The sequence below is a fragment of the Nyctibius grandis genome, chromosome W, assembly GCF_013368605.1.
Source record: "Nyctibius grandis isolate bNycGra1 chromosome W, bNycGra1.pri, whole genome shotgun sequence".
NCBI classification, from domain to species: Eukaryota; Metazoa; Chordata; class Aves; order Nyctibiiformes; family Nyctibiidae; genus Nyctibius; species Nyctibius grandis.
The window spans coordinates 20,313,899-20,458,077 of record NC_090694.1 but is presented as its reverse complement, the minus strand read 5'-3'; positions in this window follow the sequence as shown (position 1 = coordinate 20,458,077).

Genomic DNA, 144,179 nt, shown 5'->3' with positions numbered 1-144,179 from the left:
GAATCACAGAATCAACCAGGTTGGAAGAGACCTCAGGGATCATCGAGTCCAACCGTTGCCCTTACACCACCCTGTCAACTAGACCATGGCACTAAGTGCCATGTCCAGTCTTTTCTTAAACACATCCACAGATGGTGACTCCACCACCTCCCTGGGCAGCCCATTCCAATGTCTAATAACCCTTTCTGTAAAGAAATTCTTCCTAATGTTCAACCTGAACCTCCCCTGGCAAAGCTTGAGGCTGTGCCCTCTTGTCCTATCGCTAGTTGCCCGGGAGAAGAGGCCAACTCCCACTTCACTACAACCTCCCTTCAGGTAGTTGTAGACAGCAATAAGGTCACCTCGGAGCCTCCTCTTCTCCAGGCTAAACAACCCCAGCTCCCTCAGCCGTTCCTCGTAGGTCAGACCCTCCAGACCCTTCACCAGCTTGGTCACCCTCCTCTGGACTCGCTCCAACACCTCAATGTCTTTCTTGAAGTGCGGGGCCCAGAACTGAACACAGTACTCAAGATGCGGCCTCACCAGTGCCGAGTAGAGAGGGACGATCACTTCCCTAGCCCGGCTGGCTACACTATTCCTAATAGAGGCCAGGATGCCATTGGCCTTCTTGGCCACCTGGGCACACTGCTGGCTCATGTTTAGCCGGCTGTCGATCAGCACCCCCAGGTTATCAGTGTTCGCGAGAGGGCACGGAGACACCGCACGCAGACCAATATGATCGTTAAGCAGATCTCGTTTATTTACATATCTGAGGGTACATTTATACTATTCTATTTTTGTACACACTCTGTGTACATGTCATTTCTATTATGATTGGTTAGTATGCTTTGTTCACACACCTCTATATTAGTTCTGATTGGCTTATGCTAAAAAGCTATATCTTGCAGGTGCAGCATTCTTTCTTATTTTTCAACTTCCCCATATCTTATTTTTCTCATAGCCAAAGTCCTTGTTCTGTATTATGATTGGCTAGTTCATCACCACCCCATTACCACCCCCTGGACATGCCTGGACATAGCTCGTTCAGTACCTCGTTCCCACCATTGTCTCGTGGGAACCCCACAAATCCCCCTTTTTGTTTTTGAACGAGCTATGTCCTGTCCTGTCCTTTTTGTCTTTGTTTCTTACTCAAACCTGGTTCCCTGCATCTCGCAGAGCCCGGTCAGAGAATCCCAGCCTTGGTTACCCATAAATCCTGCTCTCTGTTGTTGTGCCAAAAAGGCTGTATTGACCATTTGTTGCACAGTTTTCTGCAAACATGCAAACAAACAGGGTAACACAAGTAGGATAATGCCTATTATAAACATTCCCATAAGCAGACTCTATCTACAAAACATGCAGTTTGCTTCAGAACACACTGTTATTCTCTATTATTCTAGCTGAAAGGAAAATTACTGACAGGAAAGCTGATTCTGTGTAAAGGTAACACAGAGCAGGCCTTTTAGAGCCTACTCTGAGGCCTACTCTTGTTAAATCGTTGCTAAACCATCCGGTATCAATTCCCCCCTTTGGAAGTAGTTAGATTTATTATCTCACTATTTCCATATACTCTTCTCAATGATTGTCTCAGCGCAACCCACACAGATCCCTATGATAACTATAATCACAACTATATAAACTATTCCCTCTAACAATGCGGCTAACCATCCTTTTAGAGACAATCCACCTAATTCTTGCAGGATTTTGTTGAACCAACTATTTCCTGCTGCATCCCTGATTGCCCTGCTGTCTACTACTCTCTGTCGGATCTCCGGATCTGGATTCCACCTCCACATATGGTTTAATACATTTGATCGGAAACCATCATACTCCTGTGCCTGTAGAGACAGAAGCATAACCTCGACCCATTAGTAATAGTTCCCCTGGTCCAAACCACTCGTTAGTACCTGGTTCCCTATACCACACTTTGCCTTTGTTTTGCACATGGCTTGCTCCCTGTTGAACTGCCTCCCAATGTATTACAATTGGGGGTCGCTCCTTATCTCCTGCTAAAGTTAAATGGTTAAGTACATAAACAGCTTTTGCAAGTCTCTCAGAAGGTTCAGTCACCTCTCCCCCTTTTTGTTTTTGCAGAAGCAGTTTTAATGTACTATGAGCACGTTCCACAATCGCCTGACCCGTAGGCGAATGAGGAATCCCAGTGACATGTGTAATACCCCATAGTTGACAAAATTGATGAAAAATCTGTGAACAATATGCTGGTCCATTATCAGTCTTAAGTTGTTGTGGAACCCCAAGACTTGCAAAGCAAGCAAGTAAATGTCGTTTGACATGACGACCTGTTTCCCCAGTTTGTGCTGTTGCCCATATCACATGTGAAAACGTATCAACAGATACATGAACATATTTGAGCCTTCCAAATTCTGCAACGTGAGTAACATCCATTTGCCACAGTTGCAACGCACTCAGTTCTTGAGGATTTACCCCTATCCCAATTCCCATGACAATTTTCTGACAACTAGGACAAGCACTAACTAATTCACGTGCTTGTGCCATGGTGAGGTGAAATTGTTTCGCTAGCATTTTCGCTGATTGATGAAAGAATTGATGGGATAGGCGCACTTGTTCAAATAAATTTGGTGATATTTGCGTATAGGACACAAGTGTGTCTGCTTTATTATTTCCAATGCTCAAATCTTGATCAAATTGATGACTACGAATGTGGGTGACAAAATAAGGTATCTCTCTGAGGTTTATTGCTTGATGCAACTGTAGCAAAATGGTGTAAAGTCGCATATTTCTTATTGGTCGTATAAAAGCTCTTTCAATTCGATTTGCAATGCCTGCTGCATAAAGAGAGTCTGTTACAATATTTACAGGTAAATCCTTCCATTTTACAAAAACCTGATATATTGCAAAAAATTCAAGTGTCTGCAATGAGTCCTCAGTAAATTCCTGAGAATTTACAATGTTTCCATTGTCCATCCTTTTGTCAGGTAATAACTGCTGAATGTGATCGCTTTCCTGCATCAGTAAAAACAGTTAGTCCAGTCACAGGTATCTCTGATCTGATAGGTTTTTCTTCCCAATCCTGTTTGCAAATAAACTGTAGCTTTTTATCTCTTGGCAAATGTGTTAACAATTGTCCAGTAAAGTCCTGTAAGGCCATTTGAAAAAGAGTTGACTGATTTGTTAACCACTGTAGATATTCCTTTCTGATAGGTAAATAGATAGCATCTGAGTCTAGTCCGGTAATGTCTGTAATCCTTTTATGCACTTTGACAAGCAATTGTGCTATTGCTTCCACTCTGGTACAAATTGTTGTTTTAGGATGAAAAAACAAAGAGTCCACTCGAGCATTGCCTTCTGCAATAAACCCAGGCAAATTAGTATGATTTCTTACATGTAAAACATAAAACAATGCAGTTCGGATTTGAATTTCTTGCCACAGAGCTCGCAGCAATTCAAAAACACACTGATTACATATATGCTCTATAACAGATCTATCCAATTGCTTTATAATGCCAGCTACATATGCTGAATCAGTAATCAAATTAAAGGGAATGGGAAAATTCTGAAATATTTTTAATACAGCTCGTAATTCTACCACCTGAGGTGAACCCTTTTGTTGTACTACCATAGATTCCCACTTGCCATCAGAATACCAGACAAGGCCCGCCTTGCCTGTGTTCCCAGATCCATCCGTAAAAATGGTAATTCCATCCACAGGAGTGTCTGCGCACCACACTCCTGTGGCAATTGGAAGTTCCACACTCAATTTTATAACAGGATGGGAGAGCAAGTGGTAAACAACCTGTCCCGAGAAATTCTCCATAGCTGTTTGCAAAGCAAAGCTATTAGCCATACACCACTCAAAATATTGAGCTGCAATAGGAACGGTTAGTGATGCAGGGATCTCTGGCCACAAGTTCCCGACATCGCATCCGTCCTTTGATGAATAATCTGTGCCAATAGCTCTGTAACGAATCTGATCATTCTGAATTCCATTGACCAATTATTGCATACGGAATTTGCCTATCAAACAAAGTGATAATTTGTATTTCCTGATTCAAATCAATACGATGTACAAATTTGGAATGTAGCCTGCTTTCTATTTCTGTAATCAGTTGCTGTACCTCTGAAGTAGTCTGTCGTGGTGTTGTTAATTTTGTGTCCCCTGCTAACAATTGGAATAGAGACTGCAATTGTGACGACGTAAGCCCCAAGTACGGCCGCAGCCATAACTTGAGCCTTATGGTCCACAGTATCCACTTTTGCACATGCCTTTATCATAACATTCAAATCTGTTTTTCCAGGTAAAGCTTCAATGATCTTTTGACAATCAGCATTAGCATTATCCCTGTTTGCCACAGGTCCAAGGCTTGGCAGCTGCACAGGTTAACCCCACGTGGAAACACCAGCCCTGCGCTCTGCAGCTGGTTGTTATCAGCTGACCTTGAACATTATACTGAGACCTGCACAGCTTCACAAAATGCCCTAGCTTCCCACAGCAATGACACATCAAAACAGAGTTATCTCTCCCACTCAGCTTCGACTTCTTAAGGCAGTTTTTCTTAAAGTGACCTTCCTGTTCGTATGTATAACAATGATGAACTACCTTAATTGCCGCCGCAAAAGTTTTTGCTAAATACTCCATCTGAAATGTGGTGGTTCCTACTTTCTTACAAGCATCCATTAGTTCAGTTAAGGTGGGGTTACAATTTTCCAATCTAATGGTTGCCAAATATTTCTTCCCTCAGGACCCGCACCCACAATCGCCGGATATGCTTGTGGAATTATAACTCCTTCTAATAACACATCTCGAATGATCCCTTTCCATTTTACTCCTCCCCCCCCTTCCCCCGTATACGCGGGCGGACGCTGATTCTCTCCCTCACCTCCCACATTACCAGATGGACGCAGACCTCCCCCCCAGCCCTGATCTAAAGGCGGAGTAGGGAATTGTAAAGGAGGTTGAGGTGGCCCTAATACTTGTCCCAAACACAGAGGGGGGTTTGGGGGAGACATAGTCACGTGTCCCGAGGCGTTGGCTGAACGATGCTGCTGCAATTCTATCTTTAATTCTTCCAGTCGTCTACCAAGCTCTGTCATGTCAAGTTCATGTCCATTTCGTGATGGTAACGGTCCTTTAAGTCCTTGTGACTCTGGTACTGCTGACTCCGTAAATGGCGAATTTAAGGGTGGTCATTTAGCGCCGGAATGTAAACTTTGTTCAACAGACTCAGGAAACGGCGAATCCGGTAAAGGTGGGTACAAAGCATGTTTACCCTCCTTCTTGTCCTCCTGCTCAGCCTCATCCGTAGAGAGATCAATGAGAGGGAGGGGGTTTCGGAGGGGGTTTCTGCCAAGTCTCCTGTTCAGCATCTGAATCAATTAGTCCAAATCGAGCTCGTGTTTTAGGGCGCACTACCAGCTCTGATGGATCTGTATCTATTTTACTCGCTCCCCGCTCCTCAGCTTTTTTCAGAGCTGTCCGTACCGACGGCGATAAAGGAGCTGAGCTGCCACCGGTACAGCCACCGGGGCCGTGGGAGGTGTTGGTCCCGCAAACAGTGAGGGGGTAGTAGACATCTGCGGTCCTAAAGCCATAAAAGCTGAATGTGTGACTTCTCTCTCTGCTTTTATTCCTTTTAACGCTTCGGTAACCAGCCTCCATGTAGCAGACAATTTAAAGGCTTCCTTATCACCACTTGACACCACATTCCAGAGAGAGTCACCAATCTTCTCCCATAAAGGCACTTCAAAGACATCATTAAAGGTTGTAAAATGTCCTTTGTCTTTTGCCCAAAGCAGTAACTGCTTTAACGCAGCTTCGTCATATTTAATTCCTCTCTCAGAGAGTATATGTTGGAGGAGTTTCACCACTGCCACTTCTGTCTTGGTCAGGGTAGACCCCATTCCTCCCCCAGCTGCCTGGGAAGCCCTACCCAGGTTTTCCTTTGCTAGCAAAACTCGGGCTTACTGCATCCGTTCCTGCCGGTACGAAAATCCAGTGCCGGGGCAGCACTCTACAGCTGGCTTCCTCTCATCCCCCTTTCGGTCCGCTGTCCGCTGCTTCTCCACAGTCTCCGGGCCGAAGAGTCCCTGTCCCGGGCGCCACCTATCAGTGTTCGCGAGAGGGCACGGAGACACCGCACGCAGACCAATATGATCGTTAAGCAGATCTCGTTTATTTACGTATCTGAGGGTACATTTATACTATTCTGTTTTTGTACACACTCTGTGTACATGTCATTTCTATTATGATTGGTTAGTATGCTTTGTTCACACGCCTCTATATTAGTTCTGATTGGCTTATGCTAAAAAGCTATATCTTGCAGGTGCAGCATTCTTTCTTATTTTTCAACTTCCCCATATCTTATTTTTCTCATAGCCAAAGTCCTTGTTCTGTATTATGATTGGCTAGTTCATCACCACCCCATTACCACCCCCTGGACATGCCTGGACATAGCTCGTTCAGTACCTCGTTCCCACCATTGTCTCGTGGGAACCCCACAGATCAGCACCCCCAGGTCTCTTTCTTTTTTCACTTTGCACTGAAGTGGATAACAGTGCTGAGTCAGATCTGCTGTGGGAGACAGTAAGAAGCAAATTGGAGGTGAAGTGTCTAAATCTGTGTCAGCTATGGTAAACTGAAAGTGTATCTACACTATAAAGCAATTCTTCATGCTTCTGCAAATTTATACGTAGGCCTTGCAGCTACAGTGCAAAGGGTTAAGTAAACCCTGGAGTTGGGAATCTTCTGCAGAAAGTGCTTAGTTATCCTGCTGCTTTTCTTTTTTTCTTCTTTTAATAGAAGTAAATAGACTGAGTGTCTTAAATGCCAGGACAGAATATTTGGAGGGAAGTGGTCTTTAAAGTTACAAAAAATAGATTGTGTAGGAGATTGTATTCACATTTATGTATCAAAAAACCTAGATTGAACTGCCCTTTGATATGAATTGAAAAGTTACACAGGTTATAGCTTGTAGGAGTTGTGTTTCTCTGCTGAACAGATGAAGAGCCAGCCATGTTCATGTTTTCTCAAATATAGTTACTAGTCATAGTTCTGCTTACCAAGATAACAATCCTGTAGCATATATGGTCCTTGCCACCCTATTATCTGAGTGCTCAGTCCTGTCTGGAAACTGTTATAGCAGGAGAGTAGAGTCATTTTGTAGACAAAGGTAACTGCTAACAGACATGTGGGGATTATGCAAAATTAAAGATTCATAATATAATAAAAATTAATAACTTGGAAATTTACATAAATGTTTCCACATCTCTAGCTTATAGAACCCAACCTTTTGCATCCAGTTCTGAGGAGAAGCTTTTCAGGTTTCATAGTCTGACAAAAAATATTTTTGAAAGCAAACTATGAAAATCAAACTCCTGCTTAGGAAGGAAATTACTTTAAAAACAAGTGTCTCAGGGTGAGTATTTCATTGAATCTCTTGGAAGTGACATGAGAACCCCCATAGCCCAAAGATGAATTCTCTGTATTGTTTGACCTTTACGTTTGTTTCCTAAGAACCAGTCAGATACACAATGCCATTGCTTCTTTACTTCATGCTAAATAAATTCTGAATGTAAAGCTTGGCTGTATAAATTGGCTTTTAACTAGTTTAATTTTGGGGCTTTGCTACTCCTGGAAAATGATAGAAGAGTAATTAATTTCAGTTTTCTTGCTAGTCAATCTTATCTTCCTCTTCTTGTGCACCAGTACAAAGTTGTGATGCTGAAACTGCTGACTCAGCAGGAGAATATTTAAATCCAAATTAATTGCTCCAGTAGAATGAAACCAAAGCTATTATTTCAATACCTCCTAGATAGGTGTAACATTGGGCTACTAGTAAACATCGCATGTGCATATTTGCAAGAATCTTCCACTAGACTTTAAATTGCAAACTCCTCAGAAGAGGGATCTCTTTTGTGTCTTTGAACTGGTTGAAAATATTACTTTGGTATTAGTCCAAACAACAAATCTGGCCCATTGTATTATAGTTTTCCTGCAATATATTTAAATCTTTATGTAATTATAATGCAAAGAAATGTTACCTGCTCTTGAAAGCTTGCAATATTTTTTGTGCTGCATAGAGCTCCAATTCAGAGCCCCAGATTCTTCTCAGGCTTGGACAATTATGTCAGAAAATACTTTCACTGGAAAACTCTAATATTTTTATCTTCGTGTTTTTGGAGGAAAGCTGAAAAAGATGATGCATGTCATTTAGTGATTCAAAAATCAGGATGTAAACTGAGAACCCCAACTTTGATTTTATTTATTTTTTTTTTTAACAAAATGTCATGACTTAAAGGAGCTTGACTCTGTATATCTGAATTTTTTGGGTTGGGTGTTATTGAAGTAGTGGCCCATCATCACCATCAATAATGGTGATAATGTGGAAGAGGAGAAGTACTTGGAAGTGCAAAAAAAACCCCACCCCAAAACCCAAAACCCCCCCCCCAACACCCCCCCAAAAACCCAGCATCTAATAAATGTGTTCCTTGTTACCTATAAAAGACTATTCATTAACTATACAATGTCTCCATTTATGTGACTGTAAAAGACAGGGAGATGAACTATATATTGTTGGTATTTTGTACTTTGGAAGCAAAGTGAGATTGTAGACAAATACTTCTATCCATAATGTGATAATATTTTTCCATCTCAGAGGTATCTCAAGGTGCAGCTATTATACTGTTTCCTCTTCTTTATGGCTTGCAGATGAAATGTTTAAAAGTATTTTCCAGTACTTTTAAGTTCCAGACATTTGCTTTAGGTAGTTATATACTTTACAAAGAAGCAAATAGTTGCAATAGTCAGCAGAATTTACAAAGCTATATTTTCCAGTAACTTTGCATACCATGACTGAAGTATAGGCTTCCTCCATCTATACACTCTTCCTTTCTAAAATCCTCTACCTGCTCTTATTTGACCATCATCAAGGTAAAAGGTAGAATGTCGCATGACTACCTTGGAGTTGAGCTAAGTGGCTAGCAAGAACCAAACAAAATTCACTTTTTAGGAGGCCAAAAAAGAAAGAAAAAAAGCAGCTCTTAAGGACTACGTCATGGAAGCCAATTCTAAGAATTTAATGTCTGTATTTCTTACTTGTCAGTCAAGTTTTTCTGAAACTGGCATATCACTTCAAAAATAACTAGGTGACAGTCAGTGTGATCGCACTGAACCATAGATTAATGTAGGTTAGGTGGGACCTCTGGAGGTCTCTAGTCCAACCTCCTGTTCAAAGTAGGACTAATTTCCAAGTTAGATAAGGTTGCTTGGGGCAACCAGTCCAGTCAAATTCTGAATATCTTCAAGGATGGACATTCCACAACATCTCTATACAACCTGTTCCTGTGCTTAACCATGCTCACGGTGAATTTTTTTCCCCCATATATCTATGTCCTGGTTTTGCAGGGATAAAATTTATGGAATCAATTTTCTGTTACATTTTGTTTCAGTTTGTGGCCAGCTGTGATATGGTGATCAAGGCCATTAGCAGTGAAAGCCAGGGCAGCTGACCCAGGCTGGCCCACAGGTGTATTCTATAACATTAAGGTCAGGTTCACTATAAATGGGAAAGCTTGGTGGGGAGGGCTGGGCATTTTTGCTCTGGTCAAACTCTTTTTTTCCTTTTACAACTCTATGGGCTGAGTATAACTTTGTGTCTTTTGTATGAGTATTGATATTGGGTTTCTTATTTTATTAAATAATTTTAACCTATGAGTGTCTCTCCTTTTCCCAATTCCCTTTCTCAGCTGGGGAGGGGTCTTGGGTGATAGAATGACTGCTTATTGTTAAGTCCTGGCTATGGGCTAAATGGAGACAGTTTATTTATTGCCTAATGTAAATAGCTCACCTTGGAGAGCTGCAAGCTTTTGATCTGAGAGTCTCAGAGGGTTTAAGTTTTCACAGATTTAACTGCTGTTGTTATGAGCGTTCATTGTGTTGGTTGCATGGTCACTGGGTGGAATTCTCTGGTGTTTGGTTTTAGAGTTGCTTTTGGGGTGGCTAATCAAATGTGTGACTTTGCTGCTGTTTGTTAATGCTTTTGTGTGGTTTATCACTTCTGGGCATGGACTTAGAGGTATTGCTCTGCTATATTGTTTGGTGTTGGTTTATTGTATTGTAACTGTACCCATTTCTGATTTCTATGGAATGGGAGTGGATGATGTACTTTCCTATGCCCGTGAGACTGATTTCAATGGCTTTTGAGAATTTTGAGTACCTGTGGGATATTTTGACCACCATGCTCATATTGTCAGGCCTGTTGAATGTCTTTCAGTTCTTGCTCTTGCTGAAAGTGCAACACTGGTATAGGGGTGGATACAGCACAGCTGCTGCAACCACTGTAACAGGCACCAAAGCAGCCCCAGCCCCTATGACAAACACTGCAGCTGCTCTGGCACCCATGAGTGGCATTGCAGATACTCAGACCCTGCTAGTCCCTACAGCAGGCATTATGGCTACCCCAGAAGCTATTCAGATTTCTGCACTGGGTACTGTGATTACTCAGCTCTAGGTAATACTTGCTGTGATTAGTCAGACTTTGGCAACAAGCACTGTAGCTATTCAACCTCCAGTGATGGGTGGTGCAGCTAACCTAGGCATTCAACCAGTGCTGGTATTAGTTGCCCATGAAGATGAAAACCACAAAAAGAGCAGGCCATGATGGCCTACCAGGGACATCAAAGGGGAGACGAGCCAGAGGTAATCACTTGATCCCTATCCCTGAGTGAGCTGTGAGATATACATAAAGATTACAGCCATCATGAAGGCAAGCAACTTGTTATGTAGATGCTCTGCTGCTGTGACAATGGAGCCAATGGTTTGGAGTTAAATGGTAGAGAAGCCAAGCACCTGGGACCAATAGCTGGAGAAGTAGGTATTGATGGGGTCTTGCAACAGATGCACAGCCCCTCGCTCTCTGGCAGTGACTCCTGCTAAGTGTGAGGAACAGGTATCCCTTTAGAGAAAATGGAATGGTTAGGGTTGGAAGGGACCTCTGGAGATCATCTAGTCCAACCCCCTGACAAAGCAGGCTCCCTTAGAGCACATTGCCCAGGGTTGTGTCCAGGCGGGTTTTGAATATCTCCAGAGAAGGAGACTCCCCAACCTCCCTGGGCAGCCTGTTCCAGTGCTCTGTCACCCTCAAAGTAAAGAAGTTTTTCCTCATATTCAGATGGAACTTCCCATGTTTCAGCTTGTGCCCATTGCCCCTTGTCCTGTCACTGGGCACCACTGAGAAGAGTCTGGCCCCCTCCTCTTAACACCCACCCCTAAGGTATTTGTAAGTGTTGATAAGATCCCCTCTCAGTCTTCTCTTCTCCAAGCTGAACAGACCTAGCTCCCTCAGCTTCTCCTCATAAGAGAGGTGCTCCAGTCCTTTAATCATCTCTGAAGCCCTCTGCTGGACTCTCTCCAGTAGTTTCTTGTCTTTCTTGAACTGGGGGGCCCAGAACTGCACACAGTACTCCAGGTGTGGCCTCACCAGGGCTGTGTAGAGGGGCAGGATAACCTCCCTTGACCTGCTGGCCACACTCTTCCTAATGCACCCCAGGATACCCTTGGCCTTCTTGGCCACAAGGGCACATTGGCAATATGGTGACCTTGTCCACCAGAATTCCCAGGTCCTTCTCTGCAGAGCTGCTTTCCAGCAGGTCAACCCCCAGCCTGTACTGGTGCATGGGGTTCTTCCTCCCTAGGTGCAGGACCCTACACTTGCCTTTGTTGAACTTCATGAGGTTCCTTTCTGCCCAGCTCTCTAGCCTGTCCAGGTCACGCTGAATGGCAGCACAGCCTTCTGGTGTATCAGCCACACCTCCCAGTTTTGTGTCATCAGCAAACTTGCTGAGTGTACACTCAGTCCCTTTATCTAGATCATTGATGAATAAGTTGAACAGGACTGGACCCAGTACTGACCCCTGGGGAACACCACTAGCTACAGGCCTCCAACTAGACTCAGCACCACTGATCACAACCCTCTGAGCTCTGCCATTCAGTCAGTTCTCAATCCACCTCACTGTCCTCTCATCTAAGCCACGCTTCCTGAGCTTTCCTATGAGGATGTTATGGGAGACAGTCTCAAAAGCCTTGCTGAAGTCAAGGTAGACAACATCCACTGCTCTCCCCTCATCTACCCAGCTGGTCATGTCCTAATAGAAGGCCATCAGATTGGCCAAGCATGATTTCCCTGTGGTGAATCCATGTCATATACCACCCAGGCAAGTGGACAACCATTGAGAGAGGTGTTAAGAATCTCAGGGAAATAGCTGTGCAGGAGCTGATTTTTTTTTTTTGCTGACCTAGATGACTCGCAGACACCACTAGATCCAGATGAACTCGCAGTTACCAGACCCATGTGGTGCAAGTGAGTACCGAGCATGCTGCCATTGTATGCCAACACATTAGCATTATTTAGCTGGGCAGATGCCAAGGCACTAATGGTGGGTGGCATAGATAATCGGATGCAGCAACATGCAGACAATCTCTTTTCCTCCCCACAGGTCAGTGTCTCGGCTGCGGGAACACCGTCTGACAAATCCACAGAACTGCTCAGTGAGGTGTTAGAAAAATTGTCACAGATGGAGGACAGACCCTGCTCCCCACCTGCACCAAACAATGTCTCAGCCATCAGGATACAGTGTTCCCCTGTGTCCTGGTTTGGCCCAAACCAGGCCAATTGGTCTTAAAGAAACCAAGGTCACTGCTAAATTCCTCACTGCTTAGGAGTGAAGAGCCAAAGGGGGCTCGCACCTGCAGGAAGGAGCAGACAGGGCAGGTGACCCAAGATTGACCAAAGAGGTATTCCATCCCATACATGTCATTCTCACTTTCCTATTTACCACTAACCCACTGCCTCCTGGAGGTGGGGCCCAGGAGGGAGGGGCCCTCCTGTCTCCCACTGATTGGTACCAGCTTTGCCAATTCTCCAGTTAAAAGCCTGCAGGTGTGATGGCAGGGGGAGCTACTGCATTTTCCCCTCTGCCTGTGCTGGGGGGAGCAACTCTGCCTGAGGAGGATTTCCAAGCTCTTGATCTTGGTTTTGTATATATTTGATTATTTCTATTATTCTTATTATACTCTTTTTCATTACTATAGTTTATTAAAACTGTTTTAACTTTCCAACCTATAAGTCTCTCTCCCTTTTCCCTTTCCCTTAGGGTGTGGGGGGGAGAGGGTTAACAGAGAGCATCTGCCACAGGTTTAATAGCTGGCCCAGCTTTAAACTGTGACAGATTTATTAGTGCCCAACCTGGGGCTCGAGAGAAGCTCCAACAGGTTGCTCTGATAAATTGAATCCTGGCTCTGGCAGGAGGAGACCCGGAGAGCTCAGCTGAAAGAGTATCAGATTTCTTCCTTTGAGATTTACAAGGGGTTGGAAAGTAAAACAGGTAGTGAAGATGGTGATGTCATTTTTGAATGCTGTGTTATCTCGTCTTTTTATAGAGTTTCTTTCACAGTTGAGTATTGCAATGATGCCTTACCTGCCGTGGGCACTGTGTTATTGCTTGCTTCTTATGAATGTTTACATGCAGTTTAGCAGTGGGTGTTGGTCGAAATGTATTGTTTTGGTATGGGGTTTGATACTGATTTATGCTGTGGTAAACTGGGCAGTTACTATTCCGATCTCTTATCTCTATGACACAATGATGGGCAGCTTTAATCGCGAATCCGTAGCAGCGACTTTATCTGCACGCTCCAGGCATCCTTTAGCTGATTCTGTTAATGATTACACTTCCAGTTTTACTTCAGGAAATAGTACCTTCTCCTTTTCTGCCAAGCTGATTCCACTAGATTTTGTGAAATTAGGATGGTGCTGTCTAGGTGGCATGTTTTTATTTTCAGTTGTCCTGAATGTGTTTCTGATGTGGGATAAGATTAAATATCGGTGCAGGGACAGTTGTAGGTGTTATGCAGCCACCTCAGATCCTACAGTGTGTGCTGCCACTAAATCCACTGAAACCTTGGCAGCCTGCACCACAGCTGCTACACCCCCCAAGATGGCCACTGCAGATACTCAGACTCTAACGAGTCTCAGCACTCCCACAACAGCCACTGCACCTACTCAGACCCCAGCATCTATCGAATCTGTACCAATTGCTCCTGTAACCAGGAAGAAATACCAAAAGAAATCATCTCATGAAGAGAAGGATGATGACTCAGAGCCTTCTAAGGCAGAGCCATCATATGACCCAGGTGAGGGCCCTTCTCAGGCAGAGTTAGGGCCTGACACAGATGGGGATTTCCTTGATCGTCCTTTTAAAGCAGACCCATCACAAAAGAAAGGTCCTTCTAAAGCAGAACTATCACAAGAGGAGGACTCGGACGTAGAGATAACCTACCACTCCTTATCCCTGAAGGACCTGAGAAATATAAGGAAAGACTTCAGCCGTTATGACGGTGAGCCTATTATTACCTGGTTGCTCCGATGCTGGGATAATGGGGCAGATAGCATGCAATTGGATGGCAGAGAAGCCAGACAGTTGGGATCCCTGTCCAGAGATGGTGGTATTGATAAGGCGCTCACAAGAAAGTCAAACACTATCAGTCTCTGGAGGCGACTCTTGTCAGCTGTAAAGAGCAGGTATCCCTATAAAGATGATGTTCTGAGCCACCTAAGCAAATGGACCACTATAGAAAAAGGTATTAACTACCTTAGAGAACTGGCTGTGCAAGAGATCATTTATAGACACCCACGGGACATTGTAGATCCTGTAGATCCTGATGAAGTGGAATGCAACCGATCCATGTTCCGGAAGGTCGTGAAGAGTGCTCCACCGACATATACCCATACATTGTCAATATTAGTATGGGGAGAAGATGATATGGCACGACCTAGTGTGGGTAAAATGGCTAACTGTATGCAACAGTATGAAGATAGTATTTCTTCCCCACTGCAGGCACGCATCTCGGCTGTGGAAAAACTGACTAAGGAAAACAAGGACTCATTTAAACAACTGTCAGACAAACTGTCCATGATTGAGAATAAACTTGACTCTCTACCTACACAGGCGCGCGTTGCAGCTGTTAAGAGAATACGCTCTCCTACAGGACCAGCTCAAAGGAAACGGAACACATCACGAGGCATCCTGTGGTTTGCCCTGCGTGGTTATGGGGAGGACATGAGCAGATGGCATGGACAACCTACCAGTACCCTACAGGCACGAGTACGTGAGTTGCAAGCTAACAGAAATACCAGAGGGAATTTTTATAGAAGGATGGCTGCTCCAGTTACCAATGAGCAGGACTCCAGTCACGGTAGATGGGCCTCAGGTCCCTATTTCCCAAATACGAATAGGGGAAATGAAGGTCCAATCCCCGTGAGCTGCACGAATCCAATCTTTAATTAGAGGGGCCCTGCCTCCAGCCAGGAGGAGGAGAGGGATAACCGGATTTATTGGACTGTGTGGATTCGATGGCCTGGCACATTAAAACCACAAAGGTATCGAGCCCTGGTAGACACTGGTGCACAGTGCACCCTAATGCCATCAGATCATAAAGGGGCAGAATCTATCAGTATTTCAGGAGTAACAGGAGGATCTCAAGTGTTATCTGTATTGGAGGCTGAAGTGAGCCTAACTAAAAATGAATGGAAAAAGCACCCCATTGTGACTGGCCCAGATGCTCCATGCATCCTTGTCATAGACTACCTCAAGAGAGGGTATTTTAAGGACCCTAAAGGGTATAGATGGGCCTTTGGTATAGCAGCTGTAGAGACTGAGGACATTAAACAGCTGTTTACCTTGCCTGGCCTCTCAGAAGATCCTTCTGTTGTGGGGTTGATGAAGGTTGAAGAACAACAGGTGCCAATTGCTACTACCACGGTGCACCGACGACAATATCGCACCAATCTAGACTCCCTGATTCCCATTCATAAACTGAATAGACAATTAGAAAATCAAGGAGTGATTAGTAAGACTCGCTCATCCTTTAATAGTGCTATATGGCCAGTGCGAAAGTCTGATGGAGAATGGAGATTAACTGTGGACTATCGTGGCCTAAATGAAGTTACGCCACTGCTGAGTGCTGCTGTGCCAGACATGCTAGAACTTCAATACGAACTGGAGTCAAAGGCAGCCAAGTGGTATGCCACCATAGACATAGCTAATGCATTTTTCTCTATTCCTTTGGCACCAAAGTGCAGGCCACAGTTTGCTTTTACCTGGAGAAGTATCCAGTACACCTGGAATCGACTGCCCCAGGGGTGGAAACACAGTCCTACTATTTGCCATGGACTGATCCAGACTGCACTAGAAAAGGGTGGAGCTCCAGAACATTTGCAATACATTGATGACATCATTGTGTGGGGTGATACAGCAGCAGAAGTTTTTGACAAAAGGGAGAAAATAATCCAAATTCTTCTGAAAGCTGGTTTTGCCATAAAAAGAGGCAAGGTCAAGGGACCTGCCCGGGAGATCCAGTTTTTAGGGATCAAATGGAAAGATGGGCGTCGCCAGATCCCGATAGAGGTGATCAACAAAATAACAGCTATGTCCGCACCAACTAACAAAAAGGAAACACAAGCCTTCTTATGCGTTGTGGGTTTCTGGAGAATGCATATTCCAGATTACAGCCAGATTGTATGCCCTCTTTATCAAGTGACCAGAAAGAAGAATGATTTTCAGTGGGGCCCTGAACAACGACAGGCTTTTGAACAGATTAAACAAGAGATTGTGCATGCAGTAGCCCTTGGACCAGTCCGTATGGGACAAGATGTTAAAAATGTGCTCTACACCGCAGCTGGGGACAATGGTCCTACCTGGAGCCTCTGGCAGAAAGTACCAGGGGAGACTCGAGGTCGACCCCTAGTATTTTGGAGTCGAGGATACAAGGGTTCTGAGGCCAATTACACCCCAACTGAAAAAGAGATACTGGCAGCATATGAAGGAGTTAGAGCTGCTTCAGAGGTAATTGGTACTGAAGCACAACTTCTCCTGGCACCTCGATTACCAGTACTATGCTGGATGTTCAAGGGTAAGGTTCCCACTACCCATCATGCAACTGATGCTACATGGAGTAAATGGATTGCATTAATTACACAGAGGGCTCGAATAGGAAACCCTAATCGCCCAGGAATCTTAGAAGTGATCATGGACTGGCCAGAAGGCAAAGACTTCGGAATGCCACCAGAAAAGGAGGTGACACGTGCTGAAGAAGCCCCACCATATAATGAACTACCAGAGGATGAGAAGCAGTATGCCCTGTTCACCGATGGATCCTGCCGTCTTGTAGGAAAGCATCGGAAGTGGAAAGCTGCTGTATGGAGTCCCATACGACGAGTCACAGAAGCCACAGAAGGACAAGGTGAATCAAGTCAATTTGCAGAGGTAAAAGCCATCCAGCTGGCTCTAGACATTGCTGAACGAGAAAAGTGGCCAAGGCTGTATCTTTATACTGACTCATGGATGGTGGCAAATGCCTTGTGGGGGTGGTTAAAGCAGTGGAAGCGAAGCAACTGGCAGCATAAAGGTAAACCTATTTGGGCTGCTGAATTGTGGCAAGATATTGCTGCTCGGCTAGAGAAACTAGTCGTGAAGGTACGTCATGTAGATGCTCACGTACCTAAAAGTCGGGCAACTGAGGAACATCGAAACAACCAACAACCAGATCAGGCTGCTAAAGTGTTCCAAATAGATTTGGACTGGGAACATAAAGGTGAACTATTTTTAGCTCGGTGGGCTCATGACACTTCAGGTCATCAAGGGAGAGATGCAACATACAGATGGGCTTGTGACCAAGGGGTGGACTTAACCATGGACTCTATTGCACAGGTTATCCATGAATGTGAAACATGTGCTGCATTTAAGCAAGCCAAATGGTTAAAACCTTTGTGGTATGGGGGACGGTCGTTGAAATATAAATATGGAGAGGCCTGGCAAATTGACTACATCACACTCCCTCAAACCTGCCAGGGTAAACGTTATGTGCTTACCATGGTGGAGGCGACCACCGGATGGCTGGAAACATACTCTGTGCCCCATGCCACTGCCCGGAACACTATTCTGGGCCTTGAAAAGCAAATCTTGTGGCGACACGGCACGCCAGAGAGAATTGAGTCGGACAATGGGACTCATTTCAAAAACAGTCTCATAGACAACTGGGCCAAAGAGCATGGCATCGAATGGGTATATCACATCCCCTATCATGCACCAGCATCTGGGAAAATTGAACGGTATAATGGGCTGTTAAAAACTACCCTGAAAGCAATGGGGGGTGGAACTTTTAAAAACTGGGATAAGCATCTGGCACAAGCTACCTGGTTAGTTAACACCAGGGGATCTATCAATCGAGCTGGCCCTGCTCAGTCAGACCTACATACAGTAGAAGGGGATAAAGTCCCTGTGGTGCATGAAAGGAATCTATTGGGAAAAACTGTCTGGATTCTTCCTGCAACGGGCAAAGGCAAACCCATTCATGGGATTGCTTTTGCTCAGGGACCTGGATGTACTTGGTGGGTGATGTTGCAAGATGGTCAAGTCCGATGTGTCCCTGAAGGTGATCTGATTCTGGGTGAGACTACTTAATTCTGAACTGTATGTTGTTGCTGCATAATACTAAGAGTGTTCATAAGTGTCTTTCAGGTTAAGACAGTGATGATGAGACCGGAGCTAGCTGCAAGTGGCGTCCAGTAACCTCCTCGAGACTGACATTTTGAACCTGCAACCCGTGGGCATGATCTGTGACAAAACTCATACCATGTCTCCTGCCCTGAGAGACTGCTAGCCAGATGGAAACCCACAATCCTGAACTAAATGAACTTGATGAACTTTTTGCATAAAGATGAATCATAATCTAGTGATATGTGTATATATATTTGAAAATGAAAAGGTAGTGGTGATCTGAGTATGACGTGAATGGTATGGAATAAGGGGTGGAATGTCCTGGTTTGGCCCAAACCAGGCCAATTAGTCTTAGAGAAACCAAGGTCACTGCTAAATTCCTCACTGCTTAGGAGTGAAGAGCCAAAGGGGGCTCGCACCTGCAGGGAGGAGCAGACAGGGCAGGTGACCCAAGATTGACCAACAAGGTATTCCATCCCATACATGTCATTCTCACTTTCCTATTTACCACTAACCCACTGCCTCCTGGAGGTGGGGCCCAGGAGGGAGGGGCCCTCCTGTCTCCCACTGATTGGTACCAGCTTTGCCAATTCTCCAGTTAAAAGCCTGCAGGTGTGATGGCAGGGGGAGCTACTGCATGTTCCCCTCTGCCTGTGCTGGGGGGAGCAACTCTGCCTGAGGAGGATTTCCAAGCTCTTGATCTTGGTTTTGTATATATTTGATTATTTCTATTATTCTTATTATACTCTTTTTCATTACTATAGTTTATTAAAACTGTTTTAACTTTCCAACCTGTAAGTCTCTCTCCCTTTTCCCTTTCCCTTAGGGTGTGGGGGGGAGAGGGTTAACAGAGAGTGTCTGCCACTGGGTTAATAGCTGGCCCAGCTTTAAACCGTGACACCCTGCAAGACATGCTCAAGAGAGACTGTGCACATCACGAGGTGCCCTGTGTTTTTTCCTGCATGACCATGGAGAAGACATGAGAAAATAGGATGGAAAACCTACTTCAGCTTTACGGACACACATATGTGAGTTGTAAGGTGAACCGATTAAGAACGGGGCTTCTTCCAGGAGATTTGTTGCTCCCGTTTCCAATGGGAAGCCCTCCAGACAGCGTAGATGGGCTTTGTATCCCTATTTGCCAGACGTGAATAATGGGGAACAAATCTACCTGAGCTGCTCGAACCAAGATGTCGATAACAAACAGTATGTTCAGGATGAGAGGGGCCCTGCCTCCAGCCACGTGGAGGAGAGGGACAACCGTGTTTTTTGGACTGTGTGGATTCGATGGCCTGGCACATCAGAACCACAGCAGTATAAGGCTCTAGTTGACACTGGTGCACAATGCACCGTAATACCATCAAACTATAAAGGGACAGAATCAATTTTTCTCTCTGGTGTGACAGGGGGCTCCCAAGATCTGACTGTATTGGAAGCTGAAGTGAGTCTGACTGGGACTGAGTGGCAGATGCACCCTATTGTGACTGGCCCAGATGCCCCATGCATTCTTGGTATAGATTACCTCACAGGAGGGTATTTCAAGGACCCGAGGGGGTACTGGTGGGCATTTCATATAGTGGCTGTGGAGAGGGAAGAAATTAAGCAGCTGTCTACCCTGCCTGGTCTATCAGAGGACCCTTCTATTGTGGGGCTGCTGAGGGTCGAGGAGCAAAAGGTGCTCATTGCTATTATAATGGTCCACTGATGGCCATCTCGTATTTGTAGAGACTCCGTGATCCCCATCCATGAGCTGATCCATCAATTGGAGAACCAAGGAGTGATCAGCAATACTTGCTCCCCCTTCAGCAGTCCCATATGGCCAGTATGAAAGTCTAATGGGGAGTGGAGACTAACTGTGGACTACTGTGGCCTGAATGAAGTCACACCACTACTGAGTGCTGCTGTACCAGACATGTTAGAACTCCATTATGAACTGGAGTCAAAGGCAGCCAAGTGGTATGCCATGACTGATATTGCTAATGCATTTTTCTTCATTCCTTTGGCAGTGGAGTGTAGGCAACAGTTTGCTTTCACCTGGAGGGGCATCCAGTACAGCTGGAACCGATTGCCCCAGGGGTGGAAACATAGCCCCACCATTTGCCATGGACTGATTCAGACTGCACTGGGGAAGGGTGGAGCTCTGGAACACCTGCAGTACATTGATGACATCATTGTATGGGGGGATACAGCAGGAGAAGTTTTTGACAAAGGGGGAAAAGTAATTCAAATCCTTCTAGATGTATGTTTTGCCATCAAAGCAGATAAGGTCAAGGGACCTGCAAAAGAGATCCAGTTTTTAGGAATCAAGTGGCAAGATGGCTGCCGTCAGATCCTAATGGATGTGATTAACAAAATAAGAGCCATGTCTCTGCCAACTAACAAAAAGGAGACACAAGCTTTCTTAGGCATAGTAGGCTTCTGGAGGATGCACCTTCCCCTTTACAGTCAGATTGTGAGCCCTCTCTCTGAAGTGACTCAGTAGAAGAATGTCTTTATATGGGGCCCTGAGCAACAACAGGCTTTTGAGCAAATTAAACGGGAGATAGTCCATGCAGTGGCCCTTGGACCAGTCTGGACGGGACCAGATGTAAAGAACGTCCTCTACACTGCAACTGGGGAGGATGGCTCTACCTGGAGCCTCTGGCAAAAGGCACCAGCAGAGACTCGAGGTCGACACCTGGGGTTTTGGATTCGGGGATACAGAGGATCAGAGGACCATTATTCTCCAACTGAAAAAGAGATACTGGCAGCATACGAAGGCGTTCGAGCTGCCTCAGAAGTAATTGGTACTGAGGCAGAGGTCCTCCTGGTGCCCCGATTGCCAGTGTTGAACTGGATGTTTAAAGGGAAGACCCCCTCTGCACATAATGCAACACATGCCATGTGGAGTAAGTGGGTTGCATTGATTACTCTGCAGGCTCGAACAGGGAACCCCAATCGCCCAGGAATTTTGGAATTAATCATGGACTGGCCGGAAAGCAAATATTTTGGAATGTCGCCAGAGGGGGGGAGGTGATGCATGCTGAAAAGGCCCCACCATATAATAAACTGTAAGAAAATGAGAAGTATCATGCCTTGTTCACTGATGGATCTTGTATTGTAGGCAAACAGCGAAGGTGGAAAGCTGCTGTGTGGAGTCCTATGCGACAAGTGGCAGAAGCAGCTGAGGGAGAAGGTGGGTCGAGTCAGTTTGCAGAAGTAAAAGCCATCCAGCTGGCTCTAGATATTGCTGAACAAGAGAAATGGCCAGTACTCTACCTGGATACTGACTCGTGGATGGTAGCAAATGCCCTGGGGGGATGGCTGAAGCAATGGAAGAAAAACCACTGGCAGCACAGAGGCAAACCTATCTGGGCAGTCAAATTGTGGCAAGATATTGATACCCAATTAGGGAAGCTGGTTGTAAAGGTTTGTGACGTAGATGCCGATGTACCCAAGAGCAGAGCCACTGAGGAACAACAAAACAACCAGCAGGTAGATCAGGCTGCTAAGTTGAAAGTGTCTCAAGGAGATCTGGACTGGCAGCATAAAGGTGAATTATTTTTAGCTCAGTGGGCCCATAACCTGTCAGGTCATCAAGGCAGAGATGGGACATATAGATGGGCCTGTGACCGAGGGGTGGATTTGACCATGGACACTATTGCACAGGTGATCCATGAATGTGAAACTTGTGCTGCAATTAAACAAACCAAATGGCTGAAACTCCTGTGGTATAGAGGACGATGGCTGAAACAGAAGGCTGGAGAGGCCTGGCAGATTGATTACATCTCGCTTCCATGAACCCGGCAAGGCAAGTGCTGTGTGCTCACAATGGTGGAAGCAAGTACTGGCTGGTTGAAAGCATATCCTGTGCCTCATGTCACCACCTGTAACATTATTGTGGGCCTTGAAAAGCAAATTTTGTGGTGACATAGGACTCCCGAAAGAATAGATTTAGACAAAGGGACTCACTTCTGAAACAGCCTCATAGACACCTGGGCTAAAGAGCATGGTATTGAATGGATATATCACATCCCCTACCATTCACCAGCTGCTGGAAAGTGGAACAATGAAATGGACTGTTGAAGACTACATTGAAAGCAATGGGTGATGGGACATTCAGAAACTGGGATGAACACTTAGCAAAGGCTACCTGGTTAGTTAATACCAGGGGATATGTCAATCGGGCTTGTCCTGCTCAATCAGAACTGTTGCACACTGTACAGGATATAAAGTCCCTGTGGTGCATGCAAGAAATATGTTGGGGAAAACAGTTTGGATTACTCCTGCCTTGAGCAAAAGCAAACCCATTTGTGGGATTGCTTTTGCTCAAGGACCTGGGTGCACCTGGTGGATGATGCAGGAGGATGGGGATGTTAAACGTGTACCTCAAGGAGATTTCATTTTGGGTGAGAATAGCCAGTAACTTTAACTGTACGATGCTAATAATTATAGGATACTGCTTGTCATCATTTCTCTAGTTATTTATTACAGTAAGAATCACCCCAGACTGTGAGGTTCATTATAAAAGGGAAAGTTTGCTCAGGATGGGTGGGGCTCTTTTTGTTCTGATTTCTATCTTTCTCCATAATGATTGTGATCCTTGGAGGAACTTGCCACCACTCTATGGCCTGAGTATAAGTCTATGTATAAGTATAAGAACTGGAGAAGTTCCAGCTGACTGGAAATTAGCGAATGTAACGCCCATCTACAAGAAGGGTCGGAAGGATGATCCAGGGAACTATAGGCCTGTCAGCCTGACCTCGGTGCCAGGCAAGGTGATGGAACAGATCATCCTGAGTGCCATTACATGGCACATGCAGGACAATCGGGGCATCGGGGCCAGCCAACATGGATTCATGAAAGGCAGGTCCTGCTTGACCAATCTGGTCTCCTTAGTAGATGAGGGCAGGGCTGTGGATGTAGTCTATCTAGACTTCAGTAAGGCATTCGACACTGTCTCCCACAGCATCCTCCTAGACAAACTGTCTGCACGGGGCTTGGATGGGTGGACTCTTCAATGGGTTAAAAACTGGCTGGATGGCCGAGCCCAGAGAGTGGTGGTGAATGGGGCAAAGTCCAACTGGCGGCCGGTCACTAGCGGTGTTTCCCAGGGCTCAGTTCTGGGGCCGGTGCTGTTCACTATCTTTATAGATGATCTAGACGTAGGGATTGAATGCACCCTCAGCAAATTTGCAGATGACACCAAGCTGGGTGGGAGTGTCGATCTGCTGGAAGGTAGGAAGGCCCTACAGAGGGATTTGGACAGGTTAGATAGATGGGCCGAGACCAACGGCATGAGGTTCAACAAGAACAAGTGCTGGGTCTTACACTTCGGCCACAACAACCCCATGCAGCGCTACAGGCTGGGGGAAGAGTGGTTAGAAAGCGGCCCGGCGGAAAGAGACCTGGGGGTGCTGATCAACAGCCGGCTAAACATGAGCCAGCAGTGTGCCCAGGTGGCCAAGAAGGCCAATGGCATCCTGGCCTCTATTAGGAATAGTGTAGCCAGCCGGTCTAGGGAAGTGATCGTCCCTCTGTACTCGGCACTGGTGAGGCCGCACCTTGAGTACTGTGTTCAGTTCTGGGCCCCGCACTTGAAGAAAGATGTTGAGGTGTTGGAGCGAGTCCAGAGGAGGGTGACCAAGCTGGTGAAGGGTCTGGAGGGTCTGACCTACGAGGAACGGCTGAGGGAGCTGGGGTTGTTTAGCCTGGAGAAGAGGAGGCTCAGAGGTGACCTTATTGCAGTCTACAACTACCTGAAGGGAGGTTGTAGTGAAGTGGGAGTCGGCCTCTTCTCCTGGGCAACTAGCGATAGGACAAGAGGACATAGCCTCAAGCTTTGCCAGGGGAGGTTTAGGTTGGAGATTAGGAAGAATTTCTTTTCAGAAAGGGTTATTAGACATTGGAATGGGCTGCCCAGGGAGGTGGTGGAGTCACCATCTGTGGATGTGTTTAAGAAAAGACTGGACATGGCACTTAGTGCCATGGTCTAGTTGACAGGGTGGTGTCAGGGCAACGGTTGGACTCGATGATCCCTGAGGTCTCTTCCAACCTGGATGATTCTGTGATTCTGTTATGTCTTTTGTATTAGTATTGATATTGGTTTTCTTATTTCATTAAGTCTGTTTAAATTTCAACCCATGAGTCTCTATCCTTTTCCCAATTACTTTTCTCAGCTGGGGAGGGGTCACTGGGTGATAGAACAGCTGGTTATTGTTTAGCCCTGGGTGTGGGCTAAATGGAGACTATCTAGGTTGGTATCTTGCTTGTTAAAACTTGTGACTGTTGCTTCTGTGTTCTGTACAGAAACTTTGTTTCCTTAGGAAACCTGGCTAAAAGTAAGTAAACTGTCTCCTAGTCAGAAACTTTAAACATTCGCTTTCTGGCCTTTTTACTTTGTGAATTAAGTTGTAAAAGAAGTCCTTTGATAACTGATCCATCTTAATTCATCAGCTGCACTATAATGTTTTCATCTGCTTGGGTGGTCCCATGGAGACTGAGAAGACAGACACAGAACTGTTGTATATAATCTATCTAGAACACATCTATCTTTGCCCATCTCACTTATGAAAGCAATAAATGAAAGTCAATGTGATATAAACAGCAAGCTTCAAGAGGTAGTGGCTTCAGCTGCTGTGTTTCTTTAAACAGGGAGAAGACAGGCTTTTTTGACACCACACTCTGGTAGTGTTAAATGAAAGTATTTAGGAGACTACCTGATGATCTTACCTTGGTGAGCATTCAGATGATATCACGCTTCTGTTTCTTTTTTTTTTTTTTTTTTTTCAGAGTGACTTTTAACAGAGTTGGGACAAAGCTTCAAAACAAAATTCAATCTTTAAATCACCACATGATAATAGCCTAGGAGAAGGCTCTAGAAGTTGTTCTGAAGCTGCACGTAAAACCCACTGAATGAGTCACAGCTCCTGTAGATTTTGCCAGTGCATGAAAAACATGAGCTATTGGATTTTCTATTAAATAGCTGTTCTAACCTAAGCTGAAACTTGATTTATACTTTGTCTTCTGCTGCTTCCAATCTGCATTTCAGTGTTCTATATACTGCAAGAATTTTGAAGTGTTCTTTTTTTAATTACCCGAGGTTGGCTCTGGAACTGCTTCTTATCCACTGTCTTGGCACATTAAATTCATTTTTTTTTCTAAAATGGTTAGAAATAATTTTAGAGAACTGTGTATTTTACTTTCAAATGAGTATACAATGAAACATTGTATAATGAAGTGTACAATAATAACTCACAATAAGAAGTTTAAAAAGAAAGGAATGTATGGTGGGAACCTGTACCCTGCTAGTCATACCAAGAAAGTCTCCTGTGAATCCTTTTAAAGCCATTTTAGTGCCTTTTAATAAAGGATACTAGCAAATGCATTTGTTTTTGTTGAGCTCAGTAATTTGATATTTAAATAGAGTGACTGACTTAATCCAGAAACTGAAAGGTCATCTGGACAGCTGTATAAAAATATTTGTGTGCAAAAAATGGAATCAGCCATTATGTTTTATTTTTAAAGTACTTATTTTATTATATTTTATTTCTTTATAAATTAAATCTTGAATATAGATTCTTTTATGGGAGGCTGTATGCATTTACAGATTGGTATTTGAATGTATGTCAATCATACCTCTCACCTTTTGGGAAAAAATCAGGTTACAGCTATACTAAAGAAGGTAAAAGCCACTGAGATGTAAATTGTTCTCTCATTTCCCTGATAGGTTATTGTAACATTGGTGGATTTTTGGAATAAATTGGAGGTTTTGAGTTCCCCACGTTGCTAAATAAAAAACTTATAATATCTTAATACACCAATCCAAGGACCCTGAAGAATAATGTTTCAGAATGTATCATATTATATAAAGTATTTGTTATTGGATAACAGGCATATACCCAATGTATCTGGGAGAAGAGAAAAAAACAGTTACTGTATGAGATTATGATGTAGGAAAAAGTTTTAATGGGGAATAATATGTTGTATTTATATCACTTATCTAGGCATTGCTTGCAAGAAAACTATAAAGTATTATTAATTTTCTAAATTTTTCAGACATTTAGAAACAGAATGATTTACTATTAACTGTATCTCTCAAAAGTATAACATCTTCAGGTCAGTGTTGTGGGAAGAATACTTCCTGCCCCATGAAACAAAAATAAAGAGATTTCAGCATAAACCTTGAAACTGATGCTTTAGAATAAAAGGCATGAATTCTTGATCTTTAATCATGCCTGCAAGTCCTTTTTCCATGCAGATATAGAGTGTAACAAGAAAGGCCACTGTTATGAAATGCTTTCAAAGAATGATTCTAGATACCTAATCTCTTTTTCTGCTTTATGATATTGCTTTTGTCAATCTCACTGGAGGACAAAAAGAAAGAATGAAGTTCTGAGGAGTACTATTCTTTATCTAGAAAGCTAGGAGTACTATTCATTTTATCTAGAAGCAACAGAATAGAATAATGATTTGTGAAAGTATGAATTAAATTCCAAGTTATTGCTATATGAATTCTAGTTACAAGCAAATGATGAACTGAACCTACAGATCATCCATGGTGAGTCATGTCTGATATGTGAAGGAAAGTACTGTAGGCTGACTAACAGAAGGTGCTCTAAGTCCTCTTGGCACAATTTTAGCTGTGCTAGAAAGTATCTGGTCATTATAGTCCATTAGGTAGCTTCTGAACTGAAATTATTTATTTATTTAATAAGATGTTATAAATAACTGTTGATTTTTTTCAAAGGGTAGTAACTACTAATGTAAAAAATATAGCATGTATAATTTAGGATCACTTTATAAATTAGTTTTTGGGGGAAAGAGTACTTTCAGAATTGGGATGGGAGTGGACACAGAGGCTCACAAAGCAATTAGTCAAAATCCTTGCTGGCCTGTATCTTTTAGGGGATGGACACCTTACCTTCAGGTGTTTGACTGGCATGGCACGTCTGACTGATTGTTAGAAAAAGATCATTCCTTATTGATCAACTTGTAAAGGCAGAGACCTTGGACTCCAGCATTCACAGGAGGAAAAAAGAATGAATGAAGATCTACATCATGTGAAGTGAATCAAGAACTATGGAGAAAAGCAAAGGCATTTTGAGGGGAGAAAAAAAAAAGTTACCAGGGAAGCATCATATTTTGTCAGAGAAAGATCTAGTCTTACAGTGATGATGTGTCCACAGACATCTTTTTTTTCCAAGATATCAGGTCTTGATCAGCTGAAAGCAAAGTTATTTTCAAAATTACCACTAACATGGGCAGAATTCATGTGCTTCAATTCAGTAGCAGCCTTTTAAGAGTTGGAGGATCCAAAAGTGTTGTTTATGTGAGGTTGCTAGCTGTCATTTCCAAGACCTTACTTGGTCTGAAGGGCCAATGCCTGTTGGGACTCCTGGATTGTGACTGGTCTTCTCTGTTTCAGAGTTCTTGAGAGGAGTGTGGATAAGGCCCAAGAAACTTGAAAGCTCTTAAGACAGTTTTTTGTTCTAAATACTCCTTGTGGCATTCTAGATCAAATGCTGTCACCTTTAAGTGTGTTTGTTCTTAGATCTTCTCTTTGCTTATGCATCTGTAGCCTGTGTCTAGACTAGCTGCACTGAACCAGATCCATTTGAGTCAGAAGAATAACATTTCTTGTGACTTTGCCACAGATATCGCCAATCAGTTCGGCTTTCCCTCAGATATGATAATAATCTTTACCTGTATTACAGAAGTATTGAAACTAGATTTACTGATGCCTGTAAATTGACTCAAATATGTTGCAAGAGCATTTAAATTCCTTTTACAAATAATTTACACCAGTAAAATAGTTATAAAATGCTTAACTGTATCTCTGGATAGTTCCAGCACTTTCTTATTTGGAAAAAAATAAGGAGGATACTGGTGGGATAGCCATTTTTAAAAACTGATCTTTCAGCGGCTATTTTAATGATGAGAAAATGGTGACTCTGCACAGAAGTGGCAATCTTTGGTGACTAACCTTTATGCAACTGGAGGTTCTGGTCTGACATTTATATACTTGTGCCACTAATGGGAATTCTCCTTATACCATTTTCAGGTTCTTAGCTGCCACAGAGACAAGGTCTTGTAAAGCTGTAACAAAATGGAAACACAAACTGGAACCCATTTAGAATGGTTTCAAAACTATAAGGCTAAAATAGATGCCAACAAAGACAGAGAAGCTATTGGCAAGCAGGATGGAAAAAGTACTAAGAGAAGACATGTTTTCCCCAGATTTATAGGGGATTTATGTGTCAGAATATGGAGTAAGAAAGAGGGACTAAATGTTAAAATGCTTATCAGTCCCTACTGGGGGAAAAAAATATTCTATATGGATAGAGAAACTTTGATATCAAAGACTGATGTCAGAACTGAGAAGGACAGCTTTGGGATTGTGGTGGGTTGACCCTGACTGGACACCAGGTGCCTACCAAAGCTGCTCTATCACTCCCCCTCCTCAGCTGGACAGGGGAGAGAAAATATATCAAAAAGCTTGTGGGTTGAGATAAGGACAGGGAGAGATCCCTCAGCAACTACTGTCACAGGCAAAACAGACTCAACTGGGGGAAATTAGCTTAATTTATTACCAATCAAATCAGAGTAGGGTAATGAGAAATAAACCCAAATTTTAAAACACCTCCTCCCCCCCTTCTTCCTGGGCTCAGCTTCACTCCTGATTTTCTCTACCTCCTCCCCCTGAGCAGCACAGGGGGACGGGGAGCAGGGGTTGTGGTCAGTTCATCACATGTTGTCTCTGCAGCTCCTTCCTCTTCAGGGGGAGGACTCCTCACACTCTTTCCCTGCTCCAGTGTGGGGTCCCTCCCATGGGAGACAGTTCTCCACAAACTTCTCCAATGTGAGTCCTTCCCATGGGCTGTAGTTTTTCACAAACTGCTCCAGCGTAGGTCCTTTCCACGTGTCCCTTTCATGGGGTGCAGTCCTTCAGGAACAGACTGCTCCAGCATGGGTCACCCATGGGGTCACAAGCCCTCCCGGCAAACCTGCTCCAGCATGGGCTCCTCTCTCTCTCCATGGGTCCACAGATCCTGCCAGGAGCCTGCTCCAGCATGGGCTTCCCATGGGGTCACAGCCTCCTTCAGATGCATCCACCTGCTCTGGTGTGGGGTCCTCCATGGGCTGCAGGTGGATATCTGCTCCACCATTAACCTCTATGGGCTTCAGGGGGACAACCTGCCTCACCATGGTCTTCACCATGGGCTGCAGGGGAATCTCTGCTCCCGCAGCTGGAGTACCTCCTCCCCCTCCTTCTTCACTGACCTTGGTGTCTGCAGAGTTGTTTCTCTCACATACTCTCACTCCTATCTTCAGCTGCAGTTATTTTTGTTGTTGTTTTTTTTTTTTTTCCCCTTCTTAAATATGTTATCACAGAGGTGCTACCACTGTCGCTGATTGGCTCGGCCTTGTCCAGCAGTGGGTCTTGGAGCCAGCTGGCATTGGCTCTATCATAGGGGAAGCTTCTAGCAGCTTCTCACAGAAGCCACCCCTGTAGCCCCCCCGCTACCAAAACCTTGCCACACAAACCCAATACAGGGATGTATAAATTACTGTGCTTCTGCTAACTGTTGACTGTTATCTAAAATTACTGAAAAGTAGAGATTAGAGAGAGATTTTAATTATTAGTCACTGTAGATTCAGTATTAATGATAACCTTTCAGCACAGTTTCTGCCAGTTTATTTTATCAAAAAATTCCCAGACTTATTTTTAAGATCAGTTTTTCCTCAAGGTGTTGTCCTTAAAACTATTTTGTGTCTTCCCATCCAAGCATTCCTTTTTATACTCTTTGAAACATCACTTCTAGGTGAGTATGTAAGTGACGACTTCTGGCGTGACTGACTGCTGTTTCATAAGCGATAACGACTGTGTGAGGAGCATTGTGATATAACTTCTCAGATGGGACTTGTATTCAGCTTGCCCATCTTTGCTTGTCATAGTCCAAGATACTTAAATATACCCTAGACATCACATCGTCCTTTTTGTTCCATTATGTATGTGTTATGGCATGAGCATACTGAAGATGCACTGAGGATGTAAGATACTGAATGCATCCTGTTCTCACTGAAGTCAGAAGTTTTGCTGTGGATGTAAGTGGATGTGGAACAATGTACATCCTCACGTACAAGACTGTATACTTGCAATTCTAAACACAGACCTCTCACTTCTAATAGCAATTTGCCACTTCGCTTCTTTGGGTGATGAGCTCCTGGAAATCAGGAAGTGGCAGGGAAATCCTCACTAAGCATGAGACAGAGTTAAATACCTACAAGAGTAAATACCTACAGAGTCTAATACCTACAAGATACACTGATTGTTGGTTGTTTTGTTTTGTTTTTACCATTGAGACCTACCGATGTTGTAAGTTCAGTGAATATATTTTGCATTTTGGAATCAATGTAGGTGACTAAATTGGAAAACCTTGAAAACAGAGAAAGACAAACACTTGGGATGGCATGTTGTAGCCCAGAAATAAGTGCAAGCTAAATGACCAACTGGTGTCACTTCAAACATGTTTTCTCTGCATTTTAACAAGGATTTATCTTGGCTGAGCTAATCATCCTGAAATACCTATCTTGTTTTGCTTCTTGACACACTTGAATGGTATCTGGACACTGTTTTTTGGTTTTGGGTGTGTTTTTTTTTTTTTTAAATAGAGGCCATCCCTACTTTCATGACAAGCCTCCTTCTCTTGATGGCATCTGCTACATGTGACAGTTTTACCCTCACTGGCAGTTTCTGTGTTGGGCTGGTTGTGGCAGCTCAGCAGCTCTGATATTTTGTGCAAGGGTACCGAAGGGAGAAAGTGTGGACAAAAGATGAACAAAAGCAAGTAACTGAAAACTACAGTTCCAAGTGCCTTTTGGAGTCTGTGCTGTTATGGAGAAAAATGTCTTGTAACATTTGTTACTGCTGGATCTTAACAGTGTTACTTTGTTACTGATTTTAACAGTGAAATCTAAAAGTTCAGTTTCTCCTGCAGTGACACAAGTGCCTTACAAGTGCCTTATGTATTGCAATAGTTGCTTCAGTCCGGCAGATATTTAAATATTGCAAATACCCATTTTTCCATCCTGCAATTTCTTGTATACAGGTGTATGGCTTATATAGTCCATTCGGGGCTGTAGGAAGGGCATGGTGAGAGGGATTCCTTAATTTTTGGGAAGTACACTAAACTCACCCCTTTGTGGACATAATATGTGAAATTCAAGCAATGCTGAAGAACAACTGCGTTTTCTATACCTCTTTCCACAGGGGGGCGTTATATAATTTAAAATGGCTGGGGAGGTTGACTTCTCACCCTAAGCATCACAAAGTGTAGTACTGCTCTTGTCTCACTGAAGTCTGGGTGCAAGTGAGATGCCGATAAGATGGCTGGGGTCTTACGCTACAAGATTCCTAGGACACATTATAGATTCCTAGGAATCTGTAATGTTTACGTGGTTCTAATGAGCTGCTAACACCTCTCTAGATAATAGTGCCAGTGATTGCTTTCTGTTACTCTAATATACACTCTGTAATCATTTGCATTCATTTCCAACAGGCTCTTCTGTCCAGTTCAACTCAGTGGAAAGTCTGACACATTTCCTTAAATTCAGTGAGGTAGTAATAGTACATAAAGAGGAGTTTCTACCATGCCCTGTAATGGAAAAGCATTGGAATTTCTACAAAGGATGTGAAGATTTTGGATCCTAAAGACTTCTTGAGTGCTAACATTTTTTTCTTCATCATCACTTAAAAGTAAACATTTGAGCTTTTAGAACTAAGTGCTGTGCTACTGTCATTTTGATAAATCATTTGCTCCACACTTGGAATGGACTGAAAGATTGTTTGGGTAAACGAGGAACTGGGGAATACTTTGTGGCAGGTGAGGATAACTGTCAATTGAATTTTGTGCTGTAAGATTATGAAATGGGGAAGTAGACAAGGACTGGTGCTCATTGTGAATTATATTGCAGGTTGATAACTTTGTATGAAACTCCACTGATTTCAGTGGCTGCCCATGCTTGATGGGTCTGCAGGGAACCAGATGGGTATCAACACCGATAGCCACTTCTTACACCTAAACCTAGAACTGCTCTGCCTCAGCATGTGCTATCAGAAATGGCTGCAAATGTTTGTGTAATAATATTAGCTGTTAGGTTAGCCGAAAAATCAAGTTGGGCAGCTTTGCTTTAAGTGGTGTGGATACATACAAACATTTGAGAAGGGGGCGGGTGCTGGGAGAGGTTAAAAGAGGAATCTTAAGTATTGGAAGTGCTCTTGGAAATTCTGTTTATGTTCCAGCCAAATCTTTCTGATATGCAGAAAATGTGCTAGCATATGGCAGGAAATACAGTCAGCCTGTTTGTGGAACATGAATTTTTCAATCTAACAACATCTTCGATATTCAACCCAGTCTCTGGAGGTTTCTATTTGGTTTAATTTTACAATGTGTGAATCTGCCTCAGTAGCATATTTATAACATATTTGACTGTCATGAGAGTTATCTGCATTCAAATGGTATTCTTTCTCTTTCATTCTCTGGATTATAAGAAGAGATGAAATAATAACACCTACTACTCCTAACTCCAGTGAATGGGATGAGAAATATCTCCTGTCAATACATAACAACCTCAGGCTAGCTATTTGGAGTGCAAAGAGCTGGGATTTGATTAGTGTCTTAAACAGAAGAAGGTTTGGGGAAGAGAGAGGGGTCTGATGGGCAGAGAGTTAATACTGTGCCCTAGGATGCATGAGCAATCATTGCCTGATGGGCTGTAAGGATAAAGAAATGCAAACTGCCTGGAAGCCAAAAAAGTTTAAGGCTACTGAGTGACCGGTATTTAGTAAAGGTCACTTTCCACACAGAAAGAAAATAGAGTGTTCTCACAGCTGCTGCAGCAAAACAAACCTGAAGGCATATTGGTTTAAAGGTAATGTTCATTCAAATATTACACTTCCACTAAAAAGTGAGAGACTTATGACTGTTAAAATGATTACTGAATTAGTTATAAGTTTGACAATTTTTCTTTGTTACAAGATGTTTAATAAAATTTATGTATAAAAACTGGGAGGACTCAACAGTAATACTTTTAGTCCATTAACATGATTACACAATCTAAGGTGATCCTAAGATACAGTGACAAAAATCTGATTGACTCAAGCTGGGCAAAGAGGTAAAAACGCAAAGTATTACATGAAAACTGCTGTCTCTTTGTTGTAGAAATTTTCACATAAATTGTTATAGAAGTTCTCATGAATTAAGAATAGAATAATAAATATAAGTCAATCTGATAAACACAGGTGGGCTTTCACAATCCATGAATATTGTTCTCAAAGCTCCTTGTGTAATCCTGACCTATGACTGAACAAATCATCAATCAAAGCTTAATGAGTAGCTAAGCAGGAGTAGGCCTAGAAGTATCACCTTCTAATGATTTTAGTAAAGGGGATGTATGGTTAACCTTTTCTTTACCTTAAAAGAAATATAGGATACTTACTTAGAAATAAGCATTAAAAGAAATAAAGTTCTAAATAGACTTTAGCTATTTTAGGTTAACACTTAGGAGACGCTGGCAGTGTAAACCAGACTCTGGTCGACCCGGATCAAGACGGGACGCTGATTACAGCAAGAACATTAAGGATGGGGGGCTGTCGACCGTAGTTGGAGCAGAACCAGAACATAAATATCAGTGTTCGCGAGAGGGCATGGAGACACCACACGCAGACCAATATGATCGTTAAGCAGATCTCGTTTATTTACGTATCTGAGGGTACATTTATGTTATTCTGTTTTTGTACACACTCTGTGTACATGTCATTTCTATTATGATTGGTTAGTATGCTTTGTTCACACGCCTCTATATTAGTTCTGATTGGCTTATGCTAAAAAGCTATATCTTGCAGGTGCAGCATTCTTTCTTATTTTTCAACTTCCCCATATCTTATTTTTCTCATAGTCAAAGTCCTTGTTCTGTATTATGATTGGCTAGTTCATCACCACCCCATTACCACCCCCTGGACATGCCTGGACATAGCTCGTTCAGTACCTCGTTCCCACCATTGTCTCGTGGGAACCCCACAAATCCCCCTTTTTGTTTTTGAACGAGCTCTGTCCTGTCCTGTCCTTTTTGTCTTTGTTTCTTACTTCAACCTGGTTCCCTGTGTCTCGCAGAGCCCGGTCAGAGAATCCCAGCCTTGGTTACCCATAAATCCTGCTCTCTGTTGTTGTGCCAAAAAGGCTGTATTGACCATTTGTTGCACAGTTTTCTGCAAACATGCAAACAAACAGGGTAACACAAGTAGGATAATGCCTATTATAAACATTCCCATAAGCAGACTCTATCTACAAAACATGCAGTTTGCTTCAGAACACACTGTTATTCTCTATTATTCTAGCTGAAAGGAAAATTACTGACAGGAAAGCTGATTCTGTGTAAAGGTAACACAGAGCAGGCCTTTTAGAGCCTACTCTGAGGCCTACTCTTGCTAAATCGTTGCTAAACCATCCGGTATCAATTTCCCCCTTTGGAAGTAGTTAGATTTATTATCTCACTACTTCCATATACTCTTCTCAATGATTGTCTTAACACAACCCACGCTGATCCCTATGATAACTATAATCACAACTACATAAACTATTCCCTCTAACAATGCGGCTAACTATCCTTTTAGAGACAATCCACCTAATTCTTGCAGGATTTTGTTGAACCAACTATTTCCTGCTGCATCCCTGATTGCCCTGCTGTCTTCTACTACTCTCTGTCGAACTGCCTCCCAATGTATTACAATTGGGGGTCGCTCCTTATCTCCTGCTAAAGTTAAATGGTTAAGTACATAAACAGCTTTTGCAAGTCTCTCAGAAGGTTCAGTCACCTCTCCCCCTTTTTGTTTTTGCAGAAGCTGTTTCAATGTACTATGAGCACGTTCCACAATCGCCTGACCCGTAGGCGAATGAGGAATCCCAGTGACATGTGTAATACCCCATAGTTGACAAAATTGATGAAAAATCTGTGAACAATATGCTGGTCCATTATCAGTCTTAAGTTGTTGTGGAACCCCAAGACTTGCAAAGCAAGCAAGTAAATGTCGTTTGACATGACGACCTGTTTCCCCAGTTTGTGCTGTTGCCCATATCACATGTGAAAACGTATCAACAGATACATGAACATATTTGAGCCTTCCAAATTCTGCAACGTGAGTAACATCCATTTGCCACAGTTGCAACGCACTCAGTTCTTGAGGATTTACCCCTATTCCAATTCCCATGCCAATTTTCTGACAACTAGGACAAGCACTAACTAATTCACGTGCTTGTGCCATGGTGAGGTGAAATTGTTTCGCTAGCATTTTCGCTGATTGATGAAAGAATTGATGGGATAGGTGCACTTGCTCAAATAAATTTGGTGATATTTGCGTATAGGACACAAGTGTGTCTGCTTTATTATTTCCAATGCTCAAACCTTGATCAAATTGATGACTACGAATGTGAGTAACAAAATAAGGTACCTCTCTGAGGTTTATTGCCTGATGCAACTGTAGCAAAATGGTGTAAAGTCGTATATTCTTCACTGGTCGTATAAAAGCTCTTTCAATTCGATTTACAATGCCTGCTGCATAAAGAGAGTCTGTTACAATATTTACAGGGAAGTCCTTCCATTTTATAAAGACCTGGTATATTGCAAAAAGTTCAAGTGTCTGCAATGAGTCCTCAGTTTGTCCTGAGAATTTGCAATGTTTCCATTGTCCATCCTCTTGCCAGGTAATAACTGCTGAGTGTGATCACTTTCCTGCATCAGTAAAAACAGTTAGTCCAGTCACAGGTATCTCTGATCTGATAGGTTGTTCTTCCCAATCCTGTTTTCAAATAAACTGTAGCTTTTTATCTTTTGGTAAATGCGTTAACAATTGTCCAGTAAAGTCCTGTAAGGCCATTTGAAAAAGAGTTGACTGATTTGTTAACCACTGTAGATATTCCTTCTTGATAGGTAAATAGATAACATCTGAGTCTAGTCCAGTAATGTCTAGTTCGGTAATGTCTAGTCTGGTCGAGCATTGCCTTCTGCAATAAACCCAGGCAAATTAGTATGATTTCTTACATGTAAAACATAAAACAATGCAGTTCGGATTTGAATTTCTTGCCACAGAGCTCGCAGCAATTCAAAAACACACTGATTACATATATGCTCTATAACAGATCTATCCAATTGCTTTATAATGCCAGCTACATATGCTGAATCAGTAATCAAATTAAAGGGAATGGGAAAATTCTGAAATATTTTTAATACAGCTCGTAATTCTACCACCTGAGGTGAACCCTTTTTTTTTGTACTACCATAGATTCCCACTTGCCGTCAGAATACCAGCCAAGGCCCGCCTTGCCTGTGTTCCCAGATCCATCTGTAAAAATGGTAATTCCATCCACGGGAATGTCTGTACACCACACTCCCGTGGCAATTGGAAGTTCCGCACTCAACAACCTGTCCCGAGAAATTCTCCATAGCTGTTTGCAAAGCAAAGCTATTAGCCATACACCACTCAAAATATTGAGCTGCAATAGGAACGGTTAGTGATGCAGGGATCTCTGGCCACAAGCTCCCGACATCGCATCCGTCCTTTGATGAATAATCTGTGCCAATAGCTCTGTAACAAATCTGATCATTCTGAATTCCATTGACCAATTATTGCATACGGAATTTGCCTATCAAACAAAGTGATAATTTGTATTTCCTGATTCAAATCAATACGATGTACAAATTTGGAATGTAGCCTGCTTTCTATTTCTGTAATCAGTTGCTGTACCTCTGAAGTAGTGTGTCGTGGTGCTGTTAAAGTTGTGTCCCCTGCTAACAATTGGAATAGAGGCTGCAATTGTGACGACGTAAGCCCCAAGTACGGCCGCAGCCATAACTTGAGCCTTATGTTCCACAGTACCCACTTTTGCACATGCCTTTATCATAGCATTCAAATCTGTTTTTCCAGGTAAAGCTTCAATGATCTTTTGACAATCAGCATTAGCATTATCCCTGTTTGCCACAGGTCCAAGGCTTGGCAGCCGCACAGGTTAACCCCGCGTGGAAACACCAGCCCTGCGCTCTGCAGCTGGTTGTTATCAGCTGACCTTGAGCATTATACTGAGACCTGCACAGCTTCACAAAATGCCCTAGCTTCCCACAGCAATGACGCATCAAAACAGAGTTATCTCTCCCACTCAGCTTCAACTTCTTAAGGCAGTTTTTCTTAAAGTGACCTTCCTGTTCGCGTGTATGACAACAATGAACTACCTTAATTGCCGCCGCAAAAGTTTTTGTTAAATGGTCCATCTGAAATGTAGTGGTTCCTACTTTCCCGCAAGCATCCATTAGTTCAGTTAAGGTGGCATTACGATTCGCCATCCCTGCAACAACTTTTCTGCAGTCCTCACCTGTGTTGTCTTTCGCTAAGTATAGTGTAATGCTTCTTTTACAATTTTCCAATCTAACGGTTGCCAAATATTTCTTCCCTCAGGACCCGCACCCACAATCACCGGATATGCCCGTGGAATCACAACTCCTTCTAATAACGCATCTCGACGCATCTCGAATGATCCCTTTCCATTTTACTCCTCCCCCCCTTCCCCCGTATACGCGGGCGGACGCTGATTCTCTCCCTCACCTCCCACATTACCAGATGGACGCAGACCTCTCCCCCAGCCCTGATCTAAAGGTGGAGTAGGGAATTGTAAAGGAGGTTGAGGTGGCCCTAAAACTTGTCCCGAACACAGAGGGGGGGTTTTGGGGAGACATAGTCACGTGTCCCGAGGCGTTGGCTGTACGATGCTGCTGCAATTCCGTCTTTAATTCTTCCAGTTGTCTACCAAGCTCTGTCATGTCAAGTTCATGTCCATTTTGTGATGGTAACGGTCCTTTAAGTCCTTGTGACTCTGGTACTGCTGACTCCGTAACTGGAGACTTTAACGGTGGTTGTTTAGCGCCGGAATGTAAACTTTGTTCAACAGACTCAGGAAACGGCGAATCCGGTAAAGATGGATACGAAACAGTTTTACCCTCCTCCTTGTCCTCCTGCTCAGCCTCATCCATAGAGAGATCAATGAGAGGGAGGGGGTTTCGGCCAAATCTCCTGTTCAGCGTCTGAATCAATTAGTCCAAATCGAGTTCGTGTTTTAGGGCGCATTATCAGTCCTGATGGATCTGTAGGGCGCACTACCGTTTTTGATAGATCTCTATCTATTTTACTCGCTCCCCACTCCTCAGCTTTTTTCACAGCCGTCCGTACCGACGGCGATAAAGGAGCTGCCACCGGTACAGCCACCGGGGCCGTGGGAGGTGTTGGTCCCGCAAACAGTGAGGGGGTAGTAGACGTCTGCGGTCCTAAAGCCATAAAAGCTGAATGTGTGACTTCTCTCTCTGCTTTTATTCCCTTTAACGCTTCACTAACCAGCTTCCATGTAGCAGACAATTTAAAGGCTTCCTTATCACCACTTGACACTGCATTCCAGAGAGAGTCACCAATCTTCTCCCATAAAGGCACTTCAAAGACATCATTAAAGGTTGTAAAATGTCCTTTGTCTTTTGCCCAAAGCAGTAACTGCTTTAATGCAGCTTCGTCATATTTAATTCCTCTCTCAGAGAGTATATGTTGGAGGAGTTTCACCACTGCCACTTCTGTCTTGGTCAGGGTAGACCCCATTCCTCCCCCAGCTGCCTGGGAAGCCCTACCCAGGTTTTCTTTTGCTAGCAAAACTCGGGCTTACCGCATCAGTTCCTGCCGGTGCGAAAATCCAGTGCCGGGGCAGCACTCTACAGCTGGCTTCCTCTCATCCCCCTTTCAGTCCGCTGTCCGCTGCTTCTCCGCAGTCTCCGGGCCGAAGAGTCCCTGTCCCGGGCGCCACTTATCAGTGTTCGCGAGAGGGCACGGAGACACCGCACGCAGACCAATATGATCGTTAAGCAGATCTCGTTTATTTACGTATCTGAGGGTACATTTATACTATTCTGTTTTTGTACACACTCTGTGTACATGTCATTTCTATTATGATTGGTTAGTATGCTTTGTTCACACGCCTCTATATTAGTTCTGATTGGCTTATGCTAAAAAGCTATATCTTGCAGGTGCAGCATTCTTTCTTATTTTTCAACTTCCCCATATCTTATTTTTCTCATAGTCAAAGTCCTTGTTCTTTATTATGATTGGCTAGTTCATTACCACCCCATTACCACCCCCTGGACATGCCTGGACATAGCTCGTTCAGTACCTCGTTCCCACCATTGTCCCGTGGGAACCCCACACATAAAGATCAGCTAAGCAATGGAAAAGAATGGACTTTTGTGGACTCCTGACAATAGACTTTTGTGGACTTTTGACGAAGGAAGAAAGAGGAATTGAAATAGTTAGTGGATTTTTAACAGAAGCTCGTGAAAAGTTTATGATGTAATTGCTTATTAGTTTCTATATAAACCGATAGTGAATTTGAGACAGATACCATTCACTGCGGTGGTGGTCCAACGCTGAGTTGTTTAATAAAACCAGCAATCCTAGAGACCCGGACTCTGCCAATTTTCTTTAACAGAATTTGGCACCCCAGATGGGACTCTAGGACACTGCTCCGATTCTCTGAGCATTCCTGTCTCCAACGCCTAATTGCCAGCAACAAGGGTGAGTTCACCTGGTGGTCTTGGGAGCGGGTATACTCAGACATTAGGAGCCTGTGTGTTTAAAATTGCTGAGGAAGTTTTGAAACAAGGGTACCCCGGGAAATTAAGGAAAAGATAAAATGGGAATTGGACCCAGCATTGAAAGGGGGACGCCCCTTGATGAGGTTTTGAAGAATTGGAATAGAATCCCGTTGACCAGGACATGTGGGAAAAAGAGATTTATTTTGCTGTGTCAAGAAGAATGGCCAGTTTTAACTAAGGTCCAAGGTGGAGGACCTAGAGACATCTGGCCCTCTAAAGGGACCTTTGATGCACAAAGTTGAAATTTTTAAGGATAATCCTCGAGGATGAAGAGAGTCAAGATACTGATTTTTGGTATATTTGGTATTATTGGGCAAATACAAAGAAAGGCAAAAGGGAGCCTAAACAAGTGAAACCTTCCATTCCTTCAGCACCTATGCTGGAGGAATCGAATCCTTTCACTGACAAGGGATTTGGCTTGTATCCCATGAGGTTGGAATACATCCCAAACCCTAGAGCTGGACCTGGAGCTCTGCCAGAAGTTTCACTAATCCAGGCTGTTGTAAGACATGAACCTTGGAAACAAGGAGATTTAGTAAATTGGCAATCAAAAATGCCACACACCAGAGAGGATGCTGAAAAATGTGCTCAGATGCTGTCTGGCATTTTTACTGATTATTCTCCAAATTGGAATGATGTAAAGACCCTCATGAGAGAGCTCTTTACAGCAGAAGAGAGAGAGAAAAATCTTCCGAAAGGATCGGGAAATTGCACAAAGAGGTCAAACTCAAGGGCTACAGCCCCGGCCCGATCAAAACCCAAATTGGAATTTGGCCACTGAGGATGGCGCCAGACTCCAAGGAGATGCCTTACAGCAACTGGTGGAGGCTGTTTGGCAAGCTGGCGAAAAAATTACTAATTGGACAAAGGTAATGGAATGTAGGCAAAAACCTGATGAACATCCCAGTGATTTCTGGGAGATACTCTCCTGAAATATGGAGGAATGACAAGGGACAATTTTCAGAAACCCCTTGCAATCAGTGTATTTGTGGATCAATCTGCACCTGATATTAATAAATATTTCAAGAAACATATGCCAGGGTAGCAAGGCGAAAGCCTCACAAAGATTCTTAGTATTGCCACCTTTGTATATGATGGGAGAAGTGAAGAGCAAAAGAAACAAGATCAAAGAAAAGAGAAAGGAGTGAGAGAGGGATATCAACCTTTCGGCACCGCAATTACTCAGAATTACCAACGCGGCAGGGGAAGAGGTTTTTCACAAGGTTGTGGAAGGGGAGACCAAGGAAGACAAAGATTCATTCCCTCTCGAACTGATACTCTGGAATGTTTTTTACTGTGGTAATTTAGGGCACATCGTCCGGTGTTGTCCTCTGAGACCACCTTCCAACAACGGTGGGAGAGACGGAGCGGAAAGACCGGGGCGTCCACATTCTCGCTGAGAAATTTATGGATCGGGACTCTGGGATTAAGGTAGATAACGAGGGACTTATCACAGCTAAGGTAAATGGCATTCCTGTTAAGTTCTTAATAGACACTGGTGCAACTTTATCATTGTTAAATTTTCATGTGTCACAGCTATCTGATGAATTTGTAAAGGTTACTGGGGTTTTGGGTGAAGAGAAGTTACCGCTTTCTCTTCCCCTTCCTATTGTTTTTGATGATCGTTTGATATGGGGTCGATTTGTTATTTCGCCAACTTCTCCTATTTCACTATTTGGGAGAGATTTATTGCAGGAATTGGAAACATGCATAGCTTTAACTCCCAAAGGAATTCAATTGATCATAATGGGAATGCAAACTGTAGGAATTCAAGAAGGTGATCTTAAAATCCCAAAAGAGTTAAAGAATGTACCTGAAAAATTATGGAGTCTCTCCGGAGATGATATTGGACTGTTAAAATCTGCAGAACCTGTAGTGATCAAAACAAAAGGAGGGACTCCTCCTTCTATTAGGCAATACCCAATTGTGGCAGAAGCCATCCCAAGTATTGGAAAACAAATAAAATCATTTTTGGAAAAGGGGATTTTAAAAAAATGTCAAAGTTCTTTTAATACACCCATACACGGTGGTTAGTAAACACCGACTTGACAAAGATAGGGATCCAGAATATAGATTTGTACAAGATTTAAGAGCAGTAAATGAATTTGTAATTGTTCCCCATCCAGTAGTACCTGATCCAAATTTGATTGTTACTCAAATACCTATTTGGGGAAAATTTTACACTGTATTGGATTTGACTGGAGCTTTCTTTAGCATACCTGTGGCTGAGGAAAGCCAGCACATATTTGCCTTCACTTGACAAGGGAAGCAATTAACCTGGACTCGGTTACCCCAGGGATTTACAAGCTCACCAACTATATTCTCCCAAATTTTGAGAGGGGATTTGGCTGATCTGTTTTTTCCGTGTAAGTCTGAATTGATACAATATGTAGATGATTTATTGTTAGTATGTCGTTCAAGGAAGGATTGTGTTACAGATACTCGGTATTTGTGTAATAAATTGGTTGTAAAAGGTCACCGAGCATCTCTATCAAAATTGCAGTTTTGCCAACAAAAAGTGAAGTACCTTGGATTTATATTAAGCCCAGGTATGAGAGAAATAGATCCTGAGCGAATTAAAGAATTACCTAGGCCTGTAACAAAGAAACAAATTTGGGGGTTTTTAGGACAAGTGGGATTTTGTCGCCCTTGGATACCCAATTTCAGTGAATTGGCAAAACCCTTGCATGCTGCCACACGAAATGAGGAAATTGAACCCATCAAATGGGGTCCGGAGAGACAAAAGGCTTTTACAACTCTGAAAGGTGCCTTAATGCAAGCACCGGCTTTAGGTTTACCAGATTATAGTAAACCTTTCAAATTATATTGTGATGAGGGAAAGGGAAATGCTAGAGGAGTGTTAATCCAAACTTTAGGGCCACATGAAAGACCAGTAGCATATTTTTCTTCTCAATTAGATCCAGTTACACAAGGAACACCATTTTGTATAAAATCAGTAGCTGCGGCAGCAGAAATGGTAGAAAAATGTAGATCAATAGTGCTGGGACATCCCCTAGCTGTATGCGTACCCCATGAAGTTGAAATATTATTGAAACAATATGCAGAAAAATTGCTTTCACCACAACGGGCACATAGATATGAACTGGTTTTACTTTTGGCTGACAACATCACACTTCAAAGGTGCAATACTTTGAATCCAGCCACTTCAATACCTTTGCCGACTGAAGGGGAAAAATATCAACATGACTGTACCCAGGTATTAGCAGTATCCAGTAAGCCACGTAATGATCTTCAACCCCTGAGTGACCCAGACATCAACCTTTTGACAGACGGCTCATCCTTTTATGAAGAAGGAAAAAGGTATACTGGCTTTGCAGTAACAACAGAGAAAACTGTGTTAAAAGCTAATCCTCTTCCTAGTGCTGTGGGGGCACAAGGTGCGGAAATCATAGCGCTTACTGAGGCTGCAAAGTTGGCAAAAGGTCAAAGAGCTGATATTTACACGGGCTCGAAATACGCTTTTGGAGTTTGTCATGCTACAGGTACCCTGTGGAAAGAAAGAGGATTTTTGACTTCAGCTGGAAAAACCATTGCACACAGGAAGGAGGTATGTGAACTTTTAGAAGCTATAGTTACCTGCACAAATAGCAGTAATTCATATAAAAGCTCACACGAACCGCCGAGGTGCACTGTCGCGAGGAAATCGCTTGGCTGATCAAGCTGCGGAAGCTGCAGCCAAACAAATTCACCTTATTATGGTAGCTTTGTGTGTACCAGAGAAACTTGACAGGCTTCCAAGTGCAGAAGAGATGTATGAGGCTCTTTCAGAGGAAGAAATGAAATTTTGGAGACGACTTGGAGCGGAACAACGAGGTGGACAATGGACCTTGGACAACAAGCCCCTACTCCCAAAAAGGTATTTACTACCTCTTGTCCGGTGGTTCCACGAAAAATGCCATGGGGGACCTGAGGGACTTGCACTGAGAATTCAATGGCTGTGGGCTGCACCCGGAATCTACTCCGCAGTGAAAAGGATTACTGAAAGCTGTAAACTTTGCCGACAATGGGCTACAACTAAGATTCAGCCACCTCAAGGTAAAAGACCGCCCGCAGTGTTTCCTTTTCAAAGATTACAGATTGATTATGCTGAAATGCCAAAAACAATGGGGTATTCATACTTGTTAGTAATTGTAGATCAATTATCAGGATGGGTAGAAGCCTTCCCAACAAGAAAGAATGATTCAAAAACTGTAGTGAAAGCTTTGCTGAAAGAATTAATACCCCGATATGGAGTTCCTGAAGTAATTAATTCAGATAGAGGAGCTCATTTTTCGGCAGCGATTCTGTTATGAGTTTACAAAGCTTTGGGAGTCACAGGGAAGTTACATATACCCTATCACCCTGAGTCCTCTGGACAGATAGAAAGAATGAATAGGACCATAAAGGAAAAAATTGTTCAAGTGCGTAAAACAACTAGATTGAAATGGCCAGAGGCTTTGAATTTGGTTCTATGGGACATTCGGAACACACCCAGACAACCTGTTGGGTTATCACCAGCAGAAATATTGTTTGGGTGAGTTTTGGCTGTTCCAGGCACTTATTTGCCAGCAAAAACAAGTTTATTGGATGGAGATGAACGAGTGACACAATATATACTGTACTTGCAAAATCCTTTCTTTGAAATGCAAAAGCATGCCTATTGGTATCAAGGTGGATCTCCTGAGATACAAGTACATAGTATTCAACCAGGAGACAAAGTATTGGTGAAAAAGTTCAAAAGGAAAAATAGATTTGAGCCAAAATGGGAAGGACCCTATGTTATAGTTTTAACTTCTTTTTATGCTGTCAAAGTTGCAGGGAAAGAGACCTGGATCCATCATTCTCATGTCCGCAAGGAACCCGAGGAAGGATGAAATATTTTAGTTTGTTCCTTTTTTTTCCATCTGTAAATGTTGCTATTTCACCTTGTGTAAGATTTGCTATTCGTTATCATGATTCCAATACCAATGCCTCTCGTGTGCTTCATAATAATTGTTCTTAGCGATCTGCAGGCTTCTTTGCAACAATTAAGACAAAGACTGGGGAACTCATTTTTACGTCTAGCTATCCAAAGATTGAGCCCAGAGGAATTATTTATCAATTTGGAAAAACAATAATAAATATATCTGGGGAGACGATAGAAAAATTAGCCAGTGCCTCAATGCGTGGATTTCTGACATTGCAAAAAGAAATTACAAAACTCTCTAAAATTACAATTCAAAACAGAATGGCTCTAGATATGCTATTAGCCTCACAAGGAGGAGTGTGTACAGTTTTAAGTATCAGTTGCTGTACGTACACAGACCGATCTGGAGAACTGCTCACAGATGTGCACAAAATTTGGGAAGTGGGTTCTATGATGCAAAAGGTAGAAAAAGACGACACCTCGTGAAGATCTACTGAAACCCTCTCTTGGCTCACATCTTGGTTCCCAAACTTAGCTTTATGGATAAAGAAGCTGATTGTAATTATCTTGTTTATAATTATTATCCTTGCGATTAAACTAGTGTTAGGACTATGCTGTATAAGATATTTTTCTTCTCTTGCTTCAAGAATAAAATCATCGTGGTGATACAAATGATTGCAGGGATGCAATGAAAATAAAAGGAGGGAATTGTTGTAGAAATTTTCACATAAATTGTTATAGAAGTTCTCATGAATTAAAAATAGAATAATAAATATAAGTCAATCTGATAAACACAGGTGGGCTTTCACAATCCATGAATATTGTTCTCAAAGCTCCTTGTGTAATCCTGACCTATGACTGAACAAATCATCAATCAAAGCTTAATGAGTAGCTAAGCAGGAGTAGGCCTAGAAGTATCACCTTCTGATGCCTTTAGTAAAGGGGATGTATGGTTAACCTTTTCTTTACCTTAAAAGAAATATAGGATACTTACTTAGAAATAAGCATTAATAGAAATAAAGTTCTAAATAGACTTTAGCTATTTTAGGTTAACACTTAGGAGACGCTGGCAGTGTAAACCAGACTCTGGTCGACCCGGATCAAGACGGGACGCTGATCACAGCAAGAACATTAAGGATGGGGGGGTGTCGACCGTAGTTGGAGCAGAACCAGAACATAAAGATCAGCTAAGCAATGGAAAAGAATGGACTTTTGTGGACTCCTGACAATAGACTTTTGTGGACTTTTGACGAAGGAAGAAAGAGGAATTGAAATAGTGGATTTTTAACAGAAGCTCGTGAAAAGTTTATGATGTAATTGCTTATTAGTTTCTATATAAACCGATAGTGAATTTGAGACAGATACCATTCACTGCGGTGGTGGTCCAACTCTGAGTTGTTTAATAAAACCAGCAAACCTAGAGACCCGGACTCTGCCAATTTTCTTTAACACTCTTACTGATGCCATATGTAAAAGTTACCTTTTTTCTTCAATATTTATATTGTATATAAGCATCTTGAGAAAGGTGTTAGCTTGACAAGATAATGTGTTTTAATATGACTAACAAATGTAGGACTCCACTTCCCAAAACTTCTTACAATTATGAATTTTCCCTATTCTCCCTTCTGGAATCTTTTTCTTAATGTAAAGATCCATTAAGAGATGGCAAAAAGTCATACCCTCATGAATAGGGTGTTTTGTTTTCTCTGTTTGAATTTATGCTTTCTAAGTGTACTTTTGCATAAAAATTTAAGCTGTTATCACAGGTCAAAGATAGGCAGCTATTAGTGATCCTAACTACAGCAGAATAATAAAGCTTCTGCTCACCAGGGGCAAACAACAATGGTTAGTCCTCCCAGCCCCTCCTGCTCCTTTTGTGATTAAGTTCTCTTATTCAGTATACCCCTTCTCCACTCCTAGGCTGTGAGTTAGTGCATATTTTGTGCGGTGCAGGCTAAAGTAAAAAGGACATAAAATGCAAAGAATACAAATCCCCTGGCATTCTGCCTGCTGTTAATATTCAGATGGGGAATAAGAGGAGAAAGAGATGATGCATTGAACAAAAGCCAAGAATTCAGATTCATATTTCCACCAATTTATTTATTTATTTATTGGCAAGATGGAGTTTAAAAAAATAAAATATCAGTGGGAAGATTAATACCAGTGAGGAAGAATGCAAGGCACAAAACAAAAGCATGAGAGTGAGAAAGAAGATAAGCAGCTAGGAGGCAGACAGTACAACACAGATTCATAGATTTTTAAGGCCAGAAGGGACAAATGTAATAAGCTGATCTCCTGAATAACACAGGCCATAGGTTATGAAATGGTATAAACAAGGGAGACATGGGGAAAGGAGAAAAGAAACGAAGTTGCGGATAGAGCTAAACTCACCCTAGGCAGATCAGCACAAAACATTGCACCTTTTTGCTGGGCAAAGCTGAACTATAACCAGTAAGAATATGTAAGGTAAGAGAAACGTGAGAATGAATGCCAACTTTGGAAAGGTATTTAAAGTACTGTAAGGTGCAAATACTCCTTGGGTTTTTGATGGTGGAAATTCAACTAAGGCGGGGGGGGAGGGGGGGGAGGTAAAAGCAATACCAGAATAATGTTGCCATATGGATTTGAATAAATTCTTGGAGCAGTTGGAGTTGGTGAGTATTTCATGATTATGACATGGAGGCAAAGACTTTTTTTTTTTTTGTTTTTCAAGCCTTAATGTTAATTAGGGAAAAACACCCTGTTTAAATGATTGAGAGAATGAACAACTTCATATATGAGTTTCAGGCTCTTTTTCTGGTCACCAGTAGTCAAGTAACCAGTGGGGTAAGAAATCATATAGACTGTCTGGAATTTCAATGATTAAGTTTCTGGCCATATCAAGAAAAGAATAAGCTGCTTAAATGTGACACAGGAAGGGAATAAAATATTTCAAAGATGGAACAGGATTCAGAGGACTAAGATTTTCATATGTATATATATTTTTTGGTGTTAAGGCTTTGGCTTAATCTCTGTGAGAAAGCATTACCGCTTATACCAATATTATTGTAGCAGTATAACAAGCAGGTGAGTTGTCCAGCAGCTGTGTCCTTTTGTTTTCACTTATGTTACTGTGGAAGGAGCTCAGTCATACAATTACATATAATTCAGTTCTAGTGGCTTAAGCCATTAGCAACTCTCAGCTGAGCTGTCACAGCCGTGCCCAGCTGCAAGGTCTGCTCCGGTGGCATCTTCCAAATTTCCCACCGAGTCCGTGCACCAGGCATACAGGCCCCTGGAGAGCAGAACCTAGCAATTCAGCTTGACCTTAAAACACTGGCCTTTGTCTGGAAGTCATTGGGGAACTGCAATATTCCAGTGCGCTATTAGCAGTGGTTTAAAGCCAGACTGCAGCTTATTTGTTTAAAACAGCGGCCACAGCCGGCCCCCCGCGCCCACCCACCGCTCGCCCCGGTGCCGCTGCAGATCGGCCCTTTGCACGTCTTTTACACAGGGCAGCCGAGCAGAGGCCGCCACCGCTCCAAAGGGGAGGGCGAGGAGCCCGGGCTGCCTCCGGGAGGGGCGGCTGCCGCGGGGGCCCGTCCCCCGGAGGCGAATGCGCCTCGTCCCAACCCGCAGCGGGGCCGGCTGCACTGGGGCCCAGCCAAGCCCCGTTTTTCCGCCTCCCCAAGCCGCAGCGGTTAAACCCCCCTCGAGCGGGCTCCCTCCCGGGGATTGTCTCGGCCGTTTGCAAAGTCTCAGCGTAGCCCTACGCTTCCGCCTCGCCCCGCGTCCTCGGGGGCAGCAGCAGGGCAAGTCCGCGCCGCGCCGGGTTTGTACGGGGGGCGGGGCAGCGGGGAGGCGACAGCCTTCTAGTTCCTCACGAACCCACGTGCCGGCTCCTGAGAAGGGGTGACTGCGGCCACACCCGCTCCGCTCTCGGAGACCTCGCCGCTGCTTCCTCCTCCTGACCGCCAGGTTGCCGGGCGGGCAGTAGCCCCTCCCGTTTCCTCCACGTCATGGGGTGCTGTGTCGCACACATGTCCGTGCACACACACACACACACGCGCGCCTCCGAGCAGAGACGTGCGTCCTGCCCGCAGCTGCCGGCCCAAGACGGCTGCGCTCCGTTCCGCCGCGGTGAGTGCGCTGTGAGCGGACACATCCCCCCAGGCCGCCCCAGAACAGTAGCAGCGGAGGAGTCCGGCTCAGCTCCGCCCGGCCCAGTGACCGTGGGGCGAGGCGTGCTGGGCACAGCCTGAACTTTTTGCGCAAAGCGGCGCGTTGGGGCCGCAGCAGCTCCCGCCTCCTCTCGGCGGTTCCGCCACAGGTGCAAACTTGGAAGCTTAGCCGCGGCGGTAGTTGGGAGAGGAGGCAGGAGGAAGAAGGGACGGCGGCGGCTGCATGGCTCCGCGGGTCCGGATGGCACTGCGTGGGGCGCAGTGCTGGTGGCGGCGGGTGCTGCCGGGGAGTTCCGGTAAGAAGATGCTGTGTGTCTTAAAAGTTAATTACGGGGGAATTTTACGGTTCGGGAACAAAACGAGGCAGCCGTTAACAGGCTGCAGACGTTTCAAGTTAGGGTACACACTGTTATAGATTGTGGGGATAAAACGGAAGAGCCAATCTCCGTTGCTGACAAGAAAATTTATTAGCAAGCGATAAATGAGCAAAACAGCGCTGGGCGACCGGGGGAGTCACAGCTCCGCCTGCGGCTCGCACCGAATCATACGGGAAACATCAATTTATTAGACAAAGCATACATATTCATTAATAAAGCATACATATTCATTAGGATGAGTAAGGGTTATTACAATTAGTTCTGGGAATGGGTGTGATTATGTTAATTATTTTCAGGAACTCATTATCGTAAGTCTCTTCCCTCTGGCGCTTGCGTTGTTAACCTGTTTGTGTTTCGACAGTTCCTCTTATCTATGCATTTGCCGTTTGTTGGTCCCGCTGATATTTCCTTATCTAATTACAAGCTTAGCACATGTTACTCTAAACCTACTATCCTACATAACAGGAGGTTCATCCTGGATCCAAGAACACACCCCTGCTACACGAATCATCCCACACGTATCCAATGTGCACACATGTGCTCGGCAGCGCACACCCGTGCACGCGGGCGCCCAGTGTGGTGGTCGCCGTCCGCCTCCTGGTGGTCGTTGGGATGAATGCCGAAGTCTTCCTCAGGTGTCCTTTAGGTGATCTGGGTCTTGCTCATGTGCTGTGAGAGTATTGCTATACATTCGTCATTAGCCAAGCAAATAAGTCAGCAGTTGTTTCTGTATATGGCATTAGTCAGCAAGCAAGTGAGCAGATGTTTACTTATCAGGATGTTTGCGGAGCAGATGTTTACTTATCATGGTGTTTGCGGTTTCTCTTAGCTAAGTTACAGTGAAGCCCTCTACACCCACATACGATTTTATGAACAAAGTTAATCCACTCATTACACACACCTGCCTGCAGCCTGGTTTGCAGTAGGTGTGCCCAGCTGTTACAGCCACATAAGCTTTTCTTGAGTAGAAACAGTTATACCAACTTAACACGTGGTTTGGTAACAGGAACCAGGTTTGTTGTGATGTTGGCTGAAATATCTCGTATTTTGTCATCTCTTGACCGTGCTAAAAACATATGTGTTAGTCTGTAGCTGTGTTTAATTTGCCAAGTGCACTTACTAATTTCTTTAGTATGGAAGGAGGTTCTTTTTCCTTGTGGGGATGCAAAAAGTAACAGAACAGTGAAGGATCTGTCAGAAATACATGTGTTTTTTTTCCTCAAGGAGAGATGGCAGCAGCTTCTTTCTCTTTATGGGGTGAACAGACTTACTAATATTGGAGTAAGGCTTGTGGGGAGGGACCTTAAAGGGATCTTTCCTTGAGGCTAACTCATCTGCTGTGTCCCACCTGAGGATCTGCTCTGTTGAACATCCTCGGAGTTGTTCCAAAGATCTAGTCCATAAACCAGCCTGTTTCATTTTGAGTTAGGCAAATTTCCTTAATAATAACAACCTTTTAAAATAAATAAATTTCCTTAATAATAACCTTTTTGCATTTGATAGCCTGGGAGAGAAACAGCAGAGTGGTAGATATGGTAGATAAACTTGTGACTGGAGTGGAGGTGGTGAACAGGAAAGAGTTGCTTGCTGTCTTTCAGACCAAGAACTACAACAGTCGAGTGATGCTGGAAGGCGAAAGATTGAAAACAAGTAAGAGAAAGTGGATTTTTACACAATACCCAGGTCAGCTGTAGAGTACTTTGCCCCTCTGGTCTAACTAGATGTCAGAAATTTTACATGGGTTCAAAAGCAACCGGACAAACTCATGGAAGAAATTGAAATTTCATGTGAAATAGAAATTTGTAACCCCTGGATTTGGAAACTGCTGAGCTGTAGGAAATGGAAACTGAAGGAATATGTGGAAAAGATGTTGCAAGAGTACTTGTTCTCCTTCTGCTCTTTCTCCTCTTTCTAAGCATTTGCTTTTGGGTATCCTGAGACAACATCGTGGGATGTGATGTGATGTGCCTGTTCTTCCACGCATGTAGCTTTTCCGAGATGGTCATAGACAGGGATGTGAGATGCTACTGTATTTGTGCACCTGTGGTTTTTGATCTTATATATATCTGATGCTGGTGGGTTTTGGTCCAGTTTTTGTGCATTTTTCTGTATGCTGCTCACCTGTAAAGGCATTTAAAGATCACTAACAAGACTGGCTAATGCTTTTTGACACATGATTAATATAAATGAGCAATTCTTAAGGACTATAACTTTTTGAAAAGCAGTAGTGGTGATAAGGGAAACTCGGCTATGTTTTGGATTGGTTGTGTTGGTACAGCTATTGTGCTGGGGTTACAGTGGGGATGCAGGAAAGAGGACCAGACACTGAAAACCACTTGTGTTCCAATTCTCTAAATTTTGTGGATGATAACCTATACTGTGCATGCTATTTTCTGGCCTAATATATGCAAATTATGCTAGTCGGTCACCAGGCTGTCTGTGATCATCTTAAAAATGCCTTGTTGGCTGAGACTAGATCTCTGAACTTCTTTAGAAGTAGTCCAGGTGAACGAGGAAGAATTAACCAAAGGTAAAATTCAAAAAGTACAAAGGGTCAAAGCTGTATGCTATCATTAGGTATAAAGAAACTGGTGAGTGCTGATGTATAGGATTCAGGGTGGTCCAGAAAATGTTGAAACATTGGTTGAGAACAAACAGGTAAGTCCAGAGATTGTTGATCATGCAGATCTTGTCAGCATGGCAGCTGTTTAGCCTGGCCAGATGTTGCTGAGGGCCTCACTGGGTGTCCACAACATACAGTATGATTTCAAGAAGCTTTATGTCCATTAACAGGGCAGAAACAGAGCATTTTCAGACTTGAGCAGAAAGATTTCAGGAAAGGGAGATACAGGGATTTTGGAAACACATTAGCTGTTGCTCAGAGCTAGGACTGTAGCACCAGAGAGGTGCTGATGTACCTGCTAGGTCATTAGTCTTGGTGGTTACTGCATACATACGTGACAAAATGACTTCAGGTAGGAAGTGGGTAAGGAGCGTGGGCTGTCCTGATGTGTGCTGATGAAGTGAGTTTGGTCTTGTTGACAGATGATGCTAGGAGGACTTTAGCAGGAGCTTATGGTGTTTGCCTAGCTGTTACAGCTATGGAAAGGCGTCAGGAATCATACGGTGACTTCAGCATTTGAGGTCTCCCAGGGAATATCAATAAAGGAACTAAGACACATAGCAGATGAGTCACAAAAAGCTCACTTCTGGAACGTAAACTGCAGGGTGCCAAATCCAGCAAGGGAGATAAGTTTTGTGTAACACTGTCAGCAAGTCAAGCCTCGTCAGATCTCTTGCTGAAAAACTTAAAAAGGAAGAAGGATTCACCAGGATTTGCAACGTGACAAAGTGCGATGCGAAGGTCCCTCTGCTTCGAGTACAAAAGGGACAATTGTGAAGAAAGAGGAGTTCTCAAATCGCATAATGCCCAGACAGGTGCATCATTAAGCAGATGATGGGGTACATACCAGCTCATTGGAGACCCAGACATCCTCATGCTCTGTTGTATTGTTGTAACTGCGATGTGCCTTGCATGGTGCATCAGGAAGCTAGCTGTGGGCCCAGGCAGGATTCCCTAGTGCTAATAAAAGACCTTTTCCTTTTGGATTGATGTTTGCAGAGCACAGTTGGCCTGCGTGCGTTTTTGTGGTGCAGTGTTGTTTGATGGGAGGGGGGTAGTCTTTCTGCATGCTTGTTTTTCAGGCAAGGACAAGTTGGCACCCTAAATCTTGTGCAATAGGTACGAGGCTCTGCAAGTGGAACCGAACAATAATGAGGACGATGGTTCATCTAGCTTGGAGATATCGCTGAGGTTAAGTCTGCCTATGCCCTGTGTCAAAACTACTTCCGTAAAGAAAAAAAGATGGGTCATTGTCATAGGAGTCCTTCTCCTGAGGGGAACAGAAGGCCCAATATGCAGACCAGACCCTCTTCTTAGGGAAGTCTGCTGCCTCCCTGGAGCCCTAGTTAAAGATGTGATGAGAAAACTTCCTACTCTGGTACGGCCCTCGGATTATTATCCATTACTGATTTTTCATGTAGGCAGTGATGAAGTTGCAACAAGAAGACCAAGGGCAATCAAGAGAGACTTCAGGGCCTTGGGTCGACTGGTTAAGGGATCAGGAGCACAAGTAGTGTTCTCCTCTATCCCTCCAGTTGCAGGGAACGATGAGGGAAGAAACAGGAAGAGCCAGGAGATCAATACCAGGCTCTGAGACTGGTGTCACAGGCAGAATTTTGGGTTTTTTGATCAAGGGTTGGTGTATGCGACACCAGGCCTGCTGGTGACAGATGGGGTACACCTGTCTCAAAGGGGGAAAAGGATCCTTACGCAGGAGTTAGCAGGGCTCATTGAAAGAGCTTTAAACTAGTATTGAAGGGGGAGAGGGATAAAACCAGGCTCACTAGAGATAAGCCTGGGGGCGGCACACCAATGTTTGTGGGATGGTGTGCTATGAGGTCCTTTGGTCTGCCATCTCAGTAGAGGTAGGGGATGGAGATCCACGCAGCAGCAAAGACGCAAGGGTTAGTGATGGGTTAGAAACCACAGAAGCACCTGAGAACAGTCACGTAGGAATTAGGGCTTCTCCCCCAGAAAAAGGTGGAAGGATCAATAGCCCAACTGAAGTGCATCTACACCAATGCACGCAGCATGGGCAACAAACAGGAAGCCATTCTGCAGCTGGAAAACTATGACATAGTGTCACGGTTTAAAGCTGGGCTGGCTATTAAACTGGTGGCAGATGCTCTCTATTAACCTTCCCCCCACCCAGAAGGGAAAGGGAAAAGGGAGAGAGACTTATGGGTTGGAAAGTTAAAACAGTTTTAATAAACTGTAATAATGAAAAAGAGTATAATAATAATAATAGAAAAATTAAATATATACAAATATATACAAAACCAAGATCGAGCTCCCCCGATGTTGGCCACGTCACCACCGGCACTGCAGGGCAGGCTCCGGGAAGGCCCAGCCTGGGCCCAGCGATGGATGGGAACTGGATTCAGGGATGCACGGATCGGGATCGGGGGCAGCAGGAAAACAGAGTCCTCTTTGGACACCGGCCATACCAGAAGGGAGAAGACAGGCCGAGAAGAAGGAACGCGAGACCCTCGTGATCCCCCCGCTTTATACTGAGAATGATGTGTATGGGATGGAATACCTTCATTGGTCAATTTTGGGTCACCTGCCCTGTCTGCTTCTCCCTGCGGCTCTTCACTCGTAATCAGTGAGAAATTTAGCAATGACCTTGGTTTCTCTAAGAATAAGTACAGCAAGAGCCTTTCTGCATAACATCCCTACCAGTGCCTCAGTGATAACCATAAACTTCGAGCGTTATCAGCCCTAGAAGTAGACACTGTCTGCAAAACATGCAGTTAGTTTCAGAAAGTGCAGTTACTTAGAAGAGACTTAGCTGAAAGTAAAAATCACTGAAAGGAAAATTAGTCTGGTTTAGGCCAAACCAGGACACATAGTTGCCGTCACGGAAACATGGTGGGATGACTTGCACAACTGGAGTGCTGCAATGGATGGTTATAAACTCTTCAGAAGGGATAGGCAAGGAAGGAGAGGCGGTGGGGTGGCCCTGTATGTTAGGGAGTGTTTTGACTGTCTAGAGCTTGAGGATGGTGATGATAGGGCTGAGTGTTTATGGGTAAGAATCAGGGGGAAGGCCAACAAGGCAGATATCATGATGGGAGTCTGCTATAGACTACCCAACCAGGATGAAGAGGCAGATGAAATATTCTATAAGCAGCTGGGAGAAGTCTCACAGTCGCTAGCCCTTGTTCTCATGGGGAACTTCAACTTACTGGATGGCTGCTGGAAATACAATACAGCAGAGAGGAAACAGTCTCAGAGGTTCCTGGAGTGTGTGGAAGATAATTTCCTGACACAGCTGGTGAGTGAGCCAACTAGGGAAGGTGCCCCACTGGACTTCTTGTTTGCAAACAGGGAAGGACTTGTGGGTGATGTGATGGTTGGAGGCCATCTTGGGCATAGCGATCATGAAATGGTAGAGTTTTCGATTCTTGGAGAAGTAAGGAAGGGGGTCAGCAGAACTGATACCTTGGACTTCTGGAGGGCAGACTTTGGCCTGTTTAGGAGCCTGGTTGACAGAGTCCCTTGGGAGGCAGTCCTGAAGGGCAGAGTGGTCCAGGAAGGCTGGACACTCTTCAAGAAGGAAATCTTAAAGGCGCAGGAGCAGGCTGTCCCCATGTGTCGAAAGACAAGCTGGAGGGGAATAAGACCGGCCTGGCTGAACAGAGCACTTTGGCTGGAACTCAGGGGAAAAAAAAGGAGAGTTTTTATGACCTTTGGAAGAAGGGGCAGGTGACTCAGGAGGACTACAAAGATTTCGTGAGGTTATGCAGGGAGAAAATTAGAAGGGCCAAAGCCCAACTAGAACTTAATCTGGCTACTGCTGTAAAAGACAATAAAAAATGTTTCTATAAATACATTAGCCACAAGAGGAGGGCCAAGGAGAATCTCCATCCTTTATTGGATGTGGGGGGAAGCATAGTGACAAAGGCTGAGGAAAAGGCTGAGGTGCTTAATGCCTTCTTTGCCTCAGTCTTTAGTAGTAAGATGAGTTGTTCTCTGGGTACCCAGCCCCCTGAGCTGGAAGACAGGGATGGGGGGGCAGAATGAAGCCCCATAATCCAAGGGGAAATGGTTAGCTACCTGCTATGCCTCTTAGACGCACACAAGTCTATGGGGCTGGATGGGATCCACCCAAGGGTGCTGAGGGAGCTGGAAGAAGTGCTCACCAAGCCACTTTGCATCATTTCTCAGCAGTCCTGGCTAACCGGGGAGGTCCCAGGTGACTGGAAATTAGCAAATGTGAATCCCATCTACAAGAAGGGCTGGAAGGAGTATCCGGGGAACTACAGTCCTGTCAGTCTGACCTCGGTGCCAGGGAAGGTTATGGAGCAGATCATCTTGCGTGCCATCACACAGCACATACAGGGCAACCAGGTGATCAGGCCCAGTCAGCATGGGTTTACAAAAGGCAGGTCCTGCTTGACTAACCTGATTCTCCTTCTATGACAAGGTGACCTGCTTACTGGATAAGGGAAAGGCTGTGGATGTTGTGTACCTGGATTTTAGTAAAGCCTTTGACACTGTCTCCCACAGCATTCTTCTGGAGAAACTGGCTGCTCATGGCTTAGACAGGAATACTGTCTGCTGGGTAAAAAACTGTCTGGCCCAAAGAGTTGTGGTGAATGGAGTTAAATCCAGTTGGCAGCTGGTCACAAGTGGTGTTCCCCAGGGCTCAGTATTGGGGCCAGTTCTCTTTAATATCTTTATCAACAATCTGGATGAGGGGATAGAGTGCACCCTCAGTAAGTTTGCAGATGACACCAAGCTGTGCGGGAATGTTGATCTTCTTGAGGGTTGGAAAGCTCTGCAAAGGGATCTGGACAGGCTGGATCGATGGCCTGAGGCCAACTGTATGAGGTTCAACAAGGCTAAGTGTTGGGTCCTGCACTTGGGTCACAACAACCCCATGCTACAGGCTTGGAGAAGAGTGGCTGGAAACCTGCCTGGCGGAAAAGGACCTGGGGGTGTTGATCGATGGCTGGCTGAATATGAGCCAGCAGTGTGCCCAGGTGGCCAAGAAGGCCAACAGCATCCTGGCTTGTATTAGAAATAGTGTGGCCAGCAGGACTAGGGAAGTGATCGTCTGTCCCCCTGTACTCGGCACTGGTGAGGCTGCACCTCATATATTGTGTTCACTTTTGGGCCTCTCTCTACAAGAAAGACATTGAGGTGCTGGAGTGCATCCAAAGAAGGGCAACGAAGCTGGTGAAGGGTCTAGAGTACAAGTCTTTTGGACTCTTCGATGGGTTAAAAACTGGCTGGATGGTCAAGCCCAGAGACTGGTGGTGAATGGGGCAAAGTCCAGCTGACAGCCAGTCACTAGCGGTGTTCCCCAGGGCTCAGTTCTGGGGCCAGTGCTGTTCAATATCTTTATAGATGATCTAGACGTAGGGATTGAATGCACCCTCAGCAAATTTGCAGATGACACCAAGCTGGGTGGGAGTGTCGATCTGCTGGAGGGTAGGAAGGCCCTACAGAGGGATGTGGACAGGTTAGATAGATGGGCCAAGACCAACGGCATGAGGTTCAACAAGAACAAGTGCCGGGTCTTACACTTCGGCCACAACAACCCCATGCAGCGCTACAGGCTGGGGGAAGAGTGGTTAGAAAGCGGCCGGGTGGAAAGAGACCTGGGGGTGCTGATCGACAGCAGGCTAAACATGAGCCAGCAGTGTGCCCAGGTGGCCAAGAAGGCCAATGGCATCCTGGCCTCTATTAGGAATAGTGTAGCCAGCTGGTCTAGGGGAGTGATCATCCCTCTGTACTCGGCACTGGTGAGGCCGCATCTTGAGTACTGTGTCCATTTCTGGGCCCCGCACTTCAAGAAAGATGTTGAGGTGTTGGAGCGAGTCCAGAGGAGGGTGACCAAGCTGGTGAAGGGTCTGGAGGGTCTGACCTACGAGGAACAGCTGAGGGAGCTGGGGTTGTTTAGCCTGGAGAAGAGGAGGCTCAGAGGTGACCTTATTGCAGTCTACAACTACCTGAAGGGAGGTTGTAGTGAAGTGGGAGTTGGCCTCTTCTCCCGGGCAACTAGTGATAGGACAAGAGGACACAGCCTCAAGCTTCACCAGGGGAGGTTCAGGTTGGACATTAGGAAGAATTTTTTTTCAGAAAGGGTTATTAGACATTGGAATGGGCTGCCCAGGGAAGTGGTGGAGTCACCATCTGTGGATGTGTTTAAGAAAAGACTGGACATGGCACTTAGTGCCATGGTCTAGTTGACATGGTGGAGTCAGGGCAATGGTTGGACTCAGTGATCCCAGAGGTCTCTTCCAACCTGATTGATTCTGTGATTCTTATGAGAAGTGGCTGAGGGAACTGGTGGTGTTTAGTCCAGAGAAAAGGAGGCTGAGGGGAGACCTTATTGCTGTCTGCAAGTAGCTGAAAGGAGGTTGTAGCGAGGTGAGTGTTGATCTCTTTTCCCAAGTAACAAGTGATAGGACGAGAGGAAACAGCCTCAAGTTGTGCCAGGGGAGGTTTCGATTGGATATCAGGAAAAATTTCTTTACTGAAAGGGTTATCAAGCATTGGAACAGGCTGCCCATGTAGCCCCCATCACACCCCAGTCAGCTACTGTCTTGCAACAGTGTGTCTTATGCATACAGGGAATGCCAAATATCACGTGGGGAATTTGGAGACTGTTCTTGCTGTATGAATTCGCTGTGCTGAGTCCATCGAGCTAAGGCAGGACTGTGGGATCCTGTGGATCTGCAGCACCCAGACCTGTCTTTGGAGCTTATGAGATTCAGCTATGTTCGCTCCTGCCACACTGGAGAATGGAGCACAAATAATAAGCTCCATAGTACAGAGATGTGTGGTTTATAAATCTGTATGAACTGGAAGGCTGATGTGCACAATAATTTGGTTGAAATGTGTTTGTAGAAGAGTAGAATGCTACACATGCCTTAAGAGTACTGCTGCTGTGCTTTCCTCGAGGGAAAATACTGTGGTATTTGTTTGTGATATATGCAAATAGTACAATGTATAGTTCCTCAAATTTCTTTGTAACCATTACACACGTGAAGCTTCGGTATAATAACACAAAAATATATTTCTTGCCATATAAGAGATGTCGTATACCATATGAGGTATTTATGTATAGGTGAATTTGCAATGTAGATCATTGTGTCTAAACAGAGTTTCAAAAAGTATCACCAGGACTGTGGGGTGATACCAGTAGCCCAAATTTCTGGCCTTGGCTTGGTGGCAGAGCTATTTTATCTGTGGAGTGAGCAAGGCCTCCAAGACCTGAAGTCGACAGATGTGCGAGGCTGGAATTGAGCCCTCACACTGGCATTGTGGCTGACTTGGGCTCATAGGTAGCAAGCTCGGGCTGAACGCGTGGTGCTGGGGATTTCGGCTCCCACAAGTGGAGAGGGGGCTGTTGGCTTTTGCTCTGGTTTGCTCCATCTGGAGGTGGCTCTGCGGGAGCCATCAGAGACCCAGCTGAGCTTTCTGACTTGGGCCCCTGTGTCACCTCGCTTCTGCCGGTGCATCTCAGGTTGGATGCAGCTTTGAATGTCCATTGTGCTCCTCGTTTCCTGGCTTGTGAAAATACTGTGCGAGTCTTGAACTCAGTAAGGCTTTTGACAGACTTGTCAATCTGGGCGCTTTCCTCCCTCTCCTCAAGTCCTCTTCACCCTGCTGTAGAAGGAAATTAGGTTGCTTCGATGTGATCTGTTCTTTTTATGGTGTTTTTTTCCCCATGTTCTTGGTGCTTAGAAATGCTATGTGAGTAAACAAAAATATATGCTTATTATACAGATAATGGCTTCTGCGGCTTATCGCACAAAGCTTCTACACTCACTGTTTTTCAGCTAACATTTTATGCTTTTCTTTCTTAATCTTTGCAGGCAATAATGTTTTCCCTGCTACTTCTGTATATCTGACTTCATACGCACTTGAAACACCGATAAAGCTGAATGCTGCAGCCACTGGCAGGATGGAACAGACACCTGGACTTTTTTTAACTACCAAGCTGGCCGTGCTTGTGTCGATCTTCTGGGACAGAGCATCCTAAAGAACTCTGCAAGGGGAAGAGACCAAAGCAAAGTCCAGGAGGTGGGTCTCCACCTCTCCTTGAAATGATGTTGCTGATTCGACAAGCTGTAACTTTGGCGGTGAAGACTTTGACTTGTGAGGAATTGACTCTAAGGGGGTGATTTACAGTGGGGGCTCACGGACAAGAGTCTGCAAGCAGCTTGGAGGAGAGGGGAAGGAATATTTTCAGCTGTTAATTGAAGCTTTTCTGTAGCATGGTGCAGTTTCTCCTGTTACCCCATCTAACAGGAAACTTCCACCCTCTTCTATGGTGATACTGCTTGCCAGTGTACACAAGTTCTAGTCCTTTGGGCCTGACATTTATGTTATGTGGTAGTTTGGAGGTAAAGGTTAACCCTCACTCCACCGTAATAGTTGATACCCTGTCGAGCCGGCCTTGTAAGATAAATTGCTTGTGAAGTTTGCAAAACCAGCCTTGGGACTGTTGCCAAATCAGCATTCTCTTAACGAACAGACTCTGTAACAAGAAGATAAGAAGGGGGCCGCATCTCCTGGTAAGGAACTAAGAAGACATTGTGGCAAGATGTGCAGCCAGCAATAACTGCGCAGGCTCTTTCCTAGAGTTCAACTAAAGGATATAGTGTAAAGATCACGAAAGAACACTAGAGACCCTTCTAAGACCACTGTAAGACCACTGCTTGTTAACTTTGTGCATGTGTAATTAAGTATGCAAGTATTAAGATGAGTTCCCAGAAGTGACCACCTCTTTCCGAGAAATGTAATGAATATGTATGATCATACTAGATAAAAGAACCTATTTCTTTGTTCTCAGGTGAACGCGTTGGGTGGAGTGATCCCCCGTGTTCCCGGCGCCATGATAAAGAATGCCTGCTTTCTAAATCTCCAAACCGAGTCTTAGAAAGTTCCTTTACACTGTTTTTTACGGTAACCTAGTATTATTACTTTAAACTCTCATATGAGTCGAAGAGAAGCTGTTAAACTCTAGATTGCCCCAAATTAGAAGTGAGTAGACTCTCTTTACCTGAGTTGATTTTTTTTTTCATTAATTTTTAAAAATGTATTTATTTTTATGCTGACTCCTGCCTTTATGGTGCATTAAGTCCTTGGCAAACATGGATACTCCCATCTGTTAGAGAATTTAAATACTCAACGTATAAGCAATCAGGCTTGAGAATTTCCATAGCTGACTATCCCTGGGCTTTCTAAACACTTCCTTGCTTTAACAGAGCTGCAAATCCTCTAGCTGGCAGGACAGAATAGTTTGGGACATACCAAGGGATTTGCTGAGAGATTTTTCCTTTTCAGGCATCCACCAGAGCAGCTTCCAGCAAAAGTTATTGTAAAACAGTTGTATTGGGTCTGGCTGGGATGAAGTTAACTTTCCCCATAGCAGCCCTCATAGTGCTGTGCTTTGTAGCTAGAAAGGTGTTGATAACACACCAGTGTTTTGGCTACTGCTGAGCAGTTCTCCCACAGCATCAAGGTTGTCTCTCCAACCCTCCCCTCCAAAGGCCAGTTGGCTGAGAGTAGGCAAGAGGTTGGGAGGGGACATAGCTAGGACAGCTGACGCCAACTGACCAAAGAGATATTCCGTACCATATGATATCATGCTCAGCAATAAAAGCTAAGAGAAAGGAGGAGGGGGGATGGGCATTCGCTATTAAGGTTTTTGTCTTCCGGAGCAATGGCTATGCATACTGAAGCCCTACTTTCTGGGAAATAGCTGGACAGCACCTGCTGATGGGAAGTAGAGAATAAATCTTTTTTGTTTTCCTTTGCTTCTGTGTGTGGTCTTTGCTTTTTATTTATTGAACTGCCTTTATCTCGACCCATGAGTTCTTTTTCATCTTATTTTCTCCCCCCTCCATCCTGCTGAGGAGGGGGAGTGATAGAGTCACTTGGTGGGCACATGGCAGCCAGTCAAGGTCAACCCACCACAGCAGTTAAGATTACTTGGGGATGCAGAAGAGCCAGGTTCACTTCTCTCTTGTGCTGCTGTCTTCTTGCATGACCCTGCAGAAGTCGCTTGCCTCTTTTCCTGGCTGGAGAGCAGAGAGACAGGCTTTCCTTACCTCGATATATCTCTGGGACATGGACATACAGGAAATAATGTTAGATAGTCTACTGTAATGATGGGGATCACCAATGTATTGGAGACAATGGGAAAAGAGCATTCAGCCTTTTCTAAAGAACATATAAAGGGTTGGGACTGAGTGGCAGATAGACAAGCAAAACAACTTACTGTCAGCACAGCAGGTTCTGTAAGGAAATGCGAATCTATGTATCCCATGCAATAAACAGTCCTCATATTTAGCACTGGGATAACAAAATCATTGCGAGATGGGACAAAGTCATGGGTGATATCCATAATTGCTAAATCTTTGCTGAACCTGTGTTTCCCATGTATCTGGTGGGAAGCTGTCTTTCCTCTTCCAGAAGGCTATGGTAAACTGTAGAGTTTTGTTCTTGTACATTGGGGCACCATGTTGTTTTAAGTCTTCAGGGTCTTAAAATTGGCAGGATTATCATTTAATTAGGCTTGGGTCTAAAGGTAACAGTGTATTTTCCCACATCTTGAGCCTCGCAATTAGAGGTTTGTCCATAAAGCAGTACATAAGTAATTGTAGTTTCTCCTGGTTTGGCCTAAAACAGACCAATTTTTCTTTCAGTGATTTTTACTTTCAGCTAAGTCTCTTCTAAGTAACTGCACTTTCTGAAACTAACTGCATGTTTTGCAGACAGTGTCTGCTTCTAGGACTGATAACGCTCAAAGTTTATAGTTATCACTGAGGCACTGGTAGGGATGTTGTGCAGAAAGGCTCTTGCTGTACTTATTCTTAGAGAAACCAAGGTCACTGCTAAATTCTTCACTGCTTATGAGTGAAGAGCTGCAGGAGAGTCGCACCTGCAGGGAGGAGCGGACAGGGCAGATGACCCAAAATTGACCAACGAATGTATTCCATCCCATATACGTCATTCTCAGTATAAAGCAGGGGGATCACAAGGGTCTCGCCCTTCTCGCTCCTTCTGCTATGGCCGGTGTCCAAAGAGAACTCTGTCTGTTTTCCTGCTGCCCCTGATCCCTATCTGTGCATCCCTGAATCCAGCCCCTGTCTGTCGCTGGGCCCAGCCTGGGCCTTTCCCGAGCCTTCCCTGCAGTGCTGGTGGTGACATGACCGACATCAGGGGAGCTCGATCTTGGTTTTGTATATATTTATATATATATTCAATTATTTCCATTATTATTATTATACTCCCTTTCATTATTATAGTTTATTAAAACTGTTTTAACTTTCCAACCCATAAGTCTCTCTCCCTTTTCTCTTTTCCTTCCCCTTCTTGGCGGAGGGAGGGGGGTTAATAGAGAGTGCCTGCCACTGGTTTAATAGCTGGCCCAACTTTCAACCGTGACAAAGAAAGACCCTTGTCCAGGTGAAGACCCTTCCCCTGAGCATGCGTAGATCATATAAGAATGACTAAGCATTTATGTTAATTGTAATCAGATATATTAACCAATGAAAAGTATGTTATGCAAATAGAGGGATGATTTCATGTAATTCTTTGTGTATAAAAAAGGTACTGGGATGCACAGTAGGTGTGCTTGATTTGTGGATGATACCACCGAGCACCCTGCGCAGAATAAATACAATATCTCTCCTGAGCCTGTGAGATTGGTTTATTGCACACCGGGCACGAATCCACTTTTCAGACAACAGTTTTTGGCACCCCAGATGGGACTGCCGTGATGCCTTGCCCGGATTAACTTGCCAGCTCCTGGAAGGGAGAGACTCACTGGATTGCAGCACGCACCAAGCTGCTTGTTCGGGGACTCCACGAGTACTCTCCCCGCCCGGAGCAGGTAAGTGACACAGCAGTGCAACACTACAATAAGAGATATTGTTTCTGATTAATGTACATGCAAAGGGACGCTACTGGAATATAGTTCATACACGCTTGACAGTGACAACTGGAGTATATGAAATTGTGGTTTAGAATGTTCTTTTTTTGGAAACAATATGGGTGGTCAACAGTCTAAATTAGGTCCGTGTTCTCCTCTTGGATGTATTGTGAAAAATTGGGGAAAATTTGGAGAAGATCCATTAACAGAAAACCAGTTGATTGACTACTGCATTAAGTGGTAGCCACTATATAAGTTGGATGGTGAGAAAAAGTGGCTGGAAAAAGGATCATTGAAATATAACAACATTTTACAATTAATGTTGGTTTGCAGAAGGCAAAACAAGTGGGATGAGGTATTGTGTGAGCTGACACAGGCAGGACGCAGGAACAACCACAAAACCACAGATAAAATGCAAAGAGCAAATTTATTCCCGTTACCTCGCAAACCGGGGGATCTCTGAAGCAACACTCGGGGCAAAGGCACGCAAGCGGGGATGCAGGCACCGCGGAGCTCGGTTCCTGCTAGAGAGAGAGAGAGAGATATTCCGGGCCTGCTGCTTTCGCCTGTATATTAGGGGTTTCTTGCAGGCGGCAGTTTTCCACTGTGCTTTGATCTTTCTCACAGCAGGGCAGGAATCTCAGGCATGAACAATTAGGTGCCTCTGAGTCTTATCACAGGCCTATGTTATCTGAATGCAGATGTTCTACTTGTCCAGCACACAAGACTAAACAACAGTTAGTAGTATGATATATGTGTTTTTCGACACCCCAGGTGCAAGTCACTTGAGCGTGTTTACAATCCTCCTCGCCAATCTTCTGTTATATTCCCACATTCCACCCCCTCGCTCAAGAGACCACTTCTCCTGGGGAGTACAAAGCTGGACGTGTACATTTGGGCTTGTGGGGTGTAGAACAGAGTAATATACAGAGGCACGCAATAAATACATATAGAAAAAGGAATAAACATATATATCTATACAATAATACTCTGAATCAGGTGTCCCATTCATCCTGTCAGGGAATTGAACCCCTCAGCCAGCCAGGCACCATCAGTAGATTGTTCCATTGGATGCTATAAGTCCTGGAGACGTTGAATATTGTCCTCTATGCTGGCTGATTCATCAGTGATGTTGAAGCAGCATTTATGGTGTTGGAGGAGGAAATAGTCCATCGTCAATCAATGTTGTAATGTTCATTGGCATACAGTCGTTACCTACTCAGAAAAAATAGCAAAGGAAAAACATTAATATCACAATCACTTAGCATAATATAATTGTGTAATACAGCTACTGGCATGCCAATGAAACACATTGTTAAAAGATCTGCAGTTGTTGATCTTCCCTTAATGTAAAAAGCAGATGAGTTAGTTACACCAAATCTAAGTATTTACATTTTGGCCTTGCAGAAATGTATCCAGGGCATGTGCTTTTTTCAGATTGAACTTCAATTTGATGTGTGGGTTGTGACACCAATAACACCATTCCAATGCTATCTCCTCTAGATAAGGTACAGGTATTCGTTGAAGATACCTGAAATACAAGAACTCGAGAATCCAATATCAACAAAGGATGTAAAATAAGAGGAGAAGTACATGCCAATCTATTCCCAAAAATTGTATGGTAGTACTAGGGCCCTGTATTTTCTTTGAATTAATTGCCCAGCCTTGGTCCTGTAAATACATTTTCAGCAATGAAGCAGCTGCTGCGATTTCTTGTTGTGACTCTGTGTCCTGGTTTGGCCTAAACCAGGCCGATTTTCCTTTCAGTGATTTTTACTTTCAGCTAAGTCTCCTCTAAGTAACTGCACTTTCTGAAACTAACTGCATGTTTTGCAGACAGTGTCTGCTTCCAGGACTGATAACGCTCGAAGTTTGTAGTTATCGCTGAGGCACCGGTAGGGATGTTGTGCAGTAAGGCTCTTGCTGTACTTTTTCTTAGAGAAACCAACGTCACTGCTGAATTCCTCACTGCTTACAAGTGAAAAGCCGAAGGGGGGTCGCAGCTGCAGGGGGAAGCAGACAGGGCAGGTGACCCAAAATTGACCAACGAAGGTATTCCATCCCATACACGTCATTCTCAGTATAAAGCGGGGGGATCACGAGGGTCTCGCTCTCTTGCTCGCTCTTGCTCTCTTTTTTCTGCTATGGCCGGTATCCAAGGAGGACTCTGACTGTTTTCCTGCTGCCCCCGATCCCGATCTGTGCATCCCTGAATCCAGCTCTCGACCGTCGCTAGGCCCAGCCTGGGCCTTCCCGGAGCCTGCCCTGCAGTGCCGGTGGTGACGTTGCCGACTTCGGGGGAGCTCGATCTTGGTTTTGTATATATATTTGTATATATTTGATTATTCCAATATTATTATTATACTCTTTTTCATTATTATAGGTTTATTAAAACTGTTTTAACTTTCCAACCCATAAGTCTCTCTCCCTTTTCCCTTTCCCTTCGGGTGCGGGGGGAGGGTTAACAGAGAGCGTCTGCTGCAGGTTTAATCGCCAGCCCAGCTTTAAACCGTGATAGATTTATTGGCACCCAATGTGGGGCACGAGAGAAGCTCCAACAGGTTGCTCTGATAAGTCGAATCCCGGCTCCGGCGGGAGGAGACACGGAGAGCTCAGCTGAGAGAGTATCAGATTTCTTCCTTTGAGATTTACGAGGGGTTGGAAATTAAAACAGATAGTGAAGATGCTGATGTCATTTTTGAACGCTGTGTTATCTCATCTCTTTATAAAGCCTTTTACAGAGTTAAGTGTAATGATACCTTACTTGCCGTATGCACTGTTTGTTACTGTTTATGTGCAGTTTATCACTGCTGGGCACTGGTCAATGTGCATTGTTTTGTTATGGCGTTTCATACTGATTTATGCTGTGATAAACTGGGCAGTTACTATTCCGATCTCTTATCTCTATGACACAATGATGGGCAGCTTTAATCACGAATCAGTAGCAGCGACTTCATCTGCACGCTCCAGGCGTCCTTTAGCTGATTCTGTTAATGATTACACTTCCAGTTTTACTTTGGGAAATAGTACCTTCTCCTTTTCTGCCAAGCTGATTCCACTATATTTTGCAAAATTAGGATGGTGCTGTCTAGGTGGCATGTTTTTATTTTCAGTTGTCCTGAATGTGTTTCTGATGTGGGATAAGATTAAATATCAGTGCAGGGACAGGTGTAGGTGTTATGCAGCCACCTCAGATCCTACAGCGTGTGCTGCCACTACAGCCACTAAATCCACTGAAACCTTGGCAGCCTGCACCACAGCTGCTACACCCCCCAAGATGGCCACTGCAACTACTCAGACTCTAATGAGTCTCAGCACTCCCACGACAGCCACTGCATCTACTCAGACCCCAGCATCTATCGAATCTGTACCAATTGCTCCTGTAACCAGGAAGAAATACCAAAAGAAATCATCTCATGAAGAGGAGGATGATGACTCAGAGCCTTCTAAGGCAGACCCATCACGTGACCCAGGTGAAGGCCCTTCTCAGTCAGAGTCAGGGCCTGACACAGATGGGGGTTCCCTTGATCGTCATTTTAAAGCAGACCCATCACAGAAGAAAGGTCGTTCTAAAGCAGAACTATCACAGGAGGAGGACTCGGACGTAGAGATAACCTACCACTCCTTATCCCTGAAGGACCTAAGAAATATAAGGAAAGATTTCAGCCAGTATGATGGTGAGCCAATTATTACCTGGCTGCTCCGATGCTGGGATAATGGGGCGGATAGCATGCAATTAGATGGCAGAGAAGCCAGACAGTTGGGATCCCTGTCCAGAGATGGTGGTATTGATAAGGCGCTCACAAGAAAGTCAAACACTATCAGTCTCTGGAGGCGACTCTTGTCAGCTGTAAAGAGCAGGTATCCCTATAAAGATGATGTTATGAGCCACCTAAGCAAATGGACCACTATAGAAAAAGGTATTAACTACCTTAGACAACTAGCTGTGCAAGAGATCATTTATAGACACCCACGGGAAATTGTAGATCCTGTAGATCCTGATGAAGTGGAATGCAACCGATCCATGTTCCGGAAGGTTGTGAAGAATGCTCCACCGACATACACCCATACATTGTCAATATTAGTCTGGGGAGAAGATGATATGGCACGTTCTACTGTGGGTAAAATGGCTAACTGTATGCAACAGTATGAAGACAGTATTTCTTCCCCACTGCAGGCACGCATCTCGGCTGTGGAAAAACTGACTAAGGAAAACAAGGACTCATTTAAACAACTGTCAGACAAACTGTCCAGGATAGAGAATAAACTTGACTCTCTACCTACACAGGCCCGCATTGCAGCTGTTAAGAGAAAACGGCCTCCTACAGGACCAGCTCAAAGGAAACGGAACACATCACGAGGTATCCTGTGGTTTGCCCTGCGTGGTTATGGGGAGGACATGAACAGATGGCATGGACAACCTACCAGTACCCTACAGGCACGAGTACGTGAGTTGCAAGCTAAAAGAAATACCAGAGGGAATTTTTATAGAAGGATGGCTGCTCCAGTTACCAGTGAGCAGGACCCCAGTCAGGGTAGATGGGCCTCAAATTCCTTTTTCCCAAATGTGTATAGGAGAAATGAAGGTCCAGTCCCTGTGAGCAGCACGAATCCATTTCTTGATTAGGGGGGCCCTGCCTCCAGCCAGGTAGAGGAAAGGGACAACCGAGTTTATTGGACTGTGTGGATTCGATGGCCTGGCACATCAAAACCACAAAGGTATCGAGCCCTGGTAGACACTGGTGCACAGTGCACCCTAATGCCATCGGATCATAAAGGGGCAGAATCTATCAGTATTTCAGGAGTAACAGGAGGATCTCAAGTGTTATCTGTATTGGAAGCCGAAGTGAGCCTAACTAAAAATGAATGGAAAAAGCACCCCATTGTGACTGGCCCAGATGCTCCGTGCATCCTTGGCATAGACTACCTTAAGAAAGGGTATTTTAAGGACCCAAAAGGGTATAGATGGGCCTTTGGTATAGCAGCTGTAGAGACTGAGGACATTAAACAGCTGTCTACCTTGCCTGGCCTCTCAGAAGATCCTTCTGTTGTGGGGTTACTGAAAGTTGAAGAACAACAGGTGCCAATTGCTACTACCACGGTGCACCGACGACAATATCGCACCAATCGAGACTCCTTGATCCCCATTCATAAACTGATTAGACAATTAGAAAATCAAGGAGTGATTAGTAAGACTCGCTCACCCTTTAATAGTCCTATATGGCCAGTGCGAAAGTCTGATGGAGAATGGAGATTAACTGTGGACTATCGTGGCCTAAATGAAGTTACGCCACTGCTGAGTGCTGCTGTGCCAGACATGCTAGAACTTCAATACGAACTGGAGTCAAAGGCAGCCAAGTGGTATGCCACCATAGACATAGCTAATGCATTTTTCTCTATTCCTTTGGCACCAAAGTGCAGGCCACAGTTTGCTTTTACCTGGAGAGGTATCCAGTACACCTGGAATCGACTGCCCCAGGGGTGGAAACACAGCCCTACTATTTGCCATGGACTGATCCAGACTGCACTAGAAAAGGGTGGAGCTCCAGAACATTTGCAATACATTGATGACATCATTGTGTGGGGTGATACAGCAGCAGAAGTTATTGTCAAAGGGGAGAAAATAATCCAAATTCTTCTGAAAGCTGGTTTTGCCATAAAGAGGCAAGGTCAAGGGACCTGCCCAGGAGATCCAGTTTTTAGGGATTAAATGGCAAGATGGGCGTCGCCAGATCCCGATAGAGGTGATCAACAAAATAACAGCTATGTCCCCACCAACTAACAAAAAGGAAACACAAGCCTTCTTAGGTGTTGTGGGTTTCTGGAGAATGCATATTCCAGATTACAGCCAGATTGTACGCCCTCTTTATCAAGTGACCAGAAAGAAAAATGATTTTCAGTGGGGCCCTGAACAACGACAGGCTTTTGAACAGATTAAACAAGAGATTTTGCATGCAGTAGCCCTTGGGCCAGTCCGTACGGGACAAGATGTTAAAAATGTGCTCTACACCTCATCTGGGGACAATGGTCCTACCTGGAGCCTCTGGCAGAAAGTGCCAGGGGAGACTCGAGGTCGACCCCTAGTATTTTGGAGTCGAGGATACAAGGGCTCCGAGGCCAATTACACCCCAACTGAAAAAGAGATACTGGCAGCATATGAAGGAGTTAGAGCTGCTTCAGAGGTAATTGGTACTGAAGCACAACTTCTCCTGGCACCTCGATTACCAGTACTATGCTGGATGTTCAAGGGTAAGGTTCCTACTACCCATCATGCAACTGATGCTACATGGAGTAAATGGATTGCATTAATTACACAGAGGGCTCGAATAGGAAACCCTAATCGCCCAGGAATCTTAGAAGTGATCATGGACTGGCCAGAAGGCAAAGACTTCGGAATGCCACCAGAAAAGGAGGTGACACGTGCTGAAGAAGCCCCACCATATAATGAACTACCAGAGGATGAGAAGCAGTATGCCCTGTTCACCGATGGATCCTGCCGTCTTGTAGGAAAGCATCGGAAGTGGAAAGCTGCTGTATGGAGTCCCATACGATGAGTCACAGAAGCCACAGAAGGACAAGGTGAATCAAGTCAATTTGCAGAGGTAAAAGCCATCCAGCTGGCTCTAGACATTGCTGAACTCATGACACTTCAGGTCATCAAGGAAGAGATGCAACATACAGATGGGCTCGTGACCGAGGGTTGGACTTAACTATGGACTCTATTGCACAGGTTATCCATGAATGTGAAACATGCGCCGCAATTAAGCAAGCCAAACGGTTAAAACCTCTGTGGTATGGGGGGCGGTGGTTGAAATATAAATATGGGGAGGCCTGGCAAATTGACTACATCACACTCCCTCAAACCTGCCAGGGTAAACGCTATGTGCTTACCATGGTGGAGGCGACCACCGGATGGCTGGAAACATACTCTGTGCCCCATGCCACTGCCCGGAACACTATTCTTGGCCTTGAAAAACAAATCTTGTGGCGACACGGCACACCAGAGAGAATTGAGTCGGACAATGGGACTCATTTCAAAAACAGTCTCATAGACAACTGGGCCAGAGCATGGCATCGAATGTGTATATCATATCCCCTATCATGCACCAGCCTCTGGGAAAATTGAACGATAGAATGGGCTGTTAAAAACTACCCTGAAAACAATGGGGGGTGGAACCTTTAAAAACTGGGATAAGCATTTGGCACAAGCTACCTGGCTAGTTAACACCAGAGGATCTATCAACCGAGCTGGCCCTGATCAGTCAGACCTTTTACATACAGTAGAAGGGGATAAAGTCCCTGTGGTGCATGAAAGGAATCTGTTGGGAAAAACTGTTTGGGTTCTTCCTGCTACGGGCAAAGGTAAACCCATTCATGGGATTGCTTTTGCTCAGGGACCTGGATGTACTTGGTGGGTGATGCTGCAGGATGGTGGAGTCCGATGTGTCCCTGAAGGTGATCTGATCTTGGGTGAGAATACTTAATTCTGAACTGCATGATGTTAATTGCTGCATAATACTAACAGTGTTCATAAGTGTCTTTCAGGTTGAAGCAGTGGTGATGGGAATGGAGCTAGCTGCAAGTTGCGTCCAGTAATCTCCTCGAGACTGACATCTTTAACCTGCAACCCGTGGGCACGAACTGTGACAAAGCTCATACCATCTCTCCTACCCTGGGAGACTCCTAGCCAGATGGAAACCCACAATCCTGAACTAAATGAACTTGATGAACTTTTTTTTTTTTCTGTATAGAGATGAATCATAAACTAATGTTATCTGTATATATTTTAAAATGAAAAGGTAGTGGTGATCTGAGTATGACGTGAATGGTATGGAATAAGGGGTGGAATGTCCTGGTTTGGCCTAAACCAGGCCGATTTTCCTTTCAGTGATTTTTACTTTCAGCTAAGTCTCCTCTAAGTAACTGCACTTTCTGAAACTAACTACATGTTTTGCAGACAGTGTCTGCTTCCAGGACTGATAACGCTCGAAGTTTGTAGTTATCGCTGAGGCACCGGTAGGGATGTTGTGCAGTAAGGCTCTTGCTGTACTTTTTCTTAGAGAAACCAAGGTCACTGCTGAATTCCTCACTGCTTACGAGTGAAGAGCCGAAGGGGGGTCGCAGCTGCAGGGGGGAGCGGACAGGGCAGGTGACCCAAAATTGACCAACGAGGGTATTCCATCCCATACACGTCATTCTCAGTATAAAGCGGGGGGATCACGAGGGTCTCGCTCTCTTGCTCGCTCTTGCTCTCTTTTTTCTGCTATGGCCGGTGTCCAAGGAGGACTCCGACTGTTTTCCTGCTGCCCCCAGTCCCGATCTGTGCATCCCTGAATCCAGCTCTCGACCGTCGCTAGGCCCAGCCTGGGCCTTCCCAGAGCCTGCCCTGCAGTGCCGGTGGTGACGTTGCCGACTTCGGGGGAGCTCGATCTTGGTTTTGTATATATATTTGTATATATTTGATTATTCCAATATTATTATTATACTCTTTTTCATTATTATAGGTTTATTAAAACTGTTTTAACTTTCCAACCCGTAAGTCTCTCTCCCTTTTCCCTTTCCCTTTGGGTGCGGGGGGAGGGTTAACAGAGAGCGTCTGCTGCAGGTTTAATCGCCAGCCCAGCTTTAAACCGTGACACTCTGCCATAATCAACAGATCATCAATATAGTGGTAAACAGTAACAGTACCTGACCATAGGGCAACCTCAGCTGCTATCATCTGGTGGCAGATGGAGGGACTGTGTTTGTATCCCTGAGGCAAAACTTGGAAAGTATATTGTTTTTCTTGCCAGGTAAAGGCAAACTGGTCTTGGCTTTCTGAAGCAGTGACTAGTGAAAAGAAAGCATTAGCAAGGTCTGTCACCACTTTCCAGGGTTGTAAACTTTTGCTGATTTTTTTTTTTTTTTTTTAAGAGTAACCATGTCTGGTACCGTAACTGCATGTGGGGGGGGTGGGGGGTGTGTGTGTGTGTGTGTGTGACTTTATCCAATTTTCTGTAATCTACAGTCGTTCTCCAAGTGCCATCTGCTTTTTGAACAGGCCAAATAGGATTATTAAAAGCAGTCATAGTTTCCCTAACGATTCCCACTTGTTGAAGTGCCTGAATGGTTTGGGTAATTTCCTCCTCCCGCCCCAGAATACGATACTGTTTTACGGTTATCACCTTGGCAGGCACAGGCAGCACAACAGGAGCCCACTTCAGGAATCCATGCAAGACAGTTATAGATCAAATAGCAAATCCTGCTTGCGAAGTTCCAAAGCAGAAGCGACCATTTAAAGTTTCAACTGTTCGCCCTGCCAACACATCAATACCCAAGATATATTCTTTAATTGGGGCAATTAACACGGTCGCAGTAAATGGTGTAGCATTTCCTATTGTTAAGGTCACCTTAGCTTGGAGGGCGGGGGTTGGATTTCCCCCAATCCACAGATCTGTGATGTGGCGTCTTTATTATTAATATTACTATGCAATATAGTAACTTCAGCTCCAGTATTCACCAGAGCTAATACATGTAAACCCCCCCCCCAGACCGCCACTTTATAGTTAAAGGAACAGAAGGGCGTCGGTCCCCCTCACGGTAAGAGGCTACAGTGGCGGCGATTTTGGGGGACCTGCCAAACCTTCATTTCTGCTGTTTTGGCATTTGCCAAGTAGTGTCGTGCATTGTGGTGGCAGGCGGGGCGGAGGGTGGGCGCAGAGTTGGTGCTGGAGGTGGTCGACTTTTTCACGTAAATGCTAACTTTTGCCATTTGCGGAACATTTCTGATGTTGTGATCCCATCTATTTCTGATCGTGGGATGCCAGCTTGTACAAGATCATTCCACATTTGTTTTCTTGTCACCCGTGCTGTAACCCCCTTTGCTTTTGCCGGCTTTCCTTTATTCACCACCTGAATAGATGGCCCTGAAATTACAGCTCCAATTTCCCTTAAGGTATCTGCTAGGGCACCTATATTACTCATAGCATTTGTCACTGATGATATAATGAGGGGCTTTAGTGAGGCAGGCGCTCCTCTCAAGAACTGCATTTTGATACTTCTCGTTACGGGTGTACTGTCTGGACTAGATCCCATAACTAACGCATGAGCCATCCCCATCTGCCGCACCAAATTAATACCCTCTTCCAATGTGCACCAGCTTACAAGGGACGACACTAATTCAACAGGTTCTGCATATTCTGTTAAAACTGCTGCACACAACCACTGATACAGTGGAGGTGCAATAATGGCTCGCCCATCGGGACCCCTGACACTTTGCAACTGAGCATATCCTCACTGTATCTGATCATCATGGGCTATAGGGCTTAATAAATCTTTTTCACCTGCTAATAAATGAATAGATGCAGCCTCACTGTCCCAAGCTTGCAAAATCCATGCCAGTATGCCTTCCCCGCTCTTCTGCTGATAGACCTCTAAAAACTCCCTTAATTCTTTCGGAGTGTAAGTACGTGTGACCTGCACTCCCCCGTCCGCTTGTTCCTGCTGCCCCATCATTTGTATGAGGGGTCGTGCTTCTACCACCTCCCTGCCTTTTAAGTCTGGATCAAATTCAAACTCAATCTCAGAGTCCGAGGATTCACTCCGAATATTTCCATCCCATTCCTCAGGATCCCGTGACCGTTTTGCAGTGAGAGCACGAACTTGGGAAATCGAAACCTTACTTTTCCATATTTATCCCTTCGTTTATTAGCAATACGCGCTACCAACCGCTCTACATTATCTTGCAACTCATAGCACCGCTCTGCTTGAATAATAATTACTTCTTGCGCGATCACCTTTGCATCCTGTAAAGTCCTGACTTCCTTCTCTAATTCTCTCACTCTACTCTGTAATGCAACATTTTCACAGTGAAAACCTCTAAGACCAGTAGCTAACAACCATCCCAATCTCCCCGCTAATTTGCGAGAAGAATCTGATGCCATTTTCCATGGCAACCCGCGCATAGCTGTGCCAATTGCCTCGGTGGTAATCACCACCCCGTCATCCATTTCAGGCCATGCTTCTGGCAGAGCCAGCGGAGCCAGGAAAGTGGCCACAGGGGCCCAGTCCTCAGTATTGGGCCATCCTGGAATGCGGGGAGTCACCATCGTGGCCTTCCCAGTCCCCAACTTCTTTTTCAGCCATGGCATGGCTGTTCCTGGATCCTGCCGACTATGCCAAAATGTGTGAGCCGACACAGGCAGGACGCAGGAACAATCACAAAACTGTGGATAAAATGCAAAGAGCAAATTTATTCCCGTTACCTCGCAAACCGGGGGATCTCTGAAGCAGCACCCGGGGCAAAGGCACACAAGCGGAGATGCAGGCACCGCGGAGCTCGGTTCCTGCTAGAGAGAGAGCGAGAGATTCCGGGCCCGCTGCCTTCGCCTGTACATTAGGGGTTTCTTGCAGGCAGTAGTTTTCCACTGTGCTTTGGTCTTTCTCACAGCAGGGCAGGAATTTCATGTATGAACAATTAGGTGCCTCTGAGTCTTATCACAGGCCTATGTTATCTGAATGCAGATGTTCTACTTGTCCAGCACACAAGACTAAACAACAGTTAGTAGTATGATATATGTGTTTTTTGACACCCCAGGTGCAAGTCACTTGAGCGTGTTTACAATCCTCCTCGCCAATCTTCTGTTATATTCCCACAGGTACCATGTGTGGATCTACTTTTTTGCTCTCAGGAATAACTATGATATTAGGAGAAAATGTAAAATTATGAATTCTAATGCAAATGTTATGTTAACGTTGGATGATAGAGATACTGAATCACATTGCTATTTGGCTTGTAGTATCGGCAAGAGATGCTTGAAATAGGGTGAAAGAGGAGGAGAATATTCAGACGTTGGTACCTCTGCTTTCACAATGAAGGGGACTGGGGGCAGGAGAAAAAGATTCCCCAGCTGAATCCCTTGTTTCAATAAGGCCAAGAGGAAACATCATTGATTTCTTAGTAGATACAGGAGCCAAATGTTCTGCGACAAATACATGTAAGGGACCTATAAGTAGATTTTTCAGTGCCTACTGTTGGGGTTATGGGAAAGAGAAATATGACCATTCCTGAAAACTTTATGTCTTTGTTTAGCCTGCACCCTGGGCTAAACAATAACAGTTGCTCTCTCACCCAGTGTCCCTTCCCCAATTGAGGAAGGGAATTGGGAAAAGGAGGGAGACTCGTGGGTTAAAGTTAAACAGATTTAATAAAATAAAGAAACCAATATCAATAGTAATACAAAACACACAAAATTATACTTCGCTACAGAGATGCAGCAAGTTGCTCCAGGAATAGCAATCATTGGGAATGAGAAAGCAGGAGGGCAGAAGAGAGAAGAGCAAAAAAAGCCCCACCTCTCCCCAGCAAGCCCTCCCTTTTATAGTGAACTTCATGTTAATGATAGAGAATACACCTGTGGGACAGCCTGGGTCAGCTGCCCTTGATCACCATGGCTGGCCACAAACTGAAACAAAATGTAACAGAAACTCGATTCTATAAATTTTATCCCATGAAACCAGGACAGGATTCCACACCTTATTCTATATCATTTACATCAAGTCACTACTATTTTCCCTGTCTCTCGACATATATACATATCCATATATACACACAGATATTCTCTTTAGTATATGGGCTATCCCTCTAAGAAGTCCATTGACATAATTTAGTCCAAATCCATGGGTTCTATTTTTCATAATAGTCTCTCAGGGCAGGAAAAACATTGGTGTGGGATTCACTCAGCCAGCAGATTGGGACCTGGACAGGTGAAGCTGGGCACAGCAGGATGATGTATTGCATCTGGAGCTTGCAGCTGGTCTATCTGGTGCAGCCCATGTTCAGAGTCTGGGGTGATTCTCACTGTGATAAATGACAATTAACATCATACAGTTCAAGTTATTGGCTATTTTCACCCAAAATCAAATCTCCTTGAGGTACACATCTAACTTCCCCCATCCTCCTGCATCATCCACCACGTGCACCCAGGTCCTTGAGCAAAAGCAATTCCATGAGTGGGTTTGCCTTTGCTGGAGGCAGGAGTAATCCAAACTGTTTTCCCCAACATATTTCTTGCATGAACCACAGGGACTTTATCCCCTTCTACAGTGCGCAACAGCTCTGATGGAGCAGGGCCAGCCCGACTGACAGATCCCCTGGTATTAACTAACCAGGTGGCCTTTGCTAAGTGCTCATCCCAACTTTTGAATGTCCCATCACCCATTGCTTCCAGTGTACTCTTCAACATTACATCGTTCAACTTCCCTGGCAGCTGGTGCATGGTAGGGGATGTGAAATATCCATTCAATACCATGCTCTTCAGCCCAGGTGTCTATGAGGCTGTTTTGGAAATGAGTACCCTTGTCTGACTCTACTCTTTCTGGAGTGCCATGTTGCCACAAAATCTGCTTTTCAAGGCCCACAATAGTGTTACGGGCAGTGGCATGAGGCACAGGGTATGCTTCCAACCAGCCAGTACTTCCTTCCACCATTGTGAGCACATAGCGCTTGCCTTGCTGGGTTCATGGAAGCGAGATGTAATCAATCTGTCAGGCCTCTCCAGACTTATTTCAGCCATCGTCCTCCATACCACAGGGGTTTTAGCCATTTGGCTTGTTTAATTGCAGCACGTTTCACATTCGTGGATGACCTGTGCAATAGTGTCCATGGTCAAATCCACCCCTCATGTCACAGGCCCATCTATATGTCCCATCTCTGCCTTGATGGCCCAATGTATTATGCGCCCATCAAGCTAAACATAATTCACCTTTATGCTGCCAGTCCAGGTCTACTTGAGACACTTTAACCTTAGCAGCTTGATCCACGTGCTGGTTGTTTTGTTGTTCCTCAGGGGCTCTGCTCTTGGGTACGTGGGCATCTACATGACATACCTTCACAACCAGCTTCCCTAATCAGGCAGTAATATCCTGCCACAATTTGGCTGCCCAGATGGGTTTGCCTCTGTCCTGCCAGTTGTTTTTCTTCCATAGCTTCAGCCATCCCCACAGGGCATTTGCCACCACCCATGAGTCAGTATACAGGTAAAGTACTGGTCATTTTGCTCGCTCAGCAATATCTAGAGCCAGCTGGATGGATTTTACTTCTGCAAACTGACTCAACCCACCTTCTCACAGAATCACAGAATCAACCAGGTTGGAAGAGACCTCTGGGATCATCAAGTCCAACCGTTGCCCTGACTCCACCATGTCAACTAGACCATGGCACTAAGTGCCATGTCCAGTCTTTTCTTAAACACATCCACAGATGGTGACTCCACCACCTCCCTGGGCAGCCCATTCCAATGTCTAATAACCCTTTCTGAAAAGAAATTCTTCCTAATGTCCAACCTAAACCTCCCCTGGCAAAGCTTGAGGCTATGTCCTCTTGTCCTATCACTAGTTGCCCAGGAGAAGAGGCCAACTCCCACTTCACTACAACCTCCCTTCAGGTAGTTGTAGACTGCAATAAGGTCACCTCTGAGCCTCCTCTTCTCCAGGCTAAACAACCCCAGCTCCCTCAGCTGTTCCTCGTAGGTCAGACCCTCCAGACCCTTCACCAGCTTGGTCGCCCTCCTCTGGACTCGCTCCAACACTTCAACATCTTTCTTGAAGTGCAGGGCCCAGAAATGGACACAGCATTCAAGGTGCGGCCTCACTAGTGCCGAGTACAGAGGGACGATCACTTCCCTAGACCGGCTGGCTACACTACTCCTAATAGAGGCCAGGATGCCATTGGCCTTCTTGGCCACCTGGGCACACTGTTGGCTCATGTTTAGCCGGCTGTCGATCAGCACCCCCAGATCTCTTTCCACCCGGCTGCTTTCTAACCACTTGTCACTATTTAAAGCTGGGCCAGCTATTAACCAGGTAGCAGACGCTCTCTATTAACCCTCTCCCCCCCCACCCAAAGGGAAAGGGAAAAGGGAGAGAGACTGATAGGTTGGAAAGTTAAAACAGTTTTAATAAACTATAGTAATGAAAAAGAGTATAATAAGAATAATAGAAATAATCAAATATATACAAAACCAAGATCAAGAGCTTGGAAATCCTCCTCAGGCAGAGTTGCTCCCCCCAGCACAGGCAGAGGGGAAAATGCAGTAGCTCCACCTGCCATCACACCTGCAGGCTTTTAACTGGAGAATTGGCAAAGCTGGTACCAATCAGTGGAAGACAGGAGGGCCCCTCCCTCCTGGGCCCCACCTCCAGGAGGCAGTGGGTTAGTGATAAATAGGAAAGTGAGAATGACATGTATGGGATGGAATACCTTGTTGGTCAATCTTGGGTCACCTGCCCTGTCTGCTCCTCCCTGCAGGTGTGACTCCCCCCTTCAGCTCTTCACTCCTCAGCAGTGAGGAATTTAGCAGTGACCTTGGTTTCTCTAAGACTAATTGGCCTGGTTTGGGCCAAACCAGGACATTCCACCCCTTATTCCATACCATTCACATCATACTCAGATCACCACTACCTTTTCATTTTCAAATATATATACACATATCACTAGTTTATGATTCATCTTTATGCAAAAAGTTCATCAAGTTCATTTGGTTCAGGATTGTGGGTTTCCATCTGGCTAGCAGTCTCTCAGCAGTCTCTCTTTTGTCATGGTTCGTGCCCACGGGTTGCAGGTTAAAGATGTCAGACTCGAGGAGGTTACTGGACGCCACTTGATGAAGCTAGCTCCGGTCTCATCACCACTGTCTTAACCTGAAAGACACTTATGCAGCAACAACATACAGTTCAGAATTAAGTAGTCTCACCCAGAATCAGATCACCTTCAGGGACACATCGGACTCCACCATCTTGCAACATCACCCACCAAGTACATCCAGGTCCCTGAGCAAAAGCAATCCCACGAATGGGTTTACCTTTGCCCATTGCAGGAAGAATCCAGACAGTTTTTCCCAATAGATTCCTTTCATGCACCACAGGGACTTTATCTCCTTCTACTGTATGTAGAAGGTCTGACTGAGCAGGGCCAGCTTGATTGATAGATCCCCTGGTGTTAACTAACCAGGTAGCTTGTGCCAGATGTTTATCCCAGTTTTTAAAGGTTCCACCCCCCATTGTTTTCAGGGTAGTTTTTAACAGCCCATTATACCGTTCAATTTTCCCAGATGCTGGTGCATGATAGGGGATGTGATATACCCATTCGATGCCATGCTCTTTGGCCCAGTTGTCTATGAGACTGTTTTTGAAATGAGTCCCATTGTCCGACTCAATTCTCTCTGGCGTGCCGTGTCACCACAAGATTTGCTTTTCGAGGCCCAGAATAGTGTTCCAGGCAGTGGCATGGGGCACAGAGTATGTTTCCAACCATCCGGTGGTCACCTCCAGGAACAGACTGCCCAGAGAGGTTGTGGAGTCTCCTTCTCTGGAGACATTCAAAACCCACCTGGACGCATTCCTGTGTGATATGGTCTAGGCAATCCTGCCCCAGCAGTGGGATTGGACTAGATGATCTTTCGAGGTCCCTTCCAATCCCTAACATTCTGTGATTCTGTGATTCTAACATGGTAAGCACGTAACTTTTACCCTGGCAGGTTTGAGGGAGTGTGATGTAGTCAATTTGCCAGGCCTCCCCATATTTATATTTCAACCACCGCCCCCCATACCACAAAGGTTTTAACCGTTTGGCTTGCTTAATTGCTGCGCATGTTTCACAATCATGGATAACCTGTGCAATAGAGTCCATGGTTAAGTCCACCCCTCAGTCACGAGCCCATCTGTATGTTGCATCTCTCCCTTGATGACCTGAAGTGTCATGAGCCCACCGAGCTAAAAATAGTTCACCTTTATGTTCCCAGTCCAAGTCTATTTGGAACACTTTAGCAGCCTGATCCGCTTGTTGGTTGTTTCGATGTTCCTCAGTTGCCCGACTTTTAGGTACGTGAGCATCTACATGACGTACCTTCACGACTAGTTTCTCTAGCCGAGCAGCAATATCTTGCCACAATTCAGCAGCCCAAATAGGTTTACCTTTATGCTGCCAGTTGCTTCGCTTCCACTGCTTTAACCACCCCCACAAGGCATTTGCCACCATCCATGAGTCAGTATAAAGATACAGCCTTGGCCACTTTTCTCGTTCAGCAATGTCTAGAGCCAGCTGGATGGCTTTTACCTCTGCGAATTGACTTGATTTACCTTGTCCTTCTGTGGCTTCTGTGACTCGTCGTATAGGACTCCATACAGCAGCTTTCCACTTCCGATGCTTTCCTACAAGACGGCAGGATCCATCGGTGAACAGGGCATACTGCTTCTCATCCTCTGGTAGTTCATTATATGGTGGGGCTTCTTCTGCACATGTCACCTCCTTTTCTGGTGGCATTCCAAAGTCTTTGCCTTCTGGCCAGTCCATGATCACTTCTAAGATTCCTGGGCGATTAGGGTTTCCTATTCGAGCCCTCTGTGTAACTAATGCAATCCATTTACTCCATGTAGCATCAGTTGCATGATGAGTAGTAGGAACCTTACCCTTGAACGTCCAGCCTAGTACTGGTAATCGAGGTGCCAGGAGAAGTTGTGCTTCAGTACCAGTTACCTCTGAAGCAGCTCTAACTCCTTCATATGCTGCCAGTATCTCTTTTTCAGTTGGGGTGTAATTGGCCTCGGAGCCCTTGTATCCTCGACTCCAAAATACTAGGGGTCGACCTCGAGTCTCCCCTGGCACTTTCTGCCAGAGGCTCCAGGTAGGACCATTGTCCCCAGCTGAGGTGTAGAGCACATTTTTAACATCTTGTCCCGTGCGGACTGGTCCAAGGGCTACTGCATGCACAATTTCTTGTTTAATCTGTTCAAAAGCCTGTCATTGTTCAGGGCCCCACTGAAAATCATTCTTCTTTCTGGTCACTTGATAAAGAGGGCGTACAATCTGGCTGTAATCTGGAATATGCATTCTCCAGAAACCCACAATGCCTAAGAAGGCTTGTGTTTCCTTTTTGTTAGTTGGTGCGGACATAGCTGTTATTTTGTTGATCACCTCTATCGGGATCTGGCGACGCCCATCTTGCCATTTAATCCCTAAAAACTGGATCTCCCGGGCAGGTCCCTTGACCTTGCCTCTTTTTATGGCAAAACCAGCTTTCAGAAGAATTTGGATTATTTTCTCCCCTTTGTCAAAAACTTCTGCTGCTGTATCACCCCACACAATGATGTCATCAATGTATTGCAAATGTTCTGGAGCTCCACCCTTTTCCAGTGCAGTCTGGATCAGTCCATGGCAAATAGTAGGACTGTGTTTCCACCCCTGGGGCAGTCGATTCCAGGTGTACTGGATACCTCTCCAGGTAAAAGCAAACTGTAGCCTGCACTTTGGTGCCAAAGGAATAGAGAAAAATGCATTAGCTATGTCTATGGTGGCATACCACTTGGCTGCCTTTCACTCCAGTTCATATTGAAGTTCTAGCATGTCTGGCACAGCAGCACTCAGCGGTGCGTAACTTCATTTAGGCCACGATAGTCCACAGTTAATCTCCATTCTCCATCAGACTTTTGCACTGGCCATATAGGACTATTAAAGGGTGAGCGAGTCTTGCCAATCACTCCTTGATTTTTCTAATTGTCTAATCAGTTTATGAATGGGGATCAAGGAGTCTTGATTGGTGTGATATTGTTATCGGTGCACCATGGTAGTAGTAATTGGCACCTGTTGTTCTTCAGCCTTCATCAACCCCACAACAGAAGGATCTTCTGAGAGGCCAGGCAAGGTAGACAGCTGTTGAATGTCCTCAGTCTCTACAGCTGCTATACCAAAGGCCCATCTATACCCTTTAGGGTCCTTGAAATACCCTCTCTTGAGGTAGTCTATGCCAAGGATGCACGGAGCATCTGGGCCAGTCACAATGGGGTGCTTTTTCCATTCATTTTTAGTTAGGCTCACTTCGGCCTCCAATACAGATAACACTTGAGATCCTCCTGTTACTCCTGAAATACTGATAGATTCTGCCCCTTTATGATCCGATGGCATTAGGGTGCACTGTGCACCAGTGTCTACCAGGGCTTGATACCTTTGTGGTTCTAATGTGCCAGGCCATCGAATCCACACAGTCCAATAAACTCGGTTGTCCCTCTCCTCCAGCTGGCTGGAGGCAGGGCCCCCCTAATTAAGAAATGGATTCGTGCTGCTCACAGGGACTGGACCTTCATTTCTCCTATTCACACTTGGGAAATAGGGATCTGAGGCCCATCTACCCTGACTGGGGTCCTGCTCACTGGTAACTGGAGCAGCCATCCTTCTATAAAAATTCTCTCTGGTATTTCTTTTAGCTTGCAACTCACGTACTCGTGCCTGTAGGGTACTGGTAGGTTGTCCATGCCATCTGCTCATGTCCTCCCCATAACCACGCAGGGCAAACCACAGGATACCTCGTGATGTGTTCCGTTTCCTTTGAGCTGGTCCTGTAGGAGGGCGTTTTCTCCTAACAGCTGCAACGCGTGCCTGTGTAGGTAGAGAGTCAAGTTTATTCTCTATCCTGGACGGTTTGTCTGACAGTTGTTTAAATGAGTCCTGGTTTTCCTTAGTCAGTTTTTCCACAGCCAAGATGCGTGCCTGCAGTGGGGAAGAAATACTATCTTCATACTGTCGCATACAGTTAGCCATTTCGCCCACACTAGGTCGTGCCATAGCATCTTCTCCCCAGACTAATATTGACAATGTATGGGTATATGTCAGTGGAGCATTCTTCACAACCTTCCAGAACATGGATCGGTTGCATTCCACTTCATCAGGATCTACAGGATCTACAATGTCCCGTGGGTGTCTATAAATAATCTCTTGCACAGCCAGTTCTCTAAGGTAGTTAATACCTTTTTCTATAGTGGTCCATTTGCTCAGGTGGCTCATAACATCATCTTTATAGGGATACCTGCCCTTTACAGCTGACAAGAGTCGCCTCCAGAGACTGATAGTGTTTGACTTTCTTGCAAGCGCCTTATCAATACCACCATCTCTGGACAGGGATCCCAACTGTCTGGCTTCTCTGCCATCTAATTGCATGCTATCTGCCCCATTATCCCAGCATCGGAGCAACCAGGTAATAATAGGCTCACCGTCATAACGGCTGAAGTCTTCCCTTATATTTCTCAGGTCCTTCAGGGATAAGGAGTGGTAGGTTATCTCTACATCCGAGTCCTCCTCCTGTGATAGTTCTGCTTTAGAAGGACCTTTCTTCTGTGATGGGTCTGCTTTAAAAGGACGATCGAGGAAATCCCCATCTGTGTCAGGCCCTAACTCTGCTTGAGAAGGGCCCTCACCTGGGTCATATGATGGCTCTGCCTTAGAAGGCTCCGAGTCATCATCCTTCACTTCATGAGCTGATTTCTTTTGGTATTTCTTCCTGGTTACAGGAGCAATTGGTACAGATTCGATAGATGCTGGGGTCTGAGTAGCTGCAGTGGCCATCTTGGGGGGTGTAGCAGCTGTGGTGCAGGCTGCCAAGGTTTCAGTGGATTTAGTGGCTGTAGTGGCAGCACACGCTGTAGGATCTGAGGTGGCTGCACAACACCTACAACTGTCCCTGCACCGATATTTAATCTTATCCCACATCAGAAACACATTCAGGACAACTGAAAATAAAAACATGCCACCTAGACAGCACCATCCTAATTTCACAAAATCTAGTGGAATCAGCTTGGCAGAAAAGGAGAAGGTACTATTTCCTGAAGTAAAACTGGAAGTGTAATCATTAACAGAATCAGCTAAAGGATGCCTGGAGCGTGCAGATAAAGTCGCTGCTACGGATTCGCGATTAAAGCTGCCCATCATTGTGTCATAGAGATAAGAGATCGGAATAGTAACTGCCCAATTTACCACAGCATAAATCAGTATCAAACCCCATACCAAAACAATACATTTCGACCAACACCCACTGCTAAACTGCATGTAAACATTCATAAGAAGCAAGCAATAACACAGTGCCCACGGCAGGTAAGGCATCATTGCAATACTCAACTGTGAAAGAAACTATAAAAAGATGAGATAACACAGCATTCAAAAATGACATCACCATCTTCACTATCTGTTTTAACTTTCCAACCCCTTGTAAATCTCAAAGGAAGAAATCTGATACTCTTTCAGCTGAGCTCTCCGGGTCTCCTCCTGCCAGAGCCAGGATTCAATTTATCAGAGCAACCTGTTGGAGTTTCTCTCGAGCCCCAGGTTGGGTGCCAATAAATCTGTCACAGTTTAAAGCTGGGCCAGCTATTAAACCTGTGGCAGATGCTCTCTGTTAACCCTCTCCCCCCCCCAACCTAAGGGAAAGGGAAAAGGGAGAGAGACTTATGGGTTGGAAAGTTAAAACAGCTTTAATAAACTATAGTAATGAAAAAGAGTATAATAAGAATAATAGAAATAATCAAATATATACAAATATATACAAAACCAAGATCAAGAGCTTGGAAATCCTCCTCAGGCAGAGTTGCTCCCCCCAGCACAGACAGAGGGGAAAATGCAGTAGCTCCACCTGCCATCACACCTGCAGGCTTTTAACTGGAGAATTGGCAAAGCTGGTACCAATCAGTGGGAGACAGGAGGGCCCCTCCCTCCTGGGCCCCACCTCCAGGAGGCAGTGGGTTAGTGGTAAATAGGAAAGTGAGAATGACATGTATGGGATGGAATACCTCTTTGGTCAATCTTGGGTCACCTGCCCTGTCTGCTTCTCCCTGCAGGTGCGACCCCCCCCCCCCCCCACTTCGGCTCTTCACTCCTAAGCAGTGAGGAATTTAGCAGTGACCTTGGTTTCTTTAAGACTAATTGGCCTGGTTTGGGCCAAACCAGGACACCACTCTTCCCCCAGCCTGTAGCGCTGCATGGGGTTGTTGTGGCCGAAGTGTAAGACCCAGCACTTGTTCTTGTTGAACCTCATGCCGTTGGTCTCAGCCCATCTATCTAACCTGTCCACATCCCTCTGTAGGGCCTTCCTACCCTCCAGCAGATCGACACTCCCACACAGCTTGGTGTCATCTGCAAATTTGCTGAGGGTGCACTCAATCCCTACGACTAGATCATCTATAAAGATATTGAACAGCACCGGCCCCAGAACTGAGCCCTAGGGAACACCGCTAGTGACCGGCCGCCAGTTGGACTTTGCCTCATTAACCACCACCACTCTCTGGGCTTGGCCATCCAGCCAGTTTTTAACCCATCGAAGAATCCACCCATCCAAGCCCTGGGCAGACAGTTTGTCTAGGAGGATGCTGTGGGAGACAGTGTCGAATGCCTTACTGAAGTCTATCTAGACTACATCCACAGCCCTGCCCTCATCTACTAAGCGAGTCGCTTTGTCATAGAAGGAGACCAGGTTGGTCAAGCAGGACCTGCCTTTCATGAATCCATGTTGGCTGGCCCCGATGCCCCGATTGTCCTGCATGTGCCGTGTAATGGCACTCAGGATGTTCTGAGTTCCATCACCTTGCCTGGAACCGAGGTCAGGCTGATAGGCCTATAGTTCCCTGGATCATCCTTCCGACCCTTCTTGTAGATGGGCGTTACATTTGCTAATTTCCAGTCAGCTGGAACTTCTCCAGTTAACCAGGACTGCCGGTAGATAATCGAGAGTGGTTTGGCAAGTTCATTTGCCAGTTCCTTCATTACTCTGGGGTGAATCCCATCCGGGCCCATAGCCTTGTGGTTGTCCAACTGCCACAGCAGGTCACTAACCGTCTCCTCCTGGATTACGGGAGGTTCACACAGCCCCCCGTCCCTAACTTCAGGCTCTGGGGGCCGAGTCTCCTGAGGGCAACCTGTCTTGACATTAAAGACCGAGGCAAAGAAGGCATTGAGCAGCTCTGCCTTTTCCTCATCCCCTGACACTACACTACCCTCCTCATTCAGCAAGTGGTGGAGGCTCTCCTTGACCCTCCTTTTGCTGTTGATGTATTTGTAGAAGCTTTTCTTGTTGTCTTTGACCATAGCAGCCAAATCAAGCTCTAATTGAGCTTTGGCCCTTCTAATCTTCTCCCTACACGACCTGGCCACGTCCCTATAGACCTCCCAAGTTACCCGACCCTTCTTCCAGAGCAAGTAGGCTCTCTTTTTTTCCTTAAGTTCTAGCCTAAATTCCCTGTTTAACCAGGCCGGTCTTTTTCCCCAACGGCTTGTCTTCCTACACACCGGGACAGCCTGTTCCTGAATATTTAGCAATTCCCTTTTGAAGCATGTCCAGCCTTCCTGGACTCCTTTGCCCTTCAGGACCGACTCCCAAGGGACTCGGTCCACCAGCCTCTTAAACAGGCTAATGTCTGCCCTGCGGAAATCTAAGGCAGAAGTTCTGCTCTTGCCCTTCCTTACTTCCCCCACTATCGAAAACTCTAACATTTCATGGTCACTATTCCCAAGACGGCCACCGACCCTCACATCTCCCACTAGTCCCTCCCTGTTCACAAACAACAGGTCAAGCAGGGCCCCTCCTCTAGTGAGCTCATTTACCACTTGCATGAGGAAGTTGTCCTCCACACATTTGAGGAACCTCCTAGATTGCTTCCTCTCTGCCATGTTGTATTTCCAGCAAACATCCGGCAAGTTGAAGTCGCCCACGAGTACAAGGGCCGGCAACCGGGTGGCTTCTGACAGCCACTTGTAAAACGCCTCGTCCGCCTGCTCATCCTGGTTGGGTGGTCTATAACAGACTCCCACCATAATGTCCACCCTGCCGACCTTCCCCCTGATCTTCACCCATAAACATTCAACCTTGTCATCCTCATCATCTTCCTCAATTTCGACACAGTCCAAGCACTCCCTAACATACAGCGCTACCCCACCTCCTCTCCTGCTTCGCCTGTCCCTCTTAAAGAGCTTATAGCCATCCATAGCAGCACTCCAGTCATGAGAGTCATCCCACCACGATTCTGTGATGGCAACCACATCATAACCTTCCTGCTGTACAGTGGCTTCTAGCTCTTCCTGTTTGTTGCCCATACTGCGTGCATTGGTGTAAATGCACTTCAGCTGGGCTAGCGGCCTTGCCCCCAATGCAGGCCTGTCGCCCCTAGGTTCATTTGTGGTTGCCCTGGTCTTATCCCTCTCCCCCATCAAACCTAGTTTAAAGACCTTTTAACCAGCCCTGCCAACTTCTGGGCCATAACCCTTTTCCCCTTCTGATTCAGCTGTTCCCCATCCAGCATAAGCAGGCCCGGTGCCATGAAAGCTGCCCCGTGGTCAACGAACCCAAAATCCCACCTACGGCACCAGTCTCAGCCACATATTAATCTGTTGTACTTTCATAGCCTTTTCCCTATTTTCACCAAACACCAAAGGAATTGAAGAGAATATAACCTGCGCACCTACCCCCTTTACCAAACGCCCCAGGGCCCTGAAGTCCCTTTTGATAGCCCTGGGACTTCTCCCTTCAATCTCATCCCTACCCACCTGGAATACTAATAGAGGGTAGCAGTCAGAGGGCCTCACCAGTTCAGGAATCCTCCTGGCAACATCCTTTACCTGAGCCCCAGGGAGGCAGCAGACTTCCCTGTGAGTCAGGTCTGGCCTGCATATGGGACCCTCTGTTCCCCTTAGCAGGGAGTCGCCTATAACAATTACTTTTCTTTTCTCCTTTTTGGAGCTGGTTGCAACCCTCCTACTTGGTTGCTTCTGTTTACGTAGCCCCTTAGAAGGTCCTTTACCTAGATTCGTGTCTTCCTGACACTCAGGAAGACGCTCAGGCTCCAGCACCTCATACCTATTTTTCAGGGGGATGTAGGGAGGGGAAGAAGGTCGGGATGGGATTCGCCTGCCACCCCGAGAAGGGACCTGCCTCCATTCCCCCCCATCCCCTAGGTCTCCTCCTGCTCCTTGTGGAGGAGGAAGAGGATCCTCCACTACCCAGGGAGCATTAGGCCCGTCCTTTTTCCCCAGGACAGGCAGGGAACAGCACTGCCCGCCAACCTCTTCCTGGGATGCTCTTGTACTCCGTCCTTTTTCCCCAGGACAGGCAGGGAACAGCACTGCCCGCCAACCTCTTCCTGGGATGCTCTTGTACTCCTTAACCTTTCCACCTCCTCCTTGAGTTGTGCCACCAAGGAGATCAGGTCGTTGACCTGTTCGCACCTCACACAGGTGAGGTCTCCGTTACCCTCGAGTGCCAGGGCCAGGCTCTGGCACTCCCTGCAGCCTGCCACCTGCACCTCCGCATGCTTCTGCGGCAGGTCCGTTTGGGTTGCCATGTCCTTTCTGGCACCCGCAAAGGACTTAGGGCCCCGCCGAGTGGAAACCATACCTTCCTGCCCGCCTACTCTGCTCGCCCTGCCTGCGCAAACTGCCACGCCCCTGTTCGCCGCGCTCCCCAGGGGGCCCTTCAAATCTCCCGCGGTGCCTCCGGCTACACCCCCTCCTCTCCTGATTCGTTGCCGGGAACTTCCAGGTCCAGTCGGGACTTGGGGCTGCTGCTCGGGTGGCCCTGAGTATGGAACCCGCCCGGTACAGCCTGATCTCACCCTCGCCCGCACTCACCTCAGTCGTTGTCGCTGCTGCCGCCGCTGCCGCCGCTGCTGCCAACTGACATCTCATTCTCCCTCAGCATCTTCTGCCACTCGTCACGTGGGATTGCACACAGCAGCTTTCCACCTTCGCTGTGTGCCTACAATACAACAAGATCCATCGGTGAACAAGGCATGATGCTTCTCATTCTCATTCAAGTTTATGGTTATCACCGAGGCACCAGTCAGGATATTATGCAGAAAGTCTCTTGCTGTACTATTCTTAGAGAAACCAAGGTCACTGCTAAATTCCTCAATGATTATGAGTGAGTGAAGAGCCACAGGAGGGTTGCACCTGCAGGGAGGAGCAGACAGGACAGGTGACCCAAAATTGACCAACGAAGGTATTCCATCCCATACATGTCACTCTCAGTATAAAGCGGGGGGATCACAAGGGTCTCGCCCCTTCTTCGCCCCTTCTTCTATGACCAGTGTCCAAAGAGGACTCTGTCCGTTTTCCTGCTGCCCCTGATCCGTGCATCCCTGAATCCAGTTCCTGTCTGTTGCTGGGCCTGGTCTGGGCCTTCTCGGAGCCTGCCCTGCAGTGCCGGTGGTGATGTGACTGAGATCAGGGGAGACCGATCTTGTTTTTTTATATATTTCACAGAATCACAGAATGGTTTTGGTTGGAAGTGACCTTAAAGATCATCTAGTTCCAAGCCCCCTGCCATAGGCAGGGACACCTTTCCACTAGACCAGGTTGCTCAAAGCCTCGTCCAATCCGGCCTTAAACATTGCCAGGGAGGGGGCATCCATAACTTCTCTGGGTAACCTGTTCTAGTGTCTCACTACCCTCACAGTAAAGAATTTCTTCCTAATATCTACTCTAAATCTACCCTCTTTCAGTTTGAAACCGTTCCCCCTCGTCCTATCACTACTTGCCCTTGTAAAAAGTCCCTCTCCTGCTTTCTTTTAGGCCCCCTTCAGGTACTGGAAGGCTGATAGAAGATCTCCCTGGAGCCTTCTCTTCTCCAGGCTGAACAGCCTCAACTCTCTCAGCCTCATTAATTCCATTATTATTATTAGACTCTCTTTCATTATTATAGTTTATTAAAACTCTTTTAACTTTCCATCCCATAAGTCTCTCTCCCTTTTCTCTTTCCCTTCCCCTTCTGGCGGGGGGAGGAGGGTTAATAGAGAGAGTCTGTCATCGGTTTAATAGCTGGCCCAGCTTTAAACCATGACATTCCAGTTTTTAGGGATTAAATGGCAAGATGGGCGTCGCCAGATCCCAATAGAGGTGATCAACAAAATAACAGCTATGTCCCCACCAACTAACAAAAAGGAAACACAAGCTTCCTTAGGCATTGTGGGTTTCTGGAGAATGCATATTCCAGATTACAGCCAGATTGTATGCCCTCTTTATCAAGTGACCAGAAAGAAAAATGATTTTCAGTGGGGCCCTAAACAATGACAGGCTTTTGAACAGATTAAACAAGAGATTGTGCATGCAGTAGCCCTTGGACCAGTCTGTATGGGACAAGATGTTAAAAATGGTCTCTAAACCACAGCTGGGGACAATGGTCCTACCTGGAGCCTCTGGCAGAAAGTACCAGGGGAGACTCGAGGTCGACCCCTAGGATTTTGGAGTCGAGGATACAAGGGTTCCGAGGCCAATTACACCCCAACTGAAAAAGAGATACTGGCAGCATATGAAGGAGTTAGAGCTGCTTCAGAGGTCATCGATACTGAAGCACAGCTCCTCCTGGCACCCCGATTACCAGTATTAGGCTGGATGTTCAAGGGTAAGGTTCCTACTACTCATCACACAACTGATGCTACATGGAGTAAATGGATTGCATTAATCACACAGAGGGCTCGAATAGGAAACCCTAATCGCCCAGGGATCTTAGAAGTGATCATGGACTGGCCAGAAGGCAAAGACTTTGGAATGCCACCAGAAGAGGAAGTGACACGTGCTGAAGAAGCCCCACCATATAATGAACTACCAGAGGATGAGAAGCAGTATGCCCTGTTCACCGATGGATCCTGCCGTCTTGTAGGAAAGCATCGGAAGTGGAAAGCTGCTGTATGGAGTCCTATGCGATGAGTCACAGAAGCCACAGAAGGACAAGGTGAATCGAGTCAATTCGCAGAGGTAAAAGCCATCCAGCTCGCTTCAGACATTGCTGAACGAGAAAAGTGGACAAGGCTGTATCTCTACACTGACTCATGGATGGTGGGAAATGCCTTGTGGGGGTGGTTAAAGCAGTGGAAGTGGAGCAACTGGCAGCACAGAGGGAAACCTATTTGGGCTGCTGAATTGTGGCAAGATATTGCTGCCCGGCTAGAGAAACGAGTCGTAAAGGTACGTCACGTAGATGCTCACGTACCTAAAAGTCGGGCAACTGAGGAACATCAAAACAGCCAACAAGCGGATCAAGCTGCTAAAGTGTTCCAAATAGATTTGGACTGGGAACATAAAGGTGAACTATTTTTAGCTCGGTGGGCTCATGACACTTCAGGTCATCAAGGGAGAGATGCAACATATATATGGGCTCGTGACCGAGGGGTGGACTTAACCATGGGCTCTATTGCACAGGTTATCCATGACCTTGAAACGTGCACCGCATTTAGGCAAGCCAAATGCTTAAAACCTTTGTGGTATAGGGGGTGGTGGTTGAAATATAAATATGGGGAGGCCTGGCAAATTGACTATATGTCCTGGTTTGGCCTAAACCAGGCCAATTTTCCTTTCAGTGATTTTTACTTTCAGCTAAGTCTCTTCTAAGTAACTGCACTTTCTGAAACAGCAGACAGTGTCTGCTTCTAGGACTGATAACACTCGAAGTTTGTAGTTATCACTGAGGCACCGGTAGGGATGTTATGCAGAAAGGCTCTTGCTGTACTTATTCTTAGAGAAACCAAGGTCACTGCTAAATTCCTCACTGCTTACGAGTGAAGAGCCGAAGGGGGGGTCGCAGCTGCAGGGGGGAGCGGACAGGGCAGGTGACCCAAAATTGACCAACGAAGGTATTCCATCCCATACACGTCATTCTCAGTATAAAGCGGGGGGATCACGAGGGTCTCGCCCCTTCCTGCTTTTGCCCTTCTTCTGCCCCCTGCCCCTTCCGCCTGCTGGTGTTTGGGTGTTTCTGCTGCTTTGGGCTGCTTCTGCGGCTTGAGCCTTTGGCCAGTGTCCAAGGAGGACTCTGTCTGTTTTCCTGCTGCCCCTGATCCCGATCCGTGCATCCCTGAATCCAGTTCTCGACCGTTGCTGGGCCCAGCCTGGGCCTTCCCGGAGCCTGCCCTGCAGTGCCGGTGGTGACGTGGCCGACATCGGGGGAGCTCGATCTTGGTTTTGTATATATTTGTATATATTTGATTATTTCTATTATTACTATTATACTCTTTTTCATTATTATAGTTTATTAAAACTGTTTTAACTTTCCAACCCGTAAGTCTCTCTCCCTTTTCCCTTTCCCTTTCCCTTCGGGTGGGGGGGAGGGTTAACAGAGAGCATCTGCCACAGGTTTAATAGCCGGCCCAGCTTTAAACCGTGACAAGTGTCAAAAGCCTTGCTGAAGTCAAGGTAGATAACATCCACTTCTCTCCCCTCATCAACCCAGCCAGTCATGTCATCACAGAAGGCTATCACATTGGTCAAGCATGATTTCCCCTTGGTGAATCCATGTTGACTACTTCTGATGACCTTCTCCACATGCTTAGAGATGGCATCCAGAATGAGCTGCTCCATCACCTTTCCAGGGATGGAGGTGAGGCTGACCGGCCTGTAGTTGCCTGGGTCCTCCTTCTTACCCTTTTTAAAGACTGGAGTGACATTGGCCTTCCTCTAGTCCTCAGGCACCTCTCCTGTTCTCCATGACCTTTCAAAGATGATAGAGATTGGCTGGGCAATAACATCTGCCAGTTCCCTCAACACTTGTGGGTGCATCAGCAAACAGAAAACACACATTTTATTAAACAGTAAAAAAAATCCATTCAATATGATATATATTATATTCATTTGAAGGAGAGCACTATATTCCCATTCAAGCAAGCCACTGTCTGCAAGCAAATGACTGAAAGCTCAGAATAGTTGTTCCAGGAAGGAACGGGCCAGTCAAAGGTAGGAAAGTAATAGCAAAACTGGTGACAGAACCAGATAGTGATAGGATAAAGCTGAAGAAAAGGGCAATGCTGTCTGGATTGCATGCACACAAGGAACTTGTCGGAGAATGATTGATGCCTCTGCAGAAATTGAGGAAGCCCAATTTTCCACTATACAGTCAAGTTAATCTGAATTTTCATAAATAAATTGGTGTCCAGCAGCCTGTGGTTTTGTCTCTTATAATCCTTAGCAATGAGTCATGTTTGCTGCTACCCAGAAACCTCATTTACTGGCAAGGGTTTCCTTCGTTGTATTGCAGACCATCATCTTTGCTTCTGGAAAGTAGAATAAAAGATCTTGTTTCAATGAGCACTCATTTGTTGTTCCCCAGTGAAAGTGACTTGGGCTTTGTAAGGTGCCTGAAAATATCATGAAACCAGAACTTCTATGGGCAACATCTTAGAGAAAAATCCTTGAGGGTTTGGCAGGAAGCAGTCTTTCTGACAGGTGGCTGAAAAAATCCTATAGAATAAGTAGCAGAATATCCTGATGTAAAATTTAAGGACAGGTTTTTTTCTAATATTCACAGAAATGTTACCATTGCCTGGGACAGAGTGTTGGCCCTGGCAGAAAAAAAAAAAAAAAAAAAAAAGCTCTAGTATTGCAGGATGCAGTTTTCTGTGCTCAGCTGTTGTTTGTCTTTTCAGATGAGCGTGGTTTACACTTGGAGCTCACAGCAGCAGTAGGCAAGGGACTAAACTGTGTTTTACTGGGTGAAGAGTGCTCTTTGAAAACAGTAGAAAAAATAGAAAAGAGGAAGCAAAGGGGCTTTGATTTGAACTTGGTGAGTTAATTTTATTGTAGGCATGTAAGTGTTATGCATATGAGTAGGTAGTAAAAAAAACTTACAAGCTGGGCAGCAAAATCACAGAAAATCCTGAGCCTGTGTTGCTAAGAGTGCTCTCTCCTCTCAGCTGTGTGCATAGTACCAAAGAGACTTAAGGATGGTGAAGAGATCCTGTCTTGACAGGCAAAAATGGTTTGTCTTGAAGCCACATTCAAGTAGATGCACATGATTAAAAACTGTATCCTTTGGGCCGTGAAGGCAGCAGAGTTGCTCCTGAGCTGTGAGTGAAAGGGTCACAGGCTGCATGCTGAGAAGTGGAAGGCTGCTCAAGACCCTGGATAAGCCCCAAAAATGCCTCAAGATCAAAGGCTAAAAACTGAGGAAAAAGATAAAGATAGGAGTTTGCGTTGCAGCCTGAGGAGGAAGAATTAATATAAACGTCAGGTACATTTTCAAAGAAATCCCTCAATGAAAAACCCCCTTGCACTTTCAGAATTAACAGCTTCCAGGGGAAAAAAATGAAATTTCAAAAGGCTGGCTTTCTTGCAGGGTTTCCCTCAAATGGTGGAGCAAGTCTGATACGTTCTGGGTGGAGAAAATGAGGGAGGCCATGAGGACTGCCCTCTGTGACCAGCTGCCTCTTTTTTCTTCTAGTGATTTTTAATATTATTGCTTCTGTATTAGTAAGAATGCTCTCTGAGGAAGCTTACTAGGAAGGGAGCTCTAACAGTTTTGGGGAAAACAGGAAACTCTTAGCAAACAAGCTGTTTGCATGGCAAAAAGTTCTGCTGTCCCTCTCGGCTTGGCGGGCTCTGCCACATGGCAAGTTGTCACCAGTGCGTGGTGAGCACAGAGTGCGTCTCTTCTATGTCAACTCCTGTAAGGAGAGCTTCAGGTTTCTGCTCTAGCCAACACTGGGTTCAAAGCAAGTTACGTTTCTGCAGCAGGACTTTTTGCATCCGGTCACTCACTGGAGGTGGAATTTAGTTGGGCTGCCTCTGGTCGCTCAGTGTGCCAGAGACAGCAAACACAGCATCCATGTGCAAGCATGTATATATGCACAAATATATATATATATTTGTGTGTATATTTATGTAGGTGTACATGTATAAATACACACTTTTATGCAAATACGGACATGAAATACATATTCTAAATTAAAGGTTTTGTATTTGCTTTCCTGATTCATGGGTAAATATGCTGTTGTACCTTTCAAAAAGCAAATACTACAAACAGCATGCACAATTTGTGTCTTCCTCTTTGGCCTGTGCTTAAGGCCTCCCTTGTTGATCTCTGTACTTAGGTAGATGCTTTCATGAGTACAAAGTGGGTATTAATGACTCCGGCCAATTTCTTCCCATTTTTTTTTTTTTTGGAGTGGCCACTGGAGCATTTTGTGGTAGTTTCCCCAGATATGAATGAACTCGTCCTTTCTGCTCTTCCCTTACTTCTACTAGCTTTATTAGGATGTTGCTCAGATTTGATCTTTCGGATCTTCCTTTGATGCTTCCCAGAGCTTTCCCTGGAAATTATGAAAGCGTGTGTTAAAAAGAGAAGAGCATAGTAATATTTGGCCCAGTGTCCTGGTTTTGTGGGGATAAAATTTATAGAATCAAATTTCTGATACATTTTGTTTCAGTTTGTGGCCAGCTGTGGCATGGTGACCAAGGCCATTAGCAGTAAGCCAGGGCAGCTGACTCAGGCTGGCCCACAGGTGTATTCTATAACATTAATGTCAGGTTCACTATAAAAGGGAAAGCTTGCTAATGGCTTTTACCTCTGCAAATTGACTTGATTCACCTTGTCCTTCTGAGGCTGCTGTGACTTGTCATACAGGACGCCATACAGCAGCTTTCCACTTCTGATGCTTTCCTACAAGACGGCAGGATCCATCAGCAAACAGGGCATACCCCTTCTCATCCTCTGGTAGTTCATTATATGGTGGGGCTTCTTCAGCACGTGTCACCTCCTCTTCTGGTGGCATTCCGAAGTCTTTGCCTTCTGGCCAGTCCATGATCACTTCTAAGATTCCTGGGCCATTAGGGTTTCCTATTCGAGCCCGCTGTGTGATTAATGCAATCCATTTACTCCATGTAGCATCAGTTGCATGATGAGTAGTAGGAACCTTACCCTTGAACATCCAGCCTAATACTGGTAATCGGGGTGCCAGGAGAAGCTGTGCTTCAGTATCGATGACCTCTGAAGCAGCTCTAACTCCTTCATATGCTGCCAGTATCTCTTTTTCAGTTGGGGTGTAATTGGCCTCAGAGCCCTTGTATCCTCGACTCCAAAATCCTAGGGGTCGACCTCGAGTCTCCCCTGGTGCTTTCTGCCAGAGGCTCCAGGTAGGACCATTGTCCCCATTTGCAGTATAGAGCACATTTTTAACATCTTGTCCCATACGGACTGGTCCAAGGGCTACTGCATGTACAATCTCTTGTTTAATCTGTTCAAACCAGTGACAGACTCTCTCTATTAACCCTCCTCCCGCCACCAGAAGGGGAAGGGAAAGATAAAAGGGAGAGAGACTTATGGGATGGAAAGTTAAAACAGTTTTAATAAATGTCTTGAGGATGTGAACAGGCTTTATGTGTGAATTAGCTGAAGAGAAATTGGTGATTCAGACTGTATTTTACAGCAAAAAAATCTACAGTAGCTCTTTTCAGTCTAGTGGATCTGCTCTGTTTTTATCATCCTGGAGATAAGAACTTGGCCAAGAGAAGTTAATTCTATGGAAAATGATCAGAGGAGCACAAAATGCAGCCATTGGATTGTAAACTCATTGATACATAAATACCACATGCATAAATATGCGTAAAGACTGACTGACATAATCTACCTGGAATTGTGCAAAGCATTTGACACTGTCCCGCACAACATCCTTGTCTCTAAATTGGAGAGGCATGGACTTGATGCATGGACCACTCGGTGGATAAAGAATGGGCTGGATGGTCGCACTCAAAGAGTTGCAGTCAACAGATAGATGTCCAAGTGGAGAACAGTGACGAGTGGCATTCCTCAGGGGTCGGTATTGGGACCGGCGCTGTTTAACATCTTTGTTGGCGACATGGACAGTGGGATTGAGCGCGCTCTCACCAAATTTGCCGACAACACAAAGCTGTGTAGTGCAGTCGACATGCTGGAGGGAAGGGATGCCATCCAGAAGGACCTTGACAGGCTTGAGAGCTGGGCCTGTGCGAACCACATGAAGTTCAACAAGGCCAAGTGCAAGGTCTTGCATGTGGGTCAGGGCAATCCCAAGCACAGATACAGGCTGGGTGGAGGATGGACTGAGAGCAGCCCTGAGGAGAAGGACTTGGGGGTGATGGTTGGCGAGAAGCTCAACATGAACTGGCAATGTGCACTTGCAGCCCAGAAAGCCAACTGTATCCTGGGCTGCATCAAAAGAAGCGTGGCCAGCAGGTCAAGGAAGGTGATTCTGCCCCTCTACTCCGCTCTCCTGAGACCCCACCTGGAGTACTGCGTCCAGCTCTGGGGCCCCCAACAGAAGAAGGACATGGAGCTGTTGGAACGAGTCCAGAGGAGGGCCACGAAGGTGATCAGAGGGCTGGAGCACCTCTCCTATGAAGACAGGCTGAGAGAGTTGGGGCTGTTCAGCCTGGAGAAGAGAAGGCTCTGGGGAGACCTTCTAGCAGCCTTCCAGTACCTGAAGGGGGCCTACAGGAAAGCGGGAGAGGGACCTTTTTACAAGGGCATGTAGTGATAGGATGAGGGGTCACGGTTTTAAACTGAAAGAGGGTAGGTTTAGATGAGATATTAGGAAGAAATTCTTTCCTGTGAGGGTGGTGAGACACTGGAACAGGTTGCCCAGAGAAGTTGTGGATGCCCCCTCCCCAGCAGTGTTTAAGGCCAGGTTGGATGGGGCTTTGAGCAACCTGCAGTGTCCGCAATTAGGTCGACGAGGCCTTGGGGAAATGCCAAGGAAAGGTGCTAACATGATAACTTTAGATTCAGACTGAGGAGGACCGGGGGAAGAATCGAAATCCTCCCCAACAGAACCCCTGGTTATAGTAAGGTTGGGGAATGAGAAAATAAAATTTTTAGTAGATACAGGAGCTACCTATTCAGTGTTAAATACATGCAAGGGTAATTTCAGTGATCGAAGCGCGTTAGTTATTGGTGCCACAGGGCAGGAAGAAACTCGACCGTTTTTCCAGCCTTTAAAATTTGGAATTGGGTAAAGGGTGTTAACCCATCAATTTCTCTACATACCAGATTGCCCCATGCCGCTGTTAGGACGAGACATATTAAGTAAATTGAATGCACAAATTACTTTTACAAAAGGAAAAATCCAAGTCCATATTCCTGAAAATAAAGCTCTGGATGCCCAAGTTTTTATGTTGCAGAAGGAAACCGAGCTACAGGAGATACCAGAAGAAGTTGAAAACACTGTGACACCTCTCGTATGGGCCTCAGGAACACCGGGACGATCTCGAGCGGCAGAGCCGGTAATCATCCAGTTGAAACCAGACGCCAGACTGGTAAGACGAAAGCAATACCCAATTAAGCTAGAAGCAAGAAAAGGACTAGAACCATTGATAGAACAATTTGTAAATTTTGGGTTATTAAGAGAATGTCAATCAGAATACAACACTCCGATACTGCCAGTTAAGAAACCTCATTCAGAAGAATACAGATTGGTTCAGGACTTAAGAGCTATAAATCAAATCGTGCAGGATGTCCACCTGGTAGCGGCAAACCCGTACACTCTCTTAACCGCCCTGAAGGAAACAGATAAATGGTTTACCGTATTAGACCTAAAAGATGCATTCTTTTGCCTCTCATTGGCAGCCGAGAGTCAGGAACTGTTTGCTTTCGAATGGGAAAGCCCCACGACCGGTAGAAAAACCCAATTGTGTTGGACATTGTTACCGCAAGGATTTAAAAATAGTCCTACAATCTTTGGAAATTAATTGGCCAGAGAATTAGAGAACTGGCAAAAGATGCATGAAAACATCACCTTACTGCAGTATGCGGATGACATACTGCTAGCAGCAAGTAACAAGGAGGATTCCATACAAATAACAATAGATCTTCTAAACTTTCTGGGACTGGCGGGATACAAGGTATCCCAGAAAAAGGCACAGATCACCCGGCAGGAAGTAACCTATTTGGGGTTCACAATTTCCCAGGGTCAGCATAGTCTGGGAACTGAAAGGAAAGAGGCTATCTGCCAAATCCCGGAACCCAAATCAAAACAGGAGCTTAGAGCATTTCTCAGGATGGATGGATGGTGTCACCTGTGGATAATGGATTTTGGACTCATTGCCAAACCCTTATATGAAGCTGTACAAGGGGAGGGAAACCTCCTTGTTTGCACTCAGCAATGCAGAGGTGCATTTGCAAAACTAAAACAGACTTCAATGAGTGCTCCAGATCTGGGCCTCCCGAACTTAGAAAAACCATTTGAACTATTTGTACATGAAAGACTGCATATTGCCCTAGGAGTGTTGGCCCAGAAACTAGGATCACGGAAAAGACCTGTGAGATACTTTTCAAAACAATTAGACAATGTCAATAAGAGATGGCCAACATACCTCCGAGAAGTGGCAGCTACAGTACTAATGATCCAAGAGGCCTGAAAATTGACGCTCGGGCAAAAGCGAACTGTGTTTGTGCCCCATGCAGTTACAACTGTTCTGGAACAAAAAGGAGGATACTGGCTGTCACCGAGCTGGATGCTGAAATATCAAACCATCCTTCTGGAACAAGATGATGTGGAGCTGAAAGTAACCAGCATCCTGAATCCAGCAACCTTTCTGACTACAGATCCTGGTAGAAAAAATATTAACACATGACTGTTTGCAGGCAATGGAACAAACATACTCCAGCAGAGACCTTTATCAGGAGCAGCAAAGAGAAGAAACAATCCAGAAGACTATTGGCAAATAGACTTTTCCGGATTACTGTGGCAAAATGGGTATTGGTATCTTTTAGTAATGATAGATACTTTTTCAGGCTGGCCATAAGCTTTCCCCTGTCGCACCAACAAGGTAAGAGAAGTAGCAAAAATATTGCTTAAAGAAATAATACCGAGATTTGGGGTACCTTTGGGACTATCTTCAGACAGGGGCCCACACTTTGTATCAGAAGCTGTTCAAAGTTTGGCTAAAGTGTTAGGGGTAAAATGGGACCTCCATACCCCATGGAGACCTCAATCAAGTGCAAAAGTAGAAAGAATGAATCAAAGCTTAAATAAACAGATGAGTAAAAATTTGCCAAGAGACTCAGATAAAATGGTCCAGTGCTTTACCCTTAGCTTTGCTACGAATCCTAAAACTAAAGAAAAGGTTAATCCTTTTGAAATCATTTATGGTAAACCCTATGAGGTGACAGAAACAGGAGTTGATCCTGAGATCATGGGGAAACATTATCTGAAAGAATATGTTATCTCTCTAGGAAAGGTTTTGTCCTCCCTCCACAGGTACCTCACTGTGAGCGCACCATTATCCCTGGACATGCCTGTGCATCAATACCAACCTGGAGACTGGGTGTACCTGAGGACATGGTCAGATGAACTGCTAAAAGAGAAGTGGAAAGGACCTTTCCAGATTTTGCTCACCACCTACACAGCTGCCAAGCTCGAGGGAGTCACTCCGTGGATATATCACAGCAGGATCAAACCAGCTTCATCACCAGAATCAGAATGGACTGTAAAACAAGGACCTTTATGTTTAAGATTAACTCGGGGATCACAAGGTTCTGGGTTATCTCCCTTGCAGTGATGTTCGGAAATGCAGAAATTGATACAGATGGAGAGGCCAATACAGTCATAAATGAGAACTTAATTCTAACTCTGATACAAGGGTTTGATAGAATGAACAATCTTACTAGTGTAACAGCATGTATCCCAATTCCTCATTTAGCCAGTCAGTCTATCCCCTGGGGTCACAACTTCAATGGGGATTTCAAAGTTTCCTTTTACCAGGACTGATGGCTTTAGAAAATCGGATGCTAATAGAAAATCTAACGTGGCAAGTAGAATCTTTATCAAGAGCCACTCAAAAGGGATTCCAAATTGTTAACAAACCAAGCTAATACTAAAATGACTCTGCAAAATAGACCGGCCTTAGACTTGCTATTAGTCAAAGAACAAGGAGTGTGTGGATATCTTAAGTTAGACAAAGAGCACTGCTGCATCCACATCCCAAACATCACTGATAACCTGCAAGAGCAATTGGACAAAATGAAGAAAGTAGCAGAAGACAGCAGGGCAATCAGGGATGCAGCAGAAAATAGTTGGCTCAACAAAATCCTGCAAGAATTAGGTGGATTGTCTCTAAAAGGATGGTTAGCCGCATTGTTAGAGGGAATAGTTTATGTAGTTGTTATTATAGCTATTATAGGGATCTGCATAGGTTGTGTTAAGAGAATCATTGAGAAAAATATATGGAAGTAGTGAGATAATAAATCTAACTACTTCCAAAGGGGGGAATTGATACCAGACGGTTCAAGTTAGCAACAGTTTAGCAAGAGTAGGCCTCAGAGTAGGCTCTAAAGGCTTGCTCTGTGTTACCTTTATACAGAACAAACTTTCCTGTCAATAATCTTCCTTTTAGCTAAGAATAATATAGAATAATAATAATAGGTTCTGAAGTATCTACATGTTTTGTAGATAGAGTTTGTTTATGGGATTGATAACAAGGTTCTAGTAAACAAAGATTCATGCTGTTTACGCTTAGTCCTAGAAAAACAAAGGTCTCTGCTAATTATATAAGGCCAAAAGACAAAACAAAACTGTAAAGAACAACTTTGTGATGTCTAAATTAATTTGATTCATAAACTCTTGTGTCAGAGGAGAGATAAGTCCAAAACGATATCTTCTTCTCGGGAACACATGTACTTGTAAACAAGAAGGCCTCAACCACGCTTGCGCACAAGCATGATTTAAGGGGGATTGGGACCACCAGTGACCCCCAGAGACCACCAAAGACCCCTTCCCCAATTTAGTACGCATGTGTAAAGACATTACCTAATGCATTACATAATGTGTTATGTATAAGTTGTTTTTTTAATTGGGTGGGGTTTTCCCTTGGAATTGTATATAAGGAGCAAGATTTTGTTCTTAGGCGTGCATGCTAGGAGGAGATATCCCCCATGCACCCAGCGCTGCAATAAACCAATGTCGGCTTTCTAAACTATCATTTGGTTTGGAGAGTTTTCTTGGTTACTATTTTCCAGTAACAGTGCCGCCCAGCTGCAATAAAGGTGTGCCTGCTTCTTAATGCTACATTGGTGTTAAGAGGTTTTATTCCCGATTTCGGTGACAATACCGCTCACCGTTGGTGAGATATCTTTTCAGGATATTCACCCTCTGCGGAGAAAACTTTACATGTCCTAATTCACCCGCTCCTGATATTATTAGTGTTTGTCATAGTACTAACAGCTTTCAATTGCCTTTTACGGTGTAAGTTGAAGAAGTTAACTATGAAAAATTGGGCCCTACCTAAGATAATGAAATATGAAAACTTGGAGCCTTTGTAAAAGAATTTTCAAGTAACAAGTAAATGGGGGAATGAAACGGTTGGGGCCCCAAGAGCAAGAAGAATGTTGTAAATACCTTAATTACTCAAATATCCTGGGTGCTCAACTAAACAAAGGAAAGCCTTTGCAATTTGGAGAGCAGTAATGGCTGCAAGATAAGGAGGCTCCAGGATGTTCTCACTTCAGATGGCTGGGCCTTGGGATGGGCAGATGCAGGAGAACATAGAGATAAGGGAATTGCAACAGCTACCTCGAAGGACGTGACCTACATGATTCGAGGACTAAGTTTGCGCAGAAGCAGGGGTCAGTCAGCGAACACAGTGAGGAAGACTACTGGCCTTCATCTGAAGACCCCTGACAACCACCAGGGAAAATGACTGCACATGCAGAACGGACATTTGCATATCTCATGGCTATGTAAATGAGTTCTTGGAAATCCTATGACTATGTATAACTTGATGGTATACAGTCTCTGAAAGTTTGCCAAACTGGTGGAGCACTCATGGTGGATAATCCCCAGTGCTGCCCAGCACTGCAATAAAGAATGCCTGCTTAATAACACTCTGGTGTTATTGAGTTTTCTTTCGGACTCTACCCAGCCGCACCTAGCTTCCCACTTTGGTGAGGAAAGTTAGAAAGCAAGGGGGTTTGGAGATCTCCGATTTTTGTATCACTCTGCTACGCTTCCTCCAGTCAGGGGAATAGTTTACATGGCTTAAAATATGCTGTGTTGGAGGTTCAGTTGATGGGAGGAATAGTCTGTTAGGGCAGCTTTTTGTATTAAGCTTATGGAGCAGAGCTTGGAGCCAGCAGTAAGGGTCTCTCTTGAACTCTGCTCTGAGAAGCTGGAAGTTGTCATTGTGGCCATGCATCAGGTACATTAGCCTGCATCCAAAATTTGGAACAAGTGGAGGAGGGTGTGCTTGTTTTTCTCCTTAACTGCTTTGATTAAAGATGTGCTTTGGGGAATGAGAGTGTGCAGGTGGAAAGGCAGAAAGGTGTTTGGTATGTGAAGGCATGTGAAGAATCTGGCCAGCAGCACAGCGGAGGAAACAAACAAACAAAGATGGAAAATAGAAACAGTTTTGCAGTTTTCACCTATTTGATTGGGGCTGAAGCACGCGATATACGAGGAGGCGCTGAGACATCTAGATTTGTTCAGCCTTAAGAAGAGCAGGCTAAGGGGACACCTTTTTCCTCTCTTCAGCTACCCAATGGGACACTATGGAGAAGACAGAGACAGACTTTTCTTGGAAGTGCACAGTGATGGGACAAGAGGCAATAGACATAAGTTAGGTACAGGAAATTCTTATTGGGTATAATGAAAAATTTTTCACTGCAAGGGTGGTCAAGCACTGTAATAGGTTGCCAAAATATGTTTTTAGAGTCTCCATCCTTGAAGATATTCAAAACTTAAGAAGGCCTTGCACAGCATGATCTACCTGGACATGCTTTAATCAGGGGTTGGACTAGATGACTCTTAGCAGTTCCTTCCAACCTAAATTTTTCTATGTTTCTATTATATTTTGCTGTTGTTTAGGTAGTCAGTATTTCTGGATCTAGCTTTGAGTCATTATGTGCAAACCCTGACATAAGGAGCTAATAAGCAGGATGCTGTCAGGACATAATAATGATTAATTGCAGCGAGCTGAAAAGAAGACACAGGACTCTGGCTGCTCAAGGAAGCAAAGACCAAAGGCCTTTATTGTTATTCTACTACCCTATTTAAATGCTACAAGCAGGAGCCCGACTATGCAGTTCAAGATAACATCAACATTCACACGCTAAGCACCCGTCACCCATCCTGGCAAGAGCCACAGTGTTCTGGGCTCAAAACATCAACAACCATTCCTTGTTTTCAGTTCTGTGTTCAGAACTGACCTTCAACACGTGTTTACTTGTTACATGCCTCAAAGGGCCCTATGAACTGGTCACGGCTCCTTTATCTTAAAAGTAAGCAAGAACTATTCTCAATGCAGTGTTCCCAAGCGAATCCTCTGCTCTTCAAGTAAAGCACAGCTGTTTGCAGGCTGATGGTCTTCCTCAATTAACCATTAAAAATACAGATTTTGGTTTCATTCAGATGCTCAAGTATTCAGATTACAGTAGGGTTAGGTGAGTAGCAGTGATCGTATAATCGGATTTCTTGAACAGAGCTTTTTTGAATAGCTTGCAAATAGGTGTGTGTCAAGGATTAAAGCTGGACTGGCTATTAAACCAGTGACAGATGCTCTCTATTAACCCTTTCCTTCCCGCAGAAGGGGAAGGAAAAGAGAAAAGTGAGAGAGAGTTATGGGTTGGAAAGTGTCACGGTTTAAAGCTGGGCCGGCTATTAAACCTGTGGCAGACGCTCTCTGTTAACCACCCCCCCACACCCCGAAGGGAAAGGGAAAGGGAAAAGGGAGAGAGACTTACGGGTTGGAAAGTTAAAACAGTTTTAATAAACTATAATAATGAAAAAGAGTATAATAATAATATTGGAATAATCAAATATATACAAATATATACAAAACCAAGATCGAGCTTCCCCGATGTCAGTCATGTCACCACCGGCACTGCAGGGCAGGCTCCGGGAAGGCCCAGGCTGGGCCCAGCGACGGTTGAGAACTGGATTCAGGGATGCATGGATCGGGATCGGGGGCAGCAGGAAAACAGACAGAGTCCTCCTTGGACACTGGCCAAAGGCTCAAGCCGCAGAAGCAGCCCGAAGCAGTAGAAGCAGCCCAAGCAGGCAGAGGCCCCCAAAAACAGGCCGAGACCCTCGTGATCCCCCCGCTTTATACTGAGAATGACGTGTATGGGATGGAATACCTTCGTTGGTCAGTTTTGGGTCACCTGCCCTGTCTGCTCCCCCCTGCAGCTGCGACAACCCTCCGGCTCTTCACTCGTAAGCAGTGAGGAATTTAGCAGTGACCTTGGTTTCTCTAAGAATAAGTACAGCAAGAGCCTTTCTGCATAACATCCGTACCGGTGCCTCAGTGATAACTATAAACTTCGAGCGTTATCAGTCCTAGAAGCAGACACTGTCTGCAAAACATGCAGTTAGTTTCAGAAAGTGCAGTTACTTAGAAGAGACTTAGCTGAAAGTAAAAAATCACTGAAAGGAAAATTGGCCTGGTTTAGGCAAACCAGGACATTCCACCCCTTATTCCATACCATTCACATCATACTCAGATCACCACTACCTTTTCATTTTCAAATATATACAGATATCACTAGTTTATGATTCATCTCTATACAAAAAGTTCATCAAGTTCATTTAGTTCAGGATTGTGGGTTTCCATCTGGCATAGCAGTCTCTCAGGGCAGGAGACATGGTATGAGTTTTGTCACGGTTCGTGCCCCCGGGTTGCAGGTTAAAGATGTCAGTCTCGAGGAGGTTATTGGACGCCACTTGATGAAGCTACCTCTGGTCTCATCACCACTGCCTCAACCTGAAAGACACCTATTGAACACTGTTAGTATTATGCAGCAATTAACATCATACAGTTCAGAATTAAGTATTTTCGCCCAGGATTAGATCACCTTGAGGTACACATCGGACTTCACCATCCTGCAGCATCACCCACCAAGTACATCCAGGTCCTTGAGCAAAAGCAATCCCACGAATGGGTTTGCCTTTGCCCAAAGCAAGAAGAACCCAGACAGTTTTCCCCAACAGATTCCTTTCATGCACCACAGGGACTTTATCCCCTTCTACTGTATGTAAAAGGTCTGACTGAGCAGGGCCAGCTCGATTGATAGATCCCCTGGTGTTAACTAATGTGAGAAACGAGCCTCAGTCTGAAACTCCAGTCATAATTTCGGTTTATTGCAAAACAAAGGCAAAACAGCACTGGATGCGAGGGGAGTCACATCACCACAAACTAGCACACCGAATAGAGGAAGTGCCCGGTCTTTTATCTTACTGGGTTATACATATGCAACGGTCATGATATACATATTCATTACATTTCCTAGAATAGGCGTGTTTTTACAAATGGTTTCCCAATATTGGGGGGGGTACACAACTTTTATTACTGCGCCTGTGTCAGTTCATGCTTGGAGGGTCTTCTGTAGCCCCTGGTGGTCGTCTGGGATGAAGTCAGGAGTCTTCCTCGGTATGAACTTTTACCCCTCGGCTTTACCCATGTGCAGTCCGTTACCTCGTTTTTGGTCAATTTTTCCGTAGGTGTCTTCAACAATCTTGCATACATCTAGATTTCCTGACTGTTACTCGTCGCATCCTGTCTTCTGTTCTAAAAGGTTTAATCCCCTTATAGATTACCTTATATGTCTTTTTGTCAGCGGCTTAGCATTTTCGGTTACTTGCTTATACATTGCCAAGAAGCCTCTACTTTCTCCCCTTTATTCTGACACGAGTCATACTTTACTCTTCACAATCCCTCCCCCTTTTTTATCATCTCATTGACTCGTGTCTTTCTTTCAAATTTGTTTGAAATTAAACTTATATTTTCATCTCGGTTTGGTTCCGGTAACATCTTCTGTAGTACCATGGTTTTAGTAGCGTTTCCTTTGTTGACTTGTTTTGGATCTATAGGCATGCTCTCAACCTGCATCCCTTGAACTACAGAAACTATCAATCGAATAAGACATGGAATCATACATGATAAAAAGATCAACCCTGCAACAGCACATAGCAGAAAGAATCCCACCTTTTTCCACTGCGCCTTTCCCAATAGATTATCCCACCAGTTGCTGTCCAGCATTGATTCCCATTTTTGTACAGGTACATGAGCTAGTTTCCGGATATCTTTAGCTAATTCATTTACAGCCTGTCCGTTATCATCAATTTGTAAACAGCAATCTGAAGAATTAAATTTTCCACAGATTCCCCCTTCTTCAGCTAATAGATGGTCTATAGCAAGTCTGTTTTGATAAACTGCTGCTCTAGTTTGAGATTGTTGTTTCGTTATTAATTCCAAAGCCCGGGCAGTTTTATTGATAATAATTTCTACTACAGCCTGTAACCGGATTATTCTATTTAACATGTAAATAGGGGTGCGATAACCCCAGCTTCCATCCTGAGCCCAAGTAGCCGGCCCATAGGTTTGAATAATTCTTTCAGGTGGCCATTCATCTTCTCCCCAAGTCTGGACTCCTCCAATGGCATCCCTCTTTCCCCTTTTTAGGGTGCCGAGGTCTTCATAGATGGGGACACCTAATTTGGTTCCTTGTTGTAATGGTAATAAGAAGAATCCTGGTTGAATTATTCTGATTGTACAACTCCCTTTCCAGTCTTTAGGTAGTTCGGTATATGCTCGTTTCCCGCATATCCAGAACATACCATCCGGGGCTCTCCAATTTATACTTGTATCACTTACATTGTTCCAGTATGTTCTCAAACTTTCTACTCCTTCAAAGGGGTTAGGTCTCTGGGTTTTATTACACCAGAAGAGGCTAGAATCATTATCAATTGCACAGTCATCCTGATTCCTTAGTGACCAGTATCCCGAAGGTGGTTCTGGCCACCATGATTCACTGGAATAATTTGTAGTCTTTATTCTTTTACACGGGGTTTCTCCTATCCTTTTTTTGAATTTGTTTCCCACCCACCTTATACATTCCTCCCCGATTACCTCTGAACTCAAGATCTATCCCTCCGGACTATGTTCTCTGGAGATTTCAGTGTTATTCCATTTTAATATATCTGACACACATAGACTACTTCCTTTCCATGGCCATTCTTCGGTCATTAGGGCTCCCCCACAAATCCAACGTTTACTTATGTTTAGTGCCTGACTTATCCTTTCCATTAAGTCGATAAACAAGTTTTTCCTTAAACCAGGGAGTTGGAGCTCCCCCTCTAATTTCTCCTGTATTCTTGTATATAAATCGCTATATTTGGGAAGGGAACTAGAGTGAATAAGTCATTTCACCCGTGTTTTAATAATTTCCTCCTTTTTTTGGTCCTGGACACCACCACCGTCAGAAATGTCCCATTGTCCTGTTTTTGTAAAACAAATCCATTCTTCTCCCCTCGGACAACGCAACCCCAATTTAGTTCCCCCTTTTCCTAGATTCTGTCTTACACAAATTTCCACATTTCCAATTTTACAGGTTTCTAGTCTCCTCTGGTCGTAGCATTGTTTGTTCATGTGAGTGTGATAAGACATGGTCGAGGTCATTCTTCCTCCAAGTCGGACTGGCGTCATGCATTTATGACAATTATTGCTCAGGCCGACTGGGATGTGTATTAGGATCAGCAAAAGGGGTCCGGCATAACATATGCTCCCACGCCTCATGCCCTACGGGGGTGCTGCCCGCGGCCGGCCTTCCCGTGGCGAGAATAGAGGTTAACCCGGTCTTGCCCCCTTATGCCTGATATTTCCTTTGAGCTTGTTTCCACGCAAAGTCCTTGGCGCAATATAGGAATGTCCTGTACCAGTCTTTATCGAACACTTTCCCAAGTTTCTGGAATTAACAGTTCCCACCCACAAAATAGTTGTTTAATTTGTACTTGTTCCAATTGGTTACTATTCCGAGAATTACCTCTAGGCTGATTGCGGCGACATTTCCTGCAGTAGGGGTGTCGATTGTAAAATACACAGGACCACCTGATGCTGCACCCTATGCATTCACATGTAACCCAACATGCATGTCCTGCCTCCGGATGTTTTATACAAGGAATTTGATATGGTTGTGAGGGTATTAAAGGGTCACCTTTCTCAAGGTCACAGACTAATGCGAAAATTCTGGTGCTAGGGTTGGTTTTATAGAGTCCAGATCCCCCGGTTTGGAGAGGAATCTCTCTCTCCCTCCAATAATCGAATCTTGTTTTTTTTTTTTCTCTAGGGTATGTCCAGGGGGAATTTGGAACCAAGAATATAGACTAGGTTTAACCCCAGTTCGATCAAACCTGTTACACCAGTCTCTCGGGTCTCGCTGTTCAGGGTTCTGCATTTCCCACCTCTTGAAGTTTCTCTCAGGGGCAGGAAGTTGGTTCATACGGATCGTTTGTTCAGCTTAAGCTTTAAGTTCCCTGCGGTTGATGTTATTGTCCACTTTTGTGGCGGGTCCACGGGTCCCTTCAGTCTAGTTGTGTGAATCCATCCTCGTTCAGTCGTCCGTACTGCAGCTTCCATGGTTAACAACACCTGAAAAGGACCTTCCCATTTGGGGGGGTTAAAGTAGTTTCTCTCCAGGTCTTTATCAATACCCAATCTCCTGGATTTAACTGATATATCTTAAAGTCCAAAGGTGTTGACTCAGCTATCATGCCTTGTTTTCTCATACATTGTAGTCTTTTTTGCTATGGTCTGGACATATGTTCTAATGTTTTTATCGATTCCATCATAATTCTCTTGTCCTCAGTTGGTAGCCAAATAGGGCATTTCAAACATTTCATATGGGGATAGCCCTGTGTCCGTTCGAGGTTTTGTCCTTATCCTTAATAGTGCTAGTGGTAGACATTTTACCCATGACAATTGCGTTTCCAACATCAATTTCGTCAAAGTCTGCTTTATGGTTTGGTTCATTCTTTCTACCCGCCCTGAGCTCTGGGGATGCCATGGGGTATGTAATTCCCATTTGATCCCCAAGTTTGCTGTTACCGTCTGTATTACTCGGGAGGAGAAATGGGTCCCTCTGTCTGAGTCAATGGAATTCACAAGGCCGTATCGGGGAATTATTTCTTCCAATAATACCTTAGCTACTACATTTGCAGTCTCTCGTGCCACTGGGGTTGCCTCTACCCAATGTGTTAGTTGGTCTACTATCACCAATAGGTATTTCCATCTATTTACTTTGGGCAGTTCTGTAAAATCTATTTGAATCTTTTCAAATGGCCTAAAGGCAATGGACCTACCTCCAGGAGGTGTGCATCGCATCACCTTTTTATTTACCTTTTGGCACGTAAGACATTTGTTTGTTACTTGTTTATCTGTGGAAGACCCTCAGCCTGCAAACAGCTGTGCTTTACTTGGGGAGCATAAGATTTGCTTGGGAACACTGCACTGAGAATAGTTTTTGCTTGCTTCTAAGATAAAGGAGCTGAGACCAGTTCACAGGGCTTTTTGAGGCATGAAAGAAGTAAACATGTGTTGAAGGTCAGTTCTGAACACAGAGCTGAAAACAGGGAATGGTTGTTGATGTTTTGAGCCCAGGACACTATGGCTCTTCCCAGAATGGGGGATGAGTGCTTAGCGTGTGAATGTTGATGTTATCTTGAACTGCCTAGTCTGGCATTGTAGCAGTTAAATAGGGTAGTGGCATAACAATAAAAAGCCTTAGGCCTTTCGGCTTCAGGCCCTTGCATCCTCGATCTCAGAGTCTGTGCCTTTCTTGCCGCCCGCCGCAAATGGCGCCCGAACAAGGTTGAAGATTAAGGAAGAAGCGGCGGCGACTCTGATCGAAGGATTGTCAGGGGCTAGCACGTGCCAGGACCTGAGAGTCCCCAGGACCTGAGAGTCCCCAGGATCAGAGAATCCCCAGGACCAGAGAGTCCCCAGGACCAGAGAGTGAGTCCCCAGGACCGGAGAGTCTCCAGGATCGGAGAATCCTCAGGATCAGTGAGTTCCGCGATCGCAATAAACATGGGACAGGCTAGTTCCCAAGAGCATAAGCTCTACACTGAGGTATTACAGCGTATATTATGTGAACAAGGCTATAAGGTCCAATTAGCGAAATTGGTGCAGTTATTAGTGTGGATCAAAGACAACTGTACCTGGTTCCCTGTATCAGGGACTTACGATGCAAAGATTTGGGCGAAAGTGGGGGTAGAAATACAAAAACGGAACACGTTGCAGTCTGATATTCTAAAGGATTTAGAAGCAACATGGAGGGTTGTTTTTACAGCACTCTCTGCACTCCAGCCTGCAGAGGAGTATTTGCAATCTCTGGCATCCACTCCTATTAACACCTTACTGGATGTGAAGGAGCAACAGGAGCCTGTATATGAAACAGTCTCTGGAGAATCAGACGATCCTTACGATCTTGATTTCACAGATCCAGACATACAGTCCAATTTATACCCACCATTAACATCGGTAAAAGATGCTGCGGCCGTCTCTTCAGTACGGGGGGTCTCGCAGACGGCAGCAGCAGCGGCAGCGGCTACGGCCAGAGCACAGTTAACACCAACAGCTCCTCCGTATCCTGCGTCTGCCGAGCCACCTATTGGCTTTGCTGAAAAGGCACCAGAGTCTCATGTAATGAAATGCAAAACTCTGGCAGGAAAATGTAGAGAGGAAGCTGCTCGTAAAGGAGATTTTGCCATGCTGACGGCGATGCCGGTAATCTATCGCCCAAATCATCCTCCTGAGTATTGCTACCTTAGTTATGAAATGATTAAGGAAGTACGGGCTGCGGTGAGAGACTATGGTTTGCACAGTAACTATACTTCAAATTTAATAACAGTCATTGGGGAATCCTATACTATGACTCCACATGATTGGAAGTCACTTTTACGGATGATTTTAACACCTGCACAATATTCAGTGTGGCTGGCAGAGTACCAGGAGGCTGCTTCTGCAGACACTTTGGAAAATAGGCAAGAATATTTGGGAGTTAATCAGTATGCGACACCAGAGGTACAGGCACGGCTACCTCGGCAGCGTTTACAACAGATCTCTGCATTGGCTTTAAAGTGCCTGAAACGTGTTCTGGAGGCAGGGAAACGCCAGCCCTCTTTTGCGGCGGTCAGGCAAGGAGCTCAAGAACCCTATGTTACATTTATTGATCGTTTACAAACAGCATTGAGCAGGCAGATTGATGATGAAAATACAGTAGAAACGCTGTTATTACAATTGGCTTATGAAAATGCAAATGCAGATTGTCAAAGAATTTTGGGCCCTCTAAAAAAATCTTACAAAAGTATAGCAGAATTTATTAAAGCCTGTCAGAACGTGGGTTCCGAAGAGCATAAAGCTACTTTACTTGTAAGTGCCTTGGCTCAGCAACTCGTTGTGGGATGAGCAGAAATGAAATGTTTTGAGTGCAATCAAATGGGACATATTAGAAAGAACTGCCCAAAGCTGACAGTAAAGAAAAAAGGTGAGCAGAAAGGATCAAAAAGACCTAGAACACCCCGAGGATTATGTCCTAAGTGTGAAAAGGGCTATCATTGGAGCAATCAGTGTCGATCAAGGTTTGATAAGGATGGAAACCCCATGCAGGGAAACTGGAGGAGGGGCGCGAGGCCCGGTGCCCCCCAATACAACAGGGTCTGTTGTGCACATGCACAGTCCGAGAATCCGATAAACGGACAGTCTCAGAACTCGTTGCCAGCACAGCCGGCAGCGCCAGGTTGGATCTGGCCTCAGCCACCGATACAGAATTGAATGATAAAAGGACTAAGATCATAGATACCAATGTATATGGGCCTCTCCCTTCTGGACTGGTAGGATTAATTTTTGGTCGTTCTTCTGTGGGAAAGCAAAATATATTTGTCATACCAGGAGTTATTGATCCAGATTATATGGGCCAAATTAAAATCATGTTATGGACATCAGAACCACCTTGTTTTATACCTAAAGGTCAGTGTGTGGCGCAGTTGCTATTGATACCATATACTGTGCCGGCGGCTAACCCACATCCACGCGGCACAGGAGGATTTGGCAGTACTAACACACCACAGGTGTTGTGGAATCAAAAGGTAACTAATGATCGGCCTATGCTCACAATAAAAATTGATGGACGGTTATTCACAGGTCTGTTAGATACTAGAGCAGACGTGTCCATCATCAGCAAAAATGACTGGCCGTCAGATTGGCCTCTTAAACAAGTAGCTGCTGCTGTGAATGGAGTAGGAGGGTTGCAAATTCCATTGCAAAGTGCACGTACTCTGTGTGTGGTGGGCCCTGAAGGAAAAACGGCAACCTTAGTTCCTTTTGTTCTTTCAGTTCCTTTTACATTGTGGGGACGTGATCTTTTAGCCCAGTGGGGAATTGTATTGTCAGCTATGATGGCGCATTTAACCCAAGGGTCACTGATCTCTTACCCCGGCTCAAACTGACTTGGCTAACAACAAAACCGGTTTGGGTAAATCAGTGGCCCCTTACCGGGGAGAAACAAAAACAGGCAGAGGAATTAGTAAATGAACAATTAAGGGCTGGACATATAGTACCCTCAACTAATCCTTGGAACACCCCTATATTTCTGATACCAAAGAAATCTGGCAAATGGCGATTATTGCAGGATCTTAGAGCTGTCAATGCGGTAATGCAGCCTATGGGAGCTTTACAGCCAGGTACACCTAGTTCAGCAATGATCCCTTCTGATTGGCAGTTATATATAATTGATTTGAAGGACTGCTTTTTTACTATACCTCTCCATCCTGACGATCAGCCACATTTTGCTTTCTCTGTACCTTCCATTAATAATCATGCACCTATGAAAAGGTACCAATGGACGGTTCTCCCACAGGGCATGATGAACAGTCCCACAATTTGTCAGTTAGTGGTCTCTGCTGCAATAGAGCCGACTCGAAGTATTTTTAAACAGTCTCTTATTTACCATTATATGGATGACATTCTCATTGCAGCTTTGACACAGACAGAACTGATGAAAACTGTAAATCATCTAAAAGACTCTTTACAACAATTTGGGCTTCATATTTCCCCAGAAAAAATACAAACAGAACCGCCCTGGAAGTATTTGGGATGGGTACTGTTTACCAGAACCTTATGGCCACAACAACTTCATTTGGTAAACAATATCTCTACATTAAATGATTTGCAGCAACTACTAGGGACAATTAATTGGAATCGTCCTGTGCTGGGTATTTCTACTGAAGATTTAAGTACCCTGTTTAACACCTTGAAGGGGGATTCAGATTTAACTTCGCCTCAAATCCTTTCTGACAAAGCAAAACAGGAATTGGCATTGGTAATTCAAAAACTTAAAACTTCCCAAGCAGGATGTATAATCTTACATTTGCCTCTTCTATTTTTTGTGATTCACACGAAATTCCAGCCTTATGGGCTATTTGCTCAATTGACAGAATCACAGCAATTAGTTACCCTGGAATGGATTTTCTTATCACTCACCTTTACAAAAACAATTACGACCCCTTTGGAGATGGTCATTATGGTGATTCAGAAAGGACGGTTTAGGATACAGCAGCTGACAGGTAGAGACCCTGACATTATTTACCTACCCTTTCATAAGGAAACACACATTACCCTGATGAGGGACAGCCTTGAATTTCAGGCTGCTCTGGCTGATTATTTGAATGATATCCATTTTACTTTGCCACAGAATAAAATCTTGCAAGCCTTACCTTCCCTCTGTTTACAACCACAGAGAGTGATAGTGCCTCACCCTATACCAAATGCAAAAACGGTTTTTACAGACAGCTCAGGTAAAACAAAGGCAGCCGTAGTGGCCTGGAAAGAAAAGGCACAATGGCAACACACATCAATTACTGTGGAAGCATCCACTCAGATTGTTGAATTGTCTGCAATACATTTAGCTTTGACATTGTTTGCAAGCGAACCTATTAATATTGCATCAGATTCACTATATGCTGTTGGCGCTATTAACCGCTTAGAAGCTGCATTTATCAAAGAAATTAGCAATCAAGAGCTGTATAAACTTTTCCTTGCTATTGCAACTCTGCTTCAGCAACGACAGCATCCTTGCTTTATTGTTCATATTAGGTCTCACACTCGCTTGCCAGGACCTCTGGTAGAAGGGAATGCAGTAGCTGATAAGTACACTGTTTTGCCCATAACATCATCCTCCCTTACTCAACGATTTCAACATGCACAATTCTCTCACTTCTTTTTCCATCAAAATGCTCGCAGTTTACAGAAAGAATTTGCTCTGACAAAAACGTAGGCCCGTGATATTATTCGGGCATGTAACGATTGTCAACTATATAATACTGCAACTTATCATGATGGTGTAAATGTCAGGGGACTGAAGGCTAATGAAATTTGGCAAACAGATGTTACACATTATCCACCTTTTGGCAGGCAAAAGTATGTTCACGTTACTGTGGATACCTTTTCTGGTTATGTTGTTGCTTCTGCAGCTACAGGGGAATGGACTCAGGATGTTAAGAAACATCGGACAAGGTGCTTTGCACTTATGGGCCTCCCCAAACAAATAAAAACAGACAATGGACCCGCTTATGTATCTCAAGCAGCGGCCTTATTCCTACAACAGTGGGGTGTGTCTCACGTTACAGGTATCCCGCACACCCCCACCGGACAAGCCATAATTGAACAGACACATCAAAACTTGAAACACATGTTAACACATGTTACAAAAACAAAAAAGGGGGAGTGTAGCCACAACTCCTCAAGAACAATTAGATATGGCTGTGTTCACTTTAAATTTTCTAAATCGGTCATCTTCTCGATTAGATACCACGGCAGTGGAACGACATTTTCAGGGTAAAGTTCCCTTTACACAAAATCCTAAGGTTTGGCATAAAGATCTGCCAGGCCCAACTGATTGGCGTGGACCAGTAGAATTGTTGACATGGGGGAGGGGATATGCTTGTGTTTTACTCCCAACAGGTCCTCGTTGGCTACCTGCGAGATGCGTGAAGCCATACCATGAGCTGGAGAAACCACAACCAGAACCCGGTACCAGAAATGCGGACGCTGAAAGTACAGGGACCACGCAAGTGACGTAGAACAGTCAACCCGACACCAGGCATTACTTGGGGAATGCTGAAATGACTGGATGAGCATGCAAGTAGCATGATGCGAGGGGTCTTGGGTGGTCTCTGGTGGTCGTGGTCCCCCCATAGTTGTGCTGTCTGCTGTGTGACCTCGCTTCCGCGCAAGCGTGGTTAAGGCCTTTCTGTTGACACATGCAGGTGGCTCTGAGGAGAAGATACTGTTTTGGTTCTCACAGCAGTTATCTCTTCTAGAGCATATGAATCAAGTAAATTTGGACACTACAGGGATGTTGTTCACAGTCTTGTTTATCTTTGGCCCTTCTTTGTAATTAGTGATGCTACAGCATTATTGTATAGATATCTATGTTTATTCCTTTTTCTATATGTATTTATTGCGTGCCTCTGTATATTACTCTGCTCTACACTCCGCAAGCCAAATGTGCACGTCCAGCTTTGCACTCCACAGGAGAAGCAGTCTCTTGAGCGAGGGGGTAGAATGTGGGAATATAGCGGAAGATTGGCGAGGAGGATTGTAAACACGCTCAAGTGACTTGCACCTGGGGTGTCAAAAAACACATATATCATACTACTAACTGTTATTTAGTCTTGTGTGCTGGACAAGTAGAGCATCTGCATTCAGATAACATAGGCCTGTGATAAGACTCAAGGGCACCTAATTGTTTATGCCTGAGATTCCTGCCCTGCTGTGAGAAAGATCAAAGCACAGTGGAAAACTACTGCTGGCAAGAAATCCCTAATATACAGGCGAAGGCAGCAGGCCCGGAATCTCTCTCACTCTCTCTCTAGCAGGAACTGAACTCCGTGGTGCCTGCGTCCCTGCTTGTGTGCCTTTGCCCCGAGTGCTGCTTCAGAGACCTGGTCTGCAATCAGAGGACTCTGAAAAGCCGAAGCCCACATCATGACCACCCTTGTCATCAAATAAACAAAAAAGGGGGAAATGTGGAAGACCCTCAGCCTGCAAACAGCTGTGCTTTACTTGGGGAGCATAAGATTTGCTTGGGAACACTGCACTGAGAATAGTTTTTGCTTGCTTCTAAGATAAAGGAGCTGAGACCAGTTCACAGGGCTTTTTGAGGCATGAAAGAAGTAAACATGTGTTGAAGGTCAGTTCTGAACACAGAGCTGAAAACAAGGAATGGTTGTTGATGTTTTGAGCCCAGGACACTATGGCTCTTCCCAGAATGGGGGATGAGTGCTTAGCGTGTGAATGTTGATGTTATCTTGAACTGCCTAGTCTGGCTCCTGCATTGTAGCAGTTAAATAGGGTAGTAGCATAACAATAAAAAGCCTTAGGCCTTTTGGCTTCAGGCCCTTGCATCCTTGATCACAGAGTCTGTGCCTTCCTTGCCGCCCGCCGCATTTAGCTATCTCAAATATTCCTATACATCCATAGTCCCGTAAAAATTGGTCACATAAAGCCTGTGTTCCCCAATGTGTATGATAGTGGAGTTTAGTTAAAACTTCTCTCGCTAATGGTTTTGACAGCATCTGTCTCCCATCTGCCAAGGTCCATTTCCCTTGTTCATCCTTCGTTCCTCCCAATTTTAAAATTTCTTGTTCTTCCTTATCTGTAAATTTTGGCATTACCTCAGGTTCCACATTTTCCACGATTATCATGATCTTTTCCTCTCCATGGTTTGCTGCCTCTTTTGCGATCTGATCGGCTAAGTTGTTTCCTCTTATTAAGAAGGAGGTTCCTTTCTGGTGTCCCTTTACATGTACTACCGCTATTTCCTCAGGTAACTTTAAGGCTTCTAGTATTTCTTTCACTAAACCCTCGTGTATCAGTGCCTTCCCTTTTGAGTTCAACAGTCCTCGTTCTTCCCAAATCTTCCCAAATGTGTGTACAACCCCATAAGCATATTTCGAATCAGTATATATAGTTCCTTTCTCTCTCGCCAGCAAAAGAAGAGCTCGATATAGGGCGTACAATTCACAAGACTGAGCTGACCAGCTTGCGGGTAACTTTCCCTTTTCAATCGCTACCATCCTGCTTCCATCTATTATTGCATATCCCGCTATTCTCTTTCCTTCTGTACACCTACTGGATTCATCAATAAAATATTTCTTCCCTTCATCCAATTCAGTATCCATTAGGTCCTCCCTTATTTTTGTCTGATAATCTATTAATTCTAAACAGTCATGGACAATTTGTTCTTCAGCTTTCTCAAATAGGAATTGAGCCGGATTCTGACTACTTGTTACAGCCATTTCCAAATCAGGGCTATGAATCAGAATGGCTTCATATTTCAGTATTCTGGCATCTGTCAGCCATTTTTCTACTTTCTGATTTAATATGTTCCGGACCGCATGAGGGGTATAAACTATCAATTTCCCTCCAAAGGCAATTTTTCGACTTTCCTCCACTAAAATAGCAGTGGCAGCTATTGCCTGGAGGCACACCGGTCAACTTCGGCTTACTGGGTCCAGTAGTTTTGATAGATATGCTACAGGTTTTCACATTCCAGCTCATTCCTGGGTGAGCACCCCATGAGCAGCCCCCTCCTCTACGTTTACAAACAATTGGAACGGATGGTCTAACGAGGGGAGGCTTAGAATCGGAGCAGTAATTAAAGTTTCCCGGATCTTTATCAAGCGTTCATCATCTTCCTCATCCCATCCCACAGGTTCTTCCTCTGTAAGTTTTTTATATAAGAATTTAACCAATCCACTATATCCTTCTATCCAGATTCGACAGTATCCTAATAGACCCAATAGTTTTCTAATTTCCTGTTTTGACGTCGGGGTGGGAAGAGATAATATTCCATTGATTCTTTCAGGGTCTAACCTTTTTGTTCCTCTATCCAGCCAGTGCCCCAAATATTTTACTTTTTGCTCCACAAATTGAAGTTTCATCTTTGACACTTTTAAACCCTTTTGACTGCATTTGCTCCCAAGTATATGTGTTCGGCCCTAGGAACTGGTCTAATTGTTCTGCCAGTCCTAAGGGGTCTTCTAATAATTTCTTTATTTCTTTCTTAAAATTCCTTACCTCGGTGGAACTTAGAGGGGCGTTTACATACCCTATGCCCCCTTGGGCCCCTCCCAGAGGGACTTCTCTCAACGGGTAGATTAGAGCCTGATTATTTACAGTGTTTCCTTCTGGTTGCTCTGTTTCTGTTTCTGACGGGCCCTCTTGTTCCTCGATTACTAATATATTCGCGTTCCCTCCATGAGGAGGAACACCCCCTGTCAATTGTCTATTTCTCCTTGGGCGGGTAGTACTTGATAAAGGGGGCGCCGCCGGGATCAGAGCCAGAGCTGCCGCGACTGGAGCCACCGCTGCCGGAGCCGCTGCGGCTGGGTTGTAAGGGGGTGGCAAGTGATTGAGAGGGTCCCATTTTGATTCTTCAGATTCTGGTTTTATCTTGAGCTTATATATACCGGCCTGTTTTGGCCAGATCTCTCCCTTCCAACACGTGGCATAATCACTTTCTTCCTGACTGAAGGGTTCTTTACTGTTTACATGTAAATTAAGAGCCTGACAGATCCACCCTTCAAAGGATCCCATACTGAGACCAGTATAAATCATCTGGTCCTATTTTCTCTCTGGCCCATGTTATCATACAATACTGTATCATTTTAACTTTATCCCTATCCCGGGTACTGGCTTCATTGTCCCAGTTTGCAAGTTTTACCCCCAATGGACTGTCTGGGGGTATCTCTGGTATACTTTTGCTCCCTCTCTTCCGGGGATTCCCCCGCCTGGGATTTGTTCCTCCACTAGAACTCTGTCCCATTATCTCCGAGGTCCCTTCTTATCCACCCATCCCTACTGGGTCTGGTCACTCTTGCCACAACTCTCACTTTGTTACCACACACTGACCTTTCCCGAGGTCCCTTCTTATCCTCCCCCAGTCCGCCCACTGGGTCCAGTCACTCCTGCCACAACGCTCGCTTCGTCCCTTCGCCGGCCGATCTCCTCGCGGAGGGACGGAACCACGGCTAGAAGGACTCCGCTCTCGCTTTGTAAATTCCGGAATGACCAGTTTTTACATCTCACACACACACCACGCACCGACCTCTTTATCCGCCCAACCGAATAATACTTACAGTCTTTTTTCTTATCTGGGTCTTTGTGCACAAGAATTATGGGCCAAGCTGCAGCATCTGGGAGCTCCAACCTTGCCTTTGCCGTACAATTATTGTGTTCTATTATCCGCACCACGTTAGGATCCCAGGGTCCGAGCCGGGCCACCAAAATCGGCGGGGCGCCTCCCGTATACAGTCTCCAGGAGCCCACCGTAGCGGGGTAATCACGTCGGGGGCACCAAAATTTGTGAGAAATGAGCCTCAGTCTGAAACGCCAATCATAATTTCGGTTTATTGCAAAGCAAAGGCAAAACAGCGCTGGATGCGAGGGGAGTCGCCTCACCACAAACTCGCACACCGAATAGAGGAAGCGCCTGGTCTTTTATCTTACCGGGTTATACATATGCAACGGTCATGATATACATATTCATTACATTTCCTAGAATAGGCATGTTTTTACAAATGGTTTCCCAATATTGGGGGGTACACAACTTTTATTATTGCGCCTGCGTCAGTTCATGCTTGGAGGGTCTTCTGTAGCTCCTGGTGGTCATTTGGGATGAAGTCAGGAGTCTTCCTCGGTGTGAGAAGTGAAATATGACTCGTGTCAGAATAAAGGGGAAAAAGTAGAGACTTCTTGGCAATGTATAAGTGACCACAAAATACTAAGCCACTATGATGAGGAGAAACTAAAACTTAAGGGTTAATAACAGAACCATCAGGACCATTGTTTAGCTTAAGCTATATATCTATAATCTTAGCCCCTAAATAGGAACTAACTACTAACCACAGGAAAAACATAAGATAGAGTAGAATGTATACAAGGAAGGGACTCGTCAAGGAAATCACATAACTGCTGTCAAAAGAAAGCTGATCTCAACAGGTTTTGCAGTTGGGGTAAAAAGTGCACAGCGAGGAAGACATACGGCCTTCATCCCTGAGACCCCGGCCCACGACCACCAGGAGAAACTGCGTGTGCGCAACCAGGAGGAATTAAAGGCGGAGACTATGGAAATGATTTCTCGGGGCTCATTATAATAAAGACCGCCTTTTCGGGACAGTCATGAATATGTATAGGCGTCCTTAAAATGATGATGAATATGTAACACTTCACCACATAAATACAAAATGAATTACTGTGAAAGGCGCGCACAATTTTGGTAGGATTACCCCCCGTGCTGCCCAGCGCTGTTTTGCCTTTGCTTTGCAATAAACTGAAATTATTTTTTAATTATTAGGTTGTGGAGTCTCCTTCTCTGGAGACATTCAAAACCCGCCTGGACGCGTTCCTGTGTGATATGGTCTAGGCAATCCTGCCCCGGCAGGGGGATTGGACTAGATGATCTTTCGAGGTCCCTTCCAATCCCTAACATTCTGTGATTCTGTGATTCTGTGATTATGATTGGCGTTTCAGACTGAGGCTTGTTTCTCACACTCGGTATGAACTTTTACCCTTGGCTTTACCCATGCGCAGTCCATTACCTCGTTGTTGGTCAATCTTTCCATAGGTGTCTTCAACAATCTTGCATACATCTAGATTTCCTGACTGTTATTCGTCGCATCCTGTCTTCTGTTCTAAAAGGTTTAATCCCCTTATAGATTACCTTATATGTCTTTTTGTCAGCGGCTTAGCATTTTCCGGTTACTTGCTTATACATTGCCAAGAAGCCTCTACTTTCCCCCCTTTATTCAGACATGAGTCATACTTTACTCTTCACATTAACCAGGTGGCTTGTGCCAAATGCTTATCCCAGTTTTTAAAGGTTCCACCCCCCATTGCTTTTAGGGTAGTTTTTAACAGCCCATTATACCGTTCAATTTTACCAGAGGCTGGTGCATGATAGGGGATATGATATACCCACTCGACGCCATGCTCTTTGGCCCCGTTGTCTATGAGGCTGTTTGTGAAATGAGTCCCATTGTCCGACTCAATTCTCTCTGGAGTGCCATGTCGCCACAAGATTTGCTTTTCAAGGCCCAGAATAGTGTTTCAGGCAGTGGCATGGGGCACAGAGTATGTTTCCAGCCATCCGGTGGTTGCCTCCACCATGGTAAGCACATAACGTTTACCCTGGCGGGTTTGAGGGAGTGTGATATAGTCAATTTGCCAGGCCTCCGCATATTTATGTTTCAACCACTGCCCCCCATACCACAAAGGTTTTAACCGTTTGGCTTCCTTAATTGCGGCGCATATTTCACAGTCGTGGATAACCTGTGCGATGGTGTCCATGGTTAAGTCCACCCCTCGGTCACGAGCCCATATATATGTTGCATCTCTCCCTTGATGACCTGAAGTGTCATGAGCCCACCGAGCTAAAAAGAGTTCACTTTATGTTCCCAGTCCAAATCTATTTGGAACACTTTAGCAGCCTGATCCGCTTGTTGGTTGTTTCAATGTTCCTCAGTTGCCCGACTTTTAGGTACGTGAGCATCTACGTGACGTACCTTCACAACTAGTTTCTCTAGCCGAGTAGCAATGTCTTGCCACAATTCAGCAGCCCAAATAGGTTTCGCTTTGTGCTGCCAGTTGCTTCGCTTCCACTGCTTTAACCACCCCCACAAGGCATTTCCCACCATCCATGAGTCAGTATAGAGATATGGCCTTGGCCATTTTTCTCGTTCAGCAATGTCTAAAGCCAGCTGGATGGCTTTTACCTCTGCGAATTGACTCGATTCACCTTGTCCTTCTGTGGCTTCTGTGACTCGTCGTATAGGACTCCATACAGCAGCTTTCCACTTCCGATGCTTTCCTACAAGACGGCAGGATCCATCGGTGAACAGGGCATACCGCTTCTCATCCTCTGGTAGTTCATTATATGGTGGGGCTTCTTCAGCACGTGTCACCTCCTCTTCTGGTGGCATTCCAAAGTCTTTGCCTTCTGGCCAGTCCATGATCACTTCTAAGATTCCTGGGCAATTAGGGTTTCCTATTCGAGCCCTCTGTGTGATTAATGCAATCCATTTACTCCATGTAGCATCAGTTGCATGATGGGTAGTAGGAACCTTACCCTTGAACATCCAGCCTAGTACTGGTAATCGGGGTGCCAGGAGAAGCTGTGCTTCAGTACCAATTACCTCTGAAGCAGCTCTAACTCCTTCATATGCTGCCAGTATCTCTTTTTCAGTCGGAGGATAGTTGGCCTCAGAACCTTTGTATCCTTGACTCCAAAATCCTAGGGGTCGACCTCGAGTCTCTCCTGGTACTTTCTGCCAGAGGCTCCAGGTAGGACCATTGTCCCCGGCTGTGGTATAGAGCAAATTTTAACATCTTGTCCCATACGGACTGGTCCAAGGGCTACTGCATGCACAATCTCTTGTTTAATCTGTTCAAAAGCCTGTCGTTGTTCAGGGCCCCACTGAAAATCATTCTTCTTTCTGGTCACTTGATAAAGAGGGCGTACAATCTGGCTGTAATCTGGAATATGCAATCTCCAGAAACCCACAATGCCTAAGAAGGCTTGTGTTTCCTTTTTGTTAGTTGGTGGGGACATAGCTGTTATTTTGTTGATCACCTCTATCAGGATCTGGCGACACCCATCTTGCCATTTGTGACAGACAGAGTTTGTATGCCTTAAACAACTTGTTTGACAACTCTGGCTGGAGGAGGGTATGTGTACTACAGAGGCCTGCAAGTCTGGCAAGAGATAAGGGCCTTGGGAACAGAACAATACCTCAGCTGTGCCTTAATTGTTGTGATTTACAAGTCTGGCTGGAGGAAGAGATAAGTCCTGCGGAGGCCGGATGGTATCTTTTTCTTGGGGCCAGCCTACATGTGCAACAACTTTGCAAGGCATCAACCACGCTTGTGCAGAAGCGGGGTCATACAGCGGACACCACAACTAGGGGGGATAATGACCACCAGACGCCCCTTAGGGGACCACTGACACATTGCGAGAACAATCTAAGACTACAAAGTGCAGGCGTCCCAATTAGCATGAGAAGAGAGTAGAGGGGGGGAGACAAGACCACCGTCTCCTATCTCACATGCAAATGACCTAAAGTATTTAGACCTTCTGTCGCTTGCGATGCTGATGCGGGCTCCCACCTGCCACCTGAGGACTGATCCTGCAAGCGATTTACCGGTGGAGCAACTCTGCAAGCAATTTACCAACTCTACAGTCAACATACATCGCTGGATCCGAGGGTGGTGATCTCTCTTTTCCTCTCTCTCATAGTCTCTATCCTCTCTATCTTTTGCCTTTTCTCTCTTTTCTCTAGTTGCGAACAGGTCGTAACACCATTTAATCCCTAAAAACTGGATCTCCCGGGCAGGTCCCTTGACCTTGCCTCTTTTTATGGCAAAACCAGCTTTCAGAAGAATTTGGATTATTTTCTCCCCTTTGTCAAAAACTTCTGCTGCTGTATCACCCCACACAATGATGTCATCAATGTATTGCAAATGTTCTGGAGCTCCACCCTTTTCTAGTGCAGTCTGGATCAGTCCATGGCAAATAGTAGGGCTGTGTTTCCACCCCTGGGGCAGTCGATTCCAGGTGTACTGGATACCTCTCCAGGTAAAAGCAAACTGTGGCCTGCACTTTGGTGCCAAGGGAATAGAGAAAAACGCATTAGCTATGTCTATAGTGGCATACCACTTGGCTGCCTTTGACTCCAGTTCATATTGAAGTTCTAGCATGTCTGGCACGGCAGCACTCAGCGGTGGCGTAACTTCATTTAGGCCACGATAGTCCACAGTTAATCTCCACTCCATTAGACTTTCGCACTGGCCATATAGGACTATTAAAGGGTGAGCGAGTCTTGCTAATCACTCCTTGATTTTCTAATTGTCTAATCAGTTTATGAATGGGGATCAGGGAGTCTCGATTGGTGCGATATTGTCGTCGGTGCATCATGGTAGTAGCAATTGGCACCTGTTGTTCTTCAACTTTCAGCAACCCCACAACAGAAGGATCCTCTGAGAGGCCAGGCAAGGTAGACAGCTGTTGAATGTCCTCAGTCTCTACAGCTGCTATACCAAAGGCCCATCTATACCCTTTTGGGTCCTTAAAATATCCTCTCTTGAGGTAGTCTATGCCAAGGATGCACGGAGCATCTGGGCCAGTCACAATGGGGTGCTTTTTCCATTCATTTTTAGTTAGGGTCACTTCGTCTTCCAATACAGATAACACTTGAGATCCCCCCGTTACTCCTGAAATACTGATAGATTCTGTCCCTTTATGATTCGATGGCATGAGGGTGCACTGTGCACCAGTGTCTACCAGGGCTTGATACCTTTGTGGTTTTAATGTGCCAGGCCATCAAATCCACACAGTCCAATAAACTCGGTTGTCCCTCTCCTCCACCTGGCTGGAGGCAGGGCCCCCCTAATTAAAGAATGGATTCGTGCTGCTCATGGGGATTGGACCTTCATTTCCCCTATTCACATTTGGGAAATAGGGATCTGAGGCCCATCTACCCTGACTGGGGTCCTGCTCACTGGTAACTGGAGCAGCCATCCTCCTAGGAAAACTCTCTCACGTACTCGTGCCTGTAGGGTACTGGTAGGTTGTCCATGCCATCTGCTCATGTCCTCCCCATAATCACACAGGGCAAACCACAGGATACCTCGTGACGTGTTCCATTTCCTTTGAGCCGGTCCAGTAGGAGTGATTTTCCTCCTAAGGGCTGCAACGCAGGCCTGTGTAGGTAGAGAGTCAAGTTTATTCTCGATCCTGGACAGTTTGTCTGACAGTTGTTTAAATGAGTCCTGGTTTTCCTTAGTCAGTTTTTCCACAGCCAAGACGTGGGCCTGCAGTGTGGAAGAAATACTATCTTCACACTCTCGCATACAGTTAGCCATTTTACCCACAGTAGAACGTGCCATATCATCTTCTCCCCAGACCAATATTGACAATGTATGGGTATATGTCGGTGGAGCATTCTTCACTACCTTCCGGAACATGGATCGGTTGCATTCCACTTCATCAGGATTTACAGGATCTACAATTTCCCGTGGGTGTCTATAAATGATCTCTTGCACAGCTAGTTCTCTAAGGTAGTTAATACCTTTTTCTATAGTGGTCCATTTGCTTAGGTGGCTCATAAGATCATCTTTATAGGGATACCTGCTCTCTACGGCTGTCAAGATTCGCCTCCAGAGACTGATAGTGTTTGACATTTTTGCAAGCGCCTTATCAATACCACCGTCTCTGGACAGGGATCCCAACTGTCTGGCTTCTCTACCATCCAAGTCCATGCTATCCACCCCATTATCCCAGCATCGGAGCAACCAGGTAATAATTGGCTCACCGTCATAACGGCTGAAGCCTTTCCTTATATTTCACAGGTCCTTCAGGGATAGGGAGTGGTAGGTTACCTCTACGTCCGAGTCCTCCTCTTGTGATAGTTCTGCTTTAGAAGGACCTTTCTTCTGTGATGGGTCTGCTTTAAAAAGTTGATCAAGGAGACCCTCATCTGTGTCAGGCCCTGACTCTGCCTGAGAAGGGCCCTCACCTGGTTCATGTGATGGCTCTGCCTTAGAAGGCTCTGAGTCATCATCCTTATCTTCACGAGCCGATTTCTTTTGGTATTTCTTCCTGGTTACAGGGGTGGTTGGTACAGATCGGGTAGATGCTGAGGTATGAGTAGATGCAGTGGCTGTCGTGGGAGTGCTGAGACTTGCTAGAGTCTGAATAGCTGCAGTGGCCATCTTGGGGCGTGCAGCGGCTGTGGTGTAGGCTGCTGGGGCTTGAGTAGATGCAGCTGCTGTCTTGGGGGGTGTAGCAGCTGCGGTGCGAGCTGCCAGGGTTTGAGTGGATTTAGTAGCTGTAGCGGCAGCACGCGCTGTAGGAGCTAAGGTGGCTGCATAACACCTACACCTGTCCCTGCACCGATATTTAATCGTATACCACATCAGAAACACATTCAGGACAACTGAAAATAAAAACATGCCCCATCTGAATTTCTCAGAATCTAGTGGAAGCAGCTTGGCAGAAAAGGGGAAGGTACTACTTCTGGAAGTAAAATTGAAAGTATAATCATTAACAAAATCAGCTAGAGGACACCCAGGGTGTGCAGATGAAGTCGCTGCTACCGAGATCGGAATAGTAACAGCCCAGTTTATCACGACATAAATCAGTATAAAATGCCATAACAAAACGATGCATTTTGACCAGTGCCCAGAAGTGATAAACTGCACATAAACACTAACAAACAGCGCATACGGCAAGTAAGGTATTATTACACTTAACTCCGTAAAAAGCTCTATAAAGAGATGAGATAACACAGCGTTCAAAAATGGCATTACCATCTTAGCTATGTGTTTTAATTTCCAACCCATCCTAAATCTCAAAGGAAGAAATCTGACGCTCCCCCAGCTGAGCCCTTCGGGTCTCCTCCCGCCGGAGCTGGGATTCGACTTATCAGAGCAACCTGTCGGAGCTTCTCTTGAGCCCCACATTGGGCGCCAATAAATCTGTCACGGTTTAAAGCTGGGCTGGCTATTAAACTGGTGGCAGACGCTCTCTGTTAACTCTCCCCCCGAAAGGAAAGGGAAAGGGAAAAGGGAGAGAGACTTACGGGTTGGAAAGTTAAAACAGTTTTAATAAACTATAATAATGAAAAATAGTATAATAACAATATTGGAATAATCAAATATATACAAATATATACAAAACCAAGATCGAGCTCCCCCGATGTCAGTCACGTCACCACCGGCACTGCAGGGCAGGCTCTGGGAAGGCCCAGGCTGGGCCCAGTGACGGTCGAGAACTGGATTCAGGGATGCACGGATTGGGATCGGGGACAGCAGGAAAATGGACAGAGTCCTCCTTGAACACTGGCCAAAGGCTCAAGCCGCAGAAGCAGCCCGAAGCAGTAGAAGCAGCCCAAGCAGGCAGAGGCCCCCAAAAACAGGCCGAGACCCTCATGATCCCCCCGCTTTATACTGAGAATGAAGTATATGGGATGGAATACCTTCGTTGGTCAATTTTGGGTCACCTGCCCTGTCCGCTCCTCCCTGCAGGTGCGACCCCCCTTCAGCTCTTCACTCGTAAGCAGTGAGGAATTTAGCAGTGACCTTGGTTTCTCTAAGAATAAGTACAGCAAGAGCCTTTCTGCATAACATCCCTACCAGTACCTCAGTGATAACTACAAACTTCGAGCGTTATCAGTCCTAGAAGCAAACACTATCTGCAAAACATGCAGTTAGTTTCAGAAAGTGCAGTTACTTAGAGGAGACTTAGCTGAAAGTAAAAATCACTGAAAGGAAAATTGGCCTGGTTTAGGCCAAACCAGGACAGAAAGTTAAAACAGTTTTAATAAACAATAACAATGAAAAAGAGTATAATAATAATTAAAAAATAATTAAATATATACAAACCCAAGATAAAGCTCCCCCGATGACGATCACATCACCAGTGGTGCTGCAGGGCAGGCTCTGGGAAGGCCCAGACTGGACTCAATGGCAGATGGGAACTGGCTTCAGGAACGCACAGATTGGGATCAAAGGCAGGAGAAAAACGGACAGAGTCCTCTTCGGATGCTGGCCATAGAAGAAGAGAGTGTGACCCTTGTGATCCCTCAGCTTTACACTGAGTATGACGTGTATGGGATGGAATACTTCGCTGGTCAATTTTGGGTCACCTGTCCTGTCCGCTCCTCCCTGCAAGTGCAACTCCTTTATTGCCTTTCTTTTGTGGACCATAAGAAACTTAGCAGTGACCTTGGTTTCTCTAGGAATAAGTCTAAGCAAGAGCCTTTCTGCATACCATTCCTACCGTTACCTCAGTAACAACTATAAACTTCAAGCGTTATCAATTCTAGAAGCAGACACTGTCTGAAAAACATGTAGTTATCTTCAGAAAGTGCAGTTACTTAGAAGAAACTTAACTGAAAGGAAAAAAATCACTGAAAGGAAAATTGGTTCTGTCCTAGTCCAAACCAGAACAGTGTGTCATACACATGTTATATTTTTTTTGTATGTAAATCTGCAGGTCCTCATACTATTTCCACTATTAGTAGAAGAGTCTTAGCTGGAATTTTCAAAGGAATTTAAATTGTATTCATAGAATCATAGAATGGTTTGGGTTGGAAGGGACCTTAAAGATCATCTAGTTCCGACCCCCCTGCCATTTTAATTAATCTTCAAGAATTTTAACATACCTTGATGAAAGTTAATTCAGTGCATATTGTGTATAGTCCTGTTTACTGTATGGTATATGGAGAATTCTGGTTGCTGGAAAAACAGCATGTCGAGACATGGATTGAAAGTTATACTGGATCACTATGCAGAGTTTGATGTAGTCAGCCCAGCGAAATAACCTATATACAAATGAACTGGACTTGCCATCTTTTCATGGAGTCGCTTCAGAAATACCTAAACTCTACCCTGGAAGATCAAGAGTAGTTTTTAAATGCGCTTAGAGTGCAAGATAACATGTGCTCTGCATTGGGAACAGATGCTGGCTTCATTTCAGTTTTAAACTAGGGCATTCCAAATGTCACAGAAAGCTAGCACTGAGGGACTTGGCCTTGGAAAGAGCCAGCTTGACATAAGTGAGTGTTCATTTGACAAACAGGATCTATTACTGGTTTTCTCAATAAGGGTTGTCTTTTAATGTCTCATACCATGGCAGTGCCGCTTTGGATCAAAGTTTAGTTATATTTCTGTAGAGCACAAGTGTACTTTTAAAGCTAGACCTTCATCATGAAATGATCTGTGCTTTTTCAATGGGAAATTCTGGAGTACAGTTCTAAATATATGAAGGTTTTACGTGCTTGAAGCATTAAACCTCACTGCTGTCATCAGTTCTGAAGTAGCATTGACTAAAACCTTCCAAAAGGTATGTGTACCTCTGCCAAAATAGCCATGTAGAAATCACCTGACCTAAACTGAGGATTGTGACCGAAATGGTATCATAACTGCTGTGAGTGGGGAATACGAGGGACATTGTGGTATTTTGGTGTTGCTACCTGAAGTGAGATTAGAGCTGTATGTATGTGCCCAAACACCAAAGTTAGGTAATTCCCCAGAGGGGAGTGGCAAGGCATCGTTTGGTTTGATATTGTGTGCAATGGAACATTTTGAAGAAATAAGTTACAAGGAAGCAGCTGCAGTTTCTCTTTTGCCTGCTTTTCCATATTTAATTTCATATTTAAATTCATATTCGCCAGGGGAGGTTCAGGTTGGACATTAGGAAAAATTTCTTTTCAGAAAGGGTTATTAGACATTGGAATGGGCTGCCCAGGGAGGTGGTGGAGTCACCATCTCTGGATGTGCTTAAGAAAAGACTGGACATGACACTTAGTGCCATGATCTAGTTGACAGGGTGGTGTCAGGGCAACGGTTGGACTCGGTGATCCCAGAGGTCTCTTCCAACCTGGCTGATTCTGTGATTGGCAGGGACACCTTTCCACTAGACCAGGTTGCTCAAAGCCCCATCCAACCTGGCCTTGAACACTGCCAGGGAGGGGGCATCCACAGCTTCTCTGGGCAACCTGTTCCAGTGTCTCACCACCCTCACAGTAAAGAATTTCTTCCTCATATCTAATCTAAATCTACCCTCTTTCAGTTTAAAAATGTGACCCCTCATCCTATCACTACATGACCTTGTAAAAAGTCCCTATCCAGCTTTCCTGTAGGCCCCCTTCAGGTACTGGAAGGTCTCCCTGGAGCCTTCTCTTCTCCAGGCTGAACAGCCCCAACTCTCTCAGCCTGTCTTCACAGGAGAGGTGCTCCAGCCCTCTGATCATCTTCGTGGCCCTCCTCTGGACTCGCTCCAACAGCTCCATGTCCTTCTTATGTTGGAGGCCGCAGAGCTGGATGCAGTACTCCAGGTGGGGTCTCACGAGAGCAGAGTAGAGGGGCAGAATCACCTCCCTTGACCTGCTGGCCACGCTATTCAATCAAAGTTGTACCTGAATGTCTATGAAGCTTCACCGGAAACAATGCCAGTTTTGCAAAGAAGTTCTAGCCTAAAGGATAGTAACTGAAATTAAAGGCGGGGGGGGACACACATCTCAAGACCTCTCACATCAATCTAAGTCCTGTTTATTTTAATGGAAGTCCTATTTATTTACTAGACCAATATGTAAATTGGTGTAAATTGGTATTAAAATGCCCAGTCAGGATGGGAGCCATAATTTGGACAGGCACCATCTTTTCAGTACCTCCACACTGGCTGGGCACAGAGGGTCCTGACAAGTTTATGCAGGCACAGTTGTTCCCTTTAGTGTTGTGCATTGTAATACTGGAGCTGTAGTGCTTGCATATGTATGTGTTATGTATAATATTTAACAGATGTCTGCTGTGAATCTTTTTTTCATACAATTCCCATTTTTGCAGTAAGTCCTTTGATATAGACACTAGTTATTTTTTTTATCATTATTTCTTAGTACCAAAAATGAACTTCATGCAGGGTGGCTATAATGTTTTCCATCTGCTAGCCACATCAATAATAAACAACAAACTCATTTGTTCTTTAATTTTCCCATAACAGCACAGAAAAAAAAAACCCAGAAGTTTTGCTGATTTATCCACTGCTCTGTTGTTGATACAGAGACAAAAACAGTCCTTATTTTTAAGTCAATGGAGCGACTACATGGATGAATTTGAGAATATTGAACAAATTACACAAAACAATCTCTTATTTTATTCACTCATGGTATAAGGAGCAATAGAACAGAATAACAGATGCTTCTATATTCTTTTTTTTTCAGTAAATCTTCAACCAAGCAGTGAAACTATTTTTTACAACAATAAAACCCAATGCAACTAATATATTCATAATGGATTTTTATGATCCACCCTTGTATCCCCAATGGCTCATTTGCAGAGCTTAATGCAATTTTACAAAAGCTGAAAAATGTAATTCAGAGCAGCTTCCTGGTCTAAAATAAACATTGATTCACTAATTCACTGTTTATAGCTTCTTGTTGCAGACAAAGGAGTTTCTTTCAGAAAAGACCTTTCTCAGTAAGTAAAATATAGAACAACTAAAGACCCTGATTCTTTTGCTGTCCTGGTTTGGCCTAAACCAGACCAATTTTCCTTTCAGTGATTTTTACTTTCAGCTAAGTCTCTTCTAAGTAACTGCACTTTCTGAAACTAACTGCATGTTTTGCAGACAGTGTCTGCTTCTAGGACTGATAACGCTCGAAGTTTATGGTTATCACTGAGGCATCGGTAGGGATGTTATGCAGAAAGGCTCTTGCTGTACTTATTCTTAGAGAAACCAAGGTCACTGCTAAATTCCTCACTAATTATGAGTGAAGAGCCGTAGAAGGGTCGCACCTGCAGGGAGGAGCGGACAGAGCAGGTGACCCAAAATTGACCAACAAAGGTATTCCATCCCATAAACATCATTCTCGGTATAAAGTAGGGGGATCATGAGGGTCTCGCGCCCTTCTTGCCCTTCTCGCCCCCTTCTGCTATGGCTGGCATCCGAAGAGGACTCTGTCCATTTTCCTGCTGCCCCCGATCCCGATCCGTGCATCCCTGAATCCAGCCCCTGTCTGTTGCTGGGCCCAGCCTGGGCCTCCCTGGAGCCTCCGTTGCAGTGCCGGTGGTGCCGTGACCTACAGCAGGGGAGCTTGATCTTGGTTTTGTATATATTTGTATATATTTAATTATTTCTAATTTTATTATTATACTCTTTTTCATTATTATAGTTCATTAAAACTGTTTTAACTTTCCAACCCATAAGTCTCTCTCCCTTTTCCCTTTCCCTTCTGGGGGCTGGGGGGTGGTTAACAGAGAGGGTCTGTCACCAGTTTAATAGCCGGCCCAGCTTTAAACCATGACATTAGCTGAAATCATCAGGAAAGTGTTTAACCACAGCTGCAACAGGCCTCAAGTACATTTTAAAACTTAAGTGTATGCTCAAATATTCTCCCAGCGTAAAGAGGCTTTTCTAAACTTATGCCAAAGAGAGACAAGAAGGGCTTGTCTACCAAGAAACTGAAGAAGACAAATTACAACACACCTAAATTAAAGCATGTTTAACTCTTCAGTGAAAACTTTCATTCCAGAGTAAAATGGTTGTAGTTTGCTTTGGCTTAAGCTTTCCCTAGTGTCCCCAAGCAAACACAGGCTAAATCCTTGATAATATTCTTTCTAACAAGTGCTGTTAGCAAAGGGAGAATGAAACATCTAACTCGATCTGCATTTTTTTAGTTATGGGAACAGAAACCAAGAGTCTCTGTTACACATGCAAAACAAACAGCAGCAAAAAATATAATGAATATAACAAAGAAGTGACCATGAGAACAACAGACAATCCGTTTGTATATCTCCTCCAAAAATGCTCAGCCATGGGGCACTAAACACCCATGAACCACATGTGTGTATTGCAAAAGCTTGCTCTAACGCTTGGGCCTGGTGAAATCTCCTCGATCAAAAATGAGGATTTTACCTGTTTTAAAGGTGATCGTGAATTAAACTTCTCAGAGTTTTTGTAAAAAAAAAAAAAAAAGCTGTTGGTGTTCGATAGTTGTGGAGCTAAAAATTATAGTTTTCTTGAAACAAAATTAATGCTTATGACTTTTCATCTTTTCATAGTTACTAAGCCACTATCCATCATTTTTGAGAAGTCATGGCAGTCTGTTGAAGTCCCCACTGACTGGAAAAGGAGAAACATAACCCCCATTTTGAAGAAGGGAAAAAAGGAAGACCCAGGGAACTACAGGCCAGTCAGTCTCACCTCTGTGCCTGGCAAGATCATAGAGCAGATCCTTCTGGAAACTATGCTAAGGCACATGGAAAAAAAGGAGGTGGTTGGTGACAGCCAACATGGCTTCACTAAGGGCAAATCGTGCCTGACAAATTTGGTGGCCTTCTACGACGGGGTTACAGCGTCGGTAGATAAGGAAAGAGCAACTGATGTCATCTACCTGGACTTGTGCAAAGCATTTGATACTGTCCCACATGACATCCTTGTCTCTAAATTGGAGAGGCATGGACTTGACGGATGGACCACTCGGTGGATAAGGAATGGGCTGGATGGTCGCACTCAAAGAGTTGCGGTCAACAGCTCGATGTCCAAGTGGAGACCAGTGACGAGTGGCGTTCCTCAGGGGTCAGTATTGGGACCGGTGCTGTTTAACATCTTTGTCGGCAACATGGACAGTGGGATTGAGTGCGCCCTCAGCAAGTTTGCCGACGACACCAAGCTGTGCGGTGTGGTCAATATGCTGGAGGGAAGGGATGCCATCCAGAGGGACTTGGACAGCCTTGAGAAGTGGGCCCATGCAAACTGCATGAAGTTCAACAAGGCCAAGTGCAAGGTCCTGCACGTGGGTCAGGGCAATCCCAAACACAAATACAGGCTGGGCAGAGAATGGATTGAGAGCAGCCCTGAGGAGAAGGACTTATGGATGCTGTTTGATGAGAAGCTCAACATGAACTGGCAATGTGCACTTGCAGCCCAGAAAGCCAACCGTATCCTGGGCTGCATCAAAAGAAGCGTGGCCAGCAGGTCAAGGAAGGTGATTCTGCCCCTCTACTCTGCTCTATGAGACTGCACCTGGAGTACTGCATCCAGCTGTGGAGCTCCCAACATAAGAAGGACATGGAGCTGTTGGAGCGAGTCCAGAGGAGAGCCACGAAGATGATCAGAGGGCTGGAGCACCTCTCCTGTGAAGACAGGCTGAGAGAGTTGGGGCTGTTCAGCCTGGAGAAGAGAAGGCTCCAGGGAGACCTCATAGCAGCCTTCCAGTACCTGAAGGGGGCCTACAGGAAAGCTGGATAGGGACTTTTTACAAGGTCATGTAGTGATAGGATGAGGGGGAATGGTTTCAAACTGAAAGAGGGTAGATTTAGATTAGATATGAGGAAGAAATTCTTTACTGTGAGGGTGGTGAGACACTGGAACAGGTTGCCCAGAGAAGCTGTGGATGCCCCCTCCCTGGCAGTGTTCAAGGCCAGGTTGGATGGGGCTTTGAGCAACCTGGTCTAGTGGAAGGTGTCCTTGCCCGTGGCAGGGAGGTTGGAACTAGATGATCTTTAAGGTCCCTTCCAACCCAAACCATTCTATGATTCTATGATCTTTAGGTGAAAATACATACAATCCATCCTTCAGAGCCTGAATACTGCTTGAAAATAAAGTCCTGGGTCTCTGTTCCTCACCAAACCCAGAATTTTTATCCTATCCTGCCACCTCATTTACTTGAGCAGTCCAGTGACTTTGGTAGGATTGGTACATTATTCAAGGATGTCTTGCAACACTCTAAGATAAACATTACTTTCATTTTTACAGCTGAAAGTCCAAGTCTCAGAGAGATCAGAAGGCTTAGGCAGTGCCCTCCAAAGTCTAGCTGCCCCCTTGTCTGCTCTCTGAGCCTGCCTGCACCTGAGATTTTGACATTCAGGTTCCTCTAATGCCTGAAGGACTTCTCCCAGGTACATTCAGAAGCACTTGGTTCCTACTGCTGAATGGATCAGCTTGCACTTCAGGCCTAAGCCTGTTGGGATTCACAAACCTGCTGTTTCCTCACCCAGACTTTTTAATGAGCATTTCTCATGTGTGCTCAGATACCTACTGCATTGGCTTCTGTAGAGGGGTTTTTGGAGGAGAATGGTCATGTAATGAGCCAGAAGTATGAGAGTATGGAGTGAGGGCCTAGCTGCGTGACAAGATTCATGTAGTTAGTGTCAACAAGCCGACCTTGGAGAGAAGAGATGAGGAAAAACAGCAGCTGAGCAAACAAGAATTGAGGGAGTAGCCAATGGGAGCCGAACACGGAGGAGAAGAAACAAGAACTGATGGAGCCAATTAAGGAAGGACCAGTGGCAGAGCAGTGACCAATCAACACATCAAAGAAGAGTATATTTAGCAATATTAACCAATAGCAATGCATATGCTTACAGCCAGGGAAAGTACAAAATGTATAAAAGGGACAGCTTATGTTTAATAAACGTCTTCACTTTGATTCACATTGGATTGTGTGGAGGCGTGTTTCTTCTCCTCAGATGGTGACCCCGACGTGATGCTGATTGACGGCAAGTTCGGGGAATAGCCCAGAAGGAGGTGCACCGGCTGGAGTACGGCTCAGCGGGACTGAAGACCGGGGCGGGCTGGAGGACGACTCGCAAGAAAAGAAAAGTACGTTGCAACGGGACACCCAGTGAGGTGAGCAGCCAGGGAAAAGGAGATGGGCCAAAATATTTCTAAAGAAGAAAGTGCGATAGTAAGGCTTCTCCTACATATCCTCTCTAAGAGAGGAGTGAAATACAATGAGCATTTGCTCCGGAGACTGTTGGTTTGGTGCTGAGAGCATGGGTTCCCTTCAGACCCCCAGAGTGCTTTTAAGGTGGACACTTGGGAAGCTATTGGAAAGGTTTTATGGGACGCGATAAGCAGTGGGGAAAAGGAGGCGAAAGACCTGGCAACTGCATGGAGGGCTGTTCTTACTGCTCTTCAAGAAATGAAAGCAGAGAGGGCTGTTGCAGCAGGGGCTTTTACGGCTCTGCGTCCAACAGAGGTTAACCCTGGGGCGAGAGGTCTTCGTGTTTTTGGTCAGCCACCAATACCGTTTTTTTCAACCCCCTCCACACCACCGGAAGAGCAGGAGAAAGTTGAAATACCCCCTAAACCAGCAGGGGAGCCCCCTAAACTGGAGGAAATGGAGGTTGATGAGCATCAGCCCGAGCCCACCCCCCCACCCCTCAAGCCTCCTCTAGCCGCCAATCTCGTCAATCGCTCTGAATACTAATATCCCCCTCTGCCCCCGTCGTCTCCCCCATCGCCTGCGGTCCAGGGAAATTTAAGGATCCGGTGGCTTGGGCGGAAAAATTGTTAGCAAAATTACAAGACCTGGAAAGACAGACGACCTTAACTGAGCGACAACATAAGGAGGAGGTGGATAAGCTGATACAACAACAATGGGAGGAGCAGAGGAGAGAAGAAGAAAGGGAACGCCTACGCGGGGGGGGCAGGGGGGCCGGGGGGGATGCTGAGGCGGCTGGGACTAGCCGCTTGAGAAATATGGATGGGAATGTTGGTATGCACTCTGTCATGGGGGACGGGGGAGGAGACGATCCGCGATTACGGTGGCGAGGAGTTATACAGAATGCGCTAGTGGAGGGGGAGATTCTGCCCACAGCTTTCCCAGTTATTTTGGGAAATCGGAGAGAACCACCGCGCTGGGTAGGGTTACAGTGGGAGATTGTTAAGGAGGCACGGAAAGCGGTACAACAAAATGGGTTGCATGCACCTTATACCCAAGCATTTATAAATAGTACCTTTATGTCTACGCTTTTAACACCTTTTGATTTTAAGCAACTGATGGCAATGATTTTAACCCCGATGCAGGAACTCTTGTGGCGGACGAGGTGGCATGACGCAGCACAGGCTGCAGCGGTGGAAAACCTGGGGAGGGGAGATAATGATCCTCTTTTAGGGATAACATTTGACCAACTGGTGGGAGAAGGGCAGTTTAGTGATCCACAACGCCAGGCATGACTTAGACCAGAAGCCTTGGCACTTACTGCCACCTTAGCCCGAGAGGCTTTTAAAACCCTCCCAGAAGATGGGAAAGTAATTCCTGCCTATACAAAAATAAGGCAAGGTCCATCTGAGCCTTATATGACATTTTTAGAAAGATTGCGTGAAGCATTGGAAAGGGCATCGCTGACCGATGTAGCTCGAGAGGCGTTGCTAATGTCGTTGGCAGTCGACAATGCTAATCCTACTTGTAAGCACATTTTACAGACATTACCCAAAAATTCTAGCCTGGCAGAAATGATGGATGCGTGTGAGCGCGTAGGAACAACGGAAGAAACAGCAGGATACATGGCGTCAGCCTTTGCGGCTGCGGTGAAACCTCTAGTACGATCAGGGAGAGGCGATCAGGGACCAAAATGTTACAACTGTGGCAAACCGGGACACCTTAAGGCTCAATGCCGAGTAAAAAGTCACGAGTTTGCAGGGACCTGCAATCGCTGCCGGAAATACGGTCACCGTGCAGATGAATGCCGATCTAGATTCACTAAGCAGGGAACTCGGCTGGGAAACGGGGGGGCGAGCGCGAGGAGACCCAGCGCGATGACACAAAACAGGTCTTCCACCCGGGCTGCCTGGATGGCGTCGCCGCCGCCACAAGAGGGAGTGCTGGGGTCGACATTGCCACAGCAGTAGAGGTGACTCTGATAGACCCGCAAGTACAATGTATACCCACCGATATGAAAGGCCCACTGGGTCACGGGTTGAGTGCCTTACTTATCGGGCGATCCTCTACGACCCGAAAAGGTCTTTTCGTTTTACCCGGTATAATCGATGCCGATTTTACAGGGGTCATATCTATTATGGTATGGACCCCCCTGCCACCAATTCATATACCCAAAGGAGAAAAAATTGGACAACTGGTCCCCTTTAAATCAGCTGTGCCCACAGCTGGGAATCAGATAAGAGGGGCTGGGGGTTTTGGATCAACAGGCCAGGCTGACATTTATCTGGCAATGGATATCAGCAAGGCAAAACCAACAGAACGGGTAACACTAAAAGAACCTGGTGGGAAAACTTGCGTGGTAATTATGCTGATTGATACTGGAGCAGACGTTACAATAATCAGTCAAGCAGCGTGGCCTCATTCGTGGCCATTGGAGATCCCCCTACGCCCATTATGGGGGTCGGGGGAATACAGACCACTAAAATCAGTACAAATGTGATTTGTTGCAAATTGAAGGATGGGAGTACCTGTGCAGTAAGACCATATGTGATGCCTGTCCCCATTTGTTTACTGGGGAGGGATGCATTAAGTCAATTAGGGGCACGTTTGGTAACTAACAGCGAGGGTTTTTAGTGGTGGCCATTGATGAAGGGCGACCAATCCTAAAACTAACCTGGAAAATGGAAAACCCAGTTTGGGTTGATCAATGGCCGCTGTCTGCAGAAAAAATCGCCCACCTTGAAAGCTTGGTACAGGAGCAACTGGAAAAAGGTCATATTGAGCCCACAACAAGTCCATGGAACACCCCAATATTTACTATTCCGAAAAAAAGTGGCAAATGGCGTTTGTTACATGACCTTCGAAAAATCAGTGAGGTCATGAATGATTTGGGAACCCTACAACCGGGGCTCCCATCTCCCAATATGATCCCTAAAGATTGCGACATTTTAATCATTGACTTAAAAGATTGTTTCTTCACCATCCCTTTGCACCCTGATGACTATCAGAAATTTGCTTTTTCAGTGCCATCAGTGAACAAAGCTGCACCTATGAAACGATATCATTGGGTTGTGTTACCACAGGGAATGAAAAATTCACCGACAATGTGTCAAATGTATGTGGCCTGGGCACTTGCTCCTGTGCGAAGGAATTTTCCAAATTTGATCATATACCATTATATGGATGACATTCTAATAGCAGGGAAACAATTGGATAAAAAACAATTGATTAATACACTGCAGACTGAACTAGCAAAAGGTGGATTGCAAATAGCCCCAGAAAAGGTACAACAGGAGGAAAATTGGAAGTACCTTGGGTGGGAAATTACCAAAACAACTGTTAGACCCCAAAAACTAGAAATTCGTGTGAACATCAGTACTTTAAATGATGTACAAAAACTGTTGGGAGACCTCAATTGGGTGCGAACCCTGTGTGGTCTCACCAATGCTGAATTGGTACCTTTGATGCAATTGCTAAAGGGAGGAGGCGGTGCAGATGCCCCCCGCACATTGACACAGGAAGCTGAGCAGGCATTGAAACACCTGAGTACCAAAATAGCTATGGCATACACTCACTGTTGGGACCCAGATTACAGTCTTGGACTATTGGTTATCAATCACGATCGCCACCCCCTGGCATTAATTATGCAGTGGGTGACTGACAAGGATCCTCTACATGTGCTGGAATGGATCTTTTTGCCTATGCAACCAAAACGTACCATCACTACGAAAGTAGAGGCCATAGCGCAACTTGTAATGAAAGGAAGGCAGAGGGTTGTAGAGATAGCAGGCGTCGAACCTGCTTTTTTGGTTATTCCACTGGTTGCAGAGTATCTACAATGGGCGTTACAAAATTCCATACCATTACAAGTTGCGTTACTGGATTATAGGGGCGAGTTTAAGGTACATTTACCCCCTCATAAATACTTCTCTGTGCTGCAATTGGGTCAATGGGAAGAATTACCAAAAAGGTCAGAACGTCCGGTCAGTGGTGTCACCGTTTTTACAGATGCTGGAGGCAAAGCTCAAAAAGCAGCACTAACATGGTTAGACAATGGGAAGTGGCATGATGTAATTTTATTTGACATTCAAGGGTCTACACAACAATTAGAATTGCGAGCTGTGGTGGAGGTCTTCCGGCGATGGAACACAGCACCTGTTAATGTGGTATGTGACTCTTTATATGTCGTAGGGATTGTCCAGAGGATGGAGCGTGCTCTGCTTAAAGAGATAGCTAATGAACAACCATACCGACTTTTTCATGAATTATGGCTTTTGCTGACAGAGCGACTGCATCCATATTTCATCACACATATCCGTAGTCACACAGGACTCCTGGAAGGCTTAGCTGAAGGCAATGCTCGGGCAGACAAACTTGTCGCACCTGCCTGGGCTGCGCCTTCAACTGATCGCTTCGCTCAAGCACAACGATCCCATGCCTTTTTCCATCAATCTGCTAAGGTATTGCGGCGTCATTTTGGGCTACTCAGTGCAGATGCACGTGGGATAGTCCAGTCCTGTCCAGACTGTCAACATCTTGGGGGTGGTTTAGCACCTGGTGTCAACCCCCGCGGTACTGGACCATTGGAGATATGGCAAATGGATGTAACACACATCCCCGAATTTGGACAGCTGAAATATGTCCACGTGAGTGTTGACTGTTTCTCCCTTGCTACCTGGGCTACAGCACAAACAGGCAAATCTAGTAAACACGTTCAACGACACAGGCGTTCTGCTATTGCGGCCCTGGGCATTCCACAGACGATTAAAACGGACAATGGCCCAGGCTATGTGGCATGCGCCACACAGGACTTTTTCCAGCTGTGGGGTATAACACATGTAACAGGCGTCCCACATTCACCAACGGGACAAGCTATTGTGGAGCGCATGAATCAAACTCTGAAACACCTTTTAGAAAAACAAAAAGGGGGAGAGCCAGGGCTATCTCCTCCTGACAGGTTGTGTAAAGCGCTTTATGTACTAAACTTTTTACGCTTGCCACAGGACTACTCTGTACCTCCAGCAGTAAAACATGGTGCAGGGTTAAAGGGAGGTATGGAGGATTTTCAAAAAGAACAAGAACAAGCCAAAGTGATGGTAAAAAATGGGGTGACTGGTGTGTGGGAAGGTCCAATGAAATTAATAACATTGGGTCAAGGGTATGCATGTGTCGTTACAGATACAGGAGCCAAATGGGTACCAGCTAAGTGGGTGAAGCCGTGGCTACAAAAACAACCCGAACTACAGGAGCCAACTCAGGATCTGCCTCGGAACACTGACCTCTCGAGAAATCCAGTGCCCTGACTGCGGGAAGTGTGAAAAAAGGTTTGCGTGGGAGGTATAGAAAAGGGAGCAAAAGGCGCAGTCATGATGAAGCAAGGGGTTGTTTTTTCTGTGTTAAGCCTGCTTTGGATCCTGGACCTGACAAAAGGTCATCAACCGATAGTCCTTCCACCTACACCGTGGAAGGGGAGTCACAACGTTTGGGTGACTCTGATGCGGAGCTTGAACCAGACGCAGTTTTGTGCCTCCTTAGATCAACCTGAACAACCCTTTCATACATGTCTAGTGGGGGTCCCCTTAAACAGATCTGAAAGTAAGGAGATAGTGGCAGGGTTGAATGTGCTGAAACAGAGCCTCTGTGAGAATGCAACGAAATGTGGCGAACATTGGGATTTATGGGATGATAGCTTGCCTGTCAGTCCCTTAGAGCCCCAAGAACTTGACATCCTAGGAACTTTAGAGGCAGAATCCTGTGTGTTTTTCAATTACACAGAGGGATCAAACATTTATCAGAACGACATAAAGAGATTACAAAATGTCACACCCAGTAATCCATTGTGGCAAAATGAATCGATCTGGTGTGCAAATGTAGGGCGCAGTCAAACAGAGCCAGCACCGGATTTGGCCATGCCTAGAAAATTACCAGAAGGTTTATTCCTAATTTGTGGGGATAGGGCTTGGCCAGGGCTGCCCAGTAAGAAACTGGGAGGTCCATGTACCATAGGTAAATTAAGCTTACTAATGCCTATGCAAAAGGTCATATTAAACCACACTAACCTACACAAGATTAAAAGAAGTGCCACTACCTTGGGGAAAGAATGTAAAGATGAGGTAGAACTATGGTCCAGAACCAAAGTAGTTCTTTCTTCTATTTTTGCACCGGGTGTCGCTGCTGCACAAGGACTAACACAATTGCGAAATTTAGCTTGCTGGGTTGCAAAAAGAGCTGATCAAACTTCTAGAATTTTAGGAACATTAGCCAATGATGTAGATGATAGTATCCGACATGCTACCTTACAAAATAGAGCTGCTATAGACTTTTTATTATTAGTGCATGGTCATGGATGTCAGGATTTTGATGGGATGTGTTGCATGGATCTGAACGATCGCTCCAAGTCAATTCATAAGCAGATCAAAGAGCTCATGGATACCACACAGAAAATATGGGAACAGCATGGGTTCCTGGATGACTGGTTGGGTAATCTGGGAATTGGAGGGTGGCTGGTCAGATTGATTAAAATGCTATTGATGGGATTGTTCGTGATTTGTATTATCATGCTTGTATTACCGTGTTTATTCTCCTGCTTGCAAAGGGCCCTGCAGCGGATGATAAACACGGACTTTCTGGCTCAAGAAAAGAAAGGGGGAATTGTAGAGGGGTTTTTGGAGGAGAATGGTCATGTAATGAGCCAGAAGTATGAGAGTATGGAGCGAGGGCCTAGCTGCGTGAGAAGAGTCATGTAGTTAGTGTCAACAAGCTGACCTTGGAGAGAAGAGATAAGGAAAAACAGCAGCTGAGCAAACAAGAATTGAGGGAGTAGCCAATGGGAGCCGAACACGGAGGAGAAGAAACAAGAACTGATGGAGCCAATTAAGGAAGGACCAGTGGCAGAGCAGTAACCAATCAACACATCAAAGAAGAGTATATTTAGCAATATTAACCAATAGCAATGCATATGCTTACAGCCAGGGAAAGTACAAAATGTATAAAAGGGACAGCTTATGTTTAATAAACGTCTTCATTTTGACTCACATTGGATTGCGTGGAGGCGTGTTTCTTCTCCTCAGGCTTCCACATAAAATGTGGGTTCTTCCTGCTGGAACAATGGATGAGGCAACACCTTTGCCTTCTTCATGGCTTGAGGTGGGAGGTTTGGTCTCAGTTCTCACATTTGCCTGGCAGCTTTGCTCTAACCACCAAGCCACAGGCTCTTTGGCTTGAAGCACGAGTTGAGGAAAATGCCCTAGCTCTCCACGTGAAGCCATGCTGCTGGCAAACCACCTTTTAGAAGCACAGGAGCAGGCAAGTCCATTGTGTCAAAAGTCAAGCAAGCGGGGCAGAAGACCAACTTGGCTGAACAGGGAACTCCTCATGGAGCTCAAGAGAAAAAAGAAATTGTACGATCTCTGGAAGCAAG